The 129,982-nt window shown below is 36.1% G+C and overlaps 9 protein-coding genes across 24 annotated transcripts in view; 5 read left to right on the top strand and 4 right to left on the bottom strand.

Annotated features, from left to right (window-relative positions):
• scamp1 (secretory carrier membrane protein 1) overlaps window positions 1–7,308 on the bottom strand; it is a 31,556-nt gene extending 24,248 nt beyond the window's left edge. For both annotated transcript variants that reach the window (XM_065243791.1, XM_065243790.1), the window contains exon 1: window positions 7,152–7,308. In XM_065243791.1, the coding sequence (XP_065099863.1) occupies window positions 7,152–7,208 (57 nt within the window). In that variant the 5' untranslated portion in view covers window positions 7,209–7,308. The remainder of the gene's footprint in view (window positions 1–7,151) is intronic.
• Window positions 7,309–8,632: 1,324 nt separating this feature from the next.
• tor1 (torsin family 1) lies at window positions 8,633–13,104 on the top strand. 2 transcript variants are annotated; one of them, XM_065243785.2, is made up of 5 exons: window positions 8,633–8,954; window positions 11,195–11,460; window positions 11,703–11,878; window positions 11,970–12,097; window positions 12,215–13,104. In XM_065243785.2, the coding sequence occupies exons 1-5, from the start codon at window positions 8,756–8,758 to the stop codon at window positions 12,457–12,459; spliced, it is 1,014 nt and encodes a 337-aa protein (XP_065099857.1). In that variant the 5' UTR covers window positions 8,633–8,755; the 3' UTR covers window positions 12,460–13,104. The 2 variants fall into 2 exon arrangements, with proteins under 2 accessions (XP_065099857.1, XP_065099858.1); XM_065243786.2 differs by lacking the exon at window positions 8,633–8,954 and adding an exon at window positions 10,429–10,729.
• Window positions 13,105–13,455: 351 nt separating this feature from the next.
• nsa2 (NSA2 ribosome biogenesis homolog (S. cerevisiae)) lies at window positions 13,456–16,307 on the bottom strand. The gene is made up of 6 exons (XM_065243787.2): window positions 16,151–16,307; window positions 15,014–15,201; window positions 14,724–14,874; window positions 14,258–14,437; window positions 13,828–14,020; window positions 13,456–13,737 (listed from the first exon to the last, which is right to left on the bottom strand). The coding sequence occupies exons 1-6, from the start codon at window positions 16,151–16,153 to the stop codon at window positions 13,670–13,672; spliced, it is 783 nt and encodes a 260-aa protein (XP_065099859.1). The 5' UTR covers window positions 16,154–16,307; the 3' UTR covers window positions 13,456–13,669.
• A 204-nt stretch (window positions 16,308–16,511) lies between these two features.
• spout1 (SPOUT domain containing methyltransferase 1) lies at window positions 16,512–25,475 on the top strand. Its single transcript, XM_065243780.1, has 12 exons — window positions 16,512–16,602; window positions 16,771–16,810; window positions 17,361–17,474; window positions 17,610–17,769; window positions 18,206–18,295; window positions 18,379–18,428; window positions 18,526–18,656; window positions 19,735–19,807; window positions 20,147–20,245; window positions 20,331–20,433; window positions 24,712–24,859; window positions 25,162–25,475. Exons 1-12 carry the CDS (start codon window positions 16,546–16,548, stop codon window positions 25,234–25,236), a joined length of 1,140 nt encoding a protein of 379 aa, XP_065099852.1. The 5' UTR covers window positions 16,512–16,545; the 3' UTR covers window positions 25,237–25,475.
• A 1,075-nt stretch (window positions 25,476–26,550) lies between these two features.
• st6galnac6 (ST6 (alpha-N-acetyl-neuraminyl-2,3-beta-galactosyl-1,3)-N-acetylgalactosaminide alpha-2,6-sialyltransferase 6) lies at window positions 26,551–34,132 on the bottom strand. Of its 4 annotated transcripts, none has more exons than XM_065243782.2 (6): window positions 34,039–34,132; window positions 31,231–31,285; window positions 30,303–30,500; window positions 29,789–30,198; window positions 28,910–29,017; window positions 26,551–28,817 (listed from the first exon to the last, which is right to left on the bottom strand). In XM_065243782.2, exons 2-6 carry the CDS (start codon window positions 31,252–31,254, stop codon window positions 28,631–28,633), a joined length of 927 nt encoding a protein of 308 aa, XP_065099854.1. In that variant the 5' UTR covers window positions 31,255–31,285; window positions 34,039–34,132; the 3' UTR covers window positions 26,551–28,630. The 4 variants fall into 4 exon arrangements, with proteins under 4 accessions (XP_065099854.1, XP_065099856.1, XP_065099853.1 ...); XM_065243784.2 differs by having other exon boundaries at window positions 34,074–34,109; XM_065243781.2 differs by lacking the exon at window positions 34,039–34,132 and adding an exon at window positions 33,409–33,927.
• A 582-nt stretch (window positions 34,133–34,714) lies between these two features.
• On the bottom strand, window positions 34,715–38,431 carry st6galnac4 (ST6 (alpha-N-acetyl-neuraminyl-2,3-beta-galactosyl-1,3)-N-acetylgalactosaminide alpha-2,6-sialyltransferase 4). Of its 6 annotated transcripts, none has more exons than XM_065243775.1 (6): window positions 38,375–38,431; window positions 38,081–38,153; window positions 37,635–37,775; window positions 36,654–37,063; window positions 36,443–36,550; window positions 34,715–36,273 (listed from the first exon to the last, which is right to left on the bottom strand). In XM_065243775.1, exons 2-6 carry the CDS (start codon window positions 38,090–38,092, stop codon window positions 36,093–36,095), a joined length of 852 nt encoding a protein of 283 aa, XP_065099847.1. In that variant the 5' UTR covers window positions 38,093–38,153; window positions 38,375–38,431; the 3' UTR covers window positions 34,715–36,092. The 6 variants fall into 6 exon arrangements, with proteins under 6 accessions (XP_065099847.1, XP_065099848.1, XP_065099849.1 ...); XM_065243776.1 differs by having other exon boundaries at window positions 38,407–38,425; XM_065243777.2 differs by having other exon boundaries at window positions 38,037–38,153; window positions 38,375–38,421.
• A 614-nt stretch (window positions 38,432–39,045) lies between these two features.
• miga2 (mitoguardin 2) lies at window positions 39,046–73,110 on the top strand. 4 transcript variants are annotated; one of them, XM_065243768.1, is made up of 16 exons: window positions 39,046–39,118; window positions 52,833–53,130; window positions 53,579–53,786; window positions 54,318–54,433; window positions 54,696–54,819; window positions 55,425–55,555; window positions 56,978–57,095; window positions 57,174–57,283; window positions 57,533–57,645; window positions 59,951–60,023; window positions 60,125–60,211; window positions 60,319–60,417; window positions 60,498–60,632; window positions 60,732–60,785; window positions 61,168–61,284; window positions 70,040–73,110. In XM_065243768.1, the coding sequence occupies exons 2-16, from the start codon at window positions 53,035–53,037 to the stop codon at window positions 70,262–70,264; spliced, it is 1,806 nt and encodes a 601-aa protein (XP_065099840.1). In that variant the 5' UTR covers window positions 39,046–39,118; window positions 52,833–53,034; the 3' UTR covers window positions 70,265–73,110. The 4 variants fall into 4 exon arrangements, with proteins under 4 accessions (XP_065099840.1, XP_065099841.1, XP_065099842.1 ...); XM_065243769.1 differs by having other exon boundaries at window positions 39,047–39,122; XM_065243770.1 differs by lacking the exon at window positions 39,046–39,118 and having other exon boundaries at window positions 52,509–53,130.
• A 600-nt stretch (window positions 73,111–73,710) lies between these two features.
• dolpp1 (dolichyldiphosphatase 1) lies at window positions 73,711–88,590 on the top strand. Its single transcript, XM_065243772.2, has 8 exons — window positions 73,711–74,075; window positions 75,449–75,549; window positions 75,641–75,725; window positions 78,471–78,570; window positions 78,993–79,091; window positions 79,171–79,299; window positions 79,397–79,486; window positions 86,925–88,590. The coding sequence occupies exons 1-8, from the start codon at window positions 74,000–74,002 to the stop codon at window positions 86,959–86,961; spliced, it is 717 nt and encodes a 238-aa protein (XP_065099844.1). The 5' UTR covers window positions 73,711–73,999; the 3' UTR covers window positions 86,962–88,590.
• Window positions 88,591–92,915: 4,325 nt separating this feature from the next.
• setx (senataxin) lies at window positions 92,916–120,106 on the top strand. Of its 3 annotated transcripts, none has more exons than XM_065243765.1 (26): window positions 92,916–93,040; window positions 97,493–97,705; window positions 100,382–100,592; window positions 100,716–100,825; window positions 100,918–101,137; window positions 101,475–101,594; window positions 101,708–101,882; window positions 103,813–103,906; window positions 104,000–107,584; window positions 107,737–107,833; window positions 107,986–108,159; window positions 108,236–108,453; window positions 109,005–109,157; window positions 109,244–109,400; window positions 109,500–109,601; window positions 109,689–109,801; window positions 111,110–111,181; window positions 111,294–111,443; window positions 112,354–112,461; window positions 112,561–112,733; window positions 112,866–112,958; window positions 113,262–113,354; window positions 113,435–113,596; window positions 118,291–118,386; window positions 118,506–118,593; window positions 118,691–120,106. In XM_065243765.1, exons 2-26 carry the CDS (start codon window positions 97,508–97,510, stop codon window positions 119,201–119,203), a joined length of 7,275 nt encoding a protein of 2,424 aa, XP_065099837.1. In that variant the 5' UTR covers window positions 92,916–93,040; window positions 97,493–97,507; the 3' UTR covers window positions 119,204–120,106. The 3 variants fall into 3 exon arrangements, with proteins under 3 accessions (XP_065099837.1, XP_065099839.1, XP_065099838.1); XM_065243766.1 differs by having other exon boundaries at window positions 92,921–93,036; XM_065243767.1 differs by lacking the exon at window positions 112,866–112,958.
• Window positions 120,107–129,982: the final 9,876 nt, after the last annotated feature.

A 129,982-nucleotide genomic window follows, 5' to 3' on the forward strand; every position in this document is an offset into this window, starting at 1 on the left:
ATTCAGTGACCTAATTCTTAAGCGGGAACCCCGGTCTTGTGTTTGAGTTTAACCTCGTTTAGCATTGCATTTATCCACAATTCAAGATCAGTTTAGTATGTACATGCAAAAAAGATGAGACTCAGACGCACAGCAATTGAATATTCACAAACTCGAGCTTATTTTAAACCGAAACAAGATTACTGTGGAACATAGCTGAGATGAAGACAGCAGAAATCAGATCAACGCTGATATTACTGCTCCAACTTTTCCGAGCAAAGGCAAATAAACCCAAAACCTGTGACACAATAGAGAAGAAACTTTAAATAGAGCTTTATTTAGTCTTATAAAATCACTTGAGAGAATGCATTATACATCTTTAAATATGCAGTGAAAGAGTATGCCAGTCTGTAAAAACCATTTTTTGTGAATTAAGGTATTCTTCATGAAATTATACTTTATGATGTAAAGAACATTATGTAAAATCTTTCATATTGACTGGGTAAGGCCAGGTGCACATGGTGTGATCGATCGATATGGCTAAATGGATAAATAATGTTCAAATATACTGCTATAGAAAATGTGTGTTTACTTTGATTTACTATAAATATCATAGTTTAACTATTGTTACTAGGGGTTAATGATCGACCGGTACTGATTTTTATAACGATGCAAAATATTTGGCTGCTTAAGTGCGCGCGATCCGGATATGCTGAACTGATTATTATTAAACTCTTTGTCCGCCAGCATTTTTTGTGTGCCTGCACAGTTGTGCCGTTGTGATTTATTGTGATGCGTTACGTCGTTTTCCCACCATGCCTGATACTAAAATCAGCGCAACATACTTTGCAAAAAGCGTGGGAATTATCGATGTTGCTTCATGATAAAAAATTTTATTTCTCCGTCAGCTGTTGTTAAATTTGCAATTATATATATTTTTTAGCACCGCCTGAGCTTACTAATGTTATTTTTAATAGTAATGCTTGATTCAACTTCCCCCCATCTACCTGAGCAGATATCAACAGCGCAACCAAGTTGTAGGTTGCCAGGTTGAGGTAAAAATTGTCTGATGTGTCTAGTGTGTGAGTAGGATGCGTTTCATATAAGATCTGGCAACTGGACAATCTTGGAATAATATATTGATGTGATTTTTCATATAACAAAATATGTAAAGCAATTCGGGAGACTCCCGGGAAAAACGAGAGTGTTTACAGGTATGGATCGAAGAATATGCACTTTTTCCTGCTTAAACGTATGTGGGTCATATCCGATCTGTGCCACTTCAGGGAGAAAAATAGGAAGTGAGTCACTTCAAACAGGTAGTGTAAACACTGCCTTGGTGCTCCTAATCTCACAAAACAGATTATGATAATTTGGCCTGGATTTTATGGGCAGGGTCATACGTTCTCATGTTATTTGTTAAGTTCTGACACTCTTCTGCAATGTACATAATTTCAGTGTTATCCAAAATAATCATCCCTAAAGAAACCCTAAAGTCCTTTTCAAAGTTTTTCAACATATATAAAGCTGTATCCCTCCATAAATAAGACAATCGTCATGTTTAGCTTCTTCTATTTTCTAATGATTGCTCAAATAGTGGACCTTTTTCACCAAGCTGCTTGGCAATTTGCCCGTGGCCCTTTTCAGCCTTGTGGAGGTGTACAGATTTGTCTCTAGTGTCTTTGGACAGCTCTTTGGTTTTGGCCATGTTAGTAGTTGGATTCTTACCGATTGTATGGGGTGGACAGGTGTCTTTATGCAGCTAATGACCTCAAATCTAAATCAGGATAATAAATGGAGTGGAGGAGGACATTTTAAAGGCAGACTAACAGGTCTTTGAGAGTCAGAATTCTATCTGATAAACAGGTGTTCAAATACTTATTTGCAGCTGTATCATACAAATAAATAGTAAAAAAAAAATCATACATTGTGATTTTTGGATTTTTTTAGATTATGTCTCTCACAGTGGAGGGAAAAGACAGCCAGTGGATCTCAAACCTTCAAATGAACCTCCTCTCCGTCTGTTACCAGAACCCTAGACAACAGTGTCATTTGAGTTAACCAATATCACTTTCCTTTATATGTGTGAAAGGAAATGAACTAGTCCTTAAAATAAGAAACCTCTGTATAATCTGAATAACTGAAGATAGGGCTGTCAAAAGATTAATCACAAGTAATCACATACTGTAAAGATATAAAATATAGTGCTGCCTCACGATTAGTCGCGACTAATCGTTTGCAGAATAAAAGTTTTTATTTACAAAATACATGTTGGTGTACTCACTGTGTATAACAATTATGTATAAATAAATACATACACATGCATGTATAATTTGAAGAAAAAAATATATTTTTATAATAAATATTTATATATATGTATATATAATATAAATTATATAAGTATATAAAACTTTATATACACATGCAAATATTTCTTAAATATATACATGCATGTGTGTGTTTGAATTTATACATAATTATTATACACAGTACACCAACATATATTATGTAAACAAAAACTTTTATTCTGCAAACGATTAGTCGCGACTAATCGTGAGGCAGCACTAATAAAATATATAAAATATATAAATACAAACATATATGTATAAATTTAAGATAATTGTTATTTATGTAAAAATTAAAAAGGTTCTATCTATCTATCTATCTCTATATATCTAGACCTCTATACCTATATATCCATACCTACATATCTTTGTCTATACCTATATATCTATACCTTTTATATCTATATCTATACATACATACGTGTGTATTTATATATACAAAATAATTACGCAAAGTGCACACACATATATTATGCAAAAACAAACTTAAATTTTGTATGCGATTAATTGTGATTAATCTGTTGACAGCCCTATGAAGATCTGAAAATTGTTATTCAATGATACATCTCACGAGTAACTTAGACTTAGTCGTTATTTCCTTAACACACAGTAACACCGACAGGCCCTCAGGTTCCCATGCATCTCCAGAACGATCTAGGTCTCCAGAAACATCTACTAAGATCATCAGGGTTCCCCTTCCAGTTCTCAATTCTCCATCAGTGAGACACAAAGAACAAGATCTTATTTAGACAGCTTACTTTAACACATCCTGTGTGTCTAAGCAAAAACACAAACATTGACTGTTTTAACAAGTCCACAGCCTTGAGACAGTAGCTGCATTATGAAAGCATTACAATGAAACTCAAAGTGCACCATCAGAACCAATGCACGATGCACACGAGCGTGTGGCTTTCATAAAGTTTCGCTTTTGGTTCATGCAGCGAGTCTGCCACATCCTGCTGCATGTCTACTTCTTTATAAAGTTACATCAGATTTGACAGCTTTAGCATGACAGTGTTGTTTCTATCAGGGTTAGATCCGGGATAAAGACTATTTACTTTGCAAGGTTTCGTTTATTATTTTGGCAACTGCATGTGAAAGTCAACAAACATTAAACTTAATGATTAGCAAACAATGTGGGGGCTGATGCATGAAATAAAGGCTATGCAGTGCACTTGTTTTCTTACACAGCAGTGTTTATGAAATAAACTAATAAAAACTGAGAGTTTCATGAATAATAATGAGCTTCATTCACATCCAGTGTAACATAACAACATACACTGATCTGAGACCACACACCGGTTCAATTGCATACAGAAAAATATTATAACGTGCCTCATTGCATGGTCATTATGTATTTAGTAGTGATGCACCGATGTATCGGCCGCCGATATTTATCGGCCGATTTTTGATGAATTTGAAACCATCGGCATATCGGCAATAGCACGAGAAAGGCCGAAACCGATTGTTTATTAATTAACTGCATAAAGAAATCCATTATATGTAAAAAAAACGAGTTAATGTTGTTAATAAAATAAATGCTGAATAGCAAAAACCACCTTTGGAGGTTGTCATGCTGTCTTATTATATTTGTTTTACCTTAATTTGTGTCTCTCTTATTATGTTGGTCAGTTGAATGTTAATTAGATCCAATCCATGTTCAGTAAAAATAATTTGATGCAGAAATAAACTAGCAAATAGACCAACTGTATAGTATTGTATACAAGTGTTTAATATCGGTATCGGCATCGGTATCGGCCAGCAGTTGTCTGTTTAAAACAGTATCGGCCCAAAAAAATCCTATCGGTGCATCCCTAGTATTTAGACAATAAGGTATGAAGTGAGACATGGGCAGCAGCTGGTGAACAGATGTATGAAACAAAATAAGAATCTTAAAATGCAACAAAAACAATTATGCCAGTGCAGACTCAAATTATTTACAAAAGACAACAAACGGCTTGAAATTAACACAGGCTAAGCAAACTGCTGATGTATGTATCGGAATGGTTTCACTACAACATGAGGTCTGGGTCATGGCAATAAAAACAGCACATTCAGCAGCACTACAGCGAAAATCTACAAGCTCATTCATTGTAAGGTGGTCTGTAGACGGCTTAAGAAACACAATGCAATCCAGATCCTGCATGAATTATTGAGACGTGCCGTTACAGTCGGTCAGCTACAGGACCGCACTGGTGTTGAGTTACCACGGCAACTCGGTGACAGACCGCATACCGTTATTGCTAATCGCTTTTGACCAGCTTAAGTCAACGTCGACTTACTAGTAAAACCTAAAAAGCAAAGATGAATGAAATGTGTACGGGGAGAGAGAGCGAGCGAGAGAAATAATTATGTCCCATACTTCAGATCAAAGGCCACAATCTGCTGTTTATGAATTAGCATTTGTCCGAACACAACATAAAAGCTGTTTAGAGCTCACCCGCGTGAATCTTCGACATCTGTAATGTCAAAAACATTGATCCGGTACAACACTACTGTCTGATACCATTTCTGAATAGCAAAGGTGATATTTTGCACAGCTCTTTCATGTACTACGTTTCTTTGATCAGTAGGAAGTATTTACCAATCTAAAATTAAAGAGTTTGAGTCGTTTATAACATGCATGTGAAAAAACAACACTTGTCAAACATAATCATTATAAATAGTCCTTATTATGGTAAAAAAGCAGAAAAGGTTTGATGAACAGCGATACAAATATGGTTTTAGGCAAAAACGTTGGCGAGAAAGGAGAGAAGAGTGAGGAAAATGTGTTGTCAGACGAAGACCTTGTGGTGAAAAGGAACAGCACTTCAGCTATATCATGGAATTATTTTGGATTTAGGAGAGATGACGCCACAAACACAGGTACTGTGGAAGCGGTGATTCACATATTGCGTCTATTGCGCGCTCAAGTTCATTATTTCAAATGTAGGCACGCAGTATGTGCGCTCTGGAAGCACCGCAGTTGCGACTTCGTTTTCCAGGCTGTTCAAAAACATTTTAACTTTTCAGAATGACACAAGCGCAGCGTGCAGGTCATGTGACAATAACCTACGTGTCTAGCGTTTTCCACGCGTTTTTAGGCGCGACATGAATAGCCCCTAAAACATGAAAAAATATAAAATATTTATCGCAACTCACATCGTCATCGCAACATTAAACAATGTCACCGCACATCGCAACTTTTCCTCACATCGTGCAGCCCTATTACAGACGCTATTCTAGGAAATGTCTAGAAGGATATTTATATCTCAGTTCTTCAGATTGTTTCAGGTATTTTCATGATAATAAAGAATATTTTGAATGATTTTATTTAACGAGTGTTGCTCTTTTAAACGACTCCGACTCATAATGATTTTAGATTGATAAAGGACTTCTTACTGACCAAATGCCATAGTACATGCACAAGCTGAGCATGAAACACAGAATCGCAGCCTTGCGATGCAGAATCGATTTTAGACAGGTCTTTTTAATGGAACACGCGATTTATCGTTACAGCCCTAACAGATACCTTTGCTATTTTTAGATACCGCGGTATACCATATTACAGCCCAAGCCAATGCGGCACATATTACGTTTCTGCACGAGAGCGCCCTCTGGCTTTTGGATGTAGTGGCATTTCACTGTAATTCATTGAGAAGCATAGCAAGCAGAAACGCACAATTTATTGTCCCTACATTTCAAAGTAATTCATTAAAATTCATTCAATGAGAAAACGCGCATTTGCACGATTAATCGTTACAGCCCTACTTGCTGTTTTTTTTTTTTTTTAAATAGAAGCAACCATACAAAACATTTTTGCCAACCCATTGGATTACATATAATGACATCTACCAATACTGATAGTTTTGCTTTTTACTCCTTGTAATACAATCTGCCCCAATCATCGGCAGTTTTTAAGCAATGTCTTAAGCTGATAGCGGGGGGGTGGGATGGATTGTGGATGGTGGTGGTTGGGTTGCGGTGTTTCTACCTACCAATACCGATTATAGGCCTATATATTGGTGCATCCTTAATATTTGTTGTGCAATATCATGTTGTGTTAAACTAAATTACAAAGCTGTATCTTTTTCACAACCAGATCTGATATACATTTGGATCAGCAGCAACAAACCGAAACATGCATAATAAAATTACAACAAAGTAGGATGTGAGGGATCTTATGATCTTATTTCATCAGCTGACTGGAGCCCACACACACACACACACACACACAACTTATCAAAACACAAACCTACACACACAGATCAGACCTCAATAAATGAACACACACACAGTGAAGAGATAACGTTAATATTTACACACTGAAGACAATAAGATCAGCTCATAACTTACTAGTTAACTGACTAAAAATCCCCACAAAAACCAATTCAAGTCCAAAACATCATATACAGTCAATGCAACATAGCTAGCATATAAAGAACCAAGCCCAGGTTTAAAGCTCCCAGTCTCTTTTCATTACCATAATAAAGACAAAACCGAGAGAACCGTTGATAAATGTAATGAAAATAAATTTATTTAAACTTAAGTGAAACCTGGTTTGGTCCATCTAAAAATATAAAACAACATTACCTCATTCATCACAAATTAAACGACATTACCATTTCAACTCAATGTAATCTCCATTGCTCAATTTTGCAAAGCAGCTTCACTGTAAATGCATATTGTACAGACAGTATAGACATGCATTAAATAAAGACTTATATACATGATACGTGGTATTATTGCGAAATAAATATTTAACAGAAAAAATTTATTTCATGACTGACATATCATACAAGCCTACAAACCAAAATATAACCATAAAAATACAATTGTTTCATTTACCTGAAACGGGTTGCTAAAGTCCGGGTCCGCGAACGGGTTACTGTCAAAATCTGACATTTTATCGTTTAAATGTGACCGGTTGCGGAATGAAATCGGACGTTTTGTTGTCGGTGATCGATGAGGAAACGCAACAGCAGCTCGACACGGATCCGCAACCGCAAAATGGCAGAACACCGGAGATGACGTAATGCAGCAGCAGGCAGCAGTTAATTTAATAATATTTTTACAAACATGTTATTTTTATAAATTACATTTATTTATGTTGAATTTACTCTGGTTTATTTATTGTCATTATTTTATAATTAACAAATGTTATTTATTGATGGGATTTTTTGTACTTTCTAGACTTCATTAAAATACATAAGGTGTTAAAGTAAGTTTCTTTTAACATATAATTTTTTTTTTTTTTTTTTTGCATTTTTAACTCACAGACAAGATAACAATAAAGCAACAAAAAAAGAACATTAGGAAGATCTAAATTATAGATTGCTGCCCTCTAGAGTGCTTATGCGCACATTACAGGTCAATTACGATTCTTGATTTTATATTTCCTGATACAAAATGTAGAACTTCATATTAATATAACGTAAGTTTTATATGTTTATTTTAAATGTAGCACACGTGTTTTATTCGTGAATTAAAAGCCAGACTTATTCGGTTGGATTTAGCTTGGTTTAGCTACTAACAATATGAGAAATCATCATGCATTTTTAAATCTTGATCACAGCTATGACCTTACAACATAAAATAAGATTTTCGGAACCTGTGTTTTGGTTAAGTATGGATCTTAGTAAAGGATTGAATTTGGACTTCTACTGTGCACATCTGCACCAGTCAAACACTAGCAGGTGTTGGTGTGACAGATGTCATCATTGGTTACCATCAATAGGAGGTCTTGGTAATTTTTCATGCCTCTGGTTTTGTATGAATCATGTGTATTTACAGCCCTGTATACAGATAAATGTTTTGATCTGGTGGTGTAACATTGTTGAAAATAACACATAGGCCTAATCTAATCCACTGAACACATTTTATTGTAATCTGTGTTTGTTTATTCTAATGGAAATGAGTATCAGGACATCTAAAGGTCCAATTATTAACAGTTAAACTCTGTCGACTGTCCCTATAAACATCATCGTTTGAAAAGTTTACCTGATCATTTTTTTATAATTACACATATAATCACATTTTAATTTATAGTAAACAGCCTATTTAAGGACAATGTATTTATAAAGAATAAATTAAGGAATTTGACATAAATGGTTACAAAAATTATTTTTTTATGTAGTTATATGCCCTAGCCTAAAATATGCCTCAGTAAGTAATAAAAGTTCATTTCTCCCACGACACTAATAATCACAATGTGATAATATATCATGGCAAAACTAATATAAAACTATATGCCCCAAATTCTGCAATGATATAACAGTGAAATCGTTTATGATGTCGTTTAATTCGATATGCGTGGTCTTTGTGACGTCATAGCGCGGAACCGTTTGATGATCTAAAGCGGATCCTCATGGTTCAGTTTGCGGAAGTAGCTTCACTGCACTAGTAAAGTATTGATTTAGATTAGTTTTTCAGCTCGGCTTTTAGTCTACACAATGCGGTTGAGATGTTGGCTGCTGTTTGTTGTGTGTATTCCGTGGAGTCTGTCTGTGACAGAAGGAGTCGAGCCCATCAGCACCAGCATTGCTGTCGGGATGGCATCAGCTGTCACCTGGTTTCTAGTCAGCTATCAAAACATGTTTTACTCTTTTAGCGAGTGCTGTAAATCGGACTGGATCTCATACAACAAAACAGGTTTGTATTTCTGGTTTCATTTATCGGTGTCTGTAAAACCTCGTAAACCTAAATCCTAATGAAAAATCCAGCTAAGACCAACATAAGCTGGTGAACTTGGTTTTGCTGGTGTAGCTAGCTGTTCTAGCTGGGTTTTGGTCACTTTATAAGCTGGTCTAGCTGGATATCGCTGGTCAGTCTGAAAGACCAGCTGACCCACCAGCTTTGCCAAGCTGGGAGGACCAGCTACTGCCACCTCAAACCAGCTTATACTGTTCTTAGTTGGATTTTTAGTAGGGAATGTATCTTAATATATAATTTATATTATAATAAATAAATTATACATTCACATTTTCATTATTAAATAGAATTTAATTCCTTAAAATTTGTGAACATCAGTATTGATACTATATAATGGTTTTTAGCTTGCATTTTTTTTTTTTTTTAATCAAATAGCACCTATTGTCTGATTCCTTTGGTGTGTAAGTGTGTATCAGTTCATGTTAAAGGGATAGTTCACCCAAAAATGAAAATTCTGTCACCATTTACTCACTCTCATGTTGTTACAAACCTGTATAAATTACTTTGTTGTGATGAACACTAAGGAAGATATTTTGAAGAATGTTTGTAACCAAACCGTTTGTGAACCCTATTTACAAAAATAAATTTGGGGGTTTGTAACAACATGAGAGTGAGTAAATGATGACAGAATTTTCATTTTTGGGTGAACTATCCCTTTAACGATATAGCAAAAGGCACAAACCCCCAAAGTAAACAACGTATTCCTCCTGGTTGGACTCACAACCTGTAAGTTAAGTCCCGTTAGCATTGCATTGTGAGCGAATCTTTCAAACATGGTAAGGAGCGTCACGTTTCCGACTGACGTCAGAGGTATTCAGGCCAATTAGCTGGCCAATCAGGGACAAAGACCTTTTCAAATCTGTGTGTTTCAGTGAAACCTGGAGCTACAAAAATTTATGGTATGTGGAAATCATGTGTTTTTTACCATAAACCACGCAAACACATTGTGTTATACCAAATACACAAAATAACATTGTTTTTTAGCAATGAAATAGGTGCTCTTTAACTAGCTTGCATTTTTTTGCATTAATTAAATTATAAAAATTATAACAGTGAATTCTTATTGAAGGTATTACTGAAAACTTGAGCTAAGACCAGCATAAGCTGGTAGCTGGTTTAATTAAGGTGGTTTTAGCTGGTCCTCACAGCCTGGCAAGCTTGTCTTACCGCTAAGTCCAGCTTAAAAAGTGACCAAAACACAGCTAGACCAGCTTGCCAGAGCTGCGAACCTTTATTGAGATTTCATATGTACATATAAATTATATTTATATATGAATATTTACAAAGTATAATATAAGTTTATTTAATAGTGTGATTTTTTTGGATATGTTTATCTCTATTATGTTTACGTGTTTTAAAAAATGTTTTATTTAATTGTATATGCAACGACATGCATAGTGCGACACTTGTCGTGCGTCGCACTCAAATGACGTCACTTTACCAGGAAGTTGCGGTTGTGTGAGTTGGAGCTTTGATGTTTTCGTTCGGTTTGCTGTTTAAAAAGTTTCAATGACTTAGTACAATGAAAGAAAGGCGTCCTCGTACATTTAGCACACTGCTGCAGTGTATCCTGATCTCAGTAGCGGTTGTGAAGGCGATAGAGCCCGTGTCCACATCACTGATTGTGGGCGCGGGGGCTGCAGCACTGGGCAACAGACTCTATCGTTATATATATGAGGGGTGTGACGAGCAATGGATCCACTTTAATGCAACAGGTAATCTAGATTTTTGATCAGACCTTGCAAAACACTTTGGATTGATCAGGCTATGCTCTCTACCAACGTGATTTGTGATGCACAAAGCAAAAGTGTGCTCAAAGAGAATGTAGTTTTAATCTGGTTTTAAATTGCACCCCTAAAGAAAAATACAAATTAGACCAGCATAAGCAGGTGAGCTGGTCTCCCAGCTTGGTTTTAGCTGGTTTTGCAAGCTGGTCTAGCTGTGTTTTGGTCACTTTTTAAGCAGGGTTAACTGGTTTTAGCTGGTCAGGTTGGAAGACCAACTGACCCACCAGCTTTGCCAGGCTGGGGGGAACAGCTTAAACTAGCTCCTGCCACCTTAAACCAGCTACGATCTTATGCTGGTCTTATCTGGATTTTTCAGGGAATGTATCTCCTGTGGTACAAATATGTGATATCCTGAAAGGTTTTTAAGCCCTCAGTTCATTTTCTCATCCTCAGGGCTGAAGCATGATCTCCAGACAAAATTGTTCGGGCAGCACATCGCCTCTCAGGTCATCCTGAAAGCCGTCACGGGGTTCATGAACAATAAAAACCCAAAGAAGCCACTTGTTCTGTCCCTCCATGGCTGGACCGGTACTGGGAAGAACTTTGTGAGCCAACTTATAGCCGAAAATATTTACCACAAAGGAATGTCGAGCAGTTTCGTTCATCTGTTTACAGCCACGGCACATTTTCCTCATGAGGTCCACATAGACACATACAAGGTAAATTTTGTGCACATGGTAACTCCCAAAAATAACTCTACATTAAATTGGTTAAACTGAAATGCTGAACATGGAATTTAATGATTCAATGTTTAATTATAAGAATTACAAAATTTTATAATGCATCATCATTTAGTTAAAAATATTTTTATTAAATATTAAGCAAATATTTACACTTTAGTATCAAATCACATCTCTGTATTGATAAGATTTTTGTGCTTCATATGTGTGTGCATGCACAGACGCAATTGCAGGAATGGATAAGGGGAAATGTCTCCATCTGTGCACGCTCAGTGTTTGTTTTTGATGAGATGGATAAAATGCATCCTGGCCTAATCGACGGTATAAAACCATATCTGGACTTCTATGACAACCTGAACGGAGTGTCGTATAGACAGGCGATCTTCATCTTTCTCAGGTAAGTGTCATGATCATGCTTTAAGCTATTTTATTTTTTTACAAGCAAATATGCCGATTTATGGATACAGTCTTCTCTTGTGCTTCCACAGTAATGCAGGAGGAGAAAACATCGTTCAGGTGGCTCTGAATTTCTGGAAGGACGGAAAAGAACGTGAGGAGATTCAGCTGAAGGATCTCGAGACTGCGCTGTCACTGGCCGTCTTCAACAACAAGAATAGTATGTCACCCTTACCAAACAACTTTCTACTCGTCCTTTTGGCGTGCACATGAACATTATGCATGGGTGTTGTGTTCTCATAGATTAATAAGACCTGATGATGTTTTCTTTCTGTAGGTGGTTTCTGGCACACAAGTTTAATCGACAAGAACTTGGTTGATTTCTTCGTGCCATTTCTTCCGTTGGAATACAAGCACGTCGTCCAGTGTGGTTTGGCTGAGATGGCGGCGAAGGGTATTACCCGAAATGAAAAAGCTGTCGAACAGATGGCTCACGATCTCAATTACTTCCCCAAAGAAGAACGTGTCTTCTCCATGCAGGGTTGCAAAGTCATCTCCAGCAGATTGGACTTCTATATTTAAATGAGCAAGAGAGAAAACAAAGTTTTCATAAGTGCACATGATCCACTGTGTGCTTTCTTGTGTGGATCGCCACTCTGTCCATCAGAGATGAAACATTACACAGAGATTTGTAGTGGTTTACGTGTGCACTATGATGTCACACTCTTAAGACTGATGATGAAAGCATGGGGGGATTTTTTACACGGTCTGAACGTTGTCTCGAGGAACTGTTTAATTCATCTTGAAGGTTATATCCTTGTTTTTAAGGATGTATTTGATTGAGATGAAGCTTTTTTAAATGACTTTGCACTCACCAATACACTGGCTATCAGCTATTTTATGTCAGTTGGTTATCATGTGGGAAAAAAATAATTTGACTTTATCTTTATTGTCAGTATGCATTTCATTTTTTTAAAGAAAAACACGATTCAGCTTAAATCTCATTTTACATACCGTTGTCACAAATGAAAGTGCCTGTTTAACAAACAACAACACTACAAGCACACTTGAGTATTGAATACTGCTGAGAAACATGTCAATATGTTCTCCCTGTGTTTGTTTGATGATCTCATTGATGATCTGTCTTGGGTTAATTGTACAAGGTGTATAAATGTTTGTTTTATTTTTTGAGATCCACTGTGATAAAATGGTAACATATTTAAAGGATTCAGTGTACAGATTGATTTGGATAAATCTCAGTTTTAATCTTTAGTCTTATTGAGGATGTATTACAGACAGGCCTATGAAAATCTATTGAATAAGATGTTCAGCTGGGGCTACAGATCTATTAACTCATTTTGCAAACACACTTTGCCTTTTTAGTAAATGATCTTTTTAATTACATATGTAAATGATTACTTTGTGTTATGATCTGGTTATAGCATTTAGTCTTGTACAAATGTTTAAGGAACCTGGAGAACAATAATAATACCATGGTATACAGCATAACTAATCATACCAGTCATATCATAGCCACACATCTGCAAGGTAAATTAAAAATTGAACCACAGGAAAACATTTTATTTCTAGCACTTTATTTTTGATCCACACGTTCTTCAAATTTTGGGTCCGGATGCAAAGAAACTTCATGACAGGACAACCTGTCATCTCCAAATTATGCCATGTTATGAGACTCGATGGCTTCCAAGATGATGACAACATTATAGAACAGAAGAGCTGATCGCAGGTGTACTCGGAGGCACAGTTCGATTTTAAATGCTTCAGGTTTCACTTATACCAACAAGACGGCATTAATACAACCATCATTTTCTGGGTTATTCGTCACCTGGGCATATTTACCTGAAATAAGAGATGATTTGGATTAAAAATTGCATTTGAAAACAAAAAGAGCCAATAAAAATCAAGTTATTTAATCTGTCTGACACTCACCCCAAATAACCTTCCCGCCCTGTGTGACCAATCCGAGCTCGCTGACGTTGACCTCGATGACTGTTCCTTTGGTGATGACTCCCAGCGTGGTGTAAAGTGTGGACGAGGGGTTCTTCTTCACGCCCAAAATGGGCAAACAGAACGTCGCCTTTAGCTCAGGATGAGTGACGTGTGCTTTCTTAAACCTCAGACCCTATTGAATAACAAATTCTTTAATATATTTACAAATAATCCAAGTGTACCTGTTATGTGCAACATTTGATTTAATGCACAATGACCATTAGCTTCTGTACTAGTTTCATGACTGAGACAATACATTTTTCAAATGTTTCTAATTCATGTAACTATTATAATATACATAGAGAAATAAAATGAATATCATTGAAAAGATTGTAGGTCTAGCACTCAGCTCTGTACAAATGATATTTACCATAGGTCTGATGAAACGTTCATATTTGGGCGGTTTGCGTGTGAAGCCGTCTCCCACGAAACAGACTTTGGTCACCATTCTCTTCCAGGCCTTTTTCTGTCTCTTTCCTGTGCGGATGACTTTCAGAACCTCCGTCTCACCCTGAGCTCGGACCTTAGGTAGAGGAACCTCCCACTTTCCCTAACAAAAACAATAAAACAAACCTTATATTAGCACGACCCATTTAATGAAAGACAAATATCACTGGACATTCAACTAGAAATAAAAATAGTGATTGAGGAGTTTTTCATCCACTGGGAGTTGATTGAAAGGTCAAAACTGTCAAAGCATAGGTCTATCTTTATGCTTTCTACAATTTTTTTTTTTGCAAGTTACTTGTAACATCATAACACAATAAAGCAGGACCTTCTAGATTTTACACATAGTTCAAATTAATATGAAACATGTCATCTGATTAAATACTTACAGCCTTCTCTTTCCTCTTCTGTTTAATCATGTTAGAGAGAACTTTGGCACGTGATTGGCCCTCTCTGTCCAGCAGATAAGCTGGCACCGCCCCCTCTGGTGTTTTGTCATCATCTTTCTGTTTGCTCTTCCTCTGTTCATGCATCTTAATGCTGAAACACAACAATAAATAAACATATGTTTTGCACAACCAACATGATTTCATGCAAATTTAAGCCCATGTGTCAGGGATGAGAGGCTAAGTTTCTAGGGACCATCTCCATAGCAACTTTCACAAATGTCTGCACTCACGTCTTCTTCATTTGGATCTTCTCGGCATGTCTCTGTTTATGGTAGAGTTTGGCTTTGAGTCCGATCATCTTTCTGGCTTTGTGTGATCGCTCGTGGGCCTCACGACTTTCCTTCTTTCTCTTTCTCTCGTGATGGTCCAGTCGGTATCCATGACGCTTGCGATGTAACTCGATGTGTTCGTTCTGCGGCTGTGGATAGACATATGATACTTTACAGGGATGAAAACTTAATATAATACAGTTAATGATACATAAATGTAAAATTTCATCTAAAATGTACAGTCATCAGTCATTATTGCCCCAACAGTGTGATAAACAGGACTAGTATCACTATGAATGAATAGTGGTTGGCCAATACCAACATTGAGAGAGCAATGTGGCCTATTGGCTGGTAAAACACAAATCTGATGACAGTAAATCAGCTGATACCAATATAACAACCCAAATATTGATCGATGCACCTACAACGGTGATATATCTATTAATCTGACTGTACATTATCTTGCTTTTTACACTGCTGCTTATAAGTGCTATAAATGCAGTTATAAATATTGAGACTATGTAATATTTGTAAATACAAGCAAGCTGCAACACACATCACAAGTCAAAGTAACAATAAATTGACCAATATAAACACAAAGAGATAAATCACAAAACAATAGAGCTCTTGCATGTTTAAAATGGGAAGCACAAAATTTGTGGGAATAAAAGCATAGCTAGTATTGCAATTTTAGATCTCTGTAACTATGGTTTATATAAAACACACATATTTTGAGAATTAACACTATAGGAAAACATACATTTGCTAGAATTTTAACAAAAATCGAGCTGTTATGAAATTATTTTAGCCAAAACAGTTTACTAGTTACTAAGGTTCACATGAGTGATTTTTACCGTAAACTTACAAAAAATAAGCACCAACTTCCACAAATAAGACTCTGTTTAATAACGCGTAATACTTCATTAAAGCTGTCATCTTTACAAAGCCCGAATACATTTAAATATCAAAATATATTTTGATGTCGGTCCTGCTACGCTGAATTTTTGTACGCACGCGCACACACAAAACACAGACAAGCCACATGTCAGACATTAAACAAACATATTTACACGACACTGACTGTATTTCTCTTCTTACCATTATGAAATTTGATGTGTTGAAGTGTTCACAAAGCTGTGAGATGTTACTTAATCCGCCGTTTATCGTTTGTTTATGATATTGTGGTGTTTTAATTTAAGGCTCGAGGCTCGCGATGTTTTTCCTCAGAGCCTGCGCTTAAGAGAGAGCGCAACTGTGAAATCCGTCCGGCTGAAACACACACAGGATCACCTGAAAAACATTTAATTTAGTTATTAGAGGTGTTCTAAAACAATATATTATTTCTTTGTTTATCTATCTATACATTTATGTCAGCTGTTATTAGATAAAATTATATAAGAGTATTATAATAATTTAGATGCGTGAAGGAACCAAATATTTCGTTTGTTTGTTTCCAGGACGATTATTGTAGGTGAAACGCACGTTTAGACAGCATGGCGGATGAGCCTTCTCCGAAGAAAAATAAACCAAATATACTCTCAAATGAAGAGGTTTGAACTTTTTTTTACTTAGTTTTATACATTTTCAATTATAAACAATAAACTGGATAATTGAACCCTGTTTTTTGTGCATTGTGTATTGTTTTAAGTTGTCACATTTATAAGATACATTTCATAAAATGTTCCTTCTTATATGCTTGTAATTTCTCATTTTTTCAGGGCGGGGAGAAAGTGAACTGGCGACAATGGAAAGCACAAAGTCAGTGACAATCTCATTTAATTGGATGTAACTTGTCATATACAATTTGTGTTTAAAATGGGTCATCCCCCCACCAGGATAGCATCTTTCTTCAAAGATAATATAGGTTAAAGAAATACTTCTTGACAAAGGTCTTAAAAAAAGTTTAAACAGATAAAAAGTTTACGGACTTGTATTTTAGATACTGTAGTAGGAGTTTATTATGCTTTTGATTACCTAGATTCGTATTTGGTCTTATCCCCTTCTGTACAACAATGTGACCATTTTCCTAAACATGTAAATTACATTATTTGATCCTATTTTCCTGATGAAAGTGAAGTACATTCTCATTAAGGAGCTAATAATACCGAAATAGCAATGTGTATCATCGCCCAATTTGAACAGATGTAAGAAATAATTAACTGTTTACTGTAAATAAGCTTTAGATGTAGTATTGATGTGATGGATTGGATAATATATAATATAGGAATGTAAGAGCTGACACATTCTTCTCATTGATGTTAAAGTGTTTGTATTGATTTCATGGCTGCTGTTTGTTTCTTATGCTCAGAGAAAGAGGAGAAGAAATTACGTAAAGAAACCAGAGTCATCCGACAGCTGGAGAAACAAAAGCAGAAGGCAGAAGATCAGCAGCAGATTCATCAGGAAGAAAATGAAAGCAAAGGTACGATAACAACACTGAATCTGTTTATGATGCTAGTGAATTATTACTGAATAGCTAAAATATTCTTTATCTTCCCTGAGTCAATGATACACTTTGCACTTACAAAGTGTTTGTCTTATGTATTTTTATTGACAGGTCGATCATATACATTGAGCGTGGCTGTTCCTGGATCAGTAATGGACAACGCTCAATCTCCAGAGTTGCGAACATACCTGGCTGGTCAGATTGCTCGGGCGTGTGCTGTATTCTGTGTGGATGAAGTGATCATATTTGATGAACAGGGAGATAATATAAAGTAAGGGACTAATTACATTACTGATTATGGTGGTGGTTTAGGAGGTCTGGGGTCTGTACCATGAAGCTGGTTTAGTTAGCTTGCCGGATAAGTTTGTGCCAAGCCTATGTTTTCTGTACTATAAACGTTTAAGGCTTTAAGCAATATTTTTAAGCAGGGAGAGAAAACCCGTCTTTGAAATTTATTTTAATCATGCACTGTTTTTATAAAAGCATCTAAAAAGACATCTGACATAAGGCTTTTACTTGCATGTAAACATTTATTCCACTTTGTAGAAAAAACAGATATTGTCTTTATAATGTAATTTATCCCAAAATTACCAAAATAGAAATTTTAGTCACTATCACCCAGCCCCAAAAACAGATAGTAGAGTTTTAAGTTCGTAATGCTTTCTTCAGACAGACTCTTATGGAATTACATTATTTGAATATTTCAGGAACACTGAGGGGGAGTTCAAAGGTATTGGTAAGAAAGGTCAAGCCTGTGTCCAGCTGGCACGGATCCTGCAATACCTGGAGTGTCCACAGTAAGTCCTGTTAAAACCACGTTAAATATAAAGTGCATTTACTCATGCATGACTCTGAGAATCACATTTGAATTTGTGTGAAGGTACCTGCGGAAATCGTTTTTCCCCGTGCATAAAGATCTGCAGTTTGCTGGTGAGTATCTGTTTGACCTCTCGAAATGTGATATTAATTCTGTGTTAGCGGTACAATGTCTGGAGATGCATTTCAAGAGTGTTTCTGTGTATTTAAGGTGTTTTGAATCCACTGGACAGCCCCCACCACATGCGCATTGATGAGGAGGCGGAGTTTCGAGAAGGGGTGGTGCTTGATCGGCCATGCAAATCAGGGAAAGGGTCATTGGTGAACTGTGGCATGAGGAAGGTGTGTGTTTGAATACACAGGCAATGTTTGAAATAGCCCCCTATACCTTTATTTATCATTATGTAGCCACTTGAAGGATTGAATGAAAATGACTGCGTGAATTCGGACACTGAGTGCACCAGTAGGGAAATTCATTTGGCATGAGCCTAACGATGGATGGGTAGCGACCTGCTATTGGGTGTATATCGGTTGTACATTCGTTATTGCATTGCATTGTTGTATTGAATGAGTTCACTCGATATTGTCCACTACAATACACTACCGTATTTTCCGCACTATAAGGCGCACCGGATTATAAGGCGCACCTTCAATGAATGGCATATTTTAGAATTTTTTTAATATATAGGGCGCACCGGGTTATAAGGCGCATAGAATAAAAGATACTGCAGTCAAACGTTTGACTGGGTTTGCGTTATGCAATTAAGCCTTCTGAAAACTCAGTTCACCATGGTGACGTTGTTCAAACGTTGATGTGCATATCAACAATATCTCCCAGCCTTGCTCACTCTTCTCCCAAACGTGGAAGGGAACTTTTCCCTAATTCAGTAAACACGTTGTAAATGAAACAGTCTGATACTCGCGCGAGCCGCATTGACCCTGATTTTGCCTTGATCCATATATAAGGCGCTCTGGATTATAAGGCGCACTGTCATTTTTTGAGAAAATTAAAGGCTTTTAAGTGCGCCTTATAGTGCGGAAAATACGGTACTATTTATAGTGCACTATATAATAAGGCTAAGGCTATGATTAATAAGATATATTTACATGTCTATATACTTTTTTATATTTATATACAATTTATAATATATATAAATGTAAGTACTTTTATATATTATATAAAATTATATATATTATATATATATTTTTTTTAAATTGACATGCATGTGTGTGTTTTTATTTATACATAATTATTATACACAATTAATATACACACACATCTGATTTTGCAAATGATTAGTCGCGATTAAACGTTGTGCAGCCCTACTATATACTGGGCAAATTTGGACACAGCCACAAACAGATAAATAGAAAGAAAAACAAACAGAAAATGACCTCGTACTGTTTATGCTGTTTGCAGGACGTTCGGATCGATAAACAACTACAGGCCGGACTGAGAGTAACTGTACAGCTCAACAAGAACCACAATGAAGGTATACACGCATAAACAACAATCACAGCAGTTACAGTCCTCATCTTATACCATGGACAAGCTTTCTTTATAAAGACCTGATACAGGGTTTAGACAATTCGAAGCCTTTTATATCATATCATTCATGAAATCCAGATTAAAGTCTCATAATCTAATGATGATGATTTACAGCATTAAAGTTTGATTCCAATCTTTGACATGACCTTACTCGGTTAATATTAAAGATATCAAGGTTATATTTACACAGAGTGTTCTTTACATTATCTATGTATGGTGATTTTTAGATGTAGAAAACAATAAATTAGCTAGGTTTTTAAAAAAATGTGTGTGTGTGTTTCAGATAGTAAAGTTCATCAAGGTAGTGTTGTAGCTCCTCACATCCCGAGAACATCAAGGGGTCTGTACTGGGGTTACAGCGTTCGACTGGCGTCCTGTCTCAGTGAGTTTTTCTCATTTTTTCCTCTTCCTCATCTTTATGAAACTGTCTTGATCTCTGTTCTCTGTGTATGTTTGTGTTTCTGCAGGTGCAGTGTTCACAGAGTGTCCATATAAAGAGGGTTATGATGTGACTGTCGGGACGTCAGAGAGAGGAAACAATGCAGATGACATCACTCTGTCTCCATTCAAGTAAGTTCTGACAATCCAGAAACATGTAATTTGTTTAAAGGATTACTGCACATTCATTAAAAAAATCTTACAATTTACTCACCCCTATGCCTTCCAGGATGTTTAGGTCTTTCCCTGTTCAGTCAAGAAGAAATGTAATTTTTTTTCAGAAAAACTCCAGGATTTTTTTCCATATCAATGGAAATTTTTTCCATATAGTGGACTTAACAGTTTACAGTTTCAATGCAGCTTCAAAGGGCTCTGAACGATCCCAACCGAGGCATAAGGGTCTTATCTAGCAAAACAATCCTCATTGTTGCCAAAAGAATAAAAAATATGCACTTTTAAACCACAACTTCTCATCTTGACTTCCGCTAGCCGTGTGGCCTTACGTATAACCTAACCACATCTAAAGGTCGCGCATAACGTATGCGAAACCACCGCTCCAGTGTTTACAAGTATGGAGGAAGAGGAGCGTTCTTCAGACATTGTTGTATGTAAAGTGATATTAATTTACCTCTTTGTGTCAGTTTATTGTTTAACTCAATCCCCGGCAGCCTTTTTAAAAAAAGTTGCCCGCCAGAATTCTTTGTGAGTTTCACAAAATGCCTTCCAGGAAAATTTTCTTCTATAAATATAGAAACATACAAATATATCAAATGAAAGATCAGACCCTCTGCTTTCACACAAACAAACAAAACGGGGGAAAAAAACTTTTATCCTATCTTTGTGTTCTTTTTATTACCTCTTAAATATGGGTAGGTTTCTTCAGAAATACATAATGAAATAATTACATTTTTGTAAAGTAATTTTATTGAAGATCAGATTCAGAATGATGATCAAAACAAATGCGTAGTTTAAAATTAATTAAATTAGTTTTTGCTTTAGTTTTTTTTATAAATTGGGTAAGAGACATTTAGTGGATAATAGCGGAATTACAGATTACCGTAAAAACTTGTCAGTGAAGCATCATTGACAGAGAAATGTTTTCTCTTAATTGACAAAATAACTCGTCAATGGCAGGGAAAGAGTTAAAATGGTCTTCAAGTGTGCGTTTCACATATGTAACGCTTGACCTTTCGAACTGTAATATGTAAGATCGCGTTGGCACGTTATACAGATAGTGCAAGATGAGAAGTTGTGGTTTAAAATTGCTTTTTTCTAGGGATGCACCGATATCGGGTATCGGCCTCGATACCACATTTTCTAAAGTATTCGTTAAAAGTCCCCCGATACCTGGAATCGATACCACGGTCTGAGAAACGTCTATGTTTGAGCGGCGTGTAAGGGGTTAATGCCTCTTGTGTTGTCCAAAGAGGCAGAGTTTACAACAAACTGGAAAACTAGTCCTTTGTTTTTTTGTTAAATTATATGACTAAAGCTGTTACCTGTAAATTTAAATCATGTTTTTTATTAAGTACTCGGTATCGGTATCGGCAAGTACTGAAATGCAAGTACTTGTACTCGTACTCGTATTCCAAAAAAGTGGTATCGGTGCATCCCTACTTTTTTCCGAATATGATGATCGCATTGCTAGACAAGACCCTTATGCCGCGGTTGGGATTGTTGCGAGCACTTTGAAGCTGCATTAAAACTGTAAACTGTTAAGGTAGGGCTGGGCGATTCGTCCCCATAAAAAATATTTTTTTATAAAAAACTCGATTTACGATTCGATTAGATTTTTATCCCCCGACCCCATTTAAAGGAATATTCCATTTTCTTAAAAGAAAAATCCAGATAATTTACTCACCACCATGTCATCCAAAATGTTGATGTCTTTCTTTGATCAGTCAAGAAGAAATTATGTTTTTTGAGGAAAACATTGCAGGATTTTTCTCATTTTAATGGACTTTAAAGGACACCACCACTTAACGCTTAACTCAACACTTAACAGTTTTTTCAACGGAGTTTCAAAGGACTCTAAACGATCCCAAACGAGGCATAAGGGTCTTATCTAGCAAAACGATTGTCATTTTTGACAATAAAAATAACGAATATCCACTTTTAAAGCACAACTTCTCGTTTAGATCTGGTCGTCATGCGCTAGCGTGACCCGACGCAATACATCATCACGTCAAGAGGTCACAGAGGACGAACGCGAAACTCCGCCCCAGTGTTTACAAATGTGGTGAAAGAGGACCGTTCCTACGTTGTTGTATGTCAACTGATACTAATTCATGTCTTTGTGTCAGTTTATTGTTTAAAATGGTCCGCAAATGTGCGTTTTATATATGTAACACATGACCTCCCTACGTCACTACGCATTTACGTTAGGTCGCGCTGGACCGGACCTAAACGAAAAGTTGTGCTTTAAAAGTGTATATTTGTTATTTTTCTTGTCAAAAATGACAATCGTTTTGCTAGACAAGACCCTTATGCCTCGTTTGGGATCGTTTATAGTCCTTTGAAACTCCGTTGAAAAAAACTGTTAAGTGTTGAGTTGAGTGTTAAGTGGTGGTGTCCATTAAAATGAGAAAAATCCTGCAATGTTTTCCTCAAAAAACATAATTTCATCTCGACTGAACAAAGAAAGACATCAACATTTTGGATGACATTGTGGTGAGTAAATTATCTGGATTTTTCTTTTAAGAAAATGGTATATTCCTTTAAAACAAAATAATTGCAAACTGTATACATTTTTAAAATATATATTTATTATATTTAATTAAAATGCATCAACAAAAAATTGGGAAGGAATGAAGATTTGGCGAATACAAAATGTATGTCAGTGTGAAATTTACTTGTGGTGGTAGCTGGTGAAAAGGGCAATCATTATAATCCACCGACAAAAAATGGTCTACTATACATGTGACACAGAACTTATAATGTGTGACACAACACAATACTTTGAATGATTGAACTTTATATTAATTTCACATTATAGTTCATTAATCTAACCACCCCAAACTTTCTTTGTCATGAACAAAGCTGACACTGTTTGTCAAAGCACCACGAAAACACTTTATGTTTTTGCACTGATATATGAAGCAATTAGATCCCTTTTATCAAACTCAATATAATACAATACTATGTACAGTATATTAATAGACAGTGCAGGTCTATAGATTATAAATGTGACTGATGTTATAATGGTAATAATTTCTAGAGATAGGCACTTTCACTGCTTCTGCTTTCTATTTCTCTTTTGCGGATTAAAAAAGCTTAATCCACTCATTATTTCAGATTTAAAAGTCTACTTGCTGTCCCGATGACAGGCTTTACATTATAGCTTAGCGTTTTTTATATCCTGAGTCAGCTTTAGCATTGAGCACTCGTTCAATGCAATGGGCTTGACATTAGCACTGCTTTTTGCTACAATCTCTGTGCAAACTTTTTAGATTTTAGAAAAGATATGGTCTATTAATAGTAAGATTATTAAAAAATGGGATAAAGAAAATGCAGCGCGTGGTCGCAACAAGAGCCAGTTGTCATCACCATAGAAACCGGAGGCATGCTGAAACTTCACTCGAGCTTTAGGTAGCGCTCACGGCCGTTCTCCGATCGACTCTGGTTTTACACACAATATTAATCATACTTGGGACCCAAAGTAATAAACTAGGACCGACCCGGACCCGACTGACCATTTAAAATATAAACCCGGAACCGTACGGGTCCTCTCAGTGAAGAAAGACCTCTAATGGTAAAACTCTGCTCAAGTTCAGAAACATGAAAGGATACAATGTGACACTGAGATTGCTTCGCGTCGCACCCAATTCATTGAGAAACAAAGAGCACTTGAACGCACACTCAACGGGAGAGACACAACGTGCTTGCACGCAAAATGAAGCCAACTTGGATGCTATAAACACATATGCACATAAGCATATGCGACCATTTTGGTCATAGTGTAGTTCCCTGGCTGCTCAGTTACCTCAGTATGTGCTGCAGTTGATCCAGTTTGCCGCGCTGGATGATGAGTTTATGATGCGTGCATCTTCACGGGCTCTCTCAACAAAACACGGGTCATCCAGTCGAGTTCAGAAAATACTCCTGTGCGGGTCGCAATTTACCTGGCCGGAATGCCCAGTAGAGCCTATGTTTGGGAAACACTGTATGTACTGCACTATACTGCAGAGGGGGAGAAAAAAATCTAATCGATTTTTTCCCAGCCCTATGTTGAGGTCCACTAAAGTCCACTAGATAGAGAAAAATGTTGGAATGTTTTCCTCAAAAAACGTAATTTCTTCTCGACTGAACAAAGAAAGACATAAACGTCTCGCATGACATGTGGGTGAGTAAATGATTAGATTTTTTATAAAAGTGGAGAAGTTAAATTAATCCTCTCCCTCTCTCTCTCAGGCACATGTTGGTGGTGTTTGGTGGTCTTCGGGGTTTAGAGGCGAGTGTTAATGCTGATGACAATCTCAGTGTCACTGATCCTAGCCTGCTCTTTGACCTATACCTCAACACCTGCCCCGGACAGGGCAGTCGCACCATCCGGACTGAGGTGGGGAAGAAAATAAAACTTCTAGCACCAAATCAAATCACATTAGGCAACATACATTTTCATTAGCATTTAAAGGCTGTCACACACTACAATATATTTAGGAGGATTTTTTGGATTTGTTGTCAATGGGTGCATTTTATGTCCGACCACATGCAGTTTTTACATATTATGCAGAAATGTACACTTCGTATGAACAGGCTTTAAGAATATTATCTGCCTGATAAAAGTTGTATTGATCGATTATATTCTTTCTAAATATAATCACTTTACTTGTATTTAATTGTATATTTTCTTTATAACAGGAGGCTATATTAATCTCATTATCAGAACTCCGGCAGAAAATCGCAGCTGTATTTCCTGACAAGTCTGCGGGATGAGCACAGAAACCGCTGCTGTCTGCAACAGGAAGTGCATGTTTAATTAAGCATGGGCCAATCAGAAACAGACCAGAAGTCAAGACTGCGAATGAAGTCATGAAATTAAAACATCTGTTGGACAAACTACCCTTTATAAATGTAAAATGTTTGTGAATAATTTTGTATCTTTTCTGAACTGCCAAGAATATTTCTGTCTATGTTGTTTTGCGACAGTAAACAAATCAAGTCTCTTTTTCAAATGTATACGTTTATTTTATAAGACAGGCATGTAAAGGACATTCATCATGATACGAGCACAGTTATATACTGTTATATCACTGCAATCAGAGAAAATAATTCAGATAATACATTCACCATATTGCTCACCCTTCAGTCCTGAATACAACCAAATCCAATTACACCATAGCCATACATGTCCATAACCAGAATCCTCTTCTCTTCTGCACTTTATAATGGCTAATATGAGAACAAAAGGACAAGGATAATAAGGCCTCCAGCCATTTAACAGTGTGACCCTATAAAATCCAAATGAAAAAGTTTTGGGTTCAAGTCCAATTCATGTGGAACTGTTCAGCACATAGTGCTTGAACCCAGGTGTACTCATGTGATTCTGCATTGTTAACCATTACACTGCTTAATCCCAAATCAGATGTGTAATCTGAGCACCAGATGGGTCAAAGGTAAACACATTAACCAGCGCAGATCTTCCTCAGACCTTTCAGTTCCTTAACACCGACAACCTGATTTCTTCAATAAAAGCAACAGCATTGTCCAATGAAAAACACGTATTAAAAGTGTAAATGTGTATTAACAGCTATAGCCAAAGGAATTAAAGTTGTACAACCCATCAATAACATCAGAAGTGGTTTATATAAAGGCATCTACACATAACACAGTATGTTTGTGGTATTTTTGGTGTTAAGATATGAATTTTGTTTTGGTTTGTTGGATGAATCTTATCATTTCATTTGCTTAAAGGTGCAATGTGTAAATTTTAGCGCCATCTAGCGGTGAGGTCGTGAATTGCAACCAGCTGCTCAGTCTTCCCTTTCGAAACACATAGAGAAGCTACCGTGGCTGACACAGGACAAACACATCATCGTCTGAGACAGGCAGCAGAGATTAGACAGTCAAGCGAAGAGGTTAAAGCCACAATGTATATAAATATGTATGATTTTTAAAATATAAAAACTACCAAAAACCACTAGCACAGTGATATATAATGCAGTTGTGCATTTATTTTATCCTAAAAGTTCCCAAGGATTTGTAAATCCAGAATAATTCCCGTTTTAAATAATGGTTCGTCTCGTGTATTGGTCAATAATATTAATATTCGTGCTATCCTCAGTTTCCGGTTGTAAAAACTGTAGGCAACACGAGTGGACAAATGCGATAGTGGCGGTTAAACAGCATCTAACACGGATCTGTTGTGCCTTGCAGCTAATTCATTACAACGGCATAAAAATAATGTAAACAAACATACAGCTTAAAAAACATTAATTCATTACCTCATTCATGAACATGATTAGCGAATTCATACGTCTCTACATATTGTGCCTTTATTGTAACGACGAAACACATTGTGTAGAGCAGTTTGTCCGTTTAGGGCTACTGTAGAAACATGGTGGCACAAAATGGCGGCTTTCCATGTAAGGGACCCGCGATGTATGTAGTTAAAAAACGTCTCATTGTAAGGTAATAAAAAAGTACAGTTTCATTATGTAAGGTTTTTAAACATTGTTGATAATAGAGTTTATTATATTGGATTTCTGTCAAGAGATCCTTCTAAAAGTTACACAATGCACCTTTAAGAGCAACATAATTATATTTATGTATAAAATATGTATATATGTATATCTATATAAGCAGTGTTGGGGGTGACGCATTACAAGTAATGTGCATTATGTAATAATATTACTTTCTGAAGTAACGAGTAAAGTAACGCATTACTTTATAAATGTACACATTAATATTTGAGTTACTTTTTAAAAACAGTAATGCGAGTTTCAGTTCACTTTTCATGTACTGAATTAAACTGAACATAGTCACGTAGAATTACGCACTCTTATGCGTGGGCACCTTAGCGGAAACAGTTTGAATCCAAAACGGAGATGGCAGGCCAGAGCTTGACATTTTTGCGATGAATGAAAAATAAATGCGATTTCTGAATGAAAAATTTCTCATTCATTAACACCTGCAAGGCCTGAAATAGATCAAGCCTCAGCCAAGTAAGAAAAAGTAGCGCAAAAGTAACTTTAACGTAAGTATTAGGCTACTTTCCATAAAAAGTAACTAAGTAATGCGATTAGTTACTTTTTGGGGGAGTAACCTAATGTTATAATGCATTACTTTTAAAAGTAACTTTCCCCAACACTGTATATAAGCTGGATGTGTTCTTCATGGCTGGAGTTTAAGGCTGAATAAAGTTCAACTGTAATTATTGACTTTGCATGCTAATGACAGTCAGAAGGATTTTATAAAGGTCTGAACAAAGAAATACTGGAATGTTTCTAGATATAAATATAGCAAAGTTGTTGTTAATCTAAAAATTGGATGATTACCACATGAAGTTATCCGAACATCTGGTTTTACATGTCTTTAATCTCTTTTGTAGGGCGTTTTAAAACCATACAAACATGTAAAAATACTATCTTTAAATAACAATTTACATCGTTTATATTTACAAAATAAAACACAGTCTTAATATTTAAATTTGACCATACTTACCATATTTATATATTCAGATTTCTGTTCTTATTAAATGACAAACATTCAAAAGGGTTGATTGTACCACCATATATAAATTAATGTACCTTTAGGGGGTGTGCACACCAAACCTGTTTTCAATTGTTTCCAATTGAAAAAAAAGCCAGCAGCTGGCGCTTTTTTCGCTCTGAAAGCCGGCATTTGGCATCTGCTTGATGTTTTCAGACGTGTTTAAAAGCTTTGGTGTGCACACCCCCTTAGGCTACTAATACGAAGTGTATTTTCTCCGTCTTGTTCTAAAAGGCCTTCATTCTCTTTAAAATGAATTATTATGAGTAAAAGTCGAAAAAGAGGAGTAATACATACAGTAGATGTTTTTGGATCATGCTTAAGACAAAAATTATAAAAGTCCCACAGTCTGTTCACACCCGTTTTCCCGAGAATTCCAAAAGAAAACAGATTGTCCATCTTCGGCTTATTCCTGGATCCGAGAATGGCCCCCATTTCAGCTCAGTACTTAATCCTGCAGCCAAACTGGACGAGTTTCTGAGCAACACAGGTTTAAAAACTGAAACCAATTTTGATTGGGAGGTCATCAAGATCTGTTAGACGAAGCCAACCATGTGTCATATCCACCGCTTTGAAAAAAGATAAACTGGATCGTTCTCTCGCTTGAAGCCGGCGTTGCTCACCATGTCGGGTAAGTGAAGGTGATATTGTATTGCTTGGCCCAGCGTGCAAACACCTGTTTTTCAGTGATGAAGCGATGATGTGATCCACGTCGTCCTCTCTCGTTCTGCAGGTACGTCACGCACTCGTCTGGACCTCTGGGCTTGTAATAGTGATAAGGCATTCGTTTGGGCTGAGGATGTTTACTGCAAAAAAGCCAATTCAGAAGACGTAAGACAGGGTTAAATTTACCACAGCCTGTTTAATATTGCTGGCAGACCGAACCGCAATCTCTTACCTGCAGTGGTTGGGTGGTACCATCCCATAAATCTTTATGTTGTCACACATCTCAATGGCAATCACCATGGTAAACCAACCTGTGCTTAACCAAGACTGTGACTTTTTTCTGTGCAAGCAAGAAATAACATAAGACAAATACATTAAAGTCCCCCTGTAGTTAATAATTTTATCACTTAAAGAGCACCTAGTATTCACCTATTTTTAATCATACTTTAAAATAGCTACGCCCTTGCCTCATTTAATATACGTGGATCTATGAATATATGCATATCAATCACTAGTCAATCATCCCGCCGTCTCGGGCCATAGATATAAATGTGCATAGACGCTGCATTCGTTAATTCCAGACACCTAGCTGATGGTTGTAGGGTTGCATAACGATTAATCGCAACTAATCGTTTGCAGAATAAAAGTTTTAAAATCATATATGTGTGTGTACTGTGCATAATAATTCTGTATAAATGCACACACATGCATATATATGTTTAAGAAATATTTACATGCACAGTACACACACACATATATAATCCAAAAACAAAAACTTTTATTCTACAAATGAGTAGTTGCGATTAATCGTTAAGCAGCCCTAGATGGTTTAACAATGCATTTGTAAGTTGCTCGTTTGCAGCATATATTTCGTGCATTTCGAAATATAGACATAAACATCTTGGAAGACATGGGGGTGAGTAAATAATACATTTTCATGTCATTCATTTAAGAACGATTTAATAATATTAAATCATAATATTTGCTACATTCTCTTTTTGTCTGTCTATCATTGGTCAATTTGCTTGTCTGCTTGTTTAGCAAATAATTTATTTTTATTTATTTTATAAAATTTACAGTAGAGTGCTGTACTGCATTCGTACGACTGTACCTGTCTCGGCCGGTCTCTTTCTGAAAGAGTTTGTCAAACTTCGGCATTTTGCTGGGAGAGATGATGAAGAAGGAAAGGTTACTATAGGTCATACTGACTCTCTGGATCAGACGGTACAGAGTTCCCTTTGCTTCCCGTCCGATCTTTGTCGACGGGCCCCAGAATATGACTGCGGTGTTCTCGGAGTGATTAAAGAACTCCGCCGGTTTCCGAATGACCCGGAACACGCTGGAATGAGCCACGACTCGCACAGTGGTTCGGTTCCCGACGTCAGATTCGTACCCAGAGGTCGGAGCATCGTTCATGCGGATGACACAATCCGTACGGTCGATCTCGTCTCCTGCATGAGACCCCAAAACGTGACTGGAGCTGGTAACCAGTGCACACTGATGGCAGTGGAGATTCATGCTCTACAATACAAACAATTCACACAATTCAGTTAATATATGGCACCATTATCTGTCTGTCTCTTTCATGGACCGTCCATAATTCTGAATTTAAATCTGGGTGTCACCTTGTTGCCGTGAACAGGTATGTAGCCTTCCTTCCCGGCCCATTTCTTAAGGTCGGTGTTTTTGACGATGTGGTGAAACTCAGTGACTTTGAATTGGTTGTACACATCATTGTTGCTGTTTGAGCTGTAGAGGATGAGGAGGGTCATAATGAGGAAGACCAGCCCATAGATCACCATCCGCTGTCCCTGCTGCCATTGCTGTACAACAATAGACACAGAAAACATTGAAGATGTCATCAACCAGTGATGTCTGCTTGTTGAAGAAATGTTTAAAAAAATCACTAGCACAAATAGCAAACAGCACAAATTATGTCACATTACCAACAGCATTAAAAAGACTTAAGATTGTTTTATTTAATTGGTTTACAATTGTACGTTTGATCATAAATACAGCCAGAGTTGTATAGTACTTAAGTATTTTTACTTTCTACATAAAAGTAAATTTTCAATTATTCGTTTTTTTTTAGTTTTTTTCTTTAGACAACATACATTCCAAAACATATTATCATAATTTTGACTCCACTACATTTCATAATTTAAAGTTTTTGGTTTATATTTAATATTTAAGTACATTAAACATCTAGTAATTTTTTGTACTTTTACTTAAGTAAAAAATGTTTTCGTACTTTTACTCAAGAAAGTAAAAGTACACAATTCTTATGTAATTAGGCATTAAATCAATTTTAATATGCAATATATAATGAATACACAGTATGATTCTATGCTTTAGAATGTAGTGAAAAAATTTTTAGCAAAGAAAAGTAAATTTTTTCCCAAGACAAAAACTCTGATAAAGCACAGATGCTTGGAAAATGTAACTAAAATACTTAAGTATTATACACCTCTGAATACAGCAGTGTGCCGTGTAGAAAACAATCTTTCTCATTTTTAATGAAAAGTTTGAATATTTCAACTCTTAGATACTTACTTTATCTACAAACCGCAGTCTCATTCTTATCGCTATCAGGTTTCAATTCTCATGCCTATAGAGAGATATAGAGAGAAAAAGACATACATTACACACACAGTTACAGTTAAACCATGGCTGGACTTAAAATAACCCAGCATTTTTCACTGCAGAAGTGAAATACAACATTTCTCCAGGACCGTGGTGCTACATACAGACAACAAACTATTTAAGACAACACAGAGCTCAGTACAAAACTTCCTGGGTTAGTCTAACGGGACATTCTCATTCTCTTGCCAAAATAATCGACCATCCAACTATGACCTTGTAGCATACAAATGCTAGATCCACACATCCAAGGTTCAGATTCGGTCGATTAATATATAACAAAAACACCTCTCCAAGGCCACATCACTGTCTGTCACAATGTAAAAAATTTAACAATTTAAATTCAATTTTTTAAAAATACAACTTAAACCTCCTAAAAAGTTGCAATGGAAAACAGGATTAATGTAGCAGGGTGATTTTCATGAAATTCAGACTTAAAAGGTCAGATTTTTTTAAAAAGCCATTGAAGCCAATATTTTTTGCACATATAAGATTAAGGTCTGAACTTACTATAACCATTATTTTTAGAGAATTTAAAAAAATATTTTCTATAGAATTATTTACAATTTTTAGATTATTATAATAAAAAATTATCATTACAGCAACATGATATTACAATAAATATATGCATTTACAAACTCATGTTTCGGTAATGAGAACTAAAAAGTTGTCTAGGTACTATGACAAACAAAATTTCAACTTTTATCTGGAGAGAAAAAATAAGAACTGTTTATCTGGTAGCCATCTTGAGTGTCACAGTCTATTATGTCCCTTCCAACTATTTTTTTTTCTTGAAAATGTTAGTTCCTTGAGGGTTTAAACAATGATTGAAAATTGTTGCGGACGATGACAAAATTTTCTTGGACACACACATTTATGTTCCTTATTATTGTCACTACATTTACCAATGATCACCAAATACCACATGTTTCTTTACTGTAAATGTTTATAGTATAACATGCACTGAAGCTTTTTATTTTATTTTAATTTTTTTAATAATAAATATTTCCATGTCAAAGAACCCAAATCCAGTCATGGACACATTGCGGTAATGAAAATGTTCCCCTTAAATGTGGAAAAAAATTGATTTTACGTCATTTGAAATAATGTGCAAAATAGTACAGGAAGAGATGTTTGTAACTGTACACTTCTGATTTTGATACTGTAACTTTGCATTTACTTTTTTTTTCAAAATGTTTCATGAAACCTCATAAGTCTAATTTCGCGAGAATCACCCAGCCGGATCAAAATGATGGTAAAGTTTGGTTCAACATAATTCTGAATTTAACTTAAATTTAATCTATGTTAAAACTGAATCCTTTTTGGTGCGAGCCACCCTATGTAAATGTAAACAACATTCAATTTCTATAGGCAATAACACAGACATATAAATAAATATTTATTTCGTTCATAACTCCGCCAATAGACTATATTCAAGACAACAATAATGCTTTGAAATACTCAATTGTCACAAAAATAATATCACCATGCTAAAATCTTTCAATTCTTTATGCAAACTAGCCATATATCATTTTTATATTTATAATTTTCGAGTGACCTGGACATTTTGATAAGATTAATTTATCTAATATAGACATTATAATCTAATATATATATATATATATATATATATATATATATATATATATATATATATATATATATATATATATATATATATATAGTAATTATACACTTAATTTGATTATATAAATAAATCCTATTGTTCAAGCAGCAAATTTCACAACAATGTGAACACAGCAGATACTGATGCTGTCTCAGTCACACCTTTAGGGCCTTTAAACCAGCAGCATCTGTTTATCTCACTGTTGTATGTGAAGTAATACAGTAAATACAAATCAATATACATTTATAAAAAAGAGATGAATATACAGTAATGTAAACACGCACGCACCTATCATCAATAAAGCGTAACGTGACAGCCGGTGATGATGCAGCGCAAAAACCACATATAAACGAATTTAGTCATCAAAATACAGCATGGCATTTATATAATAAAGCGACTGAAGATCCATCACAGCATTTCGGTTATAAAAGAGCATTAAAACGTGTGGCGGTCGCGGTTCTTACCGATGCATTAGGATTTATAGCGGCTGCTGTTTGATCCGTGCAGCATCATGACCACTTATTTCAGTCATCAGGCTCATAATAATCTCCGCTTCTGCGCATGCGTTGTAGACGCGTTGTAGACGCCAACCTGTCTGATGTCAGCATCCGGATGACCAATCAGTACGTTTTTCACAGTGCGTCGCGTTCGCTTTGGAATGCTAATGTATTTTTCCACTGCAAAATAAGTATCTTTAAAAGTTTATTGTAAGTTATTAGAATGATAAACAAATTGGAATGGAGATTTATTTGTATTTGTTAAAAAAGTTAGGCTACATAATAATTAAATATGTATATAGTGATGCGCTGGTCGGAGTTCTTCCTTTTATGAAATTATTTGGCGCGCACCCCACCATTGTATCTATTTTTACAACCCGCCACAAAACATTTGTAATGTAAATGATAAGAGGCTTTATTTCAGCCTAAACGTGCTTGGAAACAGACATTAGATTACATCGCCCTGAACTGGCCCTGTATCAACATGCTTAAGAACCACATATAAACCTGATATAAACCAGAATGGTTATATAATAACAAGATAATGATTAACATTCACAAAGCAGCGTTTGGATTATCTATTTAAAAATTCCCGACCTTAATTTCTCCCGCACCTCGTCTTTCATATTCACTTTTATATCTCCGTTTGTTTTGTTGTTGTGGCTGGCAGCGCGAGCCGCTTGGCGTTTTCGTGACGTGAGGTCAAAAGTTGGGGGACATCAAGTTACGTTGCGCGAGCTACGTTGCTACGCAGGCTCACGTATTTTAACCTTATCAAATAACCTAAAACAATATGCAAATATATATTCCCAAATATTTGATATACCGGTAGGCATTTAAATAATTAAAGAATAGTTTATTATATTTTAAATTATATTTCAGGACTTGTTTATTTAATTTGTTAAAATATTCAAGTTATTTTAGACTCGAAAAAGCATAGCATAGAAACAGAACAAATAGATAATGTAACCAAATAAACTTAAAAAAAACTTTCATTATTGTTTATTCTATTTTAAATTATATATAACGTAACCAAATAAACTTTAAATAAATAAGACATCCCATTAAAATGTGACCTTTATATATATATATATAATATTTTATGATATTATGAATATGAATATTTATTTTAAATTATATTTCAGGATTTCAGGTTTAGTTAATTTGTTAAAATTATCAAGTTATTTTAGACCCCAAAAAGCATAGCATAAAGACAGAACAAATACATAATGTAACCAAATAAACTTGAAATAAATGAGACATCCAAATAAAATGTGACCTCATTATGTATTTATTTAAAAATCATATAATTTACAGTTTAGTAGTTTTTTTTTCGTTAGTAGTTTTTTTGTTACAGAGAAAAACAACAGACAAGCATGAGAAGTATCTGTAAACACATGAAATGCTTAAAAATAATCTAGTCAGTGTAACTGAAAACAGTTGCCTTACAGAAACGTTAAGACATAAACAAAGCACCACAGCCTTTCATTTCACCTGAATAAGAAACTAAAATTAAACAGAAAAAAGCATCGACTTGAAATGTTTCAGGCAAATATGTACAGTATTTAGGTTTTTACAATACAGTTAAAGACCTTCCAGTATACATATTACATGTTTATATTTTTGTATTGTATGGTAATGTTAAGATGCTCCTGCAAACAAATTTCCCCGCAGGGGATTAAAATGCACCAATCTATCTTGTTTCAAAGCAGCTTCATAAAGAATAGTGCCTTACAAATCCTCAAGGCGACAATGGCAAGAAAAATACGATAAAATAGTGGACACATTCAATAATTATTCAAACGATCATGAAAGTACTGACACCACAGCAAATATTTCAGCAATTTCTCTATAAACACTCACTAAAAGCAAAATATTGAAATTAATAAAAAAGTGCAACCTAAGCAAAAGTATAAGGCATTTGATGTCATTTGATTTGAAGTGGGCTTTTTAAAAAAAACGGATTATAAATTTGATATCACTGTGCAACATCTAAGCATCAATTGTATTTTTTGGACCATAAACAGCACTTATTATGTCATTGATCACAGCAGAAGTCTTAATTTTAGGGAAAGAATATTAGCATTCTGTAAACGCACTAATGTATTATTGTTAAGTGCAAAAAAAGCTTTAAATCTCTTGGTTTCCATTGAGGGACAGCAGTCAGTTCTTTATGTTTTATAAGCAGTAACATGTGATGTAATGTAGTAAAATACCATTTGACTAGCAATAGTATTACATAATTATGCAAATAACATTGTTATTTATAAGTAACGCAAAGTTTAAACGTTAAAATTAGATCAGGAGGTTCATGTGGTTTTCTATTAAAATAACCCAGATGTCAAATAACATGCACAACAGATCGACAAACGATTCAATTGACACAATCGACAATATGATAAAGCATTGAAACGCAAAAGGCTTCTTATATAAAAAAAATGTAACCACACAAAATGTAAAGTGAGATGAGCATGAGTTAAAATCATGCTGACAGCGCTAGAAGTAAAATAATAGCATAAACTTCTGCTATAGGAAATAAATAGTTATTTAAAATTTCACATAAACCCTAAAAAAATGAATGAATGAATGAATAAGTTTATTTGGTTACATTATCTATTTGCCTGTAACTTTCATTCTTGATGCGTTCGTGTTCACCAGGATGGATAAATAAAGTGCAGTTTGCCCTGCGATGCCCAGCGTCTGTAAATCTCTTTCTCTGTGATAAAGCGATGGCCAGCCCTTTTAGCATGCTCATGAGCGTGGTACATGCGACACTCGTCCAGACGGGACACCTCATAGTAGTGGTACGGTACAGATGAGCGGTTGGGTTGACTACAAACAAATCATAACAGATGTTACAGAGGATAGTGGACTTTATAAGAGTTACATACTTCCAAAAGCAAAAGCCTTGTACTAATGTTTATACTTAAAAGGGTTTTTTGTTAATTAATAATTTTTTTTAAAGAAAAACTTCATTTTCAGTGATGTAAGTGAAGCTCACCTGCAATAAGAGCCGTCAATCATGCCATAAACCAGAGTACTGTCACACGCCTCCATAGCTAAAATCAAAGTGAAAAACCCAGTACTGAGGTATGCTCCTGATTTCATCCTGAGAGATGAGAGAAAAAATTATTTCTTTTGTAAATAATCAATTTGATAAATTATAAGACTCGAGCAATGAAATAAGAAGAAATGAGAATGTGTCCTTGTACCTGTTTTTCCCAGTTTCATTTTGAAACACGTCATCACAGTACTGAACCTTTTCTCTAGTAACGTAGTAGATTTGGGTATGAGGGTACGCCCTGGCCAGCTTCACAAGCATGTTGAAAACCTTTCCCTTTCCATCCTGCCTCATGTTTATCTCGGGTCCCCACACGACGTATCGAGTGTCCGCCTCTTTCTCGAAGAAAAACCCCTGCTTGCGTACCAGGTGTGGCACGCTGGTGTGCGAGACGACACGCAGACTGGTCTTGCTCCCCACATCGGCCTCGTATCCCACTGTGGGCGCTGCGTTCATGCGAATCACGCAATCCTGTCTGTCAATCTCTTGACCCCGCCCACCACCTAGCATCTGTCCTGAACTGGACACTATGGCACAACTTCCGCAATGGAACTTTAGCGACTGAAAAGGATAAAGGTGTAAGGAAAGTCTGAAACGTGAATACACACTACATGACCAACTGGATGTAAAGACCGGAACATCACAATCACACCTGCATAAATAATTTCTTTCAAAACCACTTTTAAAATAGCTTTAACTCTTTAGGGAAGCTTTCAATCGTATCACATGTAAACATGGGTGCAACTTTGTGAAGCTCAGTCAAGTACATCGATACCAGGGTGATTATATAATTGGTCATTTGTAGTTTTTTTAATGGTTATTTTTTTAACAATTTGGTACTCATTGTCATGGATCACAAGATGTTATAGGCCACAACAATATTAAATTTTCTGTAAAAAGCGTCTTATATAGATGAAAATGATGATTTCCTAATAGTCAATGTCAATTCTGTTAACAGTCACAGGATTGAAAGAAACTTTCTCTCATACTCTTTGTAACATAGTTTGATAGTAACAGATATTATGCTTCTGTTAATAATGCATGTAGTCAAGACATTTGGCCATGAAGTGCATTTTCAAACTAAACTGTACAAAGCATTAAAGAGACCAAAACAAGATAAAGTGCAACTTGCATATGAACTCGCGTAACTGCTCGATGGAACCCTCATGTAACCACGAAGACCCCGCTTGATGACAAACCCAAATCTGGTCATATGATTGTACCATATCAACAGGCAGAAAGACAGAAGAAGGAGGCAAAGCCAGTGACACCTCTGAGGGATGAAAGACAAGATAAATCATTAAAGAGCTCAAGGTTGAGAGGTTCATTAAAAGTAAATAAAGAAAGATCATGACAGATTTCTTTCCCATGTTGTGCCAAATGTTGACTCCCTGCCAGATTATGACTCCACTGCTGCCTCTTTAAAAAATCCCAATTTATAATCTCATCATAATACTAAACTCAATCATACTATAGAGAATGAGGGGAGTGATACATTTGGCAGGAGTCATTATTTATGGCCCCCACACCAAACCTCTAGTTATTGTGCTTCATAATATGGGATCTGAAGTGTGATACCACGAGCTTCATGTCTTGTTGCGGCTGAAGATCCAACCCATGTGATCGGCTGAACAGGAAACTTTCTCCTTTTCTAAGGAAATATAAAAATTCAACAAGCCAATTCAATTAGATTAGAATATGCGAAGATGATATCACCACAATAAAAACGTAGTGTAAAAATCATTAATCATTAACAAAGTTATATCAAAGCGGTCATTACATCATTATAGGCTTTCTTTTTTCATTATGTATATGCTACTTTTAAATATACATATGCATTAATATGTTTAAAGAATGTAAACAATAGATAACCATATAATTAGCTGCTCGATTAGCCTTCTCACATTTCTTAGTACGCTGATATTTACGTTCCTACGGGGAAACGCGACTGTAACTTTAGTTCCGCCTGCGTGAGTGATATAGGAAAAAAAGATTTTAAAAAGATTAAACTTTCATAAAAAACTTGTAATACTCTTAATTTGAATAGAGGTCAGTTTTATTGGTTAAGATTATTTGATTTATTGTTAAACAAGTTGAACAAGTTGCTTTAGGACTTCAAACTAAGAGAATAAACTTTCATTATTTCCTAAAAAAAAAAACAATTGCCATGGTATTAACACTAAAAGCATATATATTTTAATTTTTAATTTAGTATATACATTTTTAACGTTGGCAGAATAACAAAATTGTATTATTTTTATTATTAATATTACTAATAAAGCATATTAATATTAATAATACCAAAAACAGCATTTAGTATTTATTTTAGAAATAGTGGAGTTTTTTTTTTTATTTTTTTGTAAATCGTGGAGTTATTAGCATCGGCAAAGCTGTCAGCGCCACAATTCAGAGAGAGAAAAGTCACGACTGTTGATGTGATTGGGTAGTCAATGAGTTGCGTCTCTCCATTCTCCTATCTGATTGGTTACCGCTCAGTGGTCTAATGCAGCCATAGGTGTATTGTCTGTCAGTCAAAATCACACCCCGCCTATCAGGAAATCACAGGTTTGTCTGTGGCTGTGCAATGCGGAATGAAAATGTCCTTCCTAACAAGGAGTGAGTGAGTGAGCTGTTTTAAGATTGTTTCTTTTTCAGTGCTGGGGTTAAATCTTATTTTAATCGTCACTTTAATCGTGCATTAATGCTTGTTTGAGAGGTAACTGTGTTTAAATCTGTTGGTGCGTCTGTATTTAGCTAAGCTAATGTGCTGCTGGTGTTTAAGGACATAGACACAGAGGGTCAGGGTGTATCAGATGAGTATAAAAAACAAACAAACTCTGTCAATAAACGTGCTGCTCAGCACTGCAGTTTGTGATAAAACAGCTGCCCACGTGACCATCATATCTGACTTATATGATAAGCTTTGCAGTAATTTTGATCCTGCATGATGGAGAATTGTCATACGAGGCTGAATCCAGCTCCCGATTCGCCAGCTCCTTATTCGCCTAACTATCCGTTCCACCTTAAAAAATATCAGAGCGCTTCAAGCTCCTCCCTTGCAATGTCATTGGCTGTGTATTTAAAGGAACAGTTACCACAAAAATTTGAGACTTGTCAGCCTTCGGTTTGAACAGAAAATAGTCAGAAACCTGTAAAATATTTATTACTTTTATTTGTACATGTTTATTTCAAATGAAATGTGTGTCTACAGCATATTGACTTTAATCACTTTAAATGTAAACTGCACATAACCGACGAGATCAACTTCCACTTTAGCCAGTCTACCGTTTCATATCATTTTCATGTAATTTATATTCAATATCATCTGCAGAAAACCACCCGCTATATTAACCATGTAGTGCACATATACAGGGACGTATTATGACTTTGATGGAGAGAGAGAGCGACGTGTGTTCGATAGAAACCGAGTTAGGTTTCCACCGCACATGATGCTGCACTCATATGGTGTAAATAATTTCCCGACTTACAGAATTCACGTGAATGTGAAACTCGGAAAGCTTTGATAATACATAGGATTCAAGTTTAATTTCTTCGCTTAACCTAGGGATGTTTGTCCATGTTTAATATCGTTGTGGTTTAATATTGATAAAAACCCGCAAACCCATTTGTTTTGAAAATCTAAGGATCTTTATATTTATTTATATTATAAGGCTGGTAAATTGTTTTCTGTCTATTCGTTTTGCTAAACGTTCTGCTTAATTTAAGCGAGTCATTTTAATAATGTCTCTTGTTCTGTTTTAATAAAAAAATAATAATGAACAAATAGTAAGAATTCGTAGAACTAAAAAATTATGTCTTTCATTAATTTATGTTATAACGCAGATACCATCCGTCAAATTCGTTTTAATAAAACAAGCTGTTTAATATAAAGTTTGTCATTGTACTATTTTATTGGTGTTTAGTTCTTCGTTAAGAATAATAATGATCAAACATAAAAAACATTTTAAGAAATGGAAACATTCATTTATTTAACTTTAAAAATAAAAGGTAATCTACTACAGATTCCTGTAATAACTTCAAAAAATTAAGGGTTCTCAAAAAAATCTCAACGTAGGGTGCTAGATAAAGTTCATCTCTAATGAATTCCAGCGTTTCATTCTATTCTGATATTTTCTCTTTCATATTTCATCCACAGAAGAATGCCCCCATTATTATGCTATTTTAGTCAATAAAACACACTGCACCTGTCATAACTTCAAAAAATCAACAGTTCTCAAAAAAAGCTCAACGTAGGGTGCTAGATAAAGTCCCTCTCTAACGAATTCCAGCGTTTCATCCATTTCTGATATTTTCTCTTTTATATATCATCCACAGAAAATGCCTCCATTACTATGCTATATTAGTCAATATAGCACATTGCACATGTCATTACTTCAAAAAATTAATGGTTCTCAAAAAAATCTCAACGTAGGGTGCTAGATAATGTTCCTCTCTAACAAATTCCAGCGTTTCATCCATTTCTGATATTTTCTCTTTTATATATCATCCACAGAAAATGCCTCCATTATTATGCTATATTAGTCAATATAACAAACTGCACCTGTCATAACTTCAAAAAATAAATGGTTCCCAAAAAAAATCTCAGAGTAGGGTGCCAGATAAAGTCTCTCTCTAACGAATTCCAGCGTTTGATCCATTTCTGATATTTTCTCTTTTATATATCATCCACAGAAAATGCCTCCATTATTATGCTATTTTAGTCAATATAACACACTGCACCTGTCATAACTTCAAAAAATCAACAGTTCTTAAAAAAAGCTCAACGTAGGGTGCTAGATAAAGTCAATCTCTAATGAATTCCAGCGTTTCATCTATTTCTGATATTTCCTCTTTCATATTTCATCCACAGAAGAATGCTCCCATTATTATGCTATTTTAGTCAATATAACACACTGCACCTGTCATAACTTCAAAAAATCAACAGTTCTCAAAAAAATCTCAACGTAGGGTGCTAGATAAAGTCCATCTCTAATTAATTCCAGCGTTTCATCCATTTCTGATATTTCCTCTTTCATATATCATCCATAAAAGACTGACACCCTTTCCTGTAATAACTTCAAAAATTTAAGGGTTCTCAAAAAAATCTCAACGTAGGGTGCTAGATAAAGTCCATCTCTAATGAATTCCAGCGTTTCATTCTGTTCTGATATTTTCTCTTTCATATTTCATCCACAGAAGAATGCCTTCATTATTATGCTATTTTAGTCAATAAAACACACTGCACCTGTCATAACTTCAAAAAATCAACAGTTCTCAAAAAAAGCTCAACGTAGGGTGCTAGATAAAGTCCATCTCTAATGAATTCCAGCGTTTCATCCATTTCTGATATTTCCTATTTTATATATCATCCACAGAAGACTGACAACCTTTCCTGTAATAACTTCAAAAAATTAAGGGTTCTCAAAAAAATCTCAACGTAGGGTGCTAGATAAAGTCCCTCTCTAACGAATTCCAGCGTTTCATCCATTTCTGATATTTTCTCTTTTATATATCATCCACAGAAGAACGCCTCCATTACTATGCTATATTAGTCAATATAGCACATTGCACATGTCATAACTTCAAAAAATTAATGGTTCTCAAAAAAATCTCAACGTAGGGTGCTAGATAATGTTCCTCTCTAACAAATTCCAGCGTTTCATCCATTTCTGATATTTTCTCTTTTATATATCATACACAGAAGAACGCCTCCATTATTATGCTATTTTAGTCAATATAACACACTGCACCTGTCATAACTTCAAAAAATTAATGGTTCTCAAAAAATCTCAATGTAGTGTGCTAGATAAAGTCTCTCTCTAATGAATTCCAGCGTTTGATCCATTTCTGATATTTCCTCTTTCATATTTCATCCACAGAAGAATGCCTCCATTATTATGTTATTTTAGTCAATGTAACACACTGCACCTGTCATAACTTCAAAAAATCAACAGTTCTCAAAAAAATCTCAACGTAGGGTGCTAGATAAAGTCCCTCTCTAACGAATTCCAGCGTTTCAGCCTGTTCTGATATTTTCTCTTTTATATATCATCCACAGAAAATGCCTCCATTATTATGCTATATTAGTCAATATAACACACTGCACCTGTCATAACTTCAAAAAATAAATGGTTCTCAAAAAAATCTCAACGTAGGGTGCTAGATAAAGTCCATCTCAAATGAATTCCAGCGTTTCATTCTGTTCTGATATTTTCTCTTTCATATTTCATCCACAGAAGAATGCCCCCATTATTATGCTATTTTAGTCAATAAAACACACTGCACCTGTCATAACTTCAAAAAATAAACAGTTCTCAAAAAAATCTCAACGTAGGGTGCTAGATAAAGTCCATCTCTAATGAATTCCAGCGTTTCATCCATTTCTGATATTTCCTATTTTATATATCATCCACAGAAGACTGACAACCTTTCCTGTAATAACTTCAAAAAATTAAGGGTTCTCAAAAAAATCTCAACGTAGGGTGCTAGATAAAGTCCATCTCTAATAAATTACAGCGTTTCATCCATTTCTGATATTTCCTCTTTCAGATTTCATCCACAGAACAATGCTCCCATTATTATGTTATATTAGTTAATATAACACACTGCACCTGTCATAACTTCAAAAAATCAACAGTTCTCAAAAAAATCTCAACGTAGCGTGCTAGATAAAGTCTCTCTCTAACGAATTCCAGCGTTTCATCCTGTTCTGATATTTTCTCTTTTATATATCATCCACAGAAGAATGCCTCCATTATTATGCTATTTTAGTCAATATAACACACTGCACCTGTCATAACTTCAAAAAATAAACGGTTCTCAAAAAAATCTCAACGTAGGGTGCTAGATAAAGTCCCTCTCTAACGAATTCCAGCGTTTCATCCATTTCTGATATTTCCTATTTTATATATCATCCACAGAAGACTGACAACCTTTCCTGTAATAACTTCAAAAAATTAAGGGTTCTCAAAAAAAGCTCAACGTAGGGTTCTAGATAAAGTCCATCTCTAACGAATTCCAGCGTTTCATCCATTTCTGATATTTCCTATTTTATATATCATCCACAGAAGACTGACAACCTTTCCTGTAATAACTTCAAAAAATTAAGGGTTCTCAAAAAAATCTCAACGTAGGGTGCTAGATAAAGTCCATCTCTAATAAATTACAGCGTTTCATCCATTTCTGAAATTTCCTCTTTCAGATTTCATCCACAGAAGTATGCCTCCATTATTATGCTATATTAGTCAATATAACACACTGCACCTGTCCTAACTTCAAAAAATAAATGGTTCTCAAAAAAATCTCAACGTAGGGTGCTAGATAAAGTCCCTCTCTAACGAATTCCAGCGTTTCAACCTCTTCTGATATTTTCTCTTTTATATATCATCCACAGAAGAACGCCTCCATTACTATGCTATATTAGTCAATATAACACACTGCACCTGTCATAACTTCAAAAAATTAATGGTTCTCAAAAAAATCTCAACGTAGGGTGCTAGATAATGTTCCTCTCTAATAAATTACAGCGTTTCATTCTGTTCTGATATTTCCTCTTCTATATATCATCCACAGAAGAATGCCTCCATTACTATGCTATTTTAGTCAATATAACACACTGCACCTGTCATAACTTCAAAAAATAAACAGTTCTCAAAATAATCTCAACGTAGGGTGCTAGATAAAGTCCATCTCTAATGAATTCCAGCGTTTGATCCATTTCTGATATTTCCTCTTTCATATTTCATCCACAGAAGAATGCCCCCATTATTATGTTATTTTAGACAATATAACACACTGCACCTGTCATAACTTCCAAAAATAAACAGTTCTCAAAAAATCTCAATGTAGGGTGCTAGATAAAGTCCCGTTCTAAAGAATTCTAGCGTTTTATTCATTTCTGATATTTCCTCTTTCCTATAACATCCACAGAAGGCTGAGAACCTTACCTGTAATAACTTCAAAAAAATTTACCGTTCTCAAAAAAATCTCAACGTAGGGCTCTAGATACAGCCCTCTCTAACGAATTCCAACGTTTTATCTTCCTCTGATATTTCCTCTTTCATATATCATCCACAGAAGAACGCCTCAATTATTATGCTGTTTTAGTCAATATAGCACACTGCACATGTCATAACTGCAGTGTGTTATATTGACTAATATAGCATAATAATGGAGGCATTTTCTGTGGATGATATATAAAAGAGAAAATATCAGAACAGGATGAAAGGCTGGAATTCGTTAGAGAGGGACTTTATCTAGCACCCTACGTTGAGATTTTTTTGAGAACCATTAATTTTTTGAAGTTATGACATGTGCAATGTGCTATATTGACTAATATAGCATAGTAATGGAGGCGTTCTTCTGTGGATGATATATAAAAGAGAAAATATCAGAAATGGATGAAACGCTGGAATTCGTTAGAGAGGGACTTTATCTAGCACCCTACGTTGAGATTTTTTTGAGAACCATTTATTTTTTGAAGTTATGACAGGTGCAGTGTGTTATATTGACTAATATAGCATAATAATGGAGGCATTTTCTGTGGATGATATATAAAAGAGAAAATATCAGAACAGGATGAAAGGCTGGAATTCGTTAGAGAGGGACTTTATCTAGCACCCTACGTTGAGATTTTTTTGAGAACCATTAATTTTTTGAAGTTATGACATGTGCAATGTGCTATATTGACTAATATAGCATAGTAATGGAGGCGTTCTTCTGTGGATGATATATAAAAGAGAAAATATCAGAAATGGATGAAACGCTGGAATTCGTTAGAGAGAGACTTTATCTGGCACCCTACATTGAGATTTTTTTGAGAACCATTTATTTTTTGAAGTTATGACAGGTGCAGTGTGTTATATTGACTAATATAGCATAATAATGGAGGCGTTCTTCTGTGGATGATATATAAAAGAGGAAAAATCAGAACAGAATGAAACGCTGAAATTCATTAGAGAGAGACTTTATCTGGCACCCTACGTTGAGATTTTTTTGAGAACCATTAATTTTTTGAAGTTATGACATGTGCAATGTGCTATATTGACTAATATAGCATAGTAATGGAGGCGTTCTTCTGTGGATGATATATAAAAGAGAAAATATCAGAAATGGATGAAACGCTGGAATTCGTTAGAGAGGGACTTTATCTAGCACCCTACGTTGAGATTTTTTTGAGAACCATTTATTTTTTGAAGTTATGACAGGTGCAGTGTGTTATATTGACTAATATAGCATAATAATGGGGGCATTCTTCTGTGGATGAAATATGAAAGAGAAAATATCAGAACAGAATGAAACGTTGGAATTCATTAGAGATGGACTTTATCTAGAACCCTACGTTGAGATTTTTTTGAGAACTGTTGATTTTTTGAAGTTATTACAGGAAAGGGTGTCAGTCTTCTGTGGATGATATATGAAATAGGAAATATCAGAAATGGATGAAACGCTGGAATTCATTAGAGATGGACTTTATCTAGCACCCTACGTTGAGATTTTTTTGAGAACCGTTTATTTTTTGAAGTTATGACAGGTGCAGTGTGTTATATTGACTAAAATAGCATAATAATGGGAGCATTGTTCTGTGGATGAAATCTGAAAGAGGAAATATCAGAAATGGATGAAACGCTGTAATTTATTAGAGATGGACTTTATCTAGCACCCTACGTTGAGATTTTTTTGAGAACCCTTAATTTTTTAAAGTTATTACAGGAAAGGTTGTCAGTCTTCTGTGGATGATATATGAAATAGGAAATATCAGAAATGGATGAAACGCTGGAATTCGTTAGAGATGGACTTTATCTAGAACCCTACGTTGAGCTTTTTTTGAGAACCCTTAATTTTTTAAAGTTATTACAGGAAAGGTTGTCAGTCTTCTGTGGATGATATATGAAATAGGAAATATCAGAAATGGATGAAACGCTGGAATTCATTAGAGATGGACTTTATCTAGCACCTTATGTTGAGCTTTTTTTGAGAACTGTTTCTTTTTTGAAGTTATGACAGGTGCAGTGTGTTATATTGACTAATATAGCATAGTAATGGAGGCATTCTTCTGTGGATGATATATAAAAGAGGAAATATCAGAACAGGATGAAACGCTGTAATTTATTAGAGAGGAACATTATCTAGCACCCTACGTTGAGATTTTTTTGAGAACCATTAATTTTTTGAAGTTATGACATGTGCAATGTGCTATATTGACTAATATAGCATAATAATGGGGGCATTCTTCTGTGGATGAAATCTGAAAGAGGAAATTTCAGAAATGGATGAAACGCTGGAATTCATTAGAGATGGACTTTATCTAGCACCCTACGTTGAGATTTTTTTGAGAACCCTTAATTTTTTGAAGTTATTACAGGAAAGGGTGTCAGTCTTCTGTGGATGATATATGAAATAGGAAATATCAGAAATGGATGAAATGCTGGAATTCATTAGAGATGGACTTTATCTAGCACCCTACGTTGAGATTTTTTTGAGAACTGTTGATTTTTTGAAGTTATGACAGGTGCAGTGTGTTATATTGACTAAAATAGCATAATAATGGAGGCATTCTTCTGTGGATGATATATAAAAGAGAAAATATCAGAACAGGATGAAACGCTGGAATTCGTTAGAGAGAGACTTTATCTAGCACGCTACGTTGAGATTTTTTTGAGAACTGTTGATTTTTTGAAGTTATGACAGGTGCAGTGTGTTATATTGACTAAAATAACATAATAATGGAGGCATTCTTCTGTGGATGAAATATGAAAGAGGAAATATCAGAAATGGATCAAACACTGGAATTCATTAGAGAGAGACTTTATCTAGCACCCTACGTTGAGATTTTTTTGAGAACTGTTGATTTTTTGAAGTTATGACAGGTGCAGTGTGTTATATCGACTAAAATAGCATAATAATGGGAGCATTGTTCTGTGGATGAAATCTGAAAGAGGAAATATCAGAAATGGATGAAACGCTGTAATTCGTTAGAGAGGGACTTTATCTAGCACCCTACGTTGAGATTTTTTTGAGAACCCTTAATTTTTTGAAGTTATTACAGGAAAGGTTGTCAGTCTTCTGTGGATGATATATAAAATAGGAAATATCAGAAATGGATGAAACGCTGGAATTCATTAGAGATGGACTTTATCTAGCACCCTACGTTGAGATTTTTTTGAGAACTGTTGATTTTTTGAAGTTATGACAGGTGCAGTGTGTTATATTGACTAAAATAGCATAATAATGGAGGCATTCTTCTGTGGATGATATATAAAAGAGAAAATATCAGAACAGGATGAAACGCTGGAATTCGTTAGAGAGAGACTTTATCTAGCACCCTACGTTGAGATTTTTTTGAGAACTGTTGATTTTTTGAAGTTATGACAGGTGCAGTGTGTTATATTGACTAAAATAGCATAATAATGGGAGCATTGTTCTGTGGATGAAATCTGAAAGAGGAAATATCAGAAATGGATGAAACGCTGTAATTCGTTAGAGAGGGACTTTATCTAGCACCCTACGTTGAGATTTTTTTGAGAACCCTTAATTTTTTGAAGTTATTACAGGAAAGGTTGTCAGTCTTCTGTGGATGATATATAAAATAGGAAATATCAGAAATGGATGAAACGCTGGAATTCATTAGAGATGGACTTTATCTAGCACCCTACGTTGAGCTTTTTTTGAGAACTGTTGATTTTTTGAAGTTATGACAGGTGCAGTGTGTTTTATTGACTAAAATAGCATAATAATGGGGGCATTCTTCTGTGGATGAAATATGAAAGAGAAAATATCAGAACAGAATGAAACGCTGGAATTCATTAGAGATGGACTTTATCTAGCACCCTACGTTGAGATTTTTTTGAGAACCCTTAAATTTTTGAAGTTATTACAGGAAAGGGTGTCAGTCTTTTGTGGATGATATATGAAAGAGGAAATATCAGAAATGGATGAAACGCTGGAATTCATTAGAGATGGACTTTATCTAGCACCCTACGTTGAGATTTTTTTGAGAACTGTTGATTTTTTGAAGTTATGACAGGTGCAGTGTGTTATATTGACTAAAATAGCATAATAATGGGAGCATTCTTCTGTGGATGAAATATGAAAGAGGAAATATCAGAAATAGATGAAACGCTGGAATTCATTAGAAATTGACTTTATCTAGCACCCTACGTTGAGCTTTTTTTAAGAACTGTTGATTTTTTGAAGTTATGACAGGTGCAGTGTGTTATATTGACTAAAATAGCATAATAATGGAGGCATTCTTCTGTGGATGATATATAAAAGAGAAAATATCAGAAATGGATGAAACGCTGGAATTCGTTAGAGAGAGACTTTATCTAGCACGCTACGTTGAGATTTTTTTGAGAACTGTTTATTTTTTGAAGTTATGACAGGTGCAGTGTGTTATATTGACTAAAATAACATAATAATGGAGGCATTCTTCTGTGGATGAAATATGAAAGAGGAAATATCAGAAATGGATCAAACACTGGAATTCATTAGAGAGAGACTTTATCTAGCACCCTACGTTGAGCTTTTTTTGAGAACTGTTGATTTTTTGAAGTTATGACAGGTGCAGTGTGTTATATTGACTAAAATAACATAATAATGGAGGCATTCTTCTGTGGATGAAATATGAAAGAGAAAATATCAGAAATGGATGAAACGCTGTAATTCGTTAGAGAGGGACTTTATCTAGCACCCTACGTTGAGATTTTTTTGAGAACCCTTAATTTTTTGAAGTTATTACAGGAAAGGTTGTCAGTCTTCTGTGGATGATATATAAAATAGGAAATATCAGAAATGGATGAAACGCTGGAATTCATTAGAGATGGACTTTATCTAGAACCCTACGTTGAGCTTTTTTTGAGAACTGTTGATTTTTTGAAGTTATGACAGGTGCAGTGTGTTATATTGACTAAAATAGCATAATAATGGGAGCATTGTTCTGTGGATGAAATCTGAAAGAGGAAATATCAGAAATGGATGAAACGCTGTAATTCGTTAGAGAGGGACTTTATCTAGCACCCTACGTTGAGATTTTTTTGAGAACCCTTAATTTTTTGAAGTTATTACAGGAAAGGTTGTCAGTCTTCTGTGGATGATATATAAAATAGGAAATATCAGAAATGGATCAAACACTGGAATTCATTAGAGAGAGACTTTATCTAGCACCCTACGTTGAGATTTTTTTGAGAACTGTTGATTTTTTGAAGTTATGACAGGTGCAGTGTGTTATATTGACTAAAATAGCATAATAATGGGAGCATTGTTCTGTGGATGAAATCTGAAAGAGGAAATATCAGAAATGGATGAAATGCTGTAATTCGTTAGAGAGGGACTTTATCTAGCACCCTACGTTGAGATTTTTTTGAGAACCCTTAATTTTTTGAAGTTATTACAGGAAAGGTTGTCAGTCTTCTGTGGATGATATATAAAATAGGAAATATCAGAAATGGATGAAACGCTGGAATTCATTAGAGATGGACTTTATCTAGAACCCTACGTTGAGCTTTTTTTGAGAACTGTTGATTTTTTGAAGTTATGACAGGTGCAGTGTGTTTTATTGACTAAAATAGCATAATAATGGGGGCATTCTTCTGTGGATGAAATATGAAAGAGAAAATATCAGAACAGAATGAAACGCTGGAATTCATTAGAGATGGACTTTATCTAGCACCCTACGTTGAGATTTTTTTGAGAACCCTTAAATTTTTGAAGTTATTACAGGAAAGGGTGTCAGTCTTTTGTGGATGATATATGAAAGAGGAAATATCAGAAATGGATGAAACGCTGGAATTCATTAGAGATGGACTTTATCTAGCACCCTACGTTGAGATTTTTTTGAGAACTGTTGATTTTTTGAAGTTATGACAGGTGCAGTGTGTTATATTGACTAAAATAGCATAATAATGGGAGCATTCTTCTGTGGATGAAATATGAAAGAGGAAATATCAGAAATAGATGAAACGCTGGAATTCATTAGAAATTGACTTTATCTAGCACCCTACGTTGAGCTTTTTTTAAGAACTGTTGATTTTTTGAAGTTATGACAGGTGCAGTGTGTTATATTGACTAAAATAGCATAATAATGGAGGCATTTTCTGTGGATGATATATAAAAGAGAAAATATCAGAAATGGATCAAACGCTGGAATTCGTTAGAGAGAGACTTTATCTGGCACCCTACTCTGAGATTTTTTTGGGAACCATTTATTTTTTGAAGTTATGACAGGTGCAGTTTGTTATATTGACTAATATAGCATAATAATGGAGGCATTTTCTGTGGATGATATATAAAAGAGAAAATATCAGAAATGGATGAAACGCTGGAATTTGTTAGAGAGGAACATTATCTAGCACCCTACGTTGAGATTTTTTTGAGAAGCATTAATTTTTTGAAGTTATGACATGTGCAATGTGCTATATTGACTAATATAGCATAGTAATGGAGGCGTTCTTCTGTGGATGATATATAAAAGAGAAAATATCAGAAATGGATGAAACGCTGGAATTCGTTAGAGAGGGACTTTATCTAGCACCCTACGTTGAGCTTTTTTTGAGAACTGTTGATTTTTTGAAGTTATGACAGGTGCAGTGTGTTTTATTGACTAAAATAGCATAATAATGGGGGCATTCTTCTGTGGATGAAATATGAAAGAAAATATCAGAATAGAATGAAACGCTGGAATTTGTTAGAGAGGAACATTATCTAGCACCCTACGTTGAGATTTTTTTGAGAAGCATTAATTTTTTGAAGTTATGACATGTGCAATGTGCTATATTGACTAATATAGCATAGTAATGGAGGCGTTCTTCTGTGGATGATATATAAAAGAGAAAATATCAGAAATGGATGAAACGCTGGAATTCGTTAGAGAGGGACTTTATCTAGCACCCTACGTTGAGATTTTTTTGAGAACCCTTAATTTTTTGAAGTTATTACAGGAATCTGTAGTAGATTACCTTTTATTTTTAAAGTTAAATAAATGAATGTTTCCATTTCTTAAAATGTTTTTTATGTTTGATCATTATTATTCTTAACGAAAAACTAAACACCAATAAAATAGTACAATGACAAACTTTATATTAAACAGCTTGTTTTATTAAAACGAATTTGACGGATGGTATCTGCGTTATAACATAAATTAATGAAAGACATAATTTTTTAGTTCTACGAATTCTTACTATTTGTTCATTATTATTTTTTTATTAAAACAGAACAAGAGACATTATTAAAATGACTCGCTTAAATTAAGCAGAACGTTTAGCAAAACGAATAGACAGAAAACTATTTACCAGCCTTATAACATAAATAAATATAAAGATCCTTAGATTTTCAAAACAAATGGGTTTGCGGGTTTTTATCAATATTAAACCACAACGATATTAAACATGGACAAACATCCCTAGGTTAAGCGAAGAAATTAAACTTGAATCCTATGTATTATCAAAGCTTTCCGAGTTTCACATTCACGTGAATTCTGTAAGTCGGGAAATTATTTACACCATATGAGTGCAGCATCATGTGCGGTGGAAACCTAACTCGGTTTCTATCGAACACACGTCGCTCTCTCTCTCCATCAAAGTCATAATACGTCCCTGTATATGTGCACTACATGGTTAATATAGCGGGTGGTTTTCTGCAGATGATATTGAATATATATTACATGAAAATGATATGAAACGGTAGACTGGCTAAAGTGGAAGTTGATCTCGTCGGTTATGTGCAGTTTACATTTAAAGTGATTAAAGTCAATATGCTGTAGACACACATTTCATTTGAAATAAACATGTACAAATAAAAGTAATAAATATTTTACAGGTTTCTGACTATTTTCTGTTCAAACCGAAGGCTGACAAGTCTCAAATTTTTGTGGTAACTGTTCCTTTAAATACACAGCCAATGACATTGCAAGGGAGGAGCTTGAAGCGCTCTGATATTTTTTAAGGTGGAACGGATAGTTAGGCGAATAAGGAGCTGGCGAATCGGGAGCTGGATTCAGCCTCGTATTGTCATCCTATTTTTGAAAAACCTTGAATGTTTAGTTTTGTCAGCTATAATTGGATGTAGCTGTCATATTATTCATCATGTGGTTTGCATTCTGTTTCTGTATTTTGTGTACGACTGTCTCACATTTGATGCCTTATTACATCTGGTTAAGTGGAAACTTGGTTATTGAAGTATATTGTTGTATTGAAATGCTTTAAAGACTATGTAGTTTCTTTATTCCATTACTGACAGATGTTTTTTTTTTTCATTTTATATTTAAGTCTGTTTATGTAAACAAAGCTTCTGGTGTAAACCATATATATCTCATAAACTGTGTTCTCACCCCAAGGCAACAAAAATGAAGAACGCTGTGAAGTGGAATTCAAAACTTGGTTTTTGGATGAGCGCTTACATGCGCTAGATGAGTCCTGCTGATCTCCAGTCAGTGTCAAAGCCAGAACTGAGTTCTTTCTCCAGCTCCAACTGTTCCCAGATCTGTTTGAAGGGACTCTGATGTGAACACGTCTGTAGGAGAGAGGGGCGGAGCTGAGATGTCAATCAGAAGTGCAGAGGGCATGTCCATCATGCAAGCCTTAGCCATGACGGTGGCTGAGATACCCGTGTTCCTGTATTCCACCTTCGGACAGGTACGTAACTTATTTGTTACTTGTTTATTAAAGGGGACATATTATGAGACTTTTTAAAAATGTAAAATAAGTCTTTGGTGTCTCCAGAGTGCATATTTGAAGTTTTAGCTCAAAATACCCCACAGATAATTTATTATAGCATGTTAAAATTGACACTTTGTAGGTGTGAGCAAAATTGTGACTTTTTGTGTGTGTGCAAATGAGCTGATGAAATGCAAAAACTTATCGCCATGATAATGGTTTGTTAAAATGAAAAACTCAATTGTCTCTCTCTCTCTAACTTTTGCGATCTAACATCTCATAAACGTCATAGTTATTGGTTTTGAAACAGTGCAACAATGCATTATTTTAAAACAAGGCAATGTTGTAAAAAAAATTTATTCCTCTTTTTCCATGCTAAAATCATGTATTTACTATTCCCTCTTTGATTTGTCTGTCTCTCTGTCAGTCTATATTCTCTCAGTTAAAGTTGAGTCCAAGTCTGAAGAAGGTTCTGTTCGCCACGGCGCTGGGCAGTGTCGCTTTGGCTCTGACCGCACATCAGTTAAAGAGGCGGGGCAGGAAGAGGAAACAGGTGGCCGGTAAAGATGAGCAGAAACCTGTGGTCATTCCTGAACAGCTTCTCCGAACCCACAGACCTTCCTCACTCAAGAGAGGTGATGATGTTGACACGTTTACCTTTTAAGCATGTCAGTTTTTCTTTCCATCTTGCCGGTAGTAATTTTGTTTTGTTGATTTTTTTTGTGCACACTGGCGTGATTTGTGCTGATGTTCATCAGGGTGGGTTGAGTGGTACTGAGATGTTGCTATGTAAATAAATTAGGGCTGTCAAAAGATTAATCGCGATTAATCACATAAAAAATAAATTTTTGTTTTTGCATAATATATGTGTGTGCACTGTGTGTAATTATTAATACACAGACATGCATGTATGTATTTAAGAAACATTTACATCTATATAGCTATTTATTTAGATTTCAATATATTTTATATATTATTTTTTTCTTAAATGTATACATGTATGTGTGTATTTATCTATATACATAATTATTACACACAAAAATATATTATGCAAACCCAAACTTTTATTTTGTATGCGATTAATCACAATTAATCGCGATTAATCATTTGACAGCCCTAAAATAAATGAATAGGCTCTAGTTAAAAGTTGATTTGTTTGTTTGCAGGTCCGGTTTCAGCGAGGCAGATGATGAGTCCCAGTACTCGCAGTAATGACACGCTCAGTGGCGTCTCATCTATCGCTCCCAGTAAACGCTCCAGCTCTTCACATAGTATCGCCTCGGTGCGTTACACCTAAACACTTTTGTTTATTACAATATGCGCCTTTCCAGGATACTTGTCATTGGGCATTTTAATATTTTCTACATACATGAGCTTGGATCACTGTCTTCACAATATTTCATAATTTCAAATCACAACAGTGTATTTATTTATTTGATAACTTCCTGTATCAATTTGACATTCCATAATAATGTTCACTCATTATCTCTTATTAGTTGTGAGCACGCCTAACAAAAAAATAAACATTATTGGTTGTGTTTCAGATGCGAGGCCCTTCCTCTCCCAACCAATCAGTAAATGCAGTGGGAATGCCGTGGGAGGCGGAGCCAGTAGCAGAGGAAATGGGAATTGGCGAAGATGCTAACGCTGAAAACCTCTATCTCATGGGTAATTTTATTTATTTGTGATGTAGTACCGGTCAGAAGTTTTGAAATACTCACTCATTCTTTATTTATATATTTTTTAGGGCTGGGAAAAGATTAATCGTGATTAATCGCATACAAAATAAAAGTGATTTTTGGCATAATATATGAGTGTGTGTGCTCTGTGTAAATATTATGTATATATAAATACACACACATTCATGTATATATTTAAGAAACATTTATATGTGTGTATATATATTTATATTTTTATATATTCTATATTTTATATATATAAATATTTTTTTTATATATAAATAAAAAAAATCCGACATGAATTTATGTATGTGTGTGTGGTTAAATATACACAATAATTACACACAGTACACACAGATGTATTATGCAAAAAATTACTTTTATTTTGTATGCGATTAATCGCAATTAATCTTATGGCATAACATTAATGTAACACTGGGAATTTAGCAAATTTTGGAAAAAGTATTGAAAATAAATCATAACGCTGTTATATTTTATCATCTGAAGTGCACTCACCCTTTTTGAAGTTTCACAATATGTGTAGTATCACAGATGTTTAGAGATTCAATGTTTTGCCGTCTTGTCCTCCTGCAGGTATGGAGTTGTTTGAGGAAGCTCTGCGTAAGTGGGAAAGGGCGCTAAACATCAGACACACAACTCATTCGGGCACTTCATCTGCTAGCAGTCTCGTCCCAGAGGGATCCGAACTCGTAGAGCACCATTCGGTAAGAATCAAGAATGTTGATGTAGGGGGCGCTATTGTAGACATTGACATAAAATAAGGTCAGTTTGGTGCGATAACTATATCGTTTTAAAATCATTTTGACTACAACACACCTATAGTGATAAGGAGCGATATAGTTGGGATAAATTTCAGAGAAAAGATGTTCGGCATTGAAAATTTAAAGGTGACATTGTTGGGTTTATTTGACCCTTTATTCAAAATTCAATAATGACACAATCAGACCACAGACCAAGTTTTTCTCGCGAGGGAGAGAGCTAGAGAGTCTTATCAATTAAGCGCACTCGAACCGTCTCTCTCTCTTGGCTCCCTCTCCGTGAGCCTTTTATATGAACAAAGTGAGTTAACACACATACATTAAACTGTGATGACATAATAACCTTGCATGCAGGTGTTTAAACTATTAATGACTATATGTGTACGTGCATAGGATAATAGGCAATTAATCATTGATAATACATGGAAGTATATGTAAGACACAGGATGTGAGGCGGGCCTCACTAACATAATAGAAGAGAGAAAAACCAGTTTGCCCAATATTCTTAACTGAAGGTGAAGAGTTTAGCAGAGAAATAAATCATACAGAAATGTTAACTAAAACAATAGCAGCATAATTAAAAATACATCAGCATTACGTAATAGGAGTATATTGTAGGAGTAGTAAAAATATGAAGCAACATAGAGAAAAACATCCTTTTCCTATCAGACATAGAATGATTGAACGGGGTATTTATCCTTGTTCTGTGATGTGACATGTAGACAAAAATGTTTTTGTTTGGGTCTGTAATGCCTTAGAAGCTTCCTATAAACCTCTCTCAGATAGCTTTATTAGGGTGGGGGATTTTAAACAAGTGGTTTTGCACCTATTTGGCTCCCCCTACTGGCTTAACTTGCAATCTCATTACTGATTGGCTGAAGTTGCTGTCACTCTAATAATGTAGCCAATTATTTTAAAGTTGAGGGGCAGTGGGATGCCTGTAATGTCATAAGCATCAGTTTTTCAGATTGGGCCGTTTTCTGGCTGACATTTCTAAAAGAGGAATTTCTATGAGACTGAGATGTTTAGCATGTTGAGCACTTTTTGTATGTTTGTGAATGTGGGTAGACTACCATTATTCAACAAAGACAACAAGGTAAAAATGCTTTTTCATTCTCTGTCCCCTTTAAAGGAAAAGGAAGTCATCTTCATCCAACTTAACATTATCATCCATTAGTGTGAACTCTAATAAAGTTATATTTATAGTGTGAATGACCCTTTAAAGTTAGTTACTGTTTTTTGTCTAGCTATTGTTGAAGATACTTTGTTGGCATTTTGTTGGTTACATATTGATGATCAAGTACTGTGTCTTGCGTTTTTGATGGTTTGTGGGTTTCATTCATTCATCTTCATCTGTCATTGCTGCAGCCTGAACTTCGCAATCATCAGTTTGCGGTGAAGCTCGAGTCTTTACTCCACCGAGCGTATCACTTGCAGGAGGATTTCGGCAGCACCATCCCGCCTGACAGTCTGCTCGCTGACCTGGGTAACACACACACACACTCATGGTTACATTATCTTTGTGATGTTTTAGCAGTTTACATGAGTGTCCGTTTGTATGCAGAGAGTGAAGGAACCCTGATCCTGCCCACACTTGGAAGTTCTCACCCGATTCAAGATGATGATGATGCTACGACGGTCACGTCAGATGACTCGTTTTTCTCTGCAGCTGAGGTCAGGAAACATGTGAACACACTTAAAACTGTTTTTGATGAAATGTAGGTGTTATATAGTTTTGGTCACACCAGACTTTAACTGTCATTCAGTCGTTGTAGCAGCACTTTGGGTGTTCTGCTTTTATGTCTTTAAAGGCACAATATGTAGCCACAAGAGGTCACTATATAGGTATGATATGAGTATGCCTTAGACTTTGATCTTAGAAAGTCTTAAATCATTTAATCTGTTTTTCATTTTCTTCTGTAGTTATTTGAAGCACTTTCTCTGGAGGACACGGTACACCTCTTAAAACCTGCAGCTCTGTATGAAGAAGCTATGAGTTTAGTTAAAGATGGAGGCGTGGCCTGCAGAACAGTGAGGTAGATCATACTTCACCATACAAACTGCATACTTATAAAGTCCAATTTATACGTCTCTGACGAGTTTATGACGTAGCCTGATGTGCATCTCTCTAAAAATGTAACCACATGTCAATTCTACATGGACCGTAAGGGTTCGCTAGAACCCATCATTCAGATCACAAAAATCTAATTTCCTCATATGCATTTCCACTTGCACCAATAAAAACAAAGATGGACCAAGTTGAAGGGCATTTTAGTAATTAACTCATGTTATATCAATATATTTACCTTCATCACTGCTGATGCTTCTCCAACAATGTAACCAAGAAGTTTCTGCTTCTTTGGCTTTTGTCGTGATACTGCAAAATGCCCGTGGCTGTCTGTATGTCTCTTTGTCTGTCTATCTGTCTTTGTATCTGTCTGTGTATTTTCCTGTGTCTGTTTATCGGCCTGTCTGTATGTGTATCGGTCTGTGTGTATGTGTATCGGTCTGTGTGTGTGTGTGTGTGTGTATCTGTCTGTCTGTTTATCTATCTGTCTTTGTCTGTCTGTCTGTATTTTCCTGTCTCTGTCTGTCTGTCTGTCTGTCTGTCTGTCTGTCTGTCTGTTTGTCTGTCTGTGTATATGTCTGTCTTTCTGTCTGTAAATCTGTTTGTCTGTGTGTCGTCTGTCTGTCTGTCTGTATCTGTCTCTGTCTGTCTGTCTGTCTGTGTGTGTATCCGTCTTTGTATCTGTCTGTCTGTTTATCTGTCTGTGTATATGTCTGTATTTTCCTGTCTCTGTCTGTCTCTCTGTAAATCTCTCTATCTGTTTGTTTGTTTGTCTGTGTGTGTGCGTGTGTGTGTGTGTGTGTGTGTGTTTCTGTCTGTGTGTCTGTCTGTCTGTCTGTAAATCTGTCTGTGTGTTTGTGTCTGTCTGTGTGTATCTGTCTTTGTATCTGTCTGTCTGTATTTTCCTGTCTGTCTGTGTGTGTCTGTATGTCTCTAAATCTCTTTGTTTGTCTGTGTATCTGTCTGTCTGTGTATATGTCTGTCTGTCTGTGTCTGTGTCTGTGTCTGTCTGTCTGTCTGTAAATATGTCTATCTGTTTGTTTGTCTGTGTGTGTGTGTGTGTGTGTGTGTGTGTGTGTGTGTGTGTGTGTGTGTGTGTGTGTGTGTGTGTGTGTCTGTATGTCTGTCTGTCTGTATATCTGTCGGTGTGTGTGTGTGTGTGTGTGTGTGTGTGTGTGTGTGTGTGTGTGTGTGTGTGTGTGTGTGTGTGTGTCTGTATGTCTGTCTGTATATCTGTCGGTGTGTGTGTGTGTGTGTGTGTGTGTGTGTGTGTGTGTGTCTGTCTGTCTGTCTGTCTGTCTGTCTGTGTGTATCTGTCTTTGTATCTGTCTGTGTGTATCTGTGTGTCTGTATTTTCCCGTCTGTCTGTCTGTCTGTGTCTGTCTGTCTGTGTCTGTCTGTGTCTGTCTGTCTGTGTCTGTCTGTGTCTGTCTGTCTGTCTGTAAATATGTCTATCTGTTTGTTTGTCTGTGTGTGTGTGTGTCTGTATGTCTGTCTGTATATCTGTCGGTGTGTGTGTGTGTGTGTGTGTGTGTGTGTGTGTGTCTGTCTGTCTGTGTGTATCTGTCTTTGTATCTGTCTGTGTGTGTGTGTGTGTGTGTGTGTGTGTGTGTGTGTCTGTATTTTCTCGTCTGTCTGTCTGTCTGTGTGTATCTGTCTGTGTGTATCTGTTTGTCTGTCTATCTGTTTGTTTGTTTGTCTGTCTGTCTGTAAATCTTTGTGTGTGTGTCTGTGTGTGTCTCTATGTCTCTAAATCTCTCTCTAAATCTATTTGTTTGTCTATTTATCTGTCTGTCTGTCTCTTTGTCTGTGTATCTGTCTGTCTGTCTGTTTGTGTGTATGTGTGTGTATCTGTCTGTATGTCTGTATTTTCCTGTCTGTCTGTAAATTTGTTTGTCTGTCTGTCTGTGTGTATCTGTCTGTCTGTATTTTCCTGTCTGTCTGTCTGTCTGTCTGTCTGTCTGTCTGTCTGTCTGTCTGTAAATCTGTCTCTGTTTGTTTGTCTGTTTGTGGTCTGTCTGTGTGTGTATTTTCCTGTCTGTCTGTCTATCTGTGTATCTGTCCGTTCATTTGTAAATCTGTCTGTATATCTGTCTGTTTTTTTTTTTTTTGAAAGAAGCATCTGCTAAATGCATAAATGTAAATGTAGTGTGATATAGGATCACATTTGTCTCTGTAAAAGCACATGACTTTATTTCCTCTGAGACTTCATTTCCGTCAGGGCTGATGGGAACTCTTCGAGGTCACGTGACCGCAGTGCCTCTGTTTTACAGGTCAGAACTTCTGGAGTGTTTTAGCGATCAAGACTTTCTTGCCAAGCTGCACTGTGTACGACAGGCCTTCCAGGTCAGCAGACATTCACACACGATTAAACACAAACATACAGATATACTCACGGGAACAGAGCTGTTTATCAGCTGTGTGTGTTTATGTGTGTTTGTGTGTAGGTGTTGCTGATAGATGAAACACACAGAATATTCTTCATGGAGACAGGGAAGCAGATGATTTCAGGACTCATGGTCAAAGCCAATAAGGTCATTGTAAAATATATGACTTCTTTAATGTGAACCGTAAATTAAGTATTAATATTTAATATTCATAAATTATTTGATTCTCTCCATATGAACATGTGTGTGTTTAGAGTCCTAAGGCCTTTCTGGAGAGTTATGAGGACATGTTGCAGTACACGCAGAGAGAAGAGACGTGGCCGGTCACCAAAATGGAGCTGGAAGGGAGAGGGGTGTGTCCTGTCTCTCTGTACAATGTTTGCATGTAAATACCTGATGTACATGATCCCTTTCATGTTTTATTCTGTTCTAGGTGGTCTGTATGAACTTTTTTGACATTGTGCTGGACTTTATCCTGATGGATGCGTTTGAAGATCTAGAAAGTCCTCCATCGTCTGTGGTCGCCGTATTGAGGAACCGATGGCTCTCGGACAGTTTTAAAGAGACGGTATGTTAACATTACACTTGGAACCGTATCAGTAATAAATGTTTAATGTTGATTTATTTGGATAAATGTCTTTGATTTCTGTGTTTTAATCTTTCTTAGGCTCTGGCTACAGCCTGCTGGTCTGTGTTGAAAGCTAAGAGGAGGCTGCTAATGGTGAGCATTTAAAACAAAAGTATAAATGTATGTATACTCACTATGTTTTAGTTGCATCTTTAGTGATTTCGCAACTGTTTACTATGTCTTTACTATGTGCAAAGAAGTGGATTTAGTAAATTTAGTATGTTTAGCATAGATTTAGGTTTGCATGCACTGTGCTGCAAAAGGCAGTCATATACCAATAAAATTACATTTGCGAAAATAGACATTTCAATTACTCCATTGCCATTAAAGTGAAATTACTGAACGTAAACATAAGCCTGATTAAAAAATGCTCATTTCCAAGAAAACTCTGAGGGTTTTGCATCTGAACTCTTCATATACAGTATAATTAACTTTATTTGTGGCTGTACCTTCAGTGTTTGTGTTTGTTGGTCAGGTTCCAGACGGTTTTATTGCTCATTTCTATGCGATCTCTGAACACGTCAGTCCAGTTTTGGCGTTTGGGTTTTTGGGCCCCAGACAACACCTGAGTGAGGTCTGCACTATATTCAAGGTATGAGGCTTACTGTACACATCTAAACCTGCTGCATAGAAAATCTGAATATAATTAATGAAAAAAATTCAGAATATAACTTATGAAAAAATACACCTAATATAATCTATGAAAACAAATCTGAATGTAACTTATGAAAAAAAAACTGATTATAATTTAAAAAATACATATGAATATAATTTCTGAAAAAATACATCTGAATATAATTTATGAAAACAAATCTTAATGTAACTTATGAAAAAGAAAAATTCAGAAAATAACTTGTGAAAAATAATTCAGAATTTAACTTGTGAAAAAAAATTCTGAATGTAACTTGTAAAATATTTTTTGAATGTAACTTATGGAAAAATATCTGAATATAACTTATGAAAAAAATTCTGAATATAATTTATGGGGAAAAATACATCTGAATATAATTTATGAAGAAAAATTCTGAATATAACTTATGAATAATAAAAATTCAGAAAATAACTTGTGAAAAAAATTCAGAACTTAACTAGTGAAAAAAATTCTGAATGTAACTTATGGAAAAAAAAAATTGAAACAAAATTTTGAATATAACTTATGAAAAAAATCATAATATATCTTATGGAAAAAAATCTGAATATAATTTATGGAAAAAATCTGAATATAACTTATGAAACAAAATTCAGAATATAACTTATGGAAAAAATCTGAATGTAATTTATGGAAAAAATCTGAATGTAATTTATGGAAAAAATCTGAATATAATTTATGGAAAAAATCTGAATATAACTTATGAAACAAAATTCAGAATATAACTTATGGAAAAAAATCTGAATGTAATTTATGGAAAAAATCTGAATATAATTTATGAAATCATACCTGAATATAATTTATGAAAAAAAATCTGAATATAATTTATTAAAAAAATTCTGAATATAACTTATTAAAAAAATTCTTAATATAACTTATGGAAAAAAAAAAACAGAAAATAACTTATGGAAAAAATCTGAATATAACTTATGAAAAAAAAATCATACTATATCTTATGAAAAAATCCAGAATATAACGTATGGAAAAAAATCTGAACATAACTTCTGAAAAAGAATTTTTTTTAATATAACTTATGGGAAAAAAATCTGAATATATCTTATGAAAAGCTAAATTCAGAATATAACTGATGAATTTTTTTATAATAACATATGAAAAATAATTTAAAGTGTGAAAAAATACCTCTATGTCATCAAGATAAAGTCAAGTCTGCTTTTATTGTCAAATAATGTACAGTACATACATGCAGAGAATTAAAATTGTGCTTCTCTCAGACCCTTGGTGCTTACAGATAACACGAACAGTAAAACATTTAATTAGATCATACAACTATATAATAAAATACAACTATACAAATATACAAATAAAGAAAGATAAGTAAAACAGCAGGAGGGCAAAAATTCTGAATATATGTTTATGTCTTTGTTTGTTCAGTTGTGAAGAAATTAAATTTTTGAGAAAAACATTCCAGTATTTTTCTCCATATAGCGGACTTTACGTATTACGTGATTACGTGGAAAGGCCATGGGTTACATATGTGAAACGCACACTTGCGGACCTTTTAAACAATTAACCGACACAAAGACATTAATTAGTTAGTATTATTTTACAAACAACAACGTCTAAATGCTCCTCTTTCTCAAACTCAAACTGGCTTGGGGACATTTCTGAGATTGACATTTCATCAGAGGGCCGCAGAGCTATTTTAAGGTTAAAAAAGTACAATATTTCTGTAAATGAACTGTTTAAATTCTATTATTTCATCTATCATAATAATAATAATAATACTTGATAATATAGAAGCAGTGTTTTTTATCTTTTAAATATACATTAATTTATAAAAGTAAATAATTTCTTAACCTTATCTTTAATAACTAAAGCCTATTAAAACCTTGCATTTAACCAACAAACTAAATTTTTGTATACATTTTGTTGGGTTTATTTGACCCTTTATTCAATAAAGACACAATCAGACCACGGACCAAGTTTTTCTCGCGAGGGAGAGAGCTAGAGAGTCTTATCAATTCAGCAAAGTGAGTTACCACACATACATTAAACTGTGATGACATAATAACCTTGCATGCAGGTGTTTAAACTATTAATGACTATATGTGTACGTGCATAGGAGAAAGGTAATCAATCATTGATAATACATGGAAGTATATGTAAGACACAGGATGTGAGGCGGGCCTCACTAACATAATAGAAATAAGAAAAACAAGTTTACCCAATATTCTTAAATGAAGGTGAAGAGTTTAGCAGAGAAATAAATCATACAGAAATGTTAACTAAAACAATAGCAGCATAATTAAAAATACATCAGCATTACGTAATAGGAGTATATTGTAGGAGTAGTAAAAATATGAAGCAGCACAGTAAAAAACATCCTTTTCCTATCACATTTATACTCTATAATAAAAAAATATTTTTCTGTAGTTTAATACTGCATTACATCTACGGCTCTGCCATGCGGTGTCTCCATTAGAACTTAGAAGCTGTGACTTGTTGATGTTTACCCACCGCAGCACCGGAAATAACAAATTTTCTCTTGACAAACACTACAAAGTCCCGACCAGATTAACTGATCGGATGGTGACAATGATATGATTGACGCGATGTTCAGATGAGGAATTAAAATCCGATCACGCATTCTGTTATCCTCGCAATCACAGAGCGGCGCGCTCGGCTCATGGCTGCGTAGCAACGGATGGCGCCAAGCCACGGAGCGCAACTTCCGCTCCCGAGCACTTTAGAAAGTATGAAACGCCTTACACGCGTTGTTAGACGCGACATGTGAACGAACCCTTAAACGTTTAAATTAAGAATCAAACGAATATATAACAAAGTGAATAAAAATCTTTCTGCGGGCCAGATTATGTTATATTGTTGAAAGGTGCCGCGGGCCGGGAGTTTGAGACCACTGGTTTAGAGTAAGGTGACCAGATTTTTTAAATGACAACCGTGGACATTTACTAGTTTAATGGTCAAAATATCATTAAAATCTTATTGTTGTTATCTATAAATAAAAAAATGGGGACAAAACATTTTTTTTTTGCAAAAATGACTCTCTTACTTAGTATTTCTGTCTTGTTTTCAGTACAAATATCCAAAAAAATCTTAAATCAAGATGCATTTTCTTCATAAGCAAAATCCTCTAAGAAAAGAAATATTAAATTGAAGTGAATTTGTGCTTAAAACAAGCAAAAAAATCTGCCAGTGGGGTAAGATTTTTTTGCTTATTTTTGCGAATTAAATATTTTGGTCTAAAAACTACTTATTTTCTTACGGCATTTTGCTTATCAAGGAAATGAAACCTGTTTTAAGAATTTTTGAATATTTGTACTAAAACAAGAGAAAAATACTTAGTAAGAAAGAATTTTTTTTAGTGTTTCTAATTTAATTAACTGAACAATTTCTGTAGCCTAAATCTATTTTTCCCTTTTTTATTCAGTGCACATATATGACATGACATGACTACTTCAGTACTTTAGCTGATTACATTGTAAATGTTAAAAACAGAAGAAATAATACAAAATGTAAACATGAGTAGTTAGTACCTTAACCCCCGATAACTTTGACTGTTTTCATATCTTGATTGATGATAACTTGATGACGCTTTCTCGTGTGTCTCGTAGTAAATTCTTCTTCGCTAAATCAGTGGCGTGCAACAAAAAAATCAGTGTAGCTCGCGGTTCCCTCTACTGGTGAAAATATTCATTACATGACTGCTCCGGTCTGGTACAGAACACCAAAAAACGGGACTGTCCCAGGAAAACGGGGACGTCTGGTCACCTTAGTTTAGAGGCCTTTGAAACTGTAAACTGGTGAGTAAAGATCACTATATGCAGGGTGCGATTTGTGAAAAAAACAGAGGGGGGGATGTTTTCATTGGCGTTGAATTCAGTGACGGCGTGTACGCGTACCAACCTTATTTCGTCATGAATCATTTTGTACCCACCACTTTTAACTTTCGTCCATAATAATTTGACTTTTGGTTCGATTTTTTAACTGTTTTCAGTGGTCATGAGGAGCCATATGAGAGAGAAATTTGGTAATCATTATCGACCTAACAAAATCCATTATATTATTATTATTATTATTATTATTTTTATATATATTTTTAAATAAAATATTCACTGTCTGCTGAACTTGTACAGGAACATCAAAATATAACCAGCTTTTTAAAATGGTTTTAAAACTAAACATTTAGGGGCTAATCACTACAACGCGCTTTAAACGCTTGGAAACGCAAGACACGACGCACTGCTTTTTTTTTAAAGAGCAGTGCAACGGGCTTTTTATATTGCTAAGCAACCACCGAGTCAGCTGAAATCCCACGCATCCCCCCCCGACTAAATGGAGAAAAATCCTGGAATGTTTTTCACTCAAACTTAATTTCTTCTCTGAACAAAGAAAAACAAACATTTTGTATGACATGGGGGTGAGTAAATTATTAGGAAAAGTGGAGTAATCCTCTAAGATGGGGGTTCCCAAACTTTTTTCCTGCGCACCCCCTTCTATGTCCCAACCGGGTTGGCGCACCCCCAATCCTCACTTCAAAAAATAAAACGCTAAATAGATTTGTTTTTAAAGACTCATGTTCAATCATGCGCAAATAACCAGGGGTTGGTTGCAACAGCCGGACGTTAAAGAGTAACTAAACCCCTGTTCATAGCCTGACTCCACCCACTGGCAATATTTGAAAAATGCAAGAAAAGTGGGCAGATCCCTACGAAGATAGAGGGGACGAACTAAGCTTGTACCAAGTGTGTGGTGAGATCGTAACAAGGGCGTGGTGAGCTTGAACCTGCTTACGTCACGAGTCATTTTTTGGACCCAACATCCAATGGGAAAATTCAACTGCAGTAGCCACACACTACCTGAAAATTCAACCTGAAGAGGGCAGCACTCAGACGTTTTTACACCATATATTGTAGTATTGAAACACTATATATCCAAATGTCAAAAAAATTACTAAAATCAATAAACAGCACTAATAAAACATCATTCTTACAGATCATTAACTAAAAAAAGTTGGTCTGGGGTTAAGTTACTCTTTAAGAAGTTGGGTGTAAGTCCTACGTCTGACATTGTGAAAAATAATTACGCGTGTTGCACCATCTGAAACTACGACCAGACGCAGCTACTCTCAGCGTAGATGATGCGCCCCCGTGCATGCGTTTAACCACTGTGATATTTAGATGCCATTCGAGTTTACTATGGTAAAAAACGTACACTTACTGCCATCAGCTAATAAATGAAATATGAGAGTTTCCTCATGTTTACCAGTGCGCTCTCCTTCTAGATGCCTGCGTTACGTGTAGACCCATCATTCACTAAAGCCTTTACTGTTCACACAAAAGGTGTATAATAGTTTGCAGATTCATTATAACAGCTCAAGTTTAAAACAAAATTAAATGAAAGCTTTTAATAAGCTCTCTACAGTGTCTTTGTAAGTATTTATGTATTTTATTATATAATTTATTGGCGGTCTCTTTACCATGCATGAAAACACATTGCTTGCGTATCCTGTGCCCATGTCTCGTCAAATTTCATTATTTTTGCCATAAAAAATTCTCTCTCTTTCTTGGTCCCTCTCCTCCTTTGTGACTAACAAATTTATCATAAGACGTCCCACACTTGACACTTTCCCTGATTTCAACTAGTTAACAGTTAAGCATATTTATAATATATATGGAATGAATGAAACGAGTTGGGACGCATATAGCAGCTGCAGTGCATAACAGAAGAGCAGTGCGTAGAAAAAGACAGCAGCTGTCTTCTACGTTTCTATCAAAAACTAATTAATTATAGTTTTTATTTAAAATAAAAGTGATTACAAAGAAAATGTTAAATGTTCATGTTAACTGAGTTTTTGTTTATTTATTGTATAGAAAAATCCCATTACATTTTTCCTCTCGCGCACCCCCTGGTGGCAGCTCGCGTACCCCTGGGGATGCGTGCACCACACTTTGGGAATCATAAATCACAAATCATAAATATGATTGATGGTGACCTCCATTTTGTCCAGGAATGTGTGACATCATCACGACCCAGATGCCATTTTGTTTTGGCATGTCTACAACTTCTAAATATTAATTTCATAATGATCGTTCAACTTTTTCTGCTTGACTTCTCAGTATAATGACAATACTGCCTAATATTGAAGTAAACTAAAGATACACGACTGAACTTTATAACACAGGGCGCTCAATGTTTGATGGTCAATTTAAAAAAATATGGCAGCATAAATTAAAGGGACAGTATGTAGGATTGTGGCCAAAACTGGTATTGCAATAATAAAACTTGTGGCTAAAACCGGTACTGCAATCACCCAACTAGTGGCCAATACACAAAATGACAACATAAACATCAGTTGAGGGCTGCAACTCCACTTTTTAAATGACAATATCCTGGCCAGACGACTGTTGTCAGTGATATAAGTATTTGAAATGAAAATGATTTATAAATGTCTAGTGAAATATCAAGGCCATTTTATTATTGATTGATATACATTTCTTACATACTGTTCCTTTAAGATTATCCACTTTTTCCAGAGAGTCACTTCCTAACACAACATTCCTGAGAGATGCTATTACTCCATATGTAAATCAATGTGACAGTGCCCGGGTTATGACTGGGTTATTTAAATACACATATTGTTTATGAGCAGTACATGTCTGAACTTTGGCCTCTCACATGGCTAGTCATGCAATACAAAAACACATGTTAATCCTTTATACAATTGATTTAAGTCACTTTACCTAGGGAGTCAGCGAACGTTTGTCACGCATTCACTTGTTACATGTGTGATTTAAAGCCACAGATGCTGATGATATCTTTATAATTGATTACAACTTTACAAATAAAAAAATCTGGGTCTTTTAATAATAATAAAATAACAATCTTGTAAACGGACCAGGACTGAATACATCTTTTTAAAATAATACATGTCTTCATAAAAAACAGGGTTTTACTAAAAGAGGGAAAAAAAGATACTCTTTGATATCTGTTATCAGTTACAAATGCTGATTTATTGTTTTGTACGCAAAACATCTCAACTTCAGGCTTCTTTGTTCGCTGAGCGTTAATTTACTTTATAAAGATTCAAAGATCTAATACGTGTTGCTTGGCTCACTGTAAGCCTGTAAAGTTACTTGTAAAGGTAGGGTAACACATTTGATCCTGAAACTTTATGCTGGTAAAAAGTCTCCTCACATCCTGATAGCAATCACTGTGTTAAGTTGTTTAAATGTATTTGTAGAAATGTATGTCATCTGTGAAAGGCGTAGGACCAAAACATGTTCAACCAATCATAGATTACGGTCCGAACAGACGTTTCCTTTTTTTCTCTCACCCGGAAACGTAATTTGAATGCCACCGCACAGCCTGTTCACGCAGACACCATACGTCATCGGTGCGTTCACGTGCGCTCACCTTCTGTCTGAGCAAACTTTTCCGCTGAATTGACAACCTGCACAGGAGTCACAAAACGAAAGACATCTTTTATAACAACAACAGCAAAAACTGCCTGGATCGGCAAGAGCAAAAACTCAAATTAACATCGGTAACTTTACTGCTTTACCATGAGTTGCAAACAGCTGCAGAAGGCAAAGGGTCTGAAAGGGTCGTTGCACTGTTTATTTTGGTAAGGTAGGTACGCGATATGTTTGTATTGAGATGGATTCCGATATTCTACTTTGATGAAACGTTGTGTTGCTTATGAAATGTGTGTTTGTTTACGAATTAGCGTAACGATATAGTTACTACGTCTACACAACCGAAAGTGTGCTTTAACTAATTCTTATGTAAACCAGTTGTTTATGTTGGTTATTTTGGAAGTTTTCTCACTGGTGAATGAGACACGAGATGTGACCGTCTGATCTGTGCGTGTTCATGTGTTTTGAAAGAGGCGTGACTTTGGATGGCGATTTGACTGGAGGGTGGGACCGGGATTTCATTGCTAGCCGGCTACCGTTAGCATTTTTCAAAATATGAAACCCTTTAAATGGCAACTATAATATTTTCACAAACAACATAAAACAAAAATTACATTTCAGAAAAGAAAAACAAATAAACTAGAAAATAATTCAAATTTATCTCATGATGTACCTCTTCAATGCAGTCTTTAAATTTCTCCAGAAAATAATAAAGTACAGATACCCTAACTGTGTAGGGTGAGCGGTGCATTAACTAACGCAGGGTTAATGGTAACACATCTACTTTATATATTTATGCAGGACCGAGCAATCTGCGCTTTTGGTATTTATCTCTTATTGCCAGAAGATCTACTGTTAATCGGTGAAACTTTTTGATGTGTTTTCGTTGAACAAAGAGTGTTTTGGAGGCAAATGTTTTTTTTATAACCCTCTGTTTGTTACAATGAACCTCACCTATGGGGTAATGTTTGCACTCCTGTCACTTTCAGTGTAATTGTATGATAACGGTAGATCCCATAAACAAACTTTAAGTATTCATTTGTAGCAGAGATGTGTGTAAAAAAATATTCATCTAACTTAAAAAATATATTTTGAATGATAGAGCCAAAGCCAAAAAGTGTTACTTTGTGCCCCGCTCTCTTCAACTTAAGCTCAGTACTCAAGTTAATGTACAACTCACCTCTTAAAAACATACTACTAGGTTTTTAAATAGATTCAACAAAATAGTTATGTTTTAAATTTACTTATCTGTCCTCATATTTATTACTCACAATGTTCACATTTTCTATTGGTCTTTACAGCAACAGATTGTTCAGTATCTGAAGGACATGTTTGATCACGACAAGGTGCGTTTCACATCGGTTTCATCTCTGGCAGAAGATATCCTCAGTTTGTCTCACAGACGGGCGGACATCCTGGTCGGTTACCTGGGCATTGAAAATCTACCCGAGAGCAATGGAGCTCTGCTCAAGAGCCCTTGCCAGGACAACAGCGGGCATCCAGACCTCAGCGAACAACAGTTGTAGATTCTGGATCTCACTGATCGATAAGTCACCAAGTGTGCAGAACTTCATTAACTTAAAGACATCAATTCTACATCACATTTAGAGATATAAACCACGACTGACTCATCAGAGGCCTTCCTCGTATTCACTTCTGTGAATAAATGCCAACGTATTTACAGCGCTGCTATTTAGAAACCTGATGGAGACTCATTCAGAATGACGGCCATTGTGTTGGGTCCTATTTGGATCCTTTCCTGAATCCACTACATCTCGACTTGATGTTTGAAGGAGCGATGTTTTAGCCGAGCTTGCTAACAGCTTCATCCCAAATCTCACACACAACACATCAACGGATGCCAAGATTTTGTGTAGATTCAGGTTATTGTGTGTCTTTGTGTTTATAATAATGGCCGAATAAAGTCTTGCACTGAAACATGCGAAGCACTGAATGCAATGAGAAAAGCCAGGAGAGATGGATTATTTGTGTATGTGCTTTACTTACAAAACCAGTCAAGAACATGTCTGGGTTATATTTTAATTCCCCCAAAATCACTTGAAGTATATTTTTAGAAAGAAAATAAAGCCTGATAATATGGGGGTAGATTTGGACGTGAGTGTGTAGAGGATGTAAAGGTTGTTTAAGAAGCTGTAGATGCGACACAGACAGGAAGTGCATCATTCAGAAGGAAACAGGATGTAGTGGTCCAAGTCACACGGGTTGGTGATGGCAACAAATGTCCGCGGTTTGTGCAGTTTGTATGGGACGACACTTAATAGTGTTCTCGCCCTCACAGTGTTTAATCTGAGATAGAGAAACACATCATGTCTGTTAGTGTGTGTGTATAATGTTTTGTCTCTGTTATTAAGGCGTGCCAATGGAGGTAAAGTTGACAAGAAACACAGATAGTTAGATCTTGCATCGTGGCCAACAAATCTTGAGTTATGTAAAAGTAATATATAAAATAAAAACTTGTTTCTAAAGACTCTGATTAAAAGATTTAAGGAAATGTTTTGATATTACAACAAACGATAATTGAAACCCACAAAAACACATTGACATTTATGTACAATCAACATGTTTTTGTTCATTTTCACAAACTGTAGGATCATTATTGAATTTAATATTTGTTAAAAAAACAATCACCAATACCTTTATATTTTATAGTATGAAGGTCATAATTTTTTGTCATTATCATAAACAGTATCATATCTGCAATGACAGCATTACGTGTAGCTTGTGCTAAAATATTTTATGAAATAAGGTTATGAATTTGTATAATTTTAAACCGTATGAGCGAGCATGAAATGTACACAGCTGTCCTCAATGTTATTCATCTTTGACAAAACTTGACCATGTTCCTGATTTGTATGTAAATGGGATATGAAAAGATAATTTTGATTTGTCATAGTGTTTCTTTCCCAATTTGTACTGACTATTTTAAGTCACCCGTGGCCTGTCTTGCACTTTATTTGCTAGTATATTAAATCCAGTTTTTATTGAAATATAGTTAGCCTGTAGTGAATTTGTCCATTTTTTTGCTATATGGACAGTTGTATAATTTATATAAATAACATCAAAGTCCAATCATCAATGGTTTGGTTTTACTGGTTTAAAAAGTAAATATACACTGTAAAACCTAAAAGTTAACTCAACTCAAACCATTTAAGTAAACCGGTTGCATTACTTTTAAAACACATACATTTGAGTACTGTGAACTTAAACAAATTGAGTCATATGCAGTTATGCACTTATATTTAAGTTCACACTACTTGAATATAAGTGCATAACTGCACATGACTTCATTTCACAATATTTAAATTTATGTGTTTTAAAACTTAAATGGTCTAATGCAACCGGTTTACTTAAATGGTTTGAGTTAAGTTAACTGTTAGGTTTTACAGTGTAATATTAGTAATATAATATAATAAAAAAATGGATACAGTCCGGGTCATGAAAGATTGACTATGTTCCTTTGTTGTTACTGATATTTAATTTTCTTGTGTTTAATTCACTGTTAAATCTTTTCAAAGCATTTATTGTTAATTGCCAATCACGTCATTATTCTCCTCATTATTATTAATTTTTGGTTTGTGTCAAAATGTATCATTCGAGCTGGTTATGCAATAATATGGGTTATATGTCTATGAAAATTGAAGCCTGACTTTATTTTCAGTGTTATAATGTGAATTGAAATTGTATTTGTGTACGTGCTTATGTGTTTTATGACACAAATATATGAATGACTTGCCTACTTACCTCTGTGACAAAACCAGACCAGACTGAAGATGTTGGGTAGATGTAAATTGAATCCACATCATTCCAAGTTAAACTAAATATAGCTGAATCTCAGTTTATTCTGAAATAATACTGATCCATAGTTGTTAGTTCAGAAATTATCACTATTTGTATATGGATATTTGATTACTTAACATCCACCACTGAGCTAAACAATTTTTGGACTGCAACAACAATCTTATCTCTTATATTACATCAAAATTGAAAATAAACTACTAAATGAAAGAGAAACAATGGTGGATGTATAGAGTTGTGTAGGAATGTTTTCACCTATCAATCAGTAACATGTTTTTTTATTTTTGGGCAGATTTTGTATTTTGCATGCAGATCATTTATCCGTAAGATTTCCCTAATGGTGACATTCTTGATTTTGATGTTTAAAATCTGATCTATAATGATGGTCGAAGCAAATGAACCAGGTGGGATGAACAAGCAAGTCAATTATTTTAAATTCTTTGTGTATTTGTGTTCTTCAAATGCCTTTCAATGTATATGTGTGTTGTTTTGTTTAACTATTGAAGACTATTGTCATTTTGCCTTTCAGAGCCAACATAAATGACCTTTCTTTTGCTGTCTGTCTTTAAAATGTGTGATTTATTACATTCATATATTTGTTTTTAACCCTTCAGGTACAGTGGTAGCACACTAGGACGAACATTTCAGTATTTAAGACCCTGTTTATTTAAATTAAAAAAAGGATCAAAGAGGCCTTTACACTTCTGCAAGTTTTATTCACATTTTATTTTATGTAATATTTTGTTTGGAATGCTTTTTTATTTTGTTATGTTTACTTTTGTTAATCATATATTTTTAACAAATTATATATTTTTTATTAATTTAAAATAATTTACTTATTAAATATTTTTTAAATATTTCAATAATATTTTTTCTAATTAAAGACATTTATGTTCATGTTTTGACTATTCATTCGTTTCATAAGTGTTTGTATAGATTATTTCTGTTATGCCGTATTCTTGCCCCATCACATCATTGAATAAAATATAAACTCATGAGTAAAACAAGTACTTAATGAAGGAAATATATAATATTTAAATAACAGTGGTTTGTCCTGCATACAAAAAATATGATATGTATAGCAATTTTAAACTTTAAACCAACTGAAACATTATATTGTAAAGCATTTTGATGTGTAATAAAACACGTGTTTCTAATATTAGCTGCAATCAATTGAAGAGAATCTCCCCATTCACTTAATTTTTCTTCTTTCATTTAAATAAATCCAATTTTCATATGTCCAGCCAAACGTCCTCTGATTGGTCCAATACGCTTAACAACACGCCTCTGATTGGTCGGCTGTTCCCGTGCAGATTTTTTTCTTGTGAGAAGGCGTTCAGTGAATGGCCGCTCGTCGTAACAGCGTCCGGTGAATTTGATTGGCCGATCTTGCAGGGGCGTTTCATTCTGATTGGTCGACGCCCGATGCCCGGTGTCCGGGTAAGATGGCGTCGGAAGAGCAGTGCTCGGCACCACCTCGATGGCGGTCGATATCCTTAACTCACGTAGAGTATCCGGCTGGTAAGAGCACTTTTAAATCCTTGTTTTCTCCGCAAAGCCGTTAGCGTCACCGTACGCCACTTAATTCGCGCCACGGGTTGTGTGGGACATCGCGCGACTGAATGGCTACGGCCAGGGCTGGGCTGCTAAATAATGCGCCCTCGTTACACAGCGCGCAGGAAACGGAACGCAAGCTGCCAAATAGTGCGCTTCTGTAGTACGCATGCGCGATGATCATGTACGCTCACTAGTACACCACACCGGGGATCCTTACACAGTTTCTCGGGAATATTTACGGTTTATATTTAATACTTTCATCTAATTTATAGTTGTATCGAAAAGCCCACGATCAATATTAGCGTTATATGCAAGCGGTTTGGTCCTAATCCAGGGTTAAAGGCCCGGTTTCCCCTGTTAGTTTCGGGAAACACTCGTGGCTTTGATGGGTTAATCCAGTTCATTCCTGGTTGCATCACACCCTTACTGAATCCTGTTGCACATTTGCAAAAACATTAACGCTTGCACATGATTTGATATGTGCACATTAAATTGTTATGCATCTTACATTAGATTGAAAGCTCTTAACATAAATGGATAAGTGCTGTTGGACAGATATGTTAGCTTGGCAGTGGCAAAATTGATGCTTCATACACGTAATGAATGTTTAATGTCACATGGATACTGGATTCTGAAATGGTACAATTTTAAACACAATCCCACTCTGTGCCCCATGCAAATTTGTGCTATAAAGTGATATATGAGATACAGTGCTTATAGGGCATTATATCACGGGGCTGTTGAATGCTTTATTCTGATTGGTTGAGAACATGTATGCATTATTTTTCAATAAACGCACACTTAACCTTTCAAATGTCTTAAAATAACCACCAGATCAATGGCTGTGATATAAGTGGAATAATCAACTCCAGTCTTACGAATTACTTGAAATTATACCATGGGTCTGTTGAATGCTTTATTCTGATTGGCTGAGAAATGTTCCATGTGTGTTGATTATTTTTCTGTAAACCGCACACCTAACCTGTCATATGTCTTAAAAATAGGCACCAGAGCAATGTTTGTGGTAACTGTGGTATAAGCAGAATAATTGACTCCAATCCTTTGAATTATTAGAAAATAATGCACACTCGCAATGTAACAATGTAGCATTACCAGCATTGTGTGTGCATTATTTCCTTATAATTCAATGGCCCGTCGTCAATTATTCCTTACATATGTACATCCACGGTGTAACTTCACTTTGTGCAGCTTTACCTTGGGTGTGCATTATTTTTAATTATTTCAATGGCTCGTTGTCAATTATTCCTTACTTATATCATGGGGCGGTTGAATGCTTCATTCTGATTGTGTGTTGTGTGTATTGTCTGTATGTCTAGGTGATCTAACGGGGCAGGTGTTGGCCTTGATGAGTCTTTTGCCCATCGCGATCCTTGTCGGCTTTGTCACTTTGATCGTCTTCAAGAGAGAGCTACACACGGTGAGTCACGCAACATCACAAACCAGCAGATTACCGGTATAGGACGAAGCCCCATATCAAATGTCTATCTTTTGCTCTTCCTCTTTCTCAGATCTCCTTTTTTGGGGGTTTGGTAATGAACGAAGGGCTAAACTGGGTGCTCAAACACATTCTACAGGAGCCACGGCCATGCAGGGGTGAGTCATCTTAGCGGGTTGTTTAAGTTTTCACTTTTATTCGGACTAAGCACAGCCAAACCAATCGTTAACTGTATATTCACACATGACCATGGCAGTTTTTTTATATTATGCATTGCAAGCTTATGTTTGTTCCCCTTGAAAATCTTAGATAGCAGATGTATTTGTGTTGACTAAAGGTTTTTGTTTATAATGGTTCTGTATAGTTGTTCATTTGGGAGTCTAATATCACTGAGCACCTGCACAGCTTGACCTTGTTAACAGAAGATACTCACAAAAGCAGATAACACTTGAAAAAATGCTTTCTTCTGCTCACAGCAAATATCAACGCTAAAGATAATCCTATCTTCCTTTTAACTCAACTCCTACAATGAAACAAATAGTTTGTGCCTAGGGAATGTCTTTCTAAAAAATGGCTAAAATTTTAAAGGGGACATATTATGAAAATCTGACTTTTTTCATGTTTAAGTGCTATAATTGGGTCCCCAGAGCTGCTATCAACCTAGAGAATGTGAAAAAGATCAACCCAGTAACTTAGTTTTGGTAAACCATTCTCTGTAAGCATGTGAATAAATAGGGCATTGAAATTTGGCTCCCCTTGTGATGTCAGAAGGGGATAATACCGCCCCGTTATCTGCACTATCAAACCACAGCACTGCCATTTAGTGCAGAGAGAGAGAAATAAAATAATTGACAGCACAATTGAGTTTCAATTTCAACAAATCACCATTATGGCGATCAGTGTTTGCGATTCATCAGCTCATTTGGATTTTAAAGGACACACCCAACAACGGCACATTTTGTTTACACCTACAAAGTGGCAATTTTAACATGCTATAATAAATTATCTATATGATTTTTTGAGCGCAAACTTCACATATGTACTCTATGGACACCAAAGATTTATTTGACATCTTAAAGTCTTGTGAAATGTCCCCTTTGATATAAAGTTACTTAAAAATGTGATGCAAATGCACTTTAAATGACTTTGTAATGTTTCATTTATTTATTTATTAGCAGGCATACAAAGCAGACTTTTAAAGAAAAACACAACGTTTTTCAATAATTTACTATGTTCTTACTTCAACTTGGATGAATTAATACATACAGTGCATAAAAAGATTTTCAAGAAATGTCTTGTTTTCAGTAAAAATATCAAATAATTATTAAATTACGATGTTTTTTATTGATGAGCAAAAAGACCCAAGTAATTAAGTCTAATTTATAGACCAAAAATATCAAATTAAATTAATTTTGTGCATAAACAAGCAAAAAAATCTGCCAATGGGGTAAGCAAAAAAATCTTGAACATTATTCTTAAACACTAAATTCAAGAAAAATTTACTTACCCCATTGGCAGATTTTTTTGCTTGTTTTATGCACAAAATTACTTAAATTTCATATTTTTGGTCTAAAAATAAGACTTATTTTCTTGGGTCGTTTTACTCATCAAGAAAATACCTCTTAATTTAAGAATTTTAATATATATTTTACTGAGAACAAGACAAATTACTAAGAATTTTTTTTCTTAAAAATAATTTTTTGCACTGTAGTAAAATATTGAAAAATGTGGTGGTGTTTTCCTTTAAAATATAAATACACTGCATAAAATGACTTTCTTACTAAGTAAGAATATCTAAAAATTCTTAAAGTCGCCATGAAACGGAAGTATCAATTGCCTAATTTACCCGTGGTGACGTGTATCCGAGTAAAACCGGCCTCTGAAATGAAATAAGGCAGGGCTGGATTTGAATTTGTCCATCAAGATCTGATTGGATCATTTGAAGTTGGGACGTGTTGCTAATTGCTTATCGCAGCAATATTCTCCCGCACCCCACTAACCTGCCATACATTTTGACCGGAAGTAAAGAGAGATTGTTTTTAGGAGGGGAGGAGATTTGCATTTTTGATTAAAGATTATGAGGGCACATGAATTTTTTAAAATTTATGAAGCTCACAGATAAGTCATTTGTAAAAAATACCACAATATTACAAAACAAATTACAGTTTCTTATTTTACTTTTTATTGCGACTTTAAATTAAGATGTATTTTCTTGATGAGCAAAATGACATAAGAAAGTAATTATAGTTTTTAGGCAAAACATATACAAATTAAGCGAATTTGTGCTTAAAACAAGCCAAAAAATCTGCCAGTGGAGTAAGAAAAATGTTCTTGAATTGTTTAGGAAAAAACGAAACTTATTTTAAGAACATTTTTCTTATTCCATTGGCAGATTTTTGGCTTTTTTTAAGCAATAATTTAATTAAAGTTGATATTTTTTTTGTCTAAAAACTAGACTTTTTTTCCTAGGTAATTTTTCTCTTCGTCTTAATTTAAGAATTTTTAGATGTTTTTACTGAAAACAAGACAAAAATACTAAGTAAGAGAGTTATTTTTTGCAATGTATTTAACAGCTTAATTTATTACATGTTACCTAAAGCAGTGGTTCTCAAACTTTTTCAGCGTGCTGCCCCCCTTGTGTACGGTGCATCCCTTCATGGCCCCCCAAAGAAAATTGATGTCATAAAATATTTCATAAGTTAAAATTTGAATTAAACAAAACATATGATTCAATGTAGTGCTGTTGGTTAGTAGCCTTGTTTTTATGAGGTTTAATTACACATAATTAATAATTAATGTATTTTATAAAATATCATTAAACTGGGGCGCCTCTGGCACCATCTCAGGGCCCCCAGTATGAGTATCACTGACCTCAAGTATTTGAATTCTGTTTTTATTTACAGGAGGTCACAGTTCACTCACAACAGAGTATGGGATGCCTTCCAGCCACTCTCAGTTCATCTGGTTTTTTGTTGTATATTTTTTTCTTTTTCTTTATTTAAGGTAAGACCCGGTGACTTAAAACATACCCAATTAACCAAGACAGCAAAGCTCAAATCAAGAAGATAAGATTTGCTTAGAAGTCTTTTATCATGCAAATGTGATGCATTTGAATTGACCAATAATGTAATAATGGTGGTTAACCAACCGGCAACAACTGACAGTGACCAGACCGCTATCATAAAAATACTTCAAACACACAGTCTGTCCACTGTCAACAGCAAGATAGGCCTTAAAGTAAATGTAACTGAGTGTTTTATGTAGGGAATAATATGAGGGCATTGGTATGGCAGTAATCTCAAAATGGACACATTTTATTGGCCAAGTCTATCAGTATTGGTAACAAGTAAATAAATGTCTTGTTCATTCCTCCATGTCGACTCAAAATTAAGCAAATCATCTAATTACATTTTTTTTTTTTTTAGAATGCATCAGACGAACAATGCTAGGTGTGTTGAATTGTTATGGCGGCATATACTGTCCATCATTCTACTGGGCGTGGCTTTGTTTGTCTCATACAGCAGGTAATGTCTGTGTATATTTGATATTCCTGTCTATTTTTACTAATGCCTCGCAATAACAACACATCCTGTGCGTTCACAGAGTCTACCTCCTGTATCACACATGGAGTCAGGTGATTTATGGAGGTGTGGCTGGGGTGGTGATGGGAGTCGTGTGGTTTTTTATCACACAGGAGGTGCTAACACCAGTTTTTCCCAAGATAGCAGCCTGGTAACTACACAAAGATGTTATTATGCATAGTATCAATCATACAGGGTGATGATACAGTGTTGCACATCCTAACATGAGTTTCTCTTTGTCTCCTCAGGCCGATCTCAGAGTTTTTTCTGGTGAGAGATACGAGTCTCATTCCGAACATTCTGTGGTTTGAATACACAGTGACCAGATCAGAAGCAAGGTAAACCCCTTCATAGTACCTTCTGACAAATACAAAAGTAGTAAATATGGGCGACAATTGCCCTGTCCCAAATGGCACACTCCGGACTTGTGGTCCTCCTCAGAGTCCACACTTTGATGACATCACGTAGTCCAGACTTTAGGGACCCTTGATGCGAGTCCACGTGGGTGCACCGGAGTCGTATTTTGGGACAGACTCGAGCATCACACCGGAAATAGGTAGAGAAGTTGCCCGTCAGTGTGAACTCCTCCCTTCCGTCGTCTGATTGGTCTGATTGCCCTTTCACAAGGACTTCTGGGTTGGCAAAGTGCGCGAAGCCTGCTGCAGTGCGGGCTTCGCTGAAGACCGCATCAAGGGGGCAAAGGAGGCGCTGATGAGCACACTTCAAAGCGTAAAAATGACAGATGGGACACCCTACAGACTCATAGACTAAGCGAGAACGCACAATTTAAGGCCACAAGACCGAAAGTCCACAAGAAGAGCGCCATTTGGGACAGGGCCATACTGTCAAAATGATTGGTGACCTTTGACCTCAGGGGAGGGGCTAACCTTTGACCTCTGAGGGAGGGGCTAACCTTTTGACTTGCGAGGGAGGGACTAACCTTTGACCTCCTGGGGGAGGGATGAACTTTTGACCGGACCGCCCACGAAGCGTTGAACTTTTGAACCGTCCCCCACCAAGCGTTGACATGTTTATGACCGGGGTTATCTCCAGAGTACATTAAGTCACATCCTCCTACACTGAAACAATAAAAACAGTGTTTACACAGGTGGTCATCGTTAAAACCGCATTCCCTGCTCCCATCATAAATTATATAAGGAGAGGCCCCCTCGATATTTGTTAATAAAAGCCGGGAAAATCGCAGTTACGAAAATCACAAACATGGATAGCACATGCATCTAGTGTAATACACCGGCGAGTCCTGAAAAACTTTTAACATACACCATTTTGGAATGTGCTACATCATTATAAGATGCCTCTCTACTAGGCCTGTTGCGACGCATCGACGTCAAAATTCCGTCACACCCTATTTTTGCGTCGACGCTTCGCAAAACATTAAATTTAAGGCCCCCCAAAAAATGAATGATTACATTCGTCTATCTTTCGTAACGATCCGCTAGCTGCCCATCCCATAAGCAGGCTGTCAAAAACCCACGTCTCTGTAGGCAGCCTGGGCTCTGAAATCTGCACTTTCACCAACCACTCAAAACCAAAATAAAGTTTTCCAACCAATCTCCGACCGGGGATGGCTGTTGTTAGGTAGAAAAAGCCAGTGCCAACCCTTATAACAGTCACATCATGTCGGTGATTGGAATGTCTTTAAAATGATGTAAGTGAAGTCATTGCTTTGGACATTGCTAATACTACATGATTTCATCGTGTGGCTGGAAGTGTGTATAGTAATTTTCTTGTGGACTGAATAGAGTCTCTTCTAAAGGCATTGCTTTTTTCGACAAAAACCAGCCCCATGTTTCAATTCTTGACGTGATCTTTATAGGCTTCTGTATGATCGTTAACTGGACTGGATTGCACATTGAACTTGAAAGCGCGACGCGCATATCCGATAACGCACATGCACAGGCAGAGCTTAAACGACTTCATGTTCGCGTCTTTTTGGCTTCAACGGACAAATGCTCATATGTCAAAATAGCTGTCTTTGTGATTTTCATACTAAACATGTGGTTACTGTTTGTCTTAAACGAATAAACATTGTATTGCATTCGGTCTTATAATAAGCATAAACTGTCTCTGTCATTAAAGTTAATTAAATATATAAAAAAGAAAACGTTTGTATCTTCGTAAATAAAGAATAATCCACATTTACTTTACAAAACAATTGCCAAACATCCTTTGTGTTGAGCTCTGCTATTTGAAATAAGAATGTAGATTTCCTGATCTTTTGCTTCATTAAAGGGATAGTTCACACAAAATAAAAATTCTGAAAAATGTTGTTCTAAACCTGTACGAATTTACTTTTTCTGATGAATACAAAAGAAGATATTTTGATAAATGATGGTAAGCACAATGGATTGTAACCATTGACTTCCATAGTAGGAATACCATTAATTGTGTGCTTACCATCATTTATCAAAATATCTTATTTTGTGTTTATCAAAATAAAATAAACTTATACAGGTTTAGAACATAAGGGTGAGTAAATGATGACAGAATATAAATTTTTGGTTGAATCCCTTTAACAGAAATACAGCAGAAATTTAAAAAATTCACCCTTATTATGTTTACATCTTATAATGCATTCATTTATGCTTTCTTGATACATAGTTACACATCGTTTTCTTTCATGGACTATGGACCCCCTGAAATAGCTTTGGCCACCCCCTGGCCTGAAATCACTGATACATCTTTTAAAGTATATAATTAAGAATGTTTTAGGCATTTATTTGAGATACATTATGGTTTTTATTAATCAAGCAACAGAAACTAATCATTAGATTAATCGTCCAATTAGTCGTTAAATTAGTCGACTAATCGGAAAAATAGTCGACAGATTAATCGTTTAATAAATAGTCGTTTACCCCAGCTCTACTCTCTACAAATTTTTTTGAACAGGGCGAATAGTTTCATTAAACACACATTTTTAGGTGAAATTTTCAAATAAATTAAGTGTTCTTTCTTTTCTTTAAAAAGCCATACCGGTTTCTTAAGCTATATTCATGGTAAATTAAACTGTAACGTTATTTAAATAAAGTAAGACTAGAAAAGATGTTTAAAATTAAATTCCTCTACAAATCTTAACACTATGTCTGATTAAAAAACATTTTCAAAAGTATCAACAGAATAAAAAAGGTTTTTCATGGCGGTAGATGAAATACAATATAGAAGAATAATGAACAATGAATTCTGTCAAGATAAAAAATTTTGGTGTATTTTCTCTAGAGATTAAAAAAACAATGCGTCATTTTAAATGTCCTATTCTCTATTTTTGTGTAGATGACCTGATTCTCAAAACAGAAATGATGTTTTTCAAATAAATTGTTCAATACACTCTGTGATAATACTGTTACATATATCCTATTTTCATTAGCCGCGGTTGTCATGGTCACGAGACCCCCTCTAATCGCCTAAAAATTCATCTGTTAAATAGGTGCTACCGTTTATGTATGCATGTCATCAGACGGAGCCATAAGGATTTCTGCCCTGCTACAGGAATTCTCTCGATCTTTTAATTAAATTAAGTTAAAACCATGCTATTCGGAGCGTCGCATAAATGTATTAACTCTGAAATTAACGCCGTCCTAATACTATTATCTGTAGACGCTCCATCCTAAAGTCATTAACCGATGCCTCCATAGACCATGAGACATTCCTTCGCATCCGTTATGCCTTAGTCAGTCGCTCCATCAGTGTTTCCCATACATAGGCTCTACTTGGGCGCTGCGCCCAGGTAAATTGCGACCCGCCCAGGTAAAAAAAATCACTTTACGAATTTCTGTATTTTCTGAACTCGACTGGATGACCCGTGTTTTGGAGAGAGAGAGAGAGAGAGCGCGCGCGAGAGAGAGAGAGCGCGAGAGAGAGGTGGGGGTCGGGTGACCGTGAAGCTGATGCACGCGTCATAAACTCATCCAGCGCGGCAAACTGGATCAACTGCAGCAGCACATACGGGAACACCAAAATGGTCGCATATGCTTATGTGCATATGTGTTTATAGCATCTAAGTTGGCATCATTTTGCATGCAAGCACGTTGTGTCTCTCCGGTTGAGTGTCCGTTCACGTGCTCTCTGTTTCTCAATGAATTGGGCGCGACGCGAAGCAACCTCAGTGTCACATTGTATCCTTTCATGTTTCTGAACTTGAGCAGAGTTTTACCATTAGAGGTCTTTTTTCACTGAGGACGCGGGACCCGTACGGTTCCGGGTTTATATTTTAAATGGTCAGATGGGTCCGGGTCGGTCCTAGTTCATTACTTCGGGTCCCAAGTCTGATTAATATTGTGTGTAAAACCCGAGTCGATCGGAGAAGGGCCGTGAGCGCTACCGCGCTAAAGCTCGAGTGCTGTTTTAGCGTGCCTCCGGTTTCTATGGCGATAGCAACTGGATCTTGTCACGACCACGCGCCGCTTCATTTTCTTTATCACATTTTTTATAATCTTACTATTAATAGACAATATCTTTACTAAAATCTAAACAGTTTGCACAGAGATTGTAGCAAAAAGCAGTGCTAATACTGAATGAGCAAAGCTCTAGCTGACTCAGGATATAAAAAACGCAAACCTGTAATGTAAAGTCTGTCATCGGGACAGCAAATCTGAAATAATTAGTGGATTAAGCTTTTTTTAATCGGCAAAAGAGAAATAGAAAGCAGAAGCAGTAAAAGTGCCTATCTTATAGAAGTTATTACCATTATAACATCAATCACATTTATAATCTATAGACCTGCACTGTCTATTAATAGGCTATATACATAGTATTGTATATAATTGAGTTTGATAAAAGGGGTCATCAAATTGCTTCATATATCAGTGCAAAAACATAAAGTGTTTTCGTGGTGCTTTGACAAACAGTGTCAGCTTTGTTTATGGCAAAAAAAGTTTGTGGTGGTTAGATTAATGAAATATAATGTGAAATTAATATGAATGTTTTATAAATCAAAGTATTGTGTTGTGTCACACATTATTAGTTCTTTGTTACATGTATAGTAGACCATTTTTTGTCGGTGGATAATAATGATTGCCCTTTTCACCAGCTACCACCACAAGTAAATTTCAGATCTGTGGGAAACACTGTCCATGGTGCGTTGCTGCCATCATACTAATAAGTACAGCATAAGTAAAGACAAAAAGACACATATTACAAAACATTGCCTGTCTAAAAACTGAGACTTTTAACTTTAGGTTATTAGTATATTAGGTTTAGTATAGTTTTCAGACTTCCAGAAAGAACTTATCAACTCTAGTATTTATTATTGTACCTGAAATACAAGTACCTAAAGCATTTTAAAACATGCTCACACTCCTTAGCCGAAACCCTAAAACTTTTAGTGCTTTTGTATTTAATATAATATTGAATAATATTATACACACACACACACACACACACAATCTTACTTCATTACAAGCTTTGATGCACTCATGTCTCTGTTATACTCCGTTAAGTTAAAAATCAAATCAGTTACACATTTGTTGGCTATGTAAACTGTCATTTTTTATTTTTTAATAAAATGTATTAAACTCACACTACTTTTTACCCAGAATAACATCTACTTCTTCGGTGCTGACAAAGCGATGTGCATGATTTCTTCAATGTATAAAAACACAAGTAAACTTTTTATTGTAAAATGGTCAAATAAAAGAGTAAGACAATCACTAAAGACATATGAAATACCCTCACAAAAGCATCTAGGTATATTCTTAAAGCGATGTTGCTGTTGTTACATTATATTATAAGACAAATAAATCATTATATAGTATAAAGATTCACTTTGCTATCATTTCCAACTATTGTTGATTTATTGTGTTGTACGCAAAACATCCGAACTTCAGTCAGCTTTTTGGGGGACTAAAGCATATTAACTTGAGTATCTGTACTTTACTTTATTATTTTCTAGAGGAAAAATCCTTTAACAATGGTGTTGTTTAATTGTTGTAGCATTTTTGTACATAGTTCTCTCAATACATTATGCCTCTGAAGCAACCTACTGAATACACTGACTAGTTTGTACTATCTTTAGAATAACGAGCTTGATGAATGTTACACACCCTATAGAAATTAAACAAAAACAAGGTCATTAATAAAGGCATCTTTATTTAAAACTATAAAAGTTACACGATTGAAAAAGTCTTAAACTCATTTACATTTGACTTCACAAAATGGTGACGCTGTGACATAATGACCCAAAGAGAGCACATTGCACCTCTCCTTATCAGTTTACACTCGCCAGCTATAGTCGCCTGCATTCAATTAAAAACTCTGCTGTTAACCTAAGACAACCGCACCCAATACACTCACTATTCAACCATACGTGCCCCACCAGGTGTCTGCGCCATAAGATCTCAGGCTATGTTTACATTAATGCGTTTATCCTTTTGCTACGTTTACGCCTTTCATCTACACTACACCACCGTTTTTGACCCTCATAAACAAATTAGTTCGCAAACACTGCAGACCATGTTTTAGTTTGAGAACTCAGACGTTGCGCTGATTGTAAATGAACGAAGAAGAGTCTTATACAAACAGCATAAAAACAGCTGATGTTAACGTGACAGCGCATCATTTTCAAAGTAAAAATTATTTTATTCAGGTAAATGGAGGTTTGCATTGGAGGTTTTGCCAAAAATAGTAAACATCTACCAACCAGCTATTATAAACGCTATATCGGATTGTTTTAACATGTATCCTTGTAGATAATGTCTGTTTTATATTAATGTTTGAGTATTGTTGGGTTTAATGTGTTTATGATTTGTTTAAATTTAGTTAGCTTATTACGAAAGATAGACTGTAATTTTAAACGCCATAGGAAGGGAGAATTGTAAAGGGTCAGACATTATTTTTGAGTTTAATTTAAGTTTTGTTTTCTACTTTAAAATAAATTTCGTTTCATATAATTTGTCTCTTAATTTTAATCGATGGTTTGTGAATATAAATTAATAAAAACAATAAACTCAATAAAAATTAATATTTAATGCTTGTTTAGCCGCTTGCGCTTTTAGCTATTTCTGTGTTGCTAGCGGAGGACGTGCACGGACCTCGCACACTTTTAAAAATGAATGCAATAAGCATTTCTGTAGGCTAAAGCTATACTTCACCTCTTACTATGTTTGATTGAAGTTTGCATTTGCTGAAATTTATTTTTGCTTCAAGTTTATTTAGTACTGTTCACTTGAATGCTTTCTTTTTAAATCATAAAGACCTTTCTGTTTAGTTATAAAATCAAAATTAACCTATTAATCATATTAATATGTTGTAAGGGGGGAACTAGAACAGTAAAAGACTTTCCCAAACACATTTTTATAGGTTCAAAAATAGTGTCTGTTATATTTGCCAGCAAAGGACCCAGTTATGAATTTTTGTCAATATCGCACACCCCTAGGCTGCATAAATGCGCAAAGGTAAGCTATTATTAGAGTAATAAGTTATTTTACACTTTTATGCGCATGCCCAGTTACGTTATTGGTCATGTTTCATGCGTTTATGGTGGTGTATAGTGTGGATGAAGATTCTTTTTAAAATGCCGTTTTAAAACGCAAATGCTCTAATGTAAACAGGGCCTCAGAGTCGTTTGCCGGCTTCAAAACCTGACTGAAGACACATCTCTCAATTATACGCGACCCTGGAATACTTAACACTTATTTCTATTTCACCTCTTCTTTTCTGACCTATTCTTCCCTTTCAATAAATAAAAATAGTTTACATTATGTAAAGTTAAATGAGAGTATAGTTTTCAGAACACTTATACACTTTCTTTTTCTTTCACAGAAACAGACAACGAAAGCTGGGAACAAAAGTTCAGTGATTTTCAGCAAAACCCCAGTGGAAACTGACGGAAAGAACCACATATGTACACACATTTACACACACGTGCACACACACACTCACACACACATTCAAACACACTGGAGTTTCATCATCTGGACTGTTCTGGTTGATACACAAGCGCAGAACAGTGTACTTGTGGACCAAAGGAGCGAGTTTCACCTGTTCATTCGCACCCCCTCCCTGCCCTTCCTTTAGACTGCCCCCTGCGTTCCTAATGCATGCAGACTGTGCAAGAGACAAATACTATTTAATGAGAAATGTAATATATATTTTAATCATTAATGCTCGCAGGAAGATCTTAACAGTGATGAGGTGAATCTGTCAGCATGGCATTACTTTTATTTATACGACTCATTGACGGGAATCTGAACAGGGGAGCAGGAGGGGAAATGCGGAAACAAATGCAACACTGAATGCAGATGAGGGGTGGCTGACGGACACTTGCTTTTGCTCATTTGCATATCTTAGGAGAAAAATATCTCATGAAAATATGCCCGAGTTACATTTTACCCCGTATGTGATCCCTAAACACTTTTTTTACTAAATTCCCCAAAATTCTGTGCTTGGTTATCATGAAATAATCCCACACTGCCAAAATTGTGAGTTGTCTTTCTTTAGGCAATAATATTTTTTTTCTTACTTTTGGGGTAAAATATGGCCTGGACACGTTCTTGAGATTTGCTCTACATAAAGTGTAATGTTAAAGAAAAAACTTGCACTTTGTGAAATAAAAGACTTGTTTTTATAATATTAACACTAGTTGTTTCATAAAGGGCGAGCATTATTTTGTTCCTGTTTTTCATCACTGGACTGTTTTGCTTAAAGTTGATTCATTGACACACGTGTTGTCTTCGAGTTTTGATTTGTGCTCCCAAACACTGGAAGCAGAATCTGTAAATTATGTAACGGGAACAAAATTAGTGCCTGAATTTGGTCCGAAAGATGTTGTACTTTTATTTCAACCCTGTATGTTTTTATGAAATTGCGTTTCTATTGTACTTGCATTGTTTTTGTACTACGCTGTTGGTTAAGATATAGACACACACACAGGTTTGTTTAGTTTTGTTTTAGAAAGCTTTACGTCAGCTGATGGCTCCTTCGTTTCGTTTTTTCAATGTAATTTAAAAGATATGCAGAATCACTTTATAATACTTGTGATTTACATTCCTTATAAATAGATACATATCAATTCAGATCTCCGAGGTTCTGACAGGTGGCAGAAAACGAAGCTCAGCGTTTTATATTAACGTTTATTTTTTACTTTTGTCCGTTTTTGACCCTTTTTGTGCTGTCGTTGATGTAGACGGTTTAGTCCGACACCTCTGCTTTGTTTTCCCTTTCAACATTCCACAATACCACATTTTAATATTTAGGGACAACAATGTAACTGCTATTAGAGAACGAGATTGCAAATGGACAAGGATGCCCAAACCTCAGGTGACCTCTAGCATGTACCGAGGCCTCTGTTTTGTTAGGATGAAACTGTCCTCGTTGGGGTGTTTATATATTAAGGGAAGGGAGGTTATTGCATAACTCTAAGTTGATCCTGTCTTTTATCATGTGTAATTCATATCAGGCTGAATAATAAAATATGTTTATGTATGGAGTGCTGTTGTTATGTTGTAAGTAAATATGGGGTATATGCGTTCCAGACAACTTGGATGTTGGATATTATCGCCCTAAACTATGGAATGGATGACGGCTAGCCCTTTACAGCCTTAAATGGGACATATCACGAGTGCTATAATTGGGTCCCCCGTGCTTCTATCAACCTAGAAAATGTGAAAAAGTCAACCCAGTATCTTAGTTTTGGCAAACCATTCTCTGCAAGCATGTGAAAAAATAGGTCATTGAAATGTGACTCCCCTTGTGATGTCAGTAGGGGATAATACCGCCCCTTTATCTGCACTTTCCAACCATGACACTGCCATTTAGTGCGGATATCAGCTCAATTGCATTTTAAAGGACACACTCAAAAACATGGTCTAATAAATTATCTATATGGTATTTTGAGCTAAAACTTCACGTATGTAATCTGGTGACACCAAAGACTTATTTGAAAAATCTTGTGAAATGTCCCCTTTAAGTGAACCCCAAACAAACTACAAACTGTTTTTACAGCACGTAATATGAATATGAAAATATCCAGAAACTGTTTCTGCCATACATGTCACAAAGCACAAACTTTTCTCACCATCTCATTGTAACATCATGTGAAAACATGCCAATGTGATTGGAACACATTGAGGTCGGAGGAAGGATATTTAACCCTCCTATATTGTCTTTGGGGTCAGTTTGAAAAAGTTCATAGTTTAACATCTGTAAATTCATTTAACATCTGTAGATGCAAAATGTGAACCGCCTCTTAGTGCTGCTAATGTCATCAAAATGGTTCCAGGGCCCACCAGATATGTTGTTAGCCATGTCCAAGATATTAAATCAGAATTTGAGCTTTACATTACACCATCAATTGAAAAGGACATACTTGAAATGACAAGCTTAAAGGGGAGGAGGGTGTATGGGGACACTTGGAAAGACTTGGATGTGACTTTCTTGCAAGGCTACATTGGGTTGCTCATTTTGGCGGGAGTGTAAAGGGGTCTTTTTTCTTGGGGTCAGATTTGTGTTACTATTCTTATATATACAGTACTTTGCAAACAATTAGATTTGTTGTTTTTGCAATGTTATAGAGATCATATATAATTGTTTCTTAGTCTCATTAATAGAATACATCCAGAAAATACAGGAAATGTGTGTATAGTATTAAAAACTGTATAAAAATGTAAAATGATGTGTCAAGTTTTTAACTCCCCTTCCACTTGAGGAATAGCAGGAAACGGCAGGATCTGTTAAACCTAAATAAAATTAAATCCTTGTTTTAAAGAAATTTGTCTTTTTACTCACTGAAAAAAAATTATTCATTCAATTTACTTATTTTTTTAAGGTAAGTGGTCGCAATCAATTTAATTAAGCTACATTTAAACAAAAGTTTTTTTTTTTGTTTAAATGTAGCTTAAATAAATTGATTGCGATCGCTTACCTTAAAAAAATTTAGTAAATTAAATGAATAATTTTTTTAGTGCTTCATTCTGCTCAAAAATGCTCAAGATGTGTTTAGTGCCAAGAGAGGTCACACTAAACACAGACGATCCCTAAAGAAGACATTTAGTCCTGAATTTTTTGTTGTTGTACATATTTCCTGTATTTTCTGTTTGTATCTAAAATAGATTGAAAAATAAATATGGATGGACATTAAAACTTCTAAAACAACAAGTCTGGTGGTGATGGCCTTAGACTCTTGCACAGTACTGTTTCGTGTTTATTAATACTTCTCCAATTTTAGGTCAATCAATAAGATTGGTGATTTGCAAATTTGCCCATACTCATGCAATGGATATTTTAGGTGTATAGACCGTTTCATCGGGCGCATTGCGGTGACGCGTTTAGCGTCGGGACTCGGGTCCGAACTTCCGGTTTTTGTTTGTTTAATGGTCTGCATAGTTGCTGAAACTGAACTCTTAAACAAATACCTCGTCGAAAATAACAAATGTTTTGGGTTCCTATGTAATCTACGTGTTGTTTGTTTTGCTTGTAATATAAATGAACTAATTTGTTGTTATTTATTCTTCGCAGAGTTTACCGGAAGTTACCTGATCACCACGAAAGCCGCGGGTTTATGTTGTTACTGTTGAAACCGTCTATAAGGGAAGTGAGACGTGGAGAGTTTATTTTAAGGGCTTTAGTAAGTAGTCAACAAAAATATAAATACCTGACACAAAAAAATCATATTCTGTAGGTTTAAAATACTGGGGTCCAAGTTAGTGAGATGTTTAATGTCATACTATCCGAAGTCCGAGTTGGAACGTGTCAAAATGATTGGTAATGACCTTTGACTTGTTCGGGGGGGTTATTTTATAAAAAATGCTCTTGCCCTGATGTAAGAGAAATTACAAGACAGTCGTTTTTTGTTTTACTTCTATTCGTTTTTAAGTTAGGGCACCCTTCCGACCTATGACCGTTACTCACATCACGCCTCAGGCTGAGCCCTTCGGCTTTTTATTATTAGACACGCTACCCACTCAGCAACAGACTGAAGGCTGAACAGGATGTGTTGTGTGTGTGCTTTTGTGTTGTGTGTCTGTGTCTCTGTCTGTGTGTTGTGAAGTGTCTTGACTTCCACTGTGCTTCACACATCAGATAAAGAGTCAAGTATCTGGGTGATTCTTTGGGGATTCATCTTTTATACTAGTCTAGGTTAAACATTTGCATAACATTAAACCAAATGCTTACATTAAATAGATTATGTAAATTATGTATATTTTAACTCTGCCTGTTTCTGGACATCTGTGATCAGTTTTACACAAGTTTTAGTTTGTTTTGCATGGGTCTACATGATCAGTGTGCATTATGAAACTGAATTATGTGTTTAATAAGGAAAGGCATTTCTCAAAGACACTTTAATACTTTCTTGCTTTATGCTTTATGACTCAAAGCACTGACCCTATGGTGGGGCAGGTGTAAATTGCTGTGTTTAGAAGGGTAGGCTTTTTTTTAGGATTTTCATCTGCATGTGCCATTTGTCAAATTTCAACAAAAAATGCCCTATTTTTCCACATAAGCCCCCTCTTCTGTGTGTAACATGAGATGTTTCTCCCGTATCACACTTGATTTTATGTCAGAATTTATGTACAGAAGTAAGTAGCAAATGTTAAATGTTTAAAGAACAGAAGTGATGATTTATGGAGAGACACATTAAGATATTGCTAAATCAACAAAACCAGGGAGGAGGAGGTTTCTTTAGAAACTGCCCTTGTCAAAAAAGAGATGGTGATCTTTATGAGGATAGGCTCCATGGAGTAATGCAGTGAATTCTTGGGTGGTAATGTTGAACCAAAATGTGAGAATGGTCCCTTTTGTGATGAAAGGAAGAATGCAAGGGGGGTGTTTCATTGCTTTATGTTTTTTAACTTTATTTTTTGTTGACACTTTTTGAGTCTCCTTTTGAATCTTCTGGGTATGTTTTACAAAGAAGGATTTTAAAGTTATCTTTTTTTGGCCATTTTGCCTTTATTTAAACAGTGATTTTACAAAGCAGGATTTTAATCTTGGTTGTATTTATACTATAAAGGAGACATTTAAATTTCAGATGCCCAATACTGCAAAACTAGCCATTAGGAGAAACAAAATTGAACAAAAATTAGATCAAAAATATTATATTAGTTGTTAAAAGATTGGTAAAATCACGACTTGTAATTGAGTTACACTGAGTACATTAAACATCTTTGAATTTAATTGGTGCTGTGTTTAATAGTTAATGATGAACTTTACATATGTATTTGTATTAGGGTACATTTGACTGAAAACATGTGAAATCAGTAAGTAAATAAAACTTACAACCACATTATAAAAAGCTTATTTGTATATCGTATTTATTGTATTGTATTTATATGTCATATTTATTGTATGTCATATATTTATTATTAACTATTTAATTATTAGGGATTACATTATTAGGGATTCACATATATTAAAATTCACTGACAATAGTGTATATTTGGGCGTGTTGTGTTATTCTGCACCTTTAACCGTCCTAACGTTTGTGCAAGCACAGTTGAGTTTAATGACTTTACGCCGCTGCAATAACCAACAAGCAAGTGACATCAAAGTACCGCGAGAGCGATTCGATCAATCATAAACGAGTCTGCTTTCGAATCGCTCTCGCGGTACTTTGATGTCATTCGCCTGTCAGTTCTTTTGGCGCCGCATGAAGCCGAAAACACCTTTCCTGAACACACCTAATATCACGTGCTTTCCACTAATTGTCCAAAATAAGCTGCAAGGCGTCAGCGCGCTATAAATCACACCTCTCTTGTTGTGCAGCGCAGGCGCAATGGACGGGACCGCCTTCTCAGTGACGTCACCCCAGCGCGACTCGGCTGGAGGCGTGCTTTCAGTGGAAGCGAGAGTGAATGCAAAATATACTGAGGAGACTTTGGCGTTCACAATAGAGATGAAGACTTGAAAGTTACGAGCTTTCCTCTTTTGGCGCTTTGTAGGTAATATGTTATGCAATATGTTTATTTTGTTTGTTGAGTTTTTAAAGCAGTTGACATTTAAAAGCATTTGTTTATTTACACTCGTGTGTTTTGAGGAGCTAAAGTTAGCTTGTCGTGCACTTCAGTTATTTATGGCTTTGACAGACTTTAAGTTCAAAATCGTGTTCATATTCTCCCTATTTCTGTCAAAGTCATAATGCTGTAAGTTATGTTTGTGTGCATTTATTAGCGTTAGTTGCTGAACTTGTGTTTTGCAGGACTATTTGTGGAAAGCTTTTGTTTTTGCTTGTTGTCTGATGGGTTTGGCACTTTAATGTTTGCTTGGTGTGGTTCATGTGCGTCACGTCAAAACAGGACACCTTTGCATGGAAACTTAAGCTGAGTTTTCAATATTCCTTTTGTTTGCACAAGTTTGAGGATGAATAGTCAAAAGTAACGTTATACTCGAATCTGCTGCTGAAATGGAGCTGGATGCATGACCTCACTCTACTAGAATGAGTTTTTTCCCCTCAGGAAAACACTTAACTTTAATATGCCAAGTCCTGCATCAAAATATTGATTTCTATTGTTGTAGAACACTATTAATAATACATATCTTTTTAAAAACAAATAATTTGGTAAGCTTTTGTTCAAGCTTTTTTTTTTTAAAGGTGGTTTATGGGGCATTCTGCTGATCCCCCAATCTCTCTTTCACACTGTTTCCAATACTTATCTCTCCAGGTGGTTTTATGCCTTTGGCAATTGGCTCCTTATCTTTTGTTGCCTCCTTGACCTAAATTTCTTACTAATGGTGTTGCAGAAATGGTCAGCTTGTTTTTCACATTCACTTAAAGCATCTTTTTGATCATGACACTTTTTATAGTCATGCACCTGTGTGTATATAACTCTGGAAAAATATACCACTCAAAGTTTGCATCTAGTAGTCATGACCAATAATATTTACATGTCATTCCACTCCCGTATCAGTTTTTTTTTTCAAGAAAAAAAATCTTTGTTTAAACCCCTATGAAAGACAGCGAGCATGACCGAATGCTGTGGTTTCATAAACCCTAAAAATCAGCCCTATTTCAACAAAAAAAGCATACAAATTGAACCTTCTGTAGCAGCGTGCTTTAACCCTGTGGTTAAACAAAACCTAAATACCTTTTCTTTTTGGAAAAAATAGTCGTTCACATCCTTAACTTAAATGCATGTAAATGTAAATCATAAGTATTGTGTTGTTTAAAAATGAATATGAACTTTTTTTTTATTTAAGGTCGGAAAACATTGTGATTTCAAAGTCAAATTTATTTAGGCTAGCGCTTTTTTGCAACGTTGCATTGTTTTCAAAGCAGCTTTACATAAAAGAAGAAACAGAACCACACAATTGGAAAATAATTAAATGTACAGTAGTGTTGGGCGATATGCCCCATTTTGAGATCGTCCTATCGTCAGCCTGTGAGATCGGCGATACACGATAGTATCGGGGGGCGGGGCAGTAGTTTACTCATTTATTTATTTGTTCATTTATGACAAGACTTGATTGGTGGAAAAAAGAACAAGAGCAACACCGTCATGAATGCATCTTTCTTAAAACTAATGCCATTAATCTGAGTGCGTCATTAAAGCCCAGACGCTCTTTGCGTGCCAGAGAGGGAGAACAGGACACGCGCTGGTTTTAACCCTCTGCGCGCTAACAACCTCTCTAGTGCAAGAAAATGTCAGAGATAGGGCTGCTCAATTATGGGAAAAATCATAATCCTGATTTTTAACACGATTACTTAATGACTGTAAAAACATGCACCTGCGCAGACACACGCAGCGCACATCAAAATAATTAAATGCATTTGTTTAGTGCTGTTGCAATAGGTTACACGTGTCAAGCAGTGGTGCTCTCAGAGGTGCCTTTTTAAACACACTGGTCCAGCGGAACACAATCATATTTTAAACACGAGGGATGTATTGCTAAAACTCCTTGAAAAGCATATCATAAACAGGATTACTATCTGACTTCAAGTTCAGACAGAGCGCAGCTCTGTGCAGCGGGTTATATTTTAAACAAAAGGAATAGTTTGCCTCAGCTCGCATGAAACGCATTAAACCGCACAAATACATAAGGATTACTACTTCAGTTTATGTTTAGACTTCGGACAGATGCGAGAGCGCGTGCATGTGAGACAGAGGGAAGCGTAGCTGCTCATCCACGCGCTGGATTTAGGTGCTAGAACGAGTCCGAGACGCGCGCATTAAGTGCATCTGCGTGCAAGAAGGAACTCTCTCTCTACAAGCTCTCCGCGTAAAGTGAAGCACAAACCCTCATGCGAGGAAAAGCATGCAAAACTATGATGATGATGATAATAACAACCATTCGCCAACTATCGTCATGACTATCGCCATGAAAGCCTGCCATTGGCGATATGTCGGACGATCGTCGATACACGATACTATCGTCTATCGGCACAACACTAATGTACAGTATATACTGTAAAATGTAATCACTGTCTAGTTATCATTTTCTGCAACTTAATTTAATTTTATTTAGAAATTGAGAGGGCTGCACAATATATCATTTCAATAGTTACATCGCAGAGCATTAATTTCAAAAGGAAAATGATTTTGGATGCCTTTGCCAGTGTTATGCTATGATAACGGTTTAAAATATCAGAGAGAAATCCGTCAATTCTCTGTAAAAGGAAAAAAGTATATAAGAAATACAAGAGAAGAAATATAAGAAATACAGATGTGAAATCAATGATTTCAAAGCTTTTAATGTCATCTGCTGAAATGTCACGCAATGTCAGCCAGCCCCCCCATATCGTGCAGGACCAGTTCACAGAATGAAACAAAAAGCATATTTTATTTTTAGGCTTTAACATTTAATGATATGTGACTTTGATCACAAAACCAGTCATAAGTAGCAGATATATTTGAAGCAATAGCCAAAAGTACATACAGGGACTGTTTCCCGAAAAGGGATTAGACTAGTCCTAGACAAATAAATGTAAGAGCTGGCCAAACTGAAAACATCTTGCACTGACATATCTTAAAATACATGCCCTTTGTTTTGTCTTAAATTGCACACAAGTAATGTTTTTAGTAAGGCACGGTTGTTCAAAAACTAGTTATATTTTCCTAATTAAACTAAGGTCTAGTCCTGGTTTAGCTAATCCCTGTCTGGGAAACCATCCCTATATGGTTCAAAACAATCGTATTCCTTATTTTCTTCCAGAAACACCCAGAGTTTTTTTTTTGTGATCGTTGTGGGCAAAAATCCTTGATCTCGCTGCATGTTGTCTTAAAAAATTTGATGGAATATGTTTTTTTGGTGGCAAAAATGTGGGCTAATAGTTCATAAATGTATCTAGGAATTGAATTTGTTAGTTTAGTGCAAGGTTTTAGAGGAAAAAGTTTAAGAAAAGATTTATCTACTGTTTTAAAATAATGTAAAAGGTATGTTATTTAGTGGAGAACTTTGCAGCAGTATTTTATTTATTATTCTTTTTTTATTTAATATATATATATATATATATATATATATTCATAACCATAATTCACAATGTGCCCTTTGTCCTAATGAATGTATACACTAATTTCAATCAATAAATATCCCATACTTCCATTTCATATGCACACTATATGTGATACAACAACCTTACTGCCTCAGAAAACAAAAGAAGGCTATGTTATTAAGATTGAAAAGGAACAGAATTGGGAAATGCTGTGTGCTGGATTCATACAGTTAAAAAGTTAAAATAATGCATGGTTTTACACAGCTGGCTTATTCATAGCTGCGCATGTGTAAAGTAGATACAATATTTTTCAACTTTCTGCTAAGATATTTGATAATGAAATCATGCAAGCCCCCATATTTTGTGCACAGAAATATGCAATTTATGCTGTGAAAGTGCGGCCCTACATAAATATGCGGACTTGGTCTGATTCTGCGTTGAATCATGCGATTTGCATAATTGCGTTTTTCTGCATGGACTATTTTCTCAATTTTTTTCAAATAGTTAAGTCTCTGTGAAATATTGTGCTATCTTAACAAACCAATTTCAAAAAATGTACCCTTATGACTGATTTTGTTGTGAATGGTGATGTATATCAAAAAGAGTTAATTAAGTTCTTGATTATTACCTTATCATCTTATACATATTTTTTGTGTTTTCACACATTTGTGTGGAAATTTGAAGGGGGCTGTCATCTATCATCTATCACCTGTCACCTATCATCGGCAAAAGTCCATTGTAGGGTCTCTATTAATATGAGATCCTATAAAAATTGATGGGTTTAAAAGTATTTATAATATGTTTTGATATGTATAACAAGGTTTTGACTGTGTGGGCACATCCTTGTCTAATCTGTTTCTGGTTACATCCAGGACTTGAAAATAAGGAGGAAAAGATAAGCATTAAAACTTTGAAAAACTTGTAAAACTTTAAATACTGATCGGTCCATGTCTGTGTTTTCAAGCATGCACGGAGGATTATGATGGAGAAGTGTATGTGGTGTACCACGTCGTTGGATGTGGAGGGAGATGAGGCCATCAGAACCCTGTTACGTCGCTACAGTTCAGGAAAACTTTCTGAACGTGAGATGGATTCTCTAAATGAAGACCTCAGCTGTTGTATGGAGTGTGTGGTGGAGTATCACAGATCAAGAGAAAAAGTCCCTGAACTACACAAGGTACGCAAATACAACAGACAAGAGTTGCACAAGCACACCACTAGTATGACCGCTCCATACCGTGGCCGGCTTGCAGAGGTGGGCTTGGGCATGAATCACTTGGGTTATGGTGTGAATTGCGCAGTGTGATCGCGCAAGAGCGTGGTTCAACGTCAATTTCACCTTTGTCTGCGGTGATGTGCAGACCGATCTATTTATGAAGTCAAGCTGAAGATGGAGCAATCTGGACTCGCTTCCTCTGTCAAAATCGAGGGAACAAGGGTCTGTAAAGTTCACAAAGGGACTTTCCCAAGAGGAAGTTTAGTTAACAATATATATCTAGAGATCTAGAGATATAGATGGTTGTGCTTCCAGATTATTGTTAGTATAAAGACAATGTGTACTCTTTCCATTTTGATAAGATTACGATTGTGCATCTTGTCCTCAAGTTCTTGTATTAACAATAAGTTAATACAGTTGGTCTGTGAATTAAAATATATTTTAATTTTATGTGTTGCTAAATCTACCTGCATTATAGTGAATAAATGTTTGAGGGAACTTTCTGATCCCGTAGTTCACTGGCAAGCTAGGCAATATCGCCCACGATAATGAATGTGATGTTGCCAAGTTGTCAATGAACTACGGCTCTGTGTAGTTAATGCTACTCCACCTGAAAGCAGGTAATGGGAATTTACTACTAATCAAGGAACCGACCTTACTGACAAGATGCGCATGGCAATTCCATGTGATATATTGCCCAGCCCTACCATTGAGACAAATTCAATCCAGCAAAATTCAAAAGACAAGTAAAGAAAATCTAAAAATATTAATATAATGTTTGAATGTTGCAATTAGGGCTGTCACAATGATTAAAGATCACCGCAATGATTGCACATCTCTTTAAAAACACAAGAGTGAGCTTCAGCGCTTGTATAAATGCTCCTTAACTGACAGTGTAACAGGATAAATTGCAAACCATTCAAAACAGTGGAAAAATACTGTAGATTAAGAAATGCAGCAAAACTTGATATGTAGTATAAACTGCCAGGTAAAACGCACATTTCCAAAACCGCAATTCCACATTTAGGGAAGTGAAGGATGCTATTCTTAAGGATCTGTCAGGATTTTTTGCAGCCACTACAGACATGTGGTCCATTACTAATGACCATACTAGGATTGGTCTCTATTTAAGGTCTCTATTTATTTTTCAGACTCTTTATAGTGTTAATTTCTTAAGAATTTTCAGTTTTTGAAAAAAAAAAAAATATATATATGTCAAAATAAACGCGTTAATAACGCGTTAACGCAAATTCATTTTAACGGCACTAATTTTATTAACGCGCGATTAACGCAACACGCAATTTCTGTTTGACCCACAGCTGGATGAACTGAGACGCAGCAAGTGACCCGCGCTGTCTAGATGAGACGGAGCTTTTCATAAAAATAAGAACATTAAGCTCTCGTCTAGCGAATCCAATGCTCTAAATGGTCATTAAACATCTAAAATGATCTTTATCTGTACGTTTTCTGTGAGGTGTACCGTCCCAAATCCATATAAAGCAGATGCGTCTTTCACTTTTTAGTTTCGTTTTTAAAGCATTCAGAAATTATAGAAAATAGACTGCAGGATTTTCTTGATGTTAAAATAATTATTAAGAGAGATAAAGTTCGGGACCTGATTGATGTTAAAAGAGTTATTAAGAGTGACAAGGCTCAAAAGCAATGTCTGACGCAGACGTCTAAAGCGCAAGTACACAAACACGCATATATATATATAAACATCTAACACAAAATTACATTTTTTAAAATATCTATTTTGACAAGAATTCACGCAGGTATGACCTATAATCTGTTATATCTGAAGTGAATGTTTGGTTATCTGTTAAGGAAAAGTATCTGTTGTGTAACATTATATTAAACCCTTGCATTAGTATACAGTATCTTAAAGCAGTCTGTCTCAATGTCAAAATTAAACAATAAAATAAAAACATATATGTAACATATATTGATATTGTTTTTGCTCTGCGTAAACGGGTATAGTTCTGTCATGCTTTGTCATATTCCATATTGTTCCAATTGTTTTGAAGTTTTTTAATAGAGAATTTTAAAATATAAATGAAACCTTTTTGAAAATTTGCTTATCCCAACTCAATTTGCCAGCACAGGTCACAAATGATGCAGCAGCAAACAGAAATGGAGAAAGAACAAGGTCTTCTAAAGGGAAAATCATATATAAAACTATGGCTGATGGTTCTGTTGAAAATGTAAACAGGCTGTTGTAGACATACATTTGCATATAGCATATATATATATTATCCAAATTCATGCTGATTAGAGCATTAAAAACTTTAAAAGTGTTACATTTAGGTAAATTTAGAACGGATAAAAATGTGCGATTAATTTGCGATTAATCACGAGTAAACTCATGAAATCATGCGATTAATCGCGATTAAATATTTTAATCTATTGACAGCCCATATATATATATATATATATATATATATATCTCTCAGCCAATTTTTATAATCGCGACAGCCATAGTTGCAATTACAACTTGCAAAAGAAAAACATTATTGCACACTCGTGATGCAGTCACAGGAGAGATTATATGGAGGGATGAGATGTCAACGCGTGCAATAAAAACAAGTTGTTGTTGTCTCATGCACACATAGATTTAATAAATAAAACTCATGCCAGGTTTTGTGGGAAATGGAGAAAACTCGACTACTGCGTGTGTTGGGATCTGTGTTGGATCAGGAGCTGGATGAGGATGATGATCTCTTTATCATTGAAGATGATGGTGTCGAACTCGTGTCAAAGATGTCACCTATAGAATTCCAGAACAGTCTTCGCTTCCCGCTGTTTGAAGTTCTGAAATATCCGTACCTGCTTTGTTACCGTGAGCTGTGTAAGTCATATTAACACAAAATGCTGAAAACTGATTTGATCAAAGTTTTTTCCCAAAATGAAAATTTGCCATCTATATGGAAAATATTCTACCTATTCATTTTCTCTCTGTGTCTCTCTACAGGTGACATGGCGGTGAAGGCTTTATGTATGCTACAGGACATGAATCATTCTTTGGCCGTGTTTGAGAAGTATCAAGGAACATATATGCTGCTTGTTCATCCCAACGAAAAGGTTATTCAGCCATAATGGTTATTCGACCAAAGCTCCATCATGGACGTCTTCTCACACTTCCAGATCTGTAATGTGTTTGCTTTTTATTCCAGGTGCGACGATGGGCAATCGATGCAGCAAAGACAATGAAGAGTGTGGACCGGGACTCCTACTATGACCTTCAAGAAATTTTCACTTGCATGTTTTATGTCATTGAGCTGGGATTTTGTGTGGATTTACCGGCTTCAGATCCTGATTCTTATGCAGGCGGTTCAGTGCCGAGACTGCCCTCTCACCTCTATGATTCACACAATAAGAAGAACTACTGGCTAGGTTAGAAACATAAGATTGACCCTACAATAAGATTGACAGTGTGACCTAACCAGGTGCTAGACAATTAAAAACTTTAATCTTTTACATTGTAATCTGAGGCATATGCATCTTTATAATAACTCTCAACAGCCAATCAGAAGATACCCGATGGTTATGACCTCATGCAGTAAACAAGAATGGGAAAGTTACTTCATGTTGACATGTGGCATCTGGTTTGGCCATGGTGTTAGGTTAACCTTGATAAAGCTATAGTGTCTATTTTATACCATGCAGTTGGTTTTTCTTTTTTAAGCTTGTAATTTGATATTTTTGAAGTTCTGATCTTTGGTCCCTTTAGGCATCTGTATGTTACTAACACAGCTCAGCGCCGAAGCAATGGACTCTCTGTTTATGGGGCAGTTTAATCAGTTTAATATCCCTCTCTGCATACTTAACACAATGGATGAGTTAAAACATGGTATGTCGTTGTTATGTTCCACAGTTTTTAATGTCTTCTACCTTAAAGAGTATTGGATAAGGTGTGAATGTGACCAGTATTAAAATTTTGTCTCCAACTTGTTCTCATGTCAGAGGATGACCCGGCATCTGACCCGTTCTGGCCAGCCCTTCAGTGTTTTATGGTAATTCTGGACCGTCTCGGTTCTAAGATCTGGGGTCAGGTCGACCCTATTTTGGCTTTTCAGACCATAACTGGAGCAGCCAGCTATACTGCAGAAATAAGAAATATCCAGAAGAAAACCACAGGGTAAGAAAGTTCAAATTTCAAATCAAGAACTGTATGTAAATTACCTGTGAAACGCAATTCGAGTTTTTTTTGTGGGATATATTTTTTTATAACATCAGTAGAAGCAGATTGGCTATATATGTTTGTTGGTTTGTATTCCGCCTCCAAGCCAACAGGTCATCACTGATATGCAGTGGTGGGCCATCAGGACCAGCAGGGCCTTCTCTGCTGGCCCTAAAATAAAATCAAAAATAATTTTTTCCCCAACAACAAAGTGTTAAATGTTTTTCTTTAGTATGCTATTTTTTTTCATTGGTGTAATGTCCGCAAAATTCGTTAGTTTTGTTGAGGTTGAACCGGAGTACTCTCAAAAATTCACATAAAAAGCAGCTTATTCAGCTGGGGGCAGCTCTACAGATACTGCTAGGCTTGTGTTGAAGGACAACACATCTGATTTGTTACAATCATTAGTGACAGAAACATCAACCAATCAAATTTTGACGTTTATTGACTGCACGTCCTCCGGGTCTAGCGACGTGCCCAGCGCTACCCCTGACGTCTGTCGTCAATTTCCAACGTGAGCGCGAAATTCAGTTATTAAAGAAAATGACATCCGCTGTTGCAGATACACGCGATCTTTTTGCCCCAGCACAAGAAGTTATTTTGTTGGCCGTGTTTACTTTTTAATACGAGTAAAGGGACATGGAATGATTCTGGCTTTGACAGTCTGGACAGCTTCACGAAGGCAGCTCTTAAACACCAAGGCTCCGAGCGCCATAATAATGTCAGTCATGCATTTAAAAACTTTTGGTGAAAGTCTTGTGGATTTGGAACTTAACGAGTAGAGAAAACGGGAGATCAGCGTCCACAATGAGAGGGTCAGAAAGAACCGGGACATTCTGAAGCGTCTTAGTGAGTGACTGTGTTCTCTTTTTGGGAGACGATGAAGATTCGCTGAACAGGGGTAATTACTTGGAATTGTTAACGCTATAGCGGAGCATGATGCTGACTTGCGACATCATCTTGCCACGGCCACAGTTTTTACAGGACCGTCAGGAAAAAATCTAAACCATATAATAAATGCAGTGTCAGAAGTGTTAAATGATCACATCAAAGAAGAAATAAAAAAAATAAAAAATTTGTGGCAGTTATGGTGGATGAGACGACTGACTTCAGTAACACAGCGCAGCTCTTATGTCCTCGGGTATGTGACTGAAAAGTGACGGGTGAGTGCTTTACTACTTGTCGAGTATTGTATCATGCAGATTGTGGTTTGTATCTGAAAATAAGCATTATTAAGGGCTTATGCACATTGTTATTGAGTGGTTCGTGTTGCACTGATAGTAGCCTGTAGCATGTGGATGTGACCCTATGCACACAGTGTGCAGGGGATTACATGATACATGCAGTGAAATGTAGTCTGAGTTCAACCCACCCTTACCTAGCATACTGTTTTAGGCTTATTGTTGATCAGCTGTCATGTTGCTGAGTGCCTGTATGTGCGGCCGAATATATGCATTATTTGCATATGGGTGTGTTAGCTGTAACAGATGAGTATGTATGTGGTTTACATGCTTACTGAAGGCCCTGACTGAAACCCCACGGCACGCCACTGCTGATATGAGTTGCCTCCCCTTGCAAATAGCGCACTAACTCTGAGTCGTCTGGCCGTTGGCGTTCACACGAACTTGAAGACATCTCGCTGGACAAGATTGTACTTCATATTTTTTGTAGTTTCTCACATGCACACCATCGGGGGTCACACTTGAACCGTACAGTGGTTATAATAACCGTCACAGCCCTATTTCAGTAGAAGCAGTTTGGCAAAATATAATCGTTTAAGCCATAACTCATTATCCTATCTGGTGAACCTTGGCTGGACATGTGGTGATTAGCAGCCATTGGTCAGTAAGTTAGTTATGTTTAATGCTTAAATTGCTTTTCTTGGCAGGAGTAAGGTTAAGGTGGAGCTGGATTCTGATGACAATATGGTGACTTGCAGTCAGATGGTATATGACTGTTATGCCTCAGGGAAAAAAAGCCAAGTAAGTATCTTCACTTTATTTAACAAACAACGCACTCTTTGTCGTCTTTGCTTTAGTACTTGTATTTGATTGTCTCATGCTTTCACCTTATAGGCGTCCAGCTCATCTTCCAGCAGTTGTATTAGCAACAACTATGTGATCTATGAAGATATGCAGTCCCTAGTCAACGTGCTCGATTCAGAGATGGGTCAGAGCATGCGTGTCTATGGCAGCACTTTTCTGTGGTTCATTCCATTTGTTCGCTCCTTAATGGAACTTGCGGAGCTCAATGCCTCCTACATTAGTGAGGTCATTCACTACCTTTGTGATAAGATACAAATTAATCGACACATGCTGACTGGACAGACAAACGTGTGCGACAGAGTGACTGAGTTTTTCACCCGCATCCTTATTCAGATTGTTGAGCTACATTTTAATGAAGGAGGAATGGGCAAACTTTATCGCTGTGCCCCCAAGTGGGTGGAAGTGATTGTCATGTGTAGTGTCCTGCCTGATGAAGCATTCAGTGCTGGATTACCAGACATGATGGGTGGGATTCACAGAGTGAGTTCAACCTCAAACACACTTGGTGTAGTTGGCAGACTGCCTGCATCTGGAGATGGTGTTGGTGCCATACTTGTGGGCTGCATCACTCTGATTCGACTACTGCTGAAGGAAGGGATACGATCCGGATCTGACCCACGTTCTACACATTATTTGAATTTGCTTAATAAGCAGTTGCGCAGAGTTCCAAATGCACGTTGGAAACTCACAAAATCTGAATCAGATGAGCTTGAACGATGTTTAAAAAATATTGTTCGGTCAATGCCAGCAAGACCTGCTTCTCCAGCTTCTACTGTGTCCTTCCCTTCTACTTCATCCATCGAGGCACCAACAAACGCTCCTCTTGTCAAAAATACAAACTTCCATAAACTGCAGCATGAAGACTCAGAAGCGGGTCCAAGCAGAGCAGGAGATGCGTCTGCTCCTATCAAACAGGAGACACTTTATGATTGCTTGTCAGATGAGGATTTCTTCAGTGGTTTTGAAAGCCTAATAGAGGCTAAGAAGGAACCCAGTGATCCTGTGGTTTCAGATCCGGGACCTGCTGTTGAGTTGGCACACATTAAACCAGACCTGGGAGTACTGCAGGAAATTCGATCCAGATTAAATAATAATACGAATTTATCAAAGATTAAGGCTATAGCCCAAGGGAAGCCTGGTAAACCAGAGATTGAACAAGTCGGGAGTGGCCAAAAAGAACCTATGAGCTCTCATCCTTTAACCTTGCAACCTGTGACGACTTCAAAACAGGCAGCAACTACAAAGAAATGTGGTTTAAGATCTGCGGTAGATGATGATGAGGATGATGAACCTCTTGATATCAGAAGAGATCGTCTGAGAAAATCCTGGAAGCTTGAAACAAGTGATTCTGAAGTAGACTGTAAGGATGATGGACAAAAGCATACCATAAGCACCTCAAAGGAAAGTTTTACTACCATTATTATCTCTGACGATGAAACTTCAGAGAATGATGAGGAGCCAACAAAAAAGGTCCTTGGGCCCAATGATGAGACTCCTACACTGCAGAATAAATCTCCAGTCTTACCCGAAAGTCCAGGCCGTGACTATGATGATCTCAGTGAATCACAGGTTTTTGAATTTGAGACCCAGCAATATGTGGCATCTGCTTGGGAGGATTTTGAAGCATCAGTTGTGACGAAGCCTAAATCGAACTCTGAAATCAAACCACAAGTGGCTCCTGTTCCTGATGAAGGTTCTCCCTCATGGAGTTCAGAGACTGAAGCAATTCAAGATGAGGACATTGAGAGGGCCTGTCAGCAAGCTGAAGAAAAGATTAAACAACAGCAGCAACCTCAAAAGCCAAGTGTTTCATGTGCATCTTCCTCATCCAGCAAAATCAGCCCTGTAGAGTACAGGGATCAATTCAAACAACCACAAATTCTGCCAGTTAAAAACCAGAAGACTGTACAGTCTGAAAAGAAAGACATTGTGCAGTCTAAAAAACCATTAATAATTGAGGCGCTTGCTCATAAAGTCAGGCGCCATTCCTTGAAGCGCGGCTTTTCATCTCCCGAAGTTGAGGAACCACCTTCAACTTCTGTATCCACATCGGGGTTGTCATCTGCCGCAACATCTTCCTCTTATTTTTCGGCCTCTGCCTCACGTGGCATCCCTGCTGTAGTTCCCCCAAAGAAGGTTCGTAAAGCTGTTGAGCCCGAATCAACAGCTGAACGTTTAGGATTGAAGAAAAAAGAAAGGAAGGCTTTTGATCTTTCACAGCGTTCCCTGGACAGTGTCGCTAAACTGCGGGGCCATGGCCAGAAAGTGCATGTGGAGCCACAACAGGTAAAAAAGCGAATGAGCAGCACTAAGTCCTCTCCAAAGAAACGTTTGGTAAAAAGCAACAAGAAACTTTTGGCATCACAAGAAATGCAGTTCATCAGGCAAAGTCGTGATAAGCGTCAGAGGCCAGCAGGGGTATCCCCCACAACGTTGGCTCCCAAACCAACAAAGAGCACCCAACCTGGGGAAATGCACCTATCAAAATCTATGGTTGCAGAACAAGAGGATTTCGATTTTCTTCCCTGCCCTCAGGAAGATCCTGACCATCAACAGAATAATAAAAGGCCGGCCACAGAAATGAAAACGAACCATACCAGTGAAAGCTGTGACGCTAGAGATGATGTCGATGGACATAACAAGACTGAGTCAAAGTACTTCAGAAGCAGTGAGTCTGTTGATGTTGCGGTCAACACAGAGAGGAACACAGCCACTAAGGATGCAAAAGAAGAGGAGGAGGATGAATGGATGTTCCTCACTCAAATGGAACCCACCGACATGGAACTATGCTCTCAGATGGAGCAATTGGAAGAGAATGATGAAAGATTTTTCCATACCCAGAGAGATCCTGTGGACATGGACCTGGATGATGACGTTGGTGAACCAGAAACCCCCGTGCAGCTGGCATTGCCAACACACAAACCTTTGCCCTCTTTTCAAGATCCAAACAGTTTCAAACGTATTGATTCCAATAATGATAATTTATTCCTAAAGCCTGGGATGTCCCCGATGTCACAGAAAAAGGCCAAGCCTTCCACCACAAAAATATATGCCCCCAGCTCACGCAGTGCCTCGCTTGTCCTGGAAATGGAAAAAGGGGATAAGCCGCCTCCTGTGGTTAATGTTGCTAAAGCTAAGAATGCCCAAGCGGCACCAGCGATGCCACCCCCAAAGATGACCCCTCCTGTGCTTCCTCCACAATTCGCACAGCCATTGCCTTCTGCACAATTTGCACGCCCGTTGCCGCCTTCACATTCCACACGGCCGTTGTCTTCAAAACCGATTCTTCGACCACTGAGCCATGCCCCAAAGTCAGTCACTAGTACTAAAATAAGCTCTACATCTGAACCGCCATCTTACAAAACATACCAGAGACCTGAAGCTCCAGTTAACAAACCAGTGCCCAATATGGATCAGAGCCAGAAGTTTGACGTTTCGGTCTTGACACAAGCTATTCTTAAATGGGAGTTTCGTATGTTTGACAATTTCAAAACATTTGGCAGTCCAGATGATCTATGCCAGCTGCCACTGAAGGAGGTGCCAGTTAAATTCACTAGCTACCTAGAGTACTTCAATACCCTGTACCCTCTGCTGCTGATAAATGCATTTGAGGAGGTGAGACTACATCTATAATTCTTTCTATGCTGTACATGGCATTTATCTTAATGGTTTGTAAACCTAAGGCAAAGGTTAATCAATGGAGCATGAATAAATTATCTGTGATCAAGTTGTGCTGTATGTCGTTAATTTATTCACTTTCCTAATAGATGGTTAATGAATGGCTCAAGCAGGGGAGGATTGAAGTTCTTGCTCAGGTCCAGGGTATGGAGTACAGTAATCGCACAGCTAGTGCCAGCTTCGTAGGTAAGTTCAGACATTATTTTCTCAATTAAATACAATCTTTATACCAACAGTATCAATAAGTACCTACATTATACAGGACCAGTCAATTGCAACAACATTTCAGTAGTTATTTTGCACCATTTGGACTTTTGATGATGTTTCTCTGCTTCTAGCCAAACTTTCTCGGGAGCAAGAAAGGAGACAACTGTATCCCAAAGAAGATGACCTCGTACTGCTACATCTGCCAGAGAACACTGGAGCGTATGCACACGATGAACCTGCTGAACACCATGTACTGCCTCATTTTGGTTATGTGTCTCGGTCCAGCGTTTCTAACAGGGGTCCAGGTGTGTGGCCTTCTGAGATTGATAAGGGTTGATTAAATGTATGTCCACTGTCTTACCCTTCTTTTTGCTTTGACAGGCCCAACTGTAAACATGACTATTCAGACTCGTGGAAATGTATCTTCGGTGAACACTCAGTCTGTGCGGTGCGAAGTCATTGGGTCGTTGATCAGCACATTTCGGGAGTTCCGGGCACTGTGTTTATTGCGTAATGGACCAATGTTGCGTCCTCTTCTTGCTCCACACGTGTCGTATTTCAAACACAGTCAAGATATCCAGCTGAAGATGGATGCACCAGTAAGTTTGGCATTATATGGTGTTCTTGTGGTATTAAAATGCATTCATATACTTGAGCAGAGTGTGTTTCTGTAGAGAAGGGGTCTCCAACCCTGCTCTTGGTGAGCTACCGTCTTGCAGATTTTGGCTTCAATCCCAATCAAACACAGCTGAAGCAGCTAATCAAGGTCTTCAGGTTTGTGTGATAATTACAGACAGGTGGGTTGGAACTGGGTTTCAATCTGCGATAGCTCACCAGGAGCAGGGTTGGTGACACCTCCTGTAGCGTATACTCTAAACCAGGGTTCTCAAATCTTACCCTGGAGGGCCGGAGCACGACAGAGTTTAGCTCCAACCCGAATCAAACTTACCCACCTGTGATTTTTGTAGTGATCATGAGGACCTTGATTAGCTTGCTCAGGCTTTTTTGATCAGGGTTGGAGCTAATCTCTGCAGTGCTCCGGCCCTCCAGGGAAAGATTTGAGGAACCCTGCTCTTAACCCTAGTTAACATGAGTGTCTTTGGGTTTTGGTCTGACATAATCAGCTATGCGTGTTTTCTCTACATTTTAGGAGTACAACATAGATCAGTCCAGAGCGATAGACTGTGGTCTTGCCATGATAAAGAGGACACAAAAGACCCCAAAATTTCTACTGATTCATGGTCCTCCAGGAACAGGGAAGAGTAAAACCATTGGCGGTCTGCTCTACAAACTTCTGTCTTCGGTTTGTGTGTGGATTAAATATGGATTGATTTTATGCAGCTGCCAAGGTGCATTTTGGGAACTTTATTGTGATGTGTGTCTGTTTAGGATATTAACAGCGCCGCCCTGGGGGGGAATTTTCCCTCCAAGACTCGGAGGACGCGTGTTCTTCTCTGTGCTCCCTCTAATGCTGCCATCGACAGTCTGATGAAGAAAGTCATTGTGGTCTTTAAAGAGAAATGTCGTAACATCAACGCTCCACAAGGTAGCGGACATCTTCGATGACCGACATAAGACATATTCACTGCCACTGTTTGCCTGTCTGCCACATTCGTGACCACCTCTTTGGCTTTTTGGTGTTCAGGTAATTGTGGTGACATAAATTTGGTGAGGTTGGGCAGCGAGAAGACCATTTCCAAGATACTGAAACCATTCAGCCTCGACCATCAGATCAGAGCTAGAGCACGTGAGAGATGAATGCAAAACACCACAAGACTCCTCTCATACAAACTCTTGAATTGTAAATATATTTATATTCTGCATATGTGTATAGAGCGAACGCAGCAGACTGTAGAAGCTGACATACAGAAGCAAAAGGAGCTGCTGGACCAGGATATTGAGGTTGTCTCGAAGCTCTGTGCAAAGGCCCAAAAAGGGTCTTCTGAGGTAATACATCTGCCACACCTATAGGGGCGCTGGAGCAAAGGAGATGCTCCTGTAAAAATTTAAAACCATGAGTTCCAGGATCAGCGCCAGTGGGCGGTCACTGAATATATTTAACTGGCAGTCTTTGGTCACATGCATCTATTATTTGTGTTTGTTATTCACATTAAGTCTATTAATTGTTATTAGGTTAGCTAATAACAATTAATAGACTTAATGTGAATAACAAACACAAATTTTGTTGTTTGGTATGAGATTTATAAATTCAGTTTCACCGCTCACATTTGTTTGTAAACCATTTTAATTGGGGATGGACCAAATTGTCGTCCGCTGAAATTTCCAGCCGAAACGGCTTTATGAGTTTTCTAACGAAAGAAAAAGTTTATTTTATTTGCTTGTAGTCCAACTCTGAATTATTGTATTAATATTGACTGTTTAGTTTCATTAATTTAACCCATTTGCGCCTGATGCTGCATGAAGAAACATTACATCTACCGCCGGTTACTTTTATTTCATGTTTCTAAAGTGCTACAGTGGCTTAGATATTACTTTTTGGTAGACGCTGACAATTCTTAGTCTTTTTTCTGAAAACCCTCAGTAGATAAGGGTATTTTTAGGGGTTTAGGATTAAATGGGTTAATTATACAAAAAGGTAATTTGTCAGTTTTTGGCCAAGGGCATCCAGAATTTTTGGTATGCGTTTCGGCCCAAAAATTTTATTTCTGTGCATCACTAAAATAAAGAACTAACTTTCAAAAACATGTTCAATTGGCAAAGAACACAGAAATTTAAGGCATTTGCAATATTATACTTTAACACTTTCTCCACCTTTGAAAAGCTATCTCGTCAAAGTGAAAACGTTTCCCTGCCAATGACGAGTTTTTACAGCAATCCATATTTCCACTATTATCCACTAGATGGCGCTCTTACTCAATTTAGAAAACACTAAAGCATCCAGTGATCCAAAAACAGTTTAAACAAGTCCTTAAAGACCTTTACAAAAATGGCCTTCCTTTAAAAATATTTTTTTTACTTTTTGCTCTCAATTTGGTATTTTTGAAGAGACCTACCCATATTTGAGGGTCTGTTTTTTCATTTGATTAAATATATAAACATACAATATAAGAACATTTTCTGGAAGGTATTAAACTTCATAATCACAAAAAATGCTGCCGATGGCTGACAACTTTTTTTTAAAAAACACTGGCGAGGAAAGAGTTAATTTAAAGTATATAAAGTATAGCATAATGTTTGAAATTGTTCTCTAATTTTATTTGCTTTTTCAAATTTCTCGTATTGGTTGGTTAACAGTTCAAGAGATTTACTGAGAGGAAAATGGAGCTTTTAAGAGAGATTGAAGGATTGAGTCGAAAGATTAAAGAGGTGAGCTAACACATTTCTTCATGGTCATGGACTACTTACTTAGTAACTACTTCCAAGCAACATATCTGTCTCTTTGTCACTTTTTGTTTCTGTCTGTCTGTGTTTGTCTCAGTGTCGTGGGAAGCGTCAGGAATCTCAGGCTCTTGTGCTGCAGAATGCTCACGTCATCTGCTGTACGCTCAGCACCAGTGGAAGCACCGTGCTGGAAAATGCTTTCCGACGACTCGGACACGAGCCCTTCAGCTGCGTTATCATTGATGAGGTGCTCGCATGATACCTTTTCTCCAGTTAAAACATTTTTATGACTTAATGACTGCTAGTTAATGTCTTAAGGCATTAAATTATGTACAGGGTTTCCTGCAGATTCACTTGACGGCCTTTTGTGCAGCAAATCTTTTTTTTTGACGACGACCTAGTTAAGGCGGTAGGGTTTCCCAGCTTAGGCGGGCCACCCGAACTGCAAAGTGCTGCGGGAAACCCTGATGTACGTTTTTTGCATGTATTTTATTTAATGTGTGCATTATACAAAATGTTTAAATGGGTGTATTGGATGTCACATGCTGATCGGTCTGCACAGTGTCACATGAAGTCAAATAACACCCTGGGACCATTTTTTTGTACTAGCCAGCTTGCATCCCGAGACATGATGCAAATATCACAGACAGGGAAATGGAAATGAAACCTAACAGCTAAGGGAAATGGCTGAATTAACAGTTTAATTTCCTCTTTTTTTTTTTTTACCTACAAAAATCATCCCCTCACAAATAAAAGCTGTGTCCCAATTCGAAGGATGGAACCCTTGAAGGATGCGTCCTCGAAAGCGAGTACTGGTTCTTTGGAGGTCGCAGCCTCCGAAGTGCGCAAAGAGAACTGAAAGGAGACCGTCTAGTCTTCGGAGGACAGCCGGACACAGCGGAGACAATTCTGACTTAATTTGGAACCAAAAAAAAATAAATAAAATGTATTTATATATAATTTTTTTTAGGAAATATGACACATTGATGTTTCCCCACCCTTCTAGTGGTGAAAATTACATTATGCACAAGAACCTGAATATTACACAACACTTGCTAAATAAAATAAATTACAAATGATGTTATACAGTCCTAAATGCACAATGTTCACAAATGATTCAGACTCAGAACTGCATGTTTGTCTCTTCACGTCTTTAGGCTAGTCAGGCTAAAGAAACCGAGACGTTGATTCCCATGCTGTATCGATGTCCGGCTGTAATCCTTGTTGGTGATCCCAACCAGCTTCCTCCAACTGTGGTCTCCCAGGTATCTCAAAATGATTTGTTTGTCAATTACATTAGATGCATTTTTAGATGTTATTTGGCTTATTTATGAATCTGTGTTTTTCTTTGTGTACTTGAACAGAAAGCCAAGGAGTTGGGCTACGACCAGTCCCTAATGGTTCGGTTATGCAAAAGCCTCCAGTCGAATGCACAGCCCTCTCCCGTCTTCCTCCTCAGCATGCAGTATCGCATGCATCCCGACATCTGCGAATTTCCATCCAAATACATCTACAACAACACGCTCAAGAACGACTGGTACGCATAAACATGCCATAAGGTTTGATCTGTGTAAAGAAAGAAAGAAAGAAAGAAAGCGAGAGGGAGCGAGAGAGGGATGATCATTTGAAATTAGACCACTCCCATTTTGTATGATGTCACAATGTGTAGGCAGGGCCAGTGCAGGCAGTATGAGGAGGAGGAAAGGACATTGACCGTGTCAGAGTTACGCCTCATCAGGTTATTGAGAGGACGATGCGAGTGGTGAGTGCTCAACACAATGAACTGCTATGCAAAACCAATCATAACAAAGTCTGTGTAGATGTCGTCCCGCCGAGGCTTCGACTCTTTAACGCTTCATTTTTTGATAATCTCATGTTGAAACTTTGTGCTAAAACTGCTCACTTGTGTGGTCAGTGTTTTGTGGCAGTGCTCAGTAGTAAGCATAAGTAGCAGTCATTGTCTGAAAGTGTGCAGGTGCCCGAGCTGTTTAGCATTTTCAACTTTCTTATTAAGTGGATATGTAAACTCTTTTTTTGTTTTGTTTTGCATGTATTTGTCCCACAGTGAGACCGCTCTAAAGCGTTGTTCCTTCAGCTGGCCCTTCAAATCTTACCGAGTGTTCGACGTGACTGATGGCAGAGAGAACAAGGAGGGCGAGTGAGTGATGGGGTGGGACGGTCGGATACCGCTTGATGTCTTTGAACACTGAACTTACTGTGTGTTTCCCTGTTCATTAGTTCATTTAGTAACAATAAAGAGGTGAAACTGGTCCTGATGTTGTTAAAGCTGCTGAGTGAGAAGCAATCTGTGCGTGTGGGGGTCATCACACCATATAACGCCCAGAAACGAAGAATAATGGATGCCATGAGGAAGCCGGACTTCGAATGCAAGCACCTCCAGTGAGTTGTCTTTATCCGAAACTTCATTCTTTACTAAGACAGACGGTAAAGGAAAAGTTCACCACAAAATTAAAATTAGCTCAATTTCACCACAAAATTAAAATTAGCTCAATTTACTCAATAATAATAATAATAATAATAATAATAATAATAATAATAATAATAATAATAATAATAATAATAATAATAATAATAATAATAATAATAATAATTCATTGAATCTGATTTGACCATTAGCATCGCGCTCAAAAATTACCAAAGAGTTTTGATATTTTTTTCCTATTTAATACTTGACTTTTCTGTAGTTATGTCATGTACTAAGACTGACTAAGTTGTGAATTTCTAGGCAGATATGACTATGAACTATGCTCTCATTCCGGTGTAATAATCAAGGACTTTGATGCCGTAACATGGCTGCTGGAGGCACTATGATATTACGCACTGCCTGAAAATAGTCCTCTGCTATTGAAAGATACCAAGGGGACTAGTTTTTATAGTATTATAATAGCGATAATAGGCTGTATGTTAATGTATTGGGAGAAAGCTGTTATTTGTCAAATCAGATGTGTGCACCCTTATCCAGCCAAAATGGAATAATCCTCATTTCATAACATGTCTGTGTCGATTCAACTGTGAGATTGGTAGTCAAATCTGGCTTCTCCAATCGAAGCATAAAATCTTTTATTAGGGGTCACCCCTATTCTCCCCCATTGAGAAGTTATCTCATCAGTTAAAGGAAAAAGGCAATCCATGTTTCCGCTATTATTCACTAGATCAGTGATTCCCAACCGGGGGTAAGCGTACCCCAGGGGGTACGTGAAGAGTTTCCAGGGGGTACACGAAAAGATTTACATTTTGCTTTGATCTCATTTACTTTTAATAAAAATGTCTTTCGTTTGTCCAGTCATTTACCTAAGATTGTAAAAAGGACTACTTTGTAATTTTAATCTTATCATTAATATAATTAGCTGTCAAGAGTAATGCGCTACATGATCCAAAACGCAATAGCGATGTCCAACTTAAGAGCGATCTGACTATTTTCAATGAACCTGAATAGTTTCTAAAGACACAAAGTTTATTAACTATAAATAATGTTCAAATAATGTTATAATATTCATTCCCGCTGCCATTGCATTTTCAAATCATGCAAAAAAAAACTTTTGCATTGTTTTTGGCTAACATATTTTGTCCCGTATGATGTATTTTGTATTTATAGAGAATGTCTTAACACATTTTGTTTCTCTTTATATTTGAACAGAATAATTTAACTTATTTGCACACTTTAATTATCAGTAACTTAAATTGAGATTTTAGTAAATTTAGGGCATTTACTAAAAAGAACGTGAGAGCTCAATTCCAAATAAGTGCCGGGGTTGAAAATTTGCGTGTGATTTACCACAAAGGCGCAAATAAAATACACAGGCACAATAATGACATATGCACATTTCTATAATGACCATTGCAATCTACTAAAAGCAGCGCAAATTAGTACAGGGTCGCAAATAAGAGACCTCGGCAGGACATCGCAATGAAAATGCGGACTGCGGAGTGTGAAATTCCTGCTAAGTAAAAGTACACTAAGAACCGGAGGATGAAAGATGAAGGGTCAAAGAAGTTTTAAAATACCTGATTTGACTTCTCCTTCTCTTTTCTCCAGCAAATTAAACCTAGCATGGCTTGGCAAACTATATATATTTTTTTTAAAGTATGTTCCTCTGGCAAAATGTAATACTCTCATCGCATTAATGTTGCTTCTAAAAGTTAAACTTCCACAAATGAATATGCAATAAGGTCGCAAAAATAACACCTTTTCAGAGCTAAATATCTACTGCGTGTCTTTAGTAAGTTCAGTCGTTATTTAACGCCAAAATGATGGTTTGCGCATAATGCGCAAGCTGTTAGTAAATCTGGCCCTTAAAGGGGTAATATGATGAAATGTTTTAATTTGTAAAATAAGTCTTTGGCGTATCCAGAGTCCATATGTGAAGTTTTATTTAATAACACCCTACAGATAATTAATTATAGCATGTCAAAATTGCCATTTTGTAGGCCTGAGCAAAATGTGCCGTTTTTGGGTGTGTCTTTTAAAATGCAAATGAGCTGATAAAATGCAAACAATAATAGTGGTTTGTTGAAAAAAACATGCTTCATCAGTCAGTGCTTTTTACTTTAATGTTTAAAATTAATTAATAATTAATTAATATTACTAATTATTTGTCTTTAAAACACAACTTTGGTTTAGTTTCGATGAAGGGGTACTTGAGCCTTACTGATAGAGCTGTGGGGGTACTTGGGGCTTAAAAGGTTGGGAACCACTGCACTAGGAGGCTGTTTACACTTGGCATTAACATGCGTTTTCGTCGATCGGATTACAAGTGGACGACGTTAATGCCAGGTGTAAACGGTGTTCAAAACGTTTTGAGCTCGTCCACTTTCGACCACTTTCAACCACATTCAGAGGTAGTCGAAACCACTTTCGATCGGATCGCTTTGGAGTTGCGGAACGCATATGTGGTTGAATGCGTTAGAACAGCCACACGCGACCGCCTTCTCTCCGCCCATTTATCTAATCTGAGGTATTAGACACAAGTTTTACGTCTTTTTTGACTTCTGCCGTTAACATACGGTGAACAGCGCTATTTTTAGCCTTTCATTGATACATCTAAAGCGGCTGATCTCCGTAGTTTCGTTTTGAAAGCGTGAAAGCGATCCTATTTCATCAATTGCGCTGAAAATTCAGAGAAAGCTCCAACATATTAACGTACAAAACACTATGCAGCATGTATACTTGCTAAACAAGCAGTGGACTCCGACATAATATTAGTTTGCGTCCATATAAACTCATAATTACTCCCGCTCGGGTTTGAATGACAGCAGAGAGACTCGCCCACCGTCTCACGGACCACCCCCTCACAGTATTCAGGACAGATGCGGTCGAAAGTGGACAAAAGAGACGGATTTAAATACCAGGTGTAAACGCAATGTGTCTCTCTCGTCCACTTGTGATCCGATCGATGAAAACACATCTTAATACCAAGTGTAAACAGCCCCTAGATGGTGCTCTTACCCAACCAATTTAACATAAGTATCCAAGGATTTGAAAATAAAAATGGTAAAAACTCTGTGTATGTTTTGATAATCACTCTGAATCGGATCTCTAACAAAAGTCCTTTACAAAAATGCAATTATTTCAGCTTTTTGCTCAAAATGTTGTATTTTTTTTTTTTAAGAAACCTACCCATATTTGAGAGGTGATAAAAAGAGAACAAATGAAGATGGGATAAAACTTTAACTTTTTAAAAGCAGAGGGTCTGTTCTTTCATTTGAAATATTGTATATTTATATATTAAAAAAGAAAATTTTCTGGAAGGCATTAACTCTTTCGCCGCCATTGACGAGATATCTCGTCAATCAAGAGAAAACGCTTCTCTGCCAATGACGAGATTTTCCGTCTTTCCGCAATACCGCTATTATCCACCAGGTTCCGCAACTTTTTAAACCCGGAAGTATTGCCCTAGGGCAAGCGGCTGCATGTCCGTGTCTGTTTTAAAGATCGCTCTGAATAGGATCTCTATGAAAAGTCCGTCATAAAAATGGAATTATCTCTGCTTTTTGCTCAAAATGTGGTGTTTTTGCAGAAACCTTCCCATATTCAAAAGCTTATTACAAAAGAACCACTGAAGGTAGGATGAAACCGGTTATAAACAGGTATATTGTATGTTTATATATTTAAAGAAGAACATTTTCTGGAAGGCATTAAACTTTGGTGAAAATCACAAAAAACGCTGGCGTTGGCTGGCAACTTTTTTAAAAAACGCTGGCGGTGAAAGAGTTAAACTCTTGTAAAAATTCATAAAAATGCTGCCGCTGGCTGGCAACTTTAAAAAAAAATAACGCTGGTGGGGAAAGAGGAAGTAAAAGGGAAAAAAACCATAAAAAAAAAAAACTTTTAACAAGGGACGATGGAACGGAAGAGTTAAAAGGCTTAATTCGCTTTTGGGAAAAAACATCATCCCTGTGGCTCTCTGTGCCGATGCCAATATTTGATCACTTGGAATGATATCATCTGATACAGACAGTTTTGCTTTACACGCTTTACACTTCTAGGATTTAAAACATAATAATTTGAAAAGAGTAAACTCTTCAAGTCATTGTCACCCATTATAAATAATCACACGAGTCATCGTGCATTCTTTTATTTGGCTCTTTTGATAGCCAGCATGTAATCTGCCCTGATCAATCGTTTAAAAAAAATTGTCCAATGTCCGATATTGAAAACAATTGCAGATACATATAATAGATAATTATTGCCGTGGTTGTGCACATGGAACATTTATTTACGATCTATGCTGCTTTATCGATAAACTGGCCGCTGGAAAAATACCTTGTGGTAAATAAAATGTTTCGGTTTTCAGTCAAAGGAGAGACGATGAACATGGATCAGAATTGTGTGGAGAGGTTTCACAGCCAAGCAAGAATTCAAGGACCTGTAGCTAACATTGAGCTGATATTATTGTATAAAATGAATGTATACAGTGTAGTAGTTAGTAATAGTTTTATATGCATTAGATGTGATATCTAAACAAATGCCATTTTCTGGTCATTTATTTTGCTTATCAAAAAAACTTTCAGTAAAAGACAGAGAGGCATATATATCGGTTCATCAATAATGAATAAAAATGAATGTGTTTTAGGGTGGAAGTGGATACTGTGGATGGTTTTCAGGGTCGTGAAATGGACTGCATTATTGTGTCTTGTGTAAGAGCCAGTAGTGAAACAGGTTCCATTGGGTAAGTGTACGTGTGTGTGTCATCATGATTGTGTATTAGTCCTTGACCGTATGTGCAAAACCACTGAAATATTCCTGTTTCCCATTTACAATATGCAATATTTTCAATTTCCTTTTAAGTTTTCTTGGTAATCGGCAAAGGTTGAACGTAACGATTACCAGAGCCAAGTTCAGCCTCTTCATACTCGGACATCTACGCACACTCAGGGTAACTTTAACACAAGTACATAACAGCAACTCCATAAATAAATCTTAATTGAATATTTTTAACAAGTCTCTTTTTTTTATGAAATCTGTTTCTGCAGGAACAAAGCGATTGGGGAGCATTGATTGATGATGCTAGAAAACGTGGGAATATAATCAAAACGCAGGATCGAGATTACCAAAGCGACGTCAGGAAGATCCTTAAAAATGATTCGCTATCTCGCAGTCTCTCTCATCCTCCTGTTGGAAGACCGAGCACCGTGACCTCACCCATCCCTCATGTTCCAATGGAAACGGGGCGTGCTTCTACTTCACGACCTCACCCGAGCGCCAGTCTTTTACGTCAGAACTCGATGCCGAGGCCGATACCTCTGGACTGCCCTAGAGACCCCCAAATAACTGAAAGGCCCACAGATCCCCGCTTTGCAGAGCGGCGGCCAATCGGAGAACAGAGGCAGGACGTTGATGGGAGGGGCTTATCCATGTCACACCAAAGGCCCACAGATCCCCGCTTTACAGAGCGGCGGCCATTTAGAGATGACTATCGAAATGCCGCCCATTCTTCCCGACACACTTCCAAACATTTTCCGTCACCGAAAAGACACAGGAGATAAATTAATGGTCCCTGTTTTTATTTATCATTAAAATTTCAAAGTAACTCAGGAAGTCTTTTTTTCGCCCACATGTTTTGAGTGCCAGTTATGCGCTATGAATGTGTTTAATGTCTCTTCTCAGGCTTATTACGTATTATTAATCTGGCCATATTTGTTGGATGCCACTGTAGTATTAGAAGCGTCTTCTTTAAAGTTGCTGCTAAAAACATGAAATAATTCTTCATACAACCAAAGTTTTCTCTGTAAGGTTCTGGGCGACAGGTTTTTTGCCTGTTTGGACCGTGAGCTTCTCTTCTAAAAAAGTAAATATATGCAGTGACTGCACTTTATTAAGCTGTCGAACTCGCTCAGAAATAACCATTATTTGGTGTTTGAGTTTTTGTACTTGTTTGTAAATTATTTGAATGTAACACTTAAGGTTTTTGCAGTGCTTCTGTACGTTTGGTGTGTAAATACATTGTGAGTTGTTTTATACTAACTTCTTTTAAAGAAAGTGGGCCTTTACTGTTAAACCTGGATTATTTTCGAGGGAGGCGACTGTAATTTTGTTTTCAGAACATTATAGATTTGAAGGAGCTACAGACCAACAACAGAATCTGAAGAATATGTACGTAAATATTTTAAATCCAAATGTAAAAAAGGTCATGTTTAAGTTTTGAGGGAGATAAGTTTAAAGTTGTTTAATTGAAGATACCAGATATTTGTTCTGGGTTTTTCTTTTAATAACCGTTTTACAAAAGTGTATGAAGAGCCTTTTGTTTTCTACCAATGCACTTTTTCACTTGTAAAATGATGATTCCTTGAAGATCTCTCTGACTGGGAAATAAAAGCTTTTTTTTAAAAAAAAGATACAGAATCAATACAATGCGCATATATATATAATATAAAACAAGTTTTTATCAATTTGGCTTTTTATTTTCTTCCCAATTTTTATTGATATTTGACCAGGAAAGATCTGAATCTGTGGAAACCCAGCAAAAGTATTATTTTCTGGGGATTTGTTTACATAAAATCAATCCAGATAATGTATATAGGAGATCAAAATTAAATTTACAATGTAGTATGCAATTTGGCAATGCATTTTTGTATTTACATATCCATGCCCATATGTGCAGTCAGTGTGTGGTGCAAATGAAAATTCAATAATTTAATTCACATTATCCATTTCTGACAAAACAGTTTTGATATTTAATTACAGTTTTTATCATTTCAACTCGCAAAATTAACCCTAATAAGTCCCTTGGGGTCAATCTTACCCCAAGCCACGTTTCTTTAGTTTAAAAACATGGTTCCCTTCATCTCAGTGGAATAAGATTTTGTGACTTTTCCAGATTATCTGTCAAGATTCATATAAAAAAAACTGGGCTTGATTCGGTCGTTCTAAAGCGGTGTAAAAACAATTTACCAAAAGAGGCCCTCTGAGGGTAAAAATTACCCCAATTGAAATGAATGGGAAATGCAAAAAAAAATTTTTTTCCCTTTTATTTAAAAAAAAAATCAATGCATCTAGAATAAATCTGAGCGTTTTAACACAGAAAGGAAGGCCTGGTACTAGAGCACAAAGGCAATATAGAAAAGACATGTCCAATGCTTGTTTATATTGGCAAAAAACACCCACTGATGCAAAACAAAGATGTAAAATGCTCAAACACACAGACTCTCACATACACAAAGACACAGTAAAACTTACACAAACATATCACACACACACACACAAACACACACACACAAACACACACACACAAACACACACACACAAACACACACAAACACAAACAAACACACACAAACACACACACACAAACACACACACACAAACACACACACACACAAACACACACACACAAACACACAAACACACACACACACACACACAAACACACACACACAAACACACACAAACAAACACACACACACAAACACACACACACAAACAAACACACACAAACAAACACACACACACACACACAAACACACACACACAAACACACACACACACACAAACACACACACACACACACACACACACACACACACACACACACACACACAAACACACACACAAACACTTAAATTCATTCAAATTTCTATGGCATTTTGTAACAACAGACATTTCAAAATGCATAAAAAATTCTAATATTTGAAATCATATTTATTTTAATGTCCTTTCTAATGTTTATATAAACATAAATTCACAAAATGTATCAATAAAGTACTGATGTTGAGCAGTTGGACACATCCAGTAAAATGAATGGGTCTCTATGGGCCTCTGCTGGTCGAAGTGCTTTATTTATTTCCTAAACTGTAATTCTTTTGTTTTTTTCTAAACACCAAATGGCAGAATTCAACATCTAGATCAATATCTAAAAACAATTTAAATCAAATTTATATTTAGATAATAATGTGAATTTTTCATAAAAAATTATATTTTACAGGTAAGCTAATGGTGTAGTTGAGGAATTGAGTGGTAAACAGGTACAAAAATACTTCATATCTCCCAAAACACAGTATTAATGTATAGATGGGAAGTAAACAAAAATAAATGATTTATTATTTGTATCATTAAAAATAAATAATTTTTTTGTAATCCCTCTTTTAATTTCTGGGGTCATTTTTACCCACAAGGATAACATACGGCAGTCTATACAGGAAAATAGGGCTTATGAGGGTTAAAAAAAAACTAATTTCAATGTAATTTTCTTTAAATGCATTTACATTTAAGGAGAGATATTTTCATTTACATACTGTGCCTCACGATGGACGTCGCAAAATTCAATGTGGATTTGAAAATGCGTTCCGAGTCGACCACGCCCCCGCCCTGTCAATCATTGCGTCAATTTGATTCTACTCCTGTATGACACAAATTGTATGACTTCCTTTTCAAAAACCAATAAATGAGGGTTTTTGATGAGAGTATTTATTGCGATGAATATGAAATTTAGCTAGTAACAAATTGCAATAAACAATTAACTATAAAATATTCGTATTCTCCTGTTTTTTTTGTGTGTTTTTTTTGACGGACGTTAAACCTGTGCTCCATCTTTTATTGTTTTTTGTTAAAAGTCTTTATACCCTTTACATTTTCTTTCTTTTCTTTTTATAGGCTATTGTTTAACCCTTAACTGGCACTTTCTCGTGAGCGGGACACCTAGTTTCAGTGCCGGTCCTAGATGCTGGGGGGCCCTAAGCAAAGCTTTGTGAGGGGCCCTCTGTCAGTGCATTCAGACCCTTATAGCATAGCACACATACATCTCGGAGACGTCTATTTGATGTCTGCGTTTACATCTGCAAGATGTCTTATTTAAATTGTTTTCTCATCTGCAATACGTCTGTGAGACGTCTCCTAAAAGATGTCATATAGACATATTGAAGATGTCTGCAAGACGTTTTTGATTTAGAATGTATGTAAAGCAGCTCTTTTCCTTTATAAGATGTTTTTACACACCAGATGTATTCCAGATCTCCAGATCTTTACCAGACATCTCACAGACGTACCTGTGCTATCTGGGTAAAACCCAGTCAATGTTGCTGTTAGTTAGTTGTTAACTAACCACATAGTGTATTATCTTATAGCTGTATAATATTCCCATATGCACATTACTTTGAAACCCTGACTGATAAACTTGCTGATTATAACATGAAACATGTATTTGCTGATAAGTTGTTTTGATTTAAAATGTGTTGTGAGAAGCACTAAAAAATTAACCTGATCTAAATGAATGTAATGAATCAAATTAAATTACATATAAATACATACTGTTAATACACAGGGGTTAAATTGGGATTTGTTATGTGGGGGGGGGGGCTCTGTGGGGAGGGGTACTTCGAGGGGTAACATGTTTAATACTGATGACAGCAAAGCCACTGGTGTGTTTCAATGACATTCTGGACCTCTGATAGGATTTGATAAGTTTCAGCTTTAAAAGAGCATTTCCCCGTAGAAACATTAATCTTTATTGAAAGTGTTATATTTGTAGTCGAAATGTAACATACATTTAGAATTTGGTGCCTATTTTACAGAGAAAAGGGGTGTTTGTAGTCTCATTCCCTCAACAAAGACATTGCACTTCCTTCTTTCAATGATGCAAAATGATGATTTTTACATCATTGAAAGAAGGATGTGCAACACTGAAATCTGTATTTCTCCAGTCTCAGCGGCAACTGAGGAAATGATGCACGACCATTCAAAAACATGATTGGAGTTCTAACTATACAAAGCTTAATGCAAATGGGTGAAGTGTCCCTTTAAAGCTGTCACAGAGGTTGACCCCAAATATTTTAAAAATAGTGTCTGATTTTAAATATTGCAAATCTATGAGTTTGACACCCTATATCCATTTGTTGCACATGTCATTATGCACAACTGATCAAACTTTAAAGGAAGTTAAAAGAATCAATCTCCTTGAATAATTCTAGGCATAAGATGCCCAAAAAGACTCAATTAACAAGATAAGGTACAACACACAGTACTGTATCAGCAACATGTCTTATAAATTAGCCATAGAGATTCCCTATGCTGGTCAGCAGCTACAATCATATAGTTAGGTTTGATTTGTGTAATCAAAATACATTATTTTATTATCTATACAATGAGTTATATCCAGTGTTATCCAGTTAACATACTGTAATTAAACGAGTGACATATACTTTAATCCTTTACAAATTTCAAGTCTTCTATTAAGTTTTCTCGACGTGGGCACCATTCTTACCTCTCTCTCTCTCTCTCTCTCTCTCTCTCTCTCTCTCTCTCTCTCTCTCTCTCGTCAAATTATCCTGCACGAGAGCGCGTTCTTGAAGTTCAAAGGAAAAAGCGCGTGTTTTCGCGGCAATTGCGTCACCCAATTCGCGTCATTTGAATCGCCCCATGCTAGGACGCGTGTCTTTACATTGACTTAATCTGCTCGCGCAAATCCTTTATCTTGTTCCCTTGCTTCACGTTTTTTTCCCTTTATTCTGCTCCAGACGGATAGCTTTGTCTTTGTTTTAAATCAATGGTGGGCATATAATATGCGCATCGTTACCAAATCACTCTTCTGCGTCATGCACGCGGCCGTTTCTAAATTTGAAGGCTGCAACCTCCGGATCATGTCGCATATGCGCGCTGCATACGTCATCAAGCCTGATTTATTTAAGTTAAATAAGCATTTCATTTGCAAGTCATAAGCATAATATAACAATTAACCATTAACTAAGAATAATAGTCAACAATATAATTGTTAATATTCTGAAATACGTTTTTATGACGCATATGCAGCCTACAAATGTGACCTCTGAAGGCTGCAGCCTTCGGATTGAGAAACTGCCTGCATGTTGTCCGAGTACATATTAGTGATTTAAGAAATCATTAAGTATTTTTAAAAACCGCACAAATTCGGAAGTTTGCAAATTATTTAAATTATAGCGTCTTGTTTTCATTAAACATAATAATAATTTTTCTTTGATATAAAGGTTTTAAATAATTCTGAGATCAAGGGGGCCCTCTAGTGGTGCGGGGCCCTATGCAAATTGCGTACTTTGCGTATAGGAAAGACCGGCACTGCCTAGTTTACTTCAATGTTTTGCATTTGTCATGACAAACTATATCGTTGGAAAGTCTAAGAATGTAGTTTTCATATTTCAAAACCTTTTAGCAGTAATAAATGCGGTCGCCGTGATTTCACCAAGTAATATGCAGTGTTGCCTAGTCCGCTTATTATAAGCGACTTTGGGCTTGCTTTTCTGTAAAGTTTTTTTTTTTTGTTTTTTGTTTTTTTGCTTTTCTGTAAAGTCGCTTACAAATATTGGTAGTCGCGGGTCGCGTTATTTTTGGCTTGTTTCTAAAGTGTAGTTGCTTATTTGGGCTTGATCCCAGCTCCATAATAAGTTGTCAATCAGATATTATTTATATGTTATTTAAACGTAGGAGTTTGTTCTCTCCGTCTCTCCCATACACACAGGAGGCAGCAGTTTTTTCCCACCCACACCTGTTTCTAATTGGCTCTGACCCAGATGGCAACGAGTACTAGCCAATCAGAGGCAGAGCAGGACAATCTGTTTTTTGTCTGGTTAGGAAAACAGTGAGTGATGTAACTTTAAATTAATGCGCGCGAGTTGCGACTGGTGTTGACTGACTGGACTGTATGAGAGTTTTTTGGAGGAACAAATGCCTGGGACAAAGTGGGAAAAGACTGGGAGAAAGAGAAAGGAGTAAAAGAATGGATTCAACCTGTCGTGTGGCACGACTAAAAGCACTGTGTGCAGAGTATCAGTTGTGTGTGAAATACGTGCACACCATGCGGACCTCGTACAACATGATAGCACATAGAAACATAAAAAATGCAGCCCCGTTCTCCTCAATAGTCCCGTACACACTGCAAACTATCGGGAATGACAACCGCATTTAAGTGCGGGAGTGAATCCCTAAATGTTCGTTTCATGTCTGTAAGGAACAAGACTAACTCCCGAAAATGTGATGGTAAATATATATTTCATTAATTTTATTCATTACAATAAACTTAAACTGCTATAATTTTTTTAAAATTTATTTAATATTTTCACCTCCAGACACTTCAGTAAAAAACATGCCAGAGTTATATTAATTTGAAGGTGTACATCGCCTTTTCACCCCCACTCAAAAAGCGCTTCACCAGTTAAAGGGTTAAACAGAGACACGTGCAGTGTCTGTATCACCACTAGGGGTCGCTATGTATCTACATTTAGCCATATTGTATCATTTCAATACAATGGTTTATTTCGGCGTACCTAATAACAGTGAATGTAAAAGAAGGTAAAATTTTTGTAATAGCAAAGCATTGTTATGTGAAACTTTCAGCTTCTTTGTATAACTCTTGTTTGTGTATATAATTTTCATATAACATAATAACATATTTGGGCAGTTTCCCGGACTAAAATGCATGTTTGAGCTGCCTTCATTTGAAAACACCTTGCACATTGCCATTGTTTTGTCTCAAGTATTGTTTTTTGTAGGGTTTGTTTGTAAAAACTACTTAAATGACCTAATATAACTATGCCTATATCATGCGTCCTGGCCTAGTTTGAACCCTGTCCTGCCCATAATCATTAAACCACTGACAGTAATGATCCCATTAACCACCAAGTGTATTTAAATGTTTATTTTTTAGCAGAGAAGATTAAATAGTTGTACCACTAAATATTTGCTTATCCATTTAGATTTAAGATTGCTGCTGAAAGGAAACTATTACAAATTCTAATGGTTTCCATTACCATAACCTGTGTTGGGTTAGTTACACAAAAAAGTAATTAATTACTAGTTACAAATTACATCTTCAATCATGTAGATTAGATTACTGTATACATTTTTCTCTTCAAAAAGTGTTTAAAGGGGACAGAGAATGAAAAACCATTTTTACCTTGTCTTTGTTGAATAATGGTAGTCTACCCACATTCACAAACATACAAAAAGTGCTAAACATGCTAAACATCTCAGTCTCATAGAAATTCCTCTTTTAGAAATGTCAGCCAGAAAACGGCCCAATGTGAAAAACTGATGCTTATGACATCACAGGCATCTCACTGCCCCTCCACTTTAAAATAATTGCAAAGTCAGCCAATCAGTAATGAGATTGCAAGTTAAGCCAGTAGGGGGAGCCAAATAGGTGCAAAACCACTTGTTTAAAATCCCCCACCCTAATAGAGCTATCTGAGTGAGGTTTTTAGGAAGCTTCTAAGGCATTACAGACCCAAACAAATTTTTTTTTGTCTACATGTCACATCACAGAACAAGGATAAATACCCCGTTCAATCATTCTATGTCTCCTTTAATTAATTATTACTAATTCTAAATCCTATTTAGTAAATGATACAAAGATAGGCTTGAATAAATCATATAAGATTACATACATTTTTTCTGGTCACACTTTATAAATTTTTACTATTAACTACTTTTTCAAAATATAGTCCTAATTACTGTTTATTAATAGTTGGTAAAGTTGTTGTTAAAGTTTGAGTATTGGTAGGAATTGGGTAAGATTAAGGATGCAGAATAAGGTTTTGCAGAATCAGGAATTATTATGTGCTTTTTAAGTATTATTAAACTGCCAATATCTTTGTAATATTAATGCTAATAACCAACTACTAGTTAATAGTGAGAATTAGAAAGTACACTAGAGTGTTACCATTAATCCAATTAACTAACCAAAGTATTTAAAGTGAGAAGGATACATAAAAACATGCATTTTATTGTTAGACTTAAAATTATTCATACACAGTGTTTAGTTCAATTACATCAGAAGTAACTGTAATTAAATTACTGGAAATAAGAGTAATCACTTACTTACATTTTTTAAGGAAAAGTCATTACATTACAGTAACTAATTACTCAGTAACTACACTAGACACTGACCATATCCTGTTTGCCACAAAATTTCCTTGTGTAGTCCCTACTGAAAAGACCAGCTAAACCCAGGCTTGCTTAACCGGCTAAAACCAGGCTGGGAGACCAGCCACCCAGCTTAGCTAGTCTTTTCAGGGGTGTCTTGTGGCTCTTATTCCAATAAGATTCAATGGTGTTTTATTACAGTACCTTGCACCTTACCATCCCAGCAATAAAACTAAACACAATACATAGTAGAGATTTACAGAGCCATTGTAGTTTCCATTAAAACCAATACAATTCACATTATAACCATTAAATCCATTAGAAATCCTGTGTTAGTTTCAATAGTGATGACTTTTAACTTGTTTTTAACCTGTTGACCAGTTGTTCTACTTGTATAAGCTAAGTCATGTTAATATGTTTTTCTGAAGGTGCTGAGATCGAGGCTGTGGACCCATAAAGGAGCATCTTGGCATTTTCTCCCTGTGTGCTGTATTGATATTGTGAAGAAGAGAATCAATGTTTGCTGACTCGGGTAAAAGGTTTGATCCCGTCAGGTGCAGGAGCTCAGCACGGTGGCTCCGACTCCTCTGATGTGACACAGCGTTTTTCTCTCATCATAAAGTTGCCTGCTCAGCAAGGGCTGGGGTCTTGCTTTTGTTGTAATTTTATGTTATTGGAGCTGTATTCGGTTATGTCGTCTCACTGACTCAGATGTTGTTTTCAGAGATTTCATAAATTCAGTGACCACACTGGCCAGAAAAACTGATGGAGGACTCTCTGTGGGTTCCTCTAAAACTGATGTCATTTATCTGAAGTGTGTCTGATCACCGGTACACAAATTTCTTAAAGTCTTAAAGTGTTTATCCTTATTATTTCTGTCCCCTAGGACCATATATGCATAAAAATGCAAGAAAATTAACTCTAAAATACATTTTATTATTAAGTAAAGTGTCCTGCATGCTAATCTTAAACCATATTTAAACTATATAATTTAAAACAATAATAAAAACTACATAGAACACCGAGAAATTAATTTTTATCTGTCCCTGCTTTCTATCTCTATACTTTACCTTTAAATATATAATTCTACAGATATCTTTTTTTGTTTTGCATTTTTGTGCTTTAAATATTTTTTACTATTGAAAAAAGTTATTATATTTAGGATAAAATGCACATTTTAGTCATGTCCCCCAGGATCCTGTTTTACCACAAGTTCCCACCTCTTAATCTAGGAATAAGTCACATTTTCAAGAGGAAGTGACATCATGGATCTATGAAGGCCATGTGAAGATCAAAAGGTAATTTTCTCATTTTATTTTCTGTATATATTTATGATATTGATGCAGTACTTTGAATGTCAATCTTAATGTTCAGTCCTGTTACCTATATTATTTCTTTAATGTTATCACTAGAATTGGTAGATCACTAGAATTTGCTCAGTGTTATTAGCAGATATTTAATGCAGCTATATTTTATGTATTTGCTAAATCTATGCTAAAAACTCAGCCCTGTTACTTTCAGTCATGTTACCAAAATGCCTCCATCCTCCATTAAGAAACCATGTTTAAAAATAAACTAGTTACCTGAGATTGGCCAATATTCATTTTAAAAAGTAAAATATGTGTGCTATTAGATTTAGTGTTCAAAAAGTAAAAAAAAAACGTCAATTCTGATTATACAACATGCAAATGACAAAGATTTGGTGAAAAAAATTGAATTGAAATTATTATAAAGCCCAAATTGTGACAAAATTGCACCAACCAAAGCACAACTGGTGTCCAACTATGTTGTTTGCAAAATAATCAAATAAGCTTATTAAATAAGCTTATATGATGTGTGTTTTTGATAGAAAATCTGAAGGTGATAAAAATTTAAAAATCACCTTTAAAGTTGTCCAAATGAAGTCAAAAAGTTGATTTATTTCACTAATTCCATTCAAAAAGTGAAACTTGTATATTATATTCATTTATTACACACAGACTGATATATTTCAAATGTTTATTTCTTTTAATTATGATAACTATAGCTGACAACTAAGAAAAATCCCAAATTCAGTATCTCAGAAAATTTAAATATTGTGAAAAGGTTCAATATTGAAGACACCTGGTGCCACAATCTAATCAGCTAATCAAGTCAAAACACCTTCAAAGGCCTTTAAATGGTCCCTCAGTCTAGTTCTGTAGGCTACACAATCATGCGGAAGACTGCTGACTTGACAGTTCTCCAAAAGACGACCATTGACACCTTGCACAAGGGCAAGACACAAAAGGTCATTTTAAAAGAGGCTGACTATTCACAGAGCTCTGTGTCCAAGCACATTAATAGAGAGGCGAAGGGAAGGAAAAGATGTGGTAGAAAAAAGTGTACAAGCAAATGGAAAAGCTAAAGTTTCCCTTTTTGAATGGAATTAGTGAATTAAATCAACTTTTTGATGATATTCC

Source organism: Paramisgurnus dabryanus, chromosome 18 (assembly GCF_030506205.2).
Source record: "Paramisgurnus dabryanus chromosome 18, PD_genome_1.1, whole genome shotgun sequence".
Lineage (NCBI taxonomy): Eukaryota > Metazoa > Chordata > Actinopteri > Cypriniformes > Cobitidae > Paramisgurnus > Paramisgurnus dabryanus.

Excerpts from the sequence above, each read along its gene's own strand:
- st6galnac4 (XM_065243773.2), bottom strand. Across the intron at positions 37,776-38,080 it reads AACAAGACATGAAGCTCGTG|AGGTGTCACTGGCTTTGCCT; the intron begins GTATCACACTTC and ends TTCATCCCTCAG. Across the intron at positions 36,274-36,442 it reads ATTGACGGCTCTTATTGCAG|TCAACCCAACCGCTCATCTG; the intron begins GTGAGCTTCACT and ends ATTTGTTTGTAG.
- st6galnac6 (XM_065243782.2), bottom strand. The coding sequence starts at position 31,254 with ATGAGACTGCGGTTTGTAGATAAA. Across the intron at positions 30,501-31,230 it reads GACTGCGGTTTGTAGATAAA|CAATGGCAGCAGGGACAGCG; the intron begins GTAAGTATCTAA and ends ATTGTTGTACAG. Across the intron at positions 28,818-28,909 it reads GTACCACCCAACCACTGCAG|TAAACATCCTCAGCCCAAAC; the intron begins GTAAGAGATTGC and ends GCTTTTTTGCAG.
- tor1 (XM_065243785.2), top strand. The coding sequence starts at position 8,756 with ATGCGGTTGAGATGTTGGCTGCTGTTTGTTGTGTGTATTCCGTGGAGT. Across the intron at positions 11,461-11,702 it reads TCCACATAGACACATACAAG|ACGCAATTGCAGGAATGGAT; the intron begins GTAAATTTTGTG and ends GTGCATGCACAG. Across the intron at positions 11,879-11,969 it reads GCGATCTTCATCTTTCTCAG|TAATGCAGGAGGAGAAAACA; the intron begins GTAAGTGTCATG and ends GTGCTTCCACAG.
- dolpp1 (XM_065243772.2), top strand. The coding sequence starts at position 74,000 with ATGGCGTCGGAAGAGCAGTGCTCGGCACCACCTCGATGGCGGTCGATA. Across the intron at positions 75,726-78,470 it reads GGAGCCACGGCCATGCAGGG|GAGGTCACAGTTCACTCACA; the intron begins GTGAGTCATCTT and ends TTTTATTTACAG. Across the intron at positions 78,571-78,992 it reads TTTCTTTTTCTTTATTTAAG|AATGCATCAGACGAACAATG; the intron begins GTAAGACCCGGT and ends TTTTTTTTTTAG.
- setx (XM_065243765.1), top strand. The coding sequence starts at position 97,508 with ATGATGGAGAAGTGTATGTGGTGTACCACGTCGTTGGATGTGGAGGGA. Across the intron at positions 107,834-107,985 it reads AGCTAGTGCCAGCTTCGTAG|CCAAACTTTCTCGGGAGCAA; the intron begins GTAAGTTCAGAC and ends CTCTGCTTCTAG. Across the intron at positions 111,444-112,353 it reads GCTGCGTTATCATTGATGAG|GCTAGTCAGGCTAAAGAAAC; the intron begins GTGCTCGCATGA and ends TCACGTCTTTAG.
- spout1 (XM_065243780.1), top strand. The coding sequence starts at position 16,546 with ATGGCGGATGAGCCTTCTCCGAAGAAAAATAAACCAAATATACTCTCA. Across the intron at positions 16,811-17,360 it reads GCGACAATGGAAAGCACAAA|AGAAAGAGGAGAAGAAATTA; the intron begins GTCAGTGACAAT and ends TCTTATGCTCAG. Across the intron at positions 24,860-25,161 it reads GTCGCACCATCCGGACTGAG|GAGGCTATATTAATCTCATT; the intron begins GTGGGGAAGAAA and ends TCTTTATAACAG.
- nsa2 (XM_065243787.2), bottom strand. Across the intron at positions 14,875-15,013 it reads AAGATCCAAATGAAGAAGAC|CATTAAGATGCATGAACAGA; the intron begins GTGAGTGCAGAC and ends GTTGTGTTTCAG. Across the intron at positions 13,738-13,827 it reads GGGCGGGAAGGTTATTTGGG|GTAAATATGCCCAGGTGACG; the intron begins GTGAGTGTCAGA and ends CTCTTATTTCAG.
- miga2 (XM_065243768.1), top strand. The coding sequence starts at position 53,035 with ATGTCAATCAGAAGTGCAGAGGGCATGTCCATCATGCAAGCCTTAGCC. Across the intron at positions 60,024-60,124 it reads GTGTACGACAGGCCTTCCAG|GTGTTGCTGATAGATGAAAC; the intron begins GTCAGCAGACAT and ends GTTTGTGTGTAG. Across the intron at positions 60,786-61,167 it reads CTAAGAGGAGGCTGCTAATG|GTTCCAGACGGTTTTATTGC; the intron begins GTGAGCATTTAA and ends TTTGTTGGTCAG.